General features: G+C 43.0%; 2 protein-coding genes across 3 annotated transcripts in view; both read right to left on the bottom strand.

Annotated features, from left to right (window-relative positions):
- Window positions 1-2,077: 2,077 nt before the first annotated feature.
- Window positions 2,078-96,540, bottom strand: LOC311063340 (regulator of G-protein signaling 6-like). The gene is made up of 17 exons (XM_084082727.1): window positions 96,495-96,540; window positions 34,043-34,139; window positions 32,669-32,719; window positions 30,978-31,084; window positions 27,803-27,854; window positions 26,630-26,694; window positions 25,619-25,695; window positions 23,421-23,502; window positions 22,775-22,849; window positions 21,700-21,801; window positions 21,285-21,346; window positions 17,418-17,528; window positions 13,464-13,589; window positions 8,424-8,610; window positions 5,203-5,292; window positions 3,959-4,012; window positions 2,078-2,265 (listed from the first exon to the last, which is right to left on the bottom strand). The coding sequence occupies exons 1-17, from the start codon at window positions 96,537-96,539 to the stop codon at window positions 2,215-2,217; spliced, it is 1,434 nt and encodes a 477-aa protein (XP_083938853.1). The 5' UTR covers window position 96,540; the 3' UTR covers window positions 2,078-2,214.
- An 18,801-nt stretch (window positions 96,541-115,341) lies between these two features.
- Window positions 115,342-144,179, bottom strand: part of sipa1l1 (signal-induced proliferation-associated 1 like 1) — a 143,751-nt gene continuing 114,913 nt past the window's right edge. For both annotated transcript variants that reach the window (XM_084082845.1, XM_084082846.1), the window contains 14 exons: window positions 142,241-142,339; window positions 141,076-141,251; window positions 139,362-139,652; window positions 137,061-137,210; window positions 136,464-136,594; window positions 131,541-131,641; window positions 130,580-131,106; window positions 128,039-128,242; window positions 126,465-126,627; window positions 126,042-126,258; window positions 123,636-123,785; window positions 122,437-122,545; window positions 121,267-121,345; window positions 115,342-119,936 (listed from right to left, as the gene is read on the bottom strand). In XM_084082845.1, the coding sequence (XP_083938971.1) occupies window positions 119,793-119,936; window positions 121,267-121,345; window positions 122,437-122,545; window positions 123,636-123,785; window positions 126,042-126,258; window positions 126,465-126,627; window positions 128,039-128,242; window positions 130,580-131,106; window positions 131,541-131,641; window positions 136,464-136,594; window positions 137,061-137,210; window positions 139,362-139,652; window positions 141,076-141,251; window positions 142,241-142,339 (2,541 nt within the window). In that variant the 3' untranslated portion in view covers window positions 115,342-119,792. The remainder of the gene's footprint in view (window positions 119,937-121,266; window positions 121,346-122,436; window positions 122,546-123,635; window positions 123,786-126,041; window positions 126,259-126,464; window positions 126,628-128,038; window positions 128,243-130,579; window positions 131,107-131,540; window positions 131,642-136,463; window positions 136,595-137,060; window positions 137,211-139,361; window positions 139,653-141,075; window positions 141,252-142,240; window positions 142,340-144,179) is intronic.

The following is a 144,179-nucleotide window of genomic DNA, read 5'->3' on the forward strand; positions in this document are numbered from 1 at the left end:
GCATTTGGTGGTAGTGTTTAACTGTACCTTAAGGCAATGACAAAACGATTAGGCTTTGACCAAACAATTGTCAAAGCCTAGTTATTGAGCCAATACAGCGACTACATTCTCAATTTAAAACTTTAGGATTAATGTTAGAATGACAGGGAAGCTGACGCCAACCGTTATTTTTTGGCAGCTGTAGATGAGTGGCTAGAGACGCAGTCTGGTAATCAGAAATCCTGAGCAAGACTCTTAACCCCCAACTGCTCCCCAGGTGCCGTATTAGCGGCACTTCACCACTGCTCCTAAAAGTGAAGATTGGTTAAATGCATATTAACAATTTCACATTATGAACAATATGTACAGTGACAAATACCCCCAAAAACAACTAAAGGGGACAAATTATGATTTATTATTGAACTGAGCTTTTCATCTATTGACTCCATGGATACAAAAACATAACCTGACTCCGCCAGATGGGGGCGGCAAGCTTCTTCCATCTGGCGGAGTCAGGTTAACAAAAACACACACTAATAAGGGTTTTGAACTGATTTCACATGCCATAGGCAATGAACTCACTTCAAAACAAACAGTTTTACCGTGATTAACTGATCCACCTCAGATGATGGGATTGGCAAACTCAGATAAATAATCTTTTAGTGAGCAGCCCATTGAGATAAAAATGATCAAGGAAAGATACATTATTCCATTTTGTGCATTTCCTCTTTATTTATCACGGTCCTCTTCACAGACTGTCATGGTGAAAAATGTCCACCCAGGCTCATTGTGTGTAGAGACGGGTTGGGCCTTGTATGGAATGTTAAGAAGGTAAGGGTAAGGGAAGGTAATAGTACATTAAGCAACCAATTTAGTCAAGTTCACCACCAGAAATGTCCCTTGGTCAACTTATCATTATTTGACAGTAAAACGGATAGCGGGCTCACTGTTGGGTGTTCAGTATGTTGCCATCTGTGGAGGCTTTGACGTGATCAAACCTACATTGTACTCTGCAAAAAATAAATAAATAAATACAACTCATGCAAAAGCGTTTGCATACACTCCTCCTCCTGAATCAACCCTTATCTGGCAGAGTTGGAACCTGCTACCATTGTTCTGGTTACACAACAGCACGTTGCAAAAGTTCACTTGCCAAAAGTCAGCTCATTCTCTCAACTTCTCTTGTGTTACCCTTGAAAGAAAATGCAGCAACTGTATCTTCATTAAGCCTGATTTATTCTCAGTTGCATGCCGATTGTCGCACACCGAAAAAAGCAGATCTACAAGAAAAGCACTGAAAATCACAATTTTCATTGCGCGACACAGTGCGCAACCAAGTAAAAATCAGGCATTAGTCTCTCGAGACAAACTGTTGGCTCACACAATATTCAAATGCTTCTGAACATAGGAAGTGCTGAAAATGCCAAGAAAATTAAGCGGATGTTCTGCCTCCTCTCCACTTCTGTTTCGCCTTTGCAGTTTGCATAAATAAGTCCTTCTGTAAATCAAATTAGTCGAAGCCTGTCTAGTTGCTGCTTAGCAGAAATGAACATTAAAACATATACAGTATTTCATGAACTCTGCGTCATGAATAACGTTCCCATCTCAATAGCAGATTGTTTCCTGTTAGAGACTTTTTTACGCAGTGTAGTTACAGACTCTCTGTAGCATTCCAAGATTGTGGAAGAGCTGACTTTACTGTACCTCCATTGACCATCAACATGAAGAGTAAGCAGAGATTCAGTTGCAGCGTGTGCTCCCTCCATTTATTTCAACCTCCTTTATTTCAACCCAGTGAAAGACATGTGAAATAAGATAGCTAGCTACAGTATTGACAGTTAAAGGCATTCAAGCATTCCATTGTTTATATCACTGAAAGTAAAAGGGGCATCCCCGGTGGTGTGGGCCTATCATATTAACACAAGTGTAGACACTGTACACAGAGAGAAATAGTAAAGCCTGATGTTCCATTTTGGTTACAGAATCGATTTGGAACCCCCAGAGGAGCGCAGCAGTGTTTACACTGCAGTTTATTCTCTTCAGTGTGACAGCACCTGTCCTGGTGTCAGGTCTAGGTGACTTATTGCATGCTGTCTGTCCTCTCGAGCTGATCCAAGGTCACGCTAACGTGGCCGGTGCCAAGGAGTGGGGGGGGTGGGGGGTACCCACGAACTCACACACCCAACCTGGTGAGCCAGCTGGGTGTGGATGCTGCTACTCTGGGTCCAGACCTTGTCAAGAGGACTGCATGAGACCTGTCAGCCGCTTGCCTGTCAGGGACTTGCCCTACAGGGAACAAAAAGAGGAGAGAGTGATTAATCCGTATTATTAATGGTGTTAGCTGAAGCCGTGTTGCTTACTAGCCTGCCATGTTTTTAATCTGCAGTAGTTTATAACCTGAATCCGAATGATTATAAAATCAGCTTATGGTTTCATGCCCCTTTAACCCATTAAGACCGGGAACGCATCTGTGTCATTTTAGATTTATTTGGCTATTCAAAAATAGCAGATATACTACTGAGTGCCGCGCAATGAGCTGATCTTTTTGAAAAATAGTGTTTTTTTGCATATATATGAATATATATATATTTTTAAGCAAACATTTGTAACTCAAATCTTTGCTTCTGAGGGCTTCCTGAAAAAACGATTTCAAGATTTTTTTTAAAATATATTTCTTTCAAAAAAACTGTTAGGATTTAAAAAACATTTTTGGAATCGGCCTCAGATCTTAATGGGTTAAAGAGAACTGAGGAGAAAGGGAAATAATGCAATAATAGAAAAATCATACACGGAAGAGGATAACTTTTATATATGCTACAAGAGAGTGACAGACTGTGCAAACTGAGCAGCTGGAGCCTGCAGCAGCCTGGCTGCAACAGGGGAAAGACATGTCCGAGGTAAGGCGTTAAGGAGCAAAGCCCTTACATTCTTCTAGCACAAACAGGGAGGCAACCATTCCTTTGTGTGCAGCTAAAATCATACAGTGTACACACTTTCAGCCCTGTTTTGTGAAGGTCACATGAAATACAATACTCTAAGGACATCATTTAGGGCAGGAGGGTCGGCTTGAGATGTGCAGCGAGGCGGGTGAATTTCTGGAGGCGTGTTTTTTTCCCCCACCTGGGTGTGTTTGGCAATTTGGGGACTCGTTGTGCGCTGTAGGGGGTGTGTTGTTGTTTTGGAATCAGTAGCACACTGACATTTTGAGGTCAACAATGACTATGATTTGCGCCGCTCACCTGCTTGGACCAAATCATCCGGTGTATAGTGGCGTGTGCGTGAGTAGTACATACACTGTATGGTGTTGATGTGGCATGCATGTATATGGGTGGGGGGCATGAGGTTTTTAACTACTATTAACTACACAGCTACCAGGGATAACCCCAGGTCCACACCCTCCCCCCCAGTCCTTCATTCGTTCGTGCCTTCCTAGTGTATGTTACTTTGTTTGTTCGTTCCTTCCTTCTCAGAAGTTAGGACAAATGGGGAACCGTTGTTTCCACCTCAAGCCCTCCTCACACACACCCATCGCCACCAACCTCCTCCTCCCTCTGTCTCATCCATGTCCACAGGCTGTGTAATTCATGCTGCGTCAGTTTCCCCAAACTAGTCTAAAAGCCCTGCTAGTAGATCCTCAGAGCATTATGCTGTTCGCCAAAATCAATTAGATTATCTTGTGTATGAAGTAGATGTTTTGGTCTGAGTGTGACGGTACGATAGGTCAAGGAAACAAGAAAAAGTTTCATGGCAATCTGCCCATTGCATTCTGAGATAATGTGTGTGCAAGTGGAAGGTTTGGCCTAAGGGTAGCGCTATGCACCATTGGGGTCACCAAAATCGGTAGGGTGCATCCTTGCTGAGCGCATTAATGGTAGCATTCAATGTTGGAGTTAACTGGGGTTTGTGTGGTCCCTCGGGCAAGCATCCTAATCCACTATGTCATCAGTGGGCATAAATAGACGAAAGAAAGCCCACTCACCACACTGCGGGTGAACTTCTCCAGGGAGGTACGTCGGCCCTGTTCCGTCTCAGGCTGAGCCCATGAGGAAAACATGTAAGAAAGACATTCTTAGATTATCCAGTATCCACACAAACACCACAACGCTTGCTCTGAGGAAGTGGGAAGAACGAAGTGTGAATCAACAAGAATAATCAACCAGAAGTGCTGAGCCTAAACAAATGCATATCAATGTTGAAGCTATGTACTGTCTGTATCAATGTTTAATCAGAGTCAGATCTGTCCAAAAGCCATTCAATGAGAGCTTTAAGCACAGTTCTAACAGTTTTTTGTCCATCGTTCAATTTTTTTCTTATATCATTTTGATTTGATGTTTGATGTTTTCAATTTCAGTTAGTTTTAATTTGTTTTTAAAGCGGGATTTCTAATTTAGTATAGTTTTTATATTGAGAAAAGGCTTAGTTTTAGTTTTGTTTTTAATTGTAATATGAGGTAGTCGGTGAGATAAAAAACTTGCAGATCAACAAGCTCACAACGCATCAACGTGTTGTGAGCTTGTAGATCGGCTATTTTCAAAGAAAATAAGACACAGGCCGAGTAGTTTCAATTAGTGAAAATTGGTGAAGTGGTCCTTCAAAAAAAATGTTTTTTTCAATAAAACATTTCGGTATTTTGTTAGTTTTAGTTACAATAATATCTCTGGCTTTAAGTTTAAGACCTTATTCAAGGCAAAACCATAACAATTACATTCTCATTGAATTATAGGTACAGTAAGTAGCCAAGCAGGATAATCAGCTACATACTATGTGGTTATAAAAAAAAAACAATGCACTCTGTGAAGGCAAAACATCATGCATTATGTTTTTGAAGAAATTCTTTGGGCTTTGAGAGACGGGGGAGTGACACGCAGCAGAGGCCGTCAGGCTCGGGAATCAAACTCGTGACTCACTGTCAGGTTGCATTAGAGCATATATGTGGAATGCCCCTGGACCACCACTTGGCCATCGGCGCCCCATCATGCATTATGTTTTGATAACCACACAGCTTGTCGTTGATTATGTTACATAACATTACATAACATATGCACACACTGGTGTGCATGTATAGCGAATATACATATGAATAGTTCATGGGATCACACCCAATAAAACACGCGCACACACACACACACACACACACACGCACACGCACACGCACGCACACATACACACACACACACACACACACACACACACTTAGGCATGGGATCACACACTGTATCGTACCTTCTTCTTTGCCAGCAGGAGGTCCTGGTAGAGATTGGAGCGTAGGAAGCGAGTGTAGCTGTCACTTTTCATCAGCTTGTAGATGTGGTCCTGAAGGGAGAGACAGCAACAGTGTGTTTCTCTCTCTCTGTGTGTGTGTGTGTGTGTGTGTGTGTGTGTGTGTGTGTGTGTGTGTGTGTGTGTGTGTGTGTGTGTGTGTGTGTGTGTGTTCTGAAAAAGGTGTCACACAGTGGCAAAAGGCACATCCTGTCCTGCTGGGTTGGGTGCTGCTGGATCAAAAATTCAACATGAAAAAACTATAAAATCCATACACCAGAATACTGCTCCCATCGGGGGTGATTAAAATAACCCACGATGGGAGCAGTATTCTGGTGTGCAGATTTTATTGTTCTTTCATGTGTGTGTGTTCTGTAGCCTACATGAGAGTGAGAGACTGACATGTAGACGGAGGCAGAGGTGGGTTAAGGTTTATTTATACATAGTTGAGCGCCTGTGTTGCACAACTGAAAATAGTCGATCTACAAGTGTTGTGAGCTGGTAGATCTTCTAATTTCAGTGTGCAACATGGCACAAATCATGCTCATGTTATATAAGATGTTATTTTCTGAATGCAGCCCCAATGTACTCTACAGTAGCCTACATGTCTATTGGCAGGGTGTGTTAACAGTGTGTGAAGTAAATATACAAGTAATATTAAAACATTGGCCTATTTTTCAGATGGAACCTATGCTCAATATCATAACGACTAATTCTCCTCTCTTTGCACACAGAAGAGCTCCAACTCTTAGAGACAAATTGGTTCACTCATCATCATCTAGTCCTGACTGTTCCACCAGGCTGTCCCTCAAGGGCAACTATAGATGTGGACGGTGTGCCACAATATGCCACAATACCACCAATTGCAAATTCTTCTCACATCCTTTGACAGGTAAAAAGTATAAACAAAAGAATTTCATCAACTGTAACTCCACCAATGTGGTTTACATGTTAATCTGTCCCTGTGGTAATGCTTATATTGGCCAAACAAAAAGATGCCTAAAACTGAGGCTCTCTGAACACAAAACTGCTATACGCACAGGCAACATACTGTAGAATATGCCATGGCTAAACACTACCTTGAGGCAAATCATGGTTCACCCTCATCTCTGCGCTTTGTAGGGGTTGAACAAGTTACTACGCCTAGAGGGGGTAACCTCCCCAAATTGTTATCTCCGAGAGAAATGTTCTGGATATATCAACTCAACACCATGCAACCACAGGACTTAAATGATGATTTCTACTACAAACCCTTCTTATAAACAAGGAATGTGCATGCGCTGTTAATCTTATTGGAGTTTCTGAGGTGCCTCCCCATTTTTTGTTGTGTTTAAAGTCTTTCTGATGTGTTTTGAGTCCCTGATGTGGTCATTCTGTGCTATTTAGATTTGTTTTAAAGTCTCTGATTTCTTCATGATCTGTGATTTTGTGTACTGATATTGTGAACTGCTAATTTGATTGTGACTGTGATATGGTGTAACTGATCAACTGATTGCCAAGCAAGGAACTCCCCCCTACACAGGTGGGGACATTGATGATGTGTATGCTTAAAAGAGGGGCCTACACCCCCATTATCACTTTTTTAATCTGGCCGAAACACGCCAAGCGTTCCCAATAAATGAGAATGTGTATCTGAGCCAGTCTTGCATCCTTTGATTTTGAGTGCCGCTTTTTCCACTTCGGAGGTATTTGATTCAAGTTATATTTATGGCTGAGCACCCACTGCCTAAACAAAAAAGGCATCCAGAGGAAGCACACCTGCTTTTTTTTTGTGAAGTAAAGTCACTGTGATCGTCACTGAGGGAGAGAACAGGAACTGCTACACTGTACAGTAGCAACACTAATTGAAAGAAAATCTCGCTTTTGTTGCACTTGTGACTTTTAAACGAGGAAATCCTCCTCCAACTCCCTCTTTCTGTCTGTCTGGTTGTTGTTCTCTTTCTGTCCCAGTGTGCGGTTGCCACAATACCTCTAATGTAAACACATTTCCACCACATAAACCCCACAAAAAGTCTCTTTTTTTAGGCCAAGGACCCCTTAGCTGAGAGAGAGATGAAGCAAGGACACCCACTACATATTTTATGTAGTTGCATATTACACTTTTTCATAGTTTTCATAGATAGCTTCACAGACTTGTTTGGCACACATTATCTTTATCTTGGATTCATGTTAATGTGTATTGTGTATAACTGTTAATGTGTATAACTTCAGACAGTTAACCTTTGAAACCCTCAATATTTAGTCAACTTGACTAAATATGGCTCTGTACTTTTCCCTCTACACCAACTCTCCGAAAATAGCCGCTTGTAGATCGGCTATTTTCGGATAATATTCCCCATCACACAAAGATTTGGCGGACCCCCTGTAGTTACTCTGAGGACCCCCTAGGGGTCCCGGACCCCCTGTTGAAGACCCCTGCCCTATAGACTTGATTGGCCGGGGTCCCCCAGGGGTCTGTCCTTGGCATCCCTCCTTGTAGATCTGCCATTTTTGCAGAATGTTTGCCTATTTTCACTAAATGTTCGCCTATTATGACAAGCCCAAAACAGGGATGCTGGGGTTCAAGTGGTTCATTTCTGTTGCATAACAGTACAGAAGACGATGAATGGGGGGATTGGGGATAGGAAGTAACAGCATTTTATATGGAGCATCATTCAGCATGTACTGTATAGTAATTTAACCAGGCAGAGGGCCTCTTAACACAGACTTCAATTAGAGCCCAGAGGAAGACAATGCTTCACTAATACTTAACGATACTATTAACATAATATTGTTGAACTGTTTCACAGCCAGTATTAACCACACAATGCTATTATGGGCATATCATAATAGGCGAACATTCTGCAAAATGAGAAGATCTAACAAGCTCTCAATGCACCATGCAGCAACGCAGTCTGAGCTTTAACAGCAGCTATTTTTGGCGAAGAGATTTGGTGTAGAGGGACAAAAGGAGGAGGCCAGGTATAGACCACGGTCAACTGTAGTATATAGGGTTTAAGTGTTCAAGCATACAGAGGTCCAATCATGTGCAGTAGGACTCACAACTACACTTGGAACTGATCACTGACTTAGATGTCTGGCCCCAAACTCAAATTATTTATGACTTCATATTTCTTAATCCTATAAATCTCTCTCTCTCTCTCTCCTCTATTTAGTTCTCCCTCATCCAACCCTCTCCTGTCTACCTGTGCATCTTCGTAGCTGTAGCGTCCGGGGTCCTTGAGGTTCTGACTGGTGCGCTCGTAGCTGTGGGAGTCCAAGTTGATGGAGTAGGTCGCTCCCTCTGCCAGGAACTCCGCCCAGATGGCCTGTGCCCTCTCTGCCACCTCCTGCAAGGGCTGTCGCTTCATGTCCTGCACTGCCAGCCAGAACCTGCACCATCCAAAAAAAAAAATCAACACACACCTTGAGTGATTATGCTTGATTTATACTTGGTTGTGTACCGTGTATATGCCGCCAACAATTGTCAATCTATAATCTATTTTCCCTATTTCTGAAAAAAAAAATTTAAGCATACACAGCTTTTTGTTAAAACCAGGAGAAGACTCTTATGCCATATCACATTATTACAATATCCAAAGTCCCAGACAATATCTAGCCTCATATCCATAGGCTATGGGGCTGGGCTAATATCAATTAGCCCAGCCCCAGTTGAAATACCAGTGTTCTGAAGGCCTACTATAAGAAAGTGGTTGGTTGGTCAGGGGTGTAAGGAGAAGATGACGGAACATTGAAGCGGCCCCAGGAGTCACAGAATGCACCTTGTTAGAGGTGGAGTATAGAAACACAGTATACAGTCACTACTTTTAGTTTTCACTCGTTTTTCCAAGCAGGATTTGTGTGGAGAGGAAATGGTGAGTGGTGAAACAAAAACATATCACCATGTCCTTGGAGCGCTGAAAACATATGAAGCCAGCTCAACTTCATTTTTTTTTTTTGTAGATTGTCACACAGCAACAAGTGTCAAGGGTCCGTCAGTTTGTATCTAATTACTGTCACTGGCTTGTAGTAGCCTGCTGTGTGAACGCAGCATACAGTAACCAAAAAGCTACAAAGCCAGTTGCTGGTCGGGTCAGCCAGACGAATCAGCACAAACCTGCAGGTGAAACACAACACACCACTCACTGACTGTACTCCAATATTACATTCTATCTATCTATTGATCTGTGGACTGTTTCTGCAATATAGGGAGGGAAACACCCTAGGGGATCTTGCCGTCTCCCTTCACCTCTGTTCTCTCTTTTTCAGCTTGCTCTATCGCTCCCTTTCCATCATAAATGACTTTCCAAAAGTGGCCTCATAAAAGCAAAAGCAATTAAGTTCCCGGGGAGAGAGAGAGAGAGAGAGAGAGAGAGAGAGAGAGAGAGAGAGAGAGAGAATGAATGCGCACAAGTACCTTAATTGCCTGCCTGCCTGCAACATAGTTAACCATTTAAGCCATATAAGCACTTACAATGAACAGCGAAAACACAACGCATGGCGATGCAACGTGATAAGAGCTTGGTACAGTACTATTGTGCTATTCTTGAACATTTTGAAAACTTTTGAGAAGTTTGGAAAATGTTCACCTATAATGACATGTCCAAAACAGGGACGCTAAGGTTTATATGGTCAACTTAGTAACATAGCAGTAGGTGTGGGGTTTGAGTGAAGCTACAATGGTCAGAGGTGCGGCACAATCGAGCAACATCTGACTCTATGTCTAACAACAACAAAAAAAACATTTGGATGAACTCACAGCCCTTAGTTCACTCCTCACTGTGCTCAGCAGTCAAGCCGTTCGGCAGAGAGGAGAAGTGGAGAGCAGACATGCTGCAAGAGCAACCGTTTTGGGGAGCAAGATGCCTCAATATAAATTATTGACATCAATTTTAAAAGCGTTCCTATTCCAACTACATCACTATATGGTATTCACATTAACAACGTAGTCAAACTAGCTAGAAAATTCATTAGGCCTATAGTTTAACAATAGGAAGAATCAAACACTGCAGAATCTGGCTGTCCCTTTTTTCAGCTAACCAGGCAAAATGTTAACTGTGATTGAACTGAAATAAAGATCACATTTTTAATTGATATGAATTAATTAATACAAATTAAGGCATCCTGCTCCACAAAATGGTTGTGGCTGTGTGTAACTCACTTCAAGGGAAAGGCCCACTCAACTCAAGGACAGTCTTGAGAATGTCTTGAATAAACTTTTTGCAGATACTGATAATGCATAAAGGGACTATCTGTAGAAGTCTTAGGAGTGTTTTTTAATAATTAGTGTTACATCAGTAACACTGACAAAGGCTTGCGAGCCGGAACGTGTCTGTTCGTTTGGTTGACTGCTGCTGCGGATCATCATTATAAAAAAAAAGACTCCTAAGACTTCTACAGAGAGTTTCGGATTGTTTCTTCCCTGTGTGCATTCATAATTGAGAAATAGCATTCTCTCTCTCTCTCTCTTCCCTCTTCTCTCTTGTAGTTATCATGAAGCATGATTGAAGAATCATTGTCAAAGTGTTGCGCAACATTGGTCGGTCTCAGCTCCATGCTTCTATTCTCAAATAATCACATACTCACTTCAATAATAGAGTGCTCTTTAAACGGTAAAGTTTGCATTGCTCATTCCTTGCTTGCTGTCTATGCTACTGCTGCTTTTGAGATTGCTGCTCACCCTCCACCAGCTACCATGTTGTTTTGGACCTGCTTTTATGTACTATGGGAGGATACTGAAGCCCCCTGGTAGGATATAGTATGCACCCTCAGAGTACCTAAAAGCAGATCCATTGTGTGTTGTTAATTTTATATTAATTACAACATATTTTAATTCAATTCATGAGATGTCCTGACTGAACCTCCAATAATTACACACACACACACACACACACACACACACACACACACACACACACACACACACACACACACACACACACACACACACACACACACACACACACACACACACACACACACACACACACACACACACACACACACACACACACATCATTTGGAAGTAGGGTACTGTCCCCTACCGGTGGCACGAAGCGACACGTTTTGAGCTTGTCGATCTGCTACTTTAGCTATTTTGGTATTTGAATCCTGAAAAGTAACTGTTTTGGACATACTGAGGTTTCCCACCTGACAGAGATGACATGCTGTATCGCTGTTGTGTATGCTTTGTTGGGCGTGGATGCATAAAGTTGAATTGAACCAACTTCATGCAAATGTAACCCATTCAATCTAGGAACACATTTGTGTCATTTTAGATTTTAGCTATAGACATTGTTTTATACATTGGCTCTCCAAAAATAGCAGATATACAAGATGATAGTGCGGCACAGAGTGATGAGCGCTATGAGCTTGTAGATCTGCTATTTTTTTTTAATCCAGAAAATGTGTGCAAATCTTTGAATATTATTTTTAAAGCAAACATTTTTAACTTCCCAGAATCTTTGATTCTGGGGAGTCCCTGGAAAAAAATATTTTGAAATGGGGGTCCGTGGCCAAATACATATCATTTTGGGGGTCCTTGACATGAAAAAGTTTGAGAACCACTGATATTATAGCAACATAAGTTAGGATTTAGAAGACATTTGTAGATGCGTTCCCGGATTGAATGGGTATAAGATACAGCGACTGACAGAAAACCATAGAAAATGAATTGGATCCGGCCCCCTGATGTCCGTCAACGCATTCTTTGTGAATGCACCATTAGATTCCAGTTACAGTACATACTGCTGGAGAGGAGCGTTGATACTGCTGGAGAAGAAGTGCTGTATGAGATAAAGAGGAGGTGAAGACAAGATGGTTAGATGGATGGATGAGTGGGTGGGTGGATGGAGGGGTGAATGGATGGATGAGTGAATGAATGGACGGACAATTGATGTGTGAATGGCTCGATGGATAGATAGATTGCCACTTAGTGGCAACAACTCGTTGCCACTAAGTGCCAATGAGGGTGTGTATCCCCCTTCTTTACAATGCGGTAGACCCATAGATTGCTGAAGTGGAGCGGCACACCCATTGTCAGCTCCCAGTACTTACCGCCTATATTAAGGGCCTTTCACATGGGGAGCGATTGATGTGCTTTGTATTTCATTTTCAATAAGGGGTCGTGCGGGCATGTATACAGTAAGTAGGCGCAGGCAATCTGACAGGCGGAACAACAAGCGGGCGGTCGTGTTTGTGCTCGTCTCACGCACATGCCCATGACAAGAGTGAGTTGAAATGTGCTGAGCTTTTTCCTGTGACCTTGCAGATTCTAAGCGAGAAGACAGGCGTTGTGTTTCTCCCCGTCTGGAAAGCCCTTAGTGCGGTAAGCGCCCCCCTTCCCTCAGCATTTTGTTGTATTCATTTTTTTAATCTGTTCTGCAGCTCAATCTGTGCAGAGGAATGCACCTCACTGCTCAGCTTCTCTGAGCGGAACTCTGACTCTGAACTTTAAGGAAGAGCTCTTGTCCTGCTGGGTCCTCCAATGCCTTGTCCTCGCCCACTTCTTCACCCACTGCTGGGGATGGATGGATGGATGGATGTATCACTTGACTATAAATCAAAAGCCGTCTGTCTGCATTGAATCATCGTAGTGAGTAAAGGACACAGGGCAGGCAGAGTCCTCACTTTGTGCTGCGGCATCATTGAAATGCACCATTTACCATTAAAACTCTATCAGCAGCCATGACTCTGTCAAGGTCACAGCAGCAAAGGTTTTTACTCTGCACTGTCACAGACAGAGACAATATTTGGAACGATTTCTCGCGCTCGTTGAAAGGAAAAGCCTGGTGAGCTAAACTCACAGGAAGGATTAGCTAAATGTTCAATTCATCTGCGGCTCAGTGCGTTTATTTATTTATTTTCTTTTATTGACCAGCCCTACAATACTGTCACACTCTGGTCCACCTGGCTTCCTGCACACTGCCAGGCTGTGATAAGCTGGATCAACAGGTGTGGCCAGAATTAGGAGACCTTTATTCACCATTTTAGACTACCATCTGTCACATGCTTTCTTGTTATGGTCCACAGTGTAGAGAGACAGGAAATAGCGGAGAGAGAATCGGGGAGTGACATGCAGATGGAGACGGGTCCGGAAATCGAACCCGGGGACTTGCTGTCGAGCATCAGAGCTCGACAGCACATACCATGTATGTGGTATGTGCCTTAACCACTCAGCTATCACCGCCTGCTTCCCTCAGCATTTTATTTAATTTTTTTTATCTTTTAAATTTTCTGCAGCTCACCGCAGGTTCTCTGAGCTGAACTCTGACTCCAGGAACTTAAGGAAGAGCTCTTGCCCTGCTGGGTCCTTCAATGCCTCGTCCAGAGAGAAACCCCACTTCTTCACCCGCTGCTGGCTGGGCTCCTTACTGAGAGAGACAGAAAGAGAAAGAGAGAGAGAGAGAGAGAGAGAGAGAGAGAGAGAAGGTGGTATCAACATCACTTTGAGGATACTGCTGGGGTTTCACGATTAATCCATTAAGACCTGAGGCCGATTCTTAAAAATGTCTGTTATATGTTGCTATACTGTATGAGTGGTTCTCAACTTTTTCATGTCAAGGACCCCCACAATTATGTATAATATTTGGCCGCGGACCCCCCCATCTCAAAATATTTTGTTCCAGGGACCCCACGAAGCATTTTCGCTTAAAAAAGAAAACAAACTAGAAAATGTGCTCCTCGGAGCACAGGGCTTCGCCAGGCGAGGTGGTAAAACTGTTCCTGATTAATTATGTCTTACCTATTTATATTACATATTGTGATGTCATGTGAAGCTTGACAAATGTTAGGTGTTCACAGACCATGTGCCCATGTATGGAGCTGGACGGACACACACACACGGACGGACGGACACACACGGACGGACAAAGTGAAAACATACTCTCCACCATGCCTTCGGCCTGGCGGAGACAAAAAAACATATATATAAATATATATTCAAAGATGTGCGCACATTTTCACAATTTTTCAAAAATAGCAGATCTACAAGCTCATAACTATGAGCTTGTAGATGTGCTGTTTTTGAATAGCCAACCAATGTGTTATATATTTAGCTAAAATCTAAATTGACACAGATTTAATGGGTTCAGAGAAATGGTAGTGGGAAACTGGTGTGTGAAGTTCACCCCACACTGAATCCCTTTCATCTCTATGTAGGACCCCACCCCCGAACCTATAATTAATCAATGCAGCTGAATTATTTAACAACATTAGGCGCAATGATTACATGTCCTCTCTAATTAATCCCTGCATAATGTATGGAGAGCAGTGGAGATCAGAGGATAATGCAATGCGTTGAGAGAGATTAATGTACATGGACGAACCCCTCCAAAAGGTTAAACCATGGTGCCTTTGTATATAATTACTAAATTATAATGAAATACAGTTAGCTCAGAAGTTGTTTGTCTCTGCAAGCTGTCTATGATGGTTGGTGTGTGTGTGTGTGTGTGTGTGTGTGTGTGTGTGTGTGTGTGTGTGTGTGTGTGTGTGTGTGTGTGTGTGTGTGCGTCTGTCTGTCTGTCTGGAGCGAACCACGCTGGACTGATCAGCGTCAAACTTTGTATGCAAGCAAGAAGTACCTCCACTCACTGTGGCTTCTTTGCTACTCTATACTATAGAGTCACTTTAATGGACTGCAGAGCGCACAGGCATTAGTCAATGCTCCTCAATGCTCAGTATTAATCTTTGCCATGATGCGATGCGATGATCTTTAATTTGTACTGAACCTTTGATTCCAAGATATGTTATATGTAGATGCATGTTGAATAATCTATAGACTCTATATATTATTCAACATGCATCTACATATAACATATCTTGGAATGATTTGCCTGACATTTTAAAATAGATATCTAGTCTAGAAGAGAAATTAGGCTAAGCAAAAAGAGAAACTAGAAAAAGTGCTCCTCGGAGCACAAGTCTCCGCCAGGTCAGGTAGGTTATTATGGCCTCCTGGTGGCGCTATAATAGGCCAATGTGAAAAGGATGCCATTTATTCCTAGGCCTTGCACGGCAATCGGACACTGCATGCATGATTTGAGGCATTTTGTTCTAAAAATGTGTTTTGCTAAATTTGACCTGCTGGTGGCGCTATAACAGGCCAATGTTAAAAGGGTGGCATTTGTTCTTCAACATAGTGTGAATGTGCATTCAAAGTTTCACCGTAATCGGACGCTGCATTCATGACTTGCGGCATTTTGTTCAAAACGGGCCACTCCTACAAACATTACATGTCAATGTTAGCCAATCAGGATGGCATATGAAAAATCAAACAGATCCGTCTTGATCACATGACTATAGAGATCATGTGTACCGATTTGCGTGAAATTTGGATCAAATATGAAGGCTTAATATCAAAAAATGTGTTTTACATAAGTCTGCCTCCTGGTGGCGCTATAAAAGGCAAATGTGAAAAATGCAGGGCAAAGGTTTGTCCTTGGCCTCTAGAGAGTGTGCATAGAAAGTTTTACACTGATCGGTGCAGTTATAGACCCCTTAACAGACGACGTCACACTGATGAGAACCAGTATGCGTGCAATCAAACCCATTCTATCAGCTCTCGCTAGGACGCGCCTCACTAGCCAACACACAAGAGGGGGTTGGGGTGTGCTGAAACCAGCGCACCCCGAAACAACAGGTTGGAAATTGATTGCGTGAAACAATCACCTGTGCGTCCAGTCTAAATGTTAGTAAACAAATAATTAGTCTATAGGTAAAAACACGAATCGGCCTGTTACAGCGCCACCATGAGGCTGATTTGAACATTTTCAAATGGCATTTCTTAGGGATGTCCGATATTATCGGCCTCCCGATATTATCGGCCGATATTAGCATAAAAATTGATATCGGGAAAATATCGGTATCGGTTTAAAAAAAAAAAAAAAAAAAATATATTATTATTTTTTTTTTTTTTTTGCTTTATAAATAAGTTACAGGAGTTCTTACTGTATATGGTGTGTGTGATATGAAATTTGAGCTTACCCTAATCACAATAATCCCCGCATATATCGGTATCGGTTGATATCGGTATCGGTAATTAAGAGTTGGACAATATCGGTATATCGGTTATCGGTAAAAAAGCCAATATCGGACAACCCTAGCATTTCTTCCTCGGCCTAATGGGAATGTGTGTGCAAAATTTCACGGAAATTGCATGCTGTGTTCATGATTTGAGGCATTTTGTTCGAAACAGAGTACTCCTGCAAACTTTGAAAGACAATTTTTGCCAATCAGGATGGAATATGAAAAATCTGAAATGAGCCGTTTCTTTTAATGACTATAGAGATACTGTGTACCGATTTGGGGGACTTTTGGCCAAAATTTGTAGGAGTACTGTTCAAAAATGTGTTTTGCACAAATCGGCCTCCTGGTGGCACTATAAAAGGCCCATGTGAAAAATTTGGAGCAGAGGTTCGGCTTTGGCATCCAGGGACTGTGTGTGCACAGTTTCGCTGCGATCAAGCCAGCGGTGCCAGAGATTAGCTGTACACAGACAAGACAGAATGACACACACACACACACACACACACACACACACAGACACACGGACGGACGGACGGACAGGGGGTAAAACATACTCTCTCGCCATGCCTTTCGGCCTGGCGGAGACCATAAACGCAGTAAGACACTGTTAGTTATTAAAGCAGATATACGCGTAGCAGTGGAGATACAAATGCTATTCCGGCCACGCCACTGGTCTACAGTAACTCAATCTATAACTGTAACTTCAGGTCAAGTGAGAGAACTCAGACTTGTGTCACACACTGACAATAGCCAATCTACAAGCTCACAATCCATTGCGCTGTGAAGCACCGTGACCTTGCAGATCCTCTATTTTCAGTGTATGACACATGTGCGCAACCAAGCTTAACTCAGGCTTAAATATCTAAGCACTAACTGGCCATGTTGTTGAATGTTATTTTTCTGTTTTTGCAAAGACAAAGGTTCAGTACAAGTCAAAGATCAATACTGAGCATTGAGGAGCATTGACTAATGCCTGTGTGCTCTGCAGTCCATTAAAGTGATCGACAGGACCTACAGTATTCTCCAATCCGTTCCAAACTGCATTATACATGACATTATCCAGGTCGTAACTTTTATAATAAAGACGGCTGGGAGTCAGAATCAAATTTGCGAAGCTGTTTTTGACTGCGAATGTTGAGTTGAGTCATGTTTTGGACAATGTCTCTGACACGTACCCAGCCTCCTGGTCCCAGAAGGAACTGTCATCACTGGTCCAGGGGTTGGAAGGTTCCGGTGAAGTCACAAATGGATCGTACTCCACGTACTGCTCTGTGTAAGTCATCAGACTGCCACACACGCACACGCACAAGCACACACACACACACACACACACACAGAAATATATAGACACAAGTGAGGACAGACAACATAACAAGGTAGTGCTTTTTCTTGAATGCGGTCAGAATTTGTCCAGTCAGCTCGTAATATGCAAGCGCCGCTGCTTTAGAGGAGTCATGGCCTTTAGCGGTCCCTATTTAGAAAGAAAGGTTATTATTTTTTTGTACTCTACTATTCTCAAAGCCTTCAGTTCTACAGCTCCGCTCTAAACCCCTTGCAGTGGCTGTTCTTGATTTGATGGACTAAAGAAGAAGTGAAACGGCGGCCACCTACTGCAGCCTTCTCCAGCTTAGAGGGAGGTCACAGGCAGGGCAATATGCAGTCAAGAAAATAAATGCCCCTTTCCTCAGCTCTGGACCCGGGAGGATAGACCTGACCTTGTTTCTTTACCTTCACAGTGTTAGTCATCATCAAAATCTTTCCATAATACTGTATATGTGTCCAGCATTGCACCGTTTTCATTACTACAGCACTTGCTCACGCCAAGTGCTCAACCCAAAATAAAAGCATGTTTCTAAATCACCTGACTCCTACTCCAAGCCATGTTTTATGATTGTTTGAAGATAAAATGTAAGCATGAATTCCGCAATTTCACTTGGAGGTAGAACAGTAATGGTGGAGCATATGACGGATGTGTGGACAGAGAGATTTTATTGCTTCCTTGCACAGTAGCTGCCAAGCCAAGCTCCCCGTCCCATGACCATTTAATTATTCCTGCTGCTTAAGAGCTTTCTCACGCAAAAATGATAATAAAGGTATGTACAGTACTCTAAGCTTTAATGTACACACTGGTATTGGTGTTATTGTCGTCCTGTGCTGGCAATGATAATGGGTTGGTGTTTTGGACACTTAAAGGACCACACTGAAGTCAATACACGTCATTGCTTATTCACACCTTCGGTTCAAGTTATAAGATTTACCTGAATAATTGAGTCAATGTTGGCTTAACTCACTGCTATAGTATGATGGTCCTTCACATTGCTTTATGACACAGCTTGGTTGAATACTTGATGTCATTCAACTGTCTGTTATTTATTGATAACAGACTGTTGCTATGAAGAACATACCGTTGCTACGGACATGGACTACATACCTACTGCAGACTATTATCAATCCACGTTGTTGATTTTTGCGGTATCCAACATGGTGGCCAATCAAACAAAGACAAAATGTCATTTTACAGCTAAACAGTACACTAAAGAATGTTTTTTAAAACATTTGAGGGGAGAAAAAAAGGCAATATAGTACAGTAAATGCAGTAACAGAATGCACTGACCCCGTTGGGATTTATTTCTCAATAATTGCTGGCTCACTGCTCATTATCCATTTCTTAAAAGGGTCCTCTCTGGTGTTAAGTTATGTTTTCTGTTATGTAATGACAGGCTGTGCTTGCACTGATGCCCCACACATCCCTCAGTCTGAAGCTGGCAGCATACTTCAAAAGAAGTTGCATTTTTGTGCCATCTCTCTTCATGAATAATTGCCATCTGGTTGTGTTTGTAGTCCCTCAGAGAGAGAGGTAGAAGTTAGTAGGCTTCCTTCTCAGCCAAACTTTCTTCAGCATTGTCCACGGAATGTTGTTGGCAGATAGCGGAAAAAGAACGAAATGAATGAAGAGCACCTTGAATTTCGGACCGATCACACACACGATGTTAGCACTGCACCTGCGTTTGTTCGTTTTCTCTGCAACGCTGTCATTCTGTTCTTAACTGCATGAGCCCTGGCATCCCTATTCTGGGCATGCCATGAGAAAATAACTGATCTACAAGCTGCAATGCTTGCTCAGTTTGGTGGAGTTGGGTCTCAAGGGTCTTGTGATAACTTGTTTCGGCACTATAACAAGATGGAATTTAATTAATTGAATTGTAAACTGGCTACTTTCGCTTAAGATATTTAGTTTAGAGGGAGAAAAGAAGGGGGCCAATGTACAGACCCCTGGGGGACCTTGGTCAATGACGTATATAGGGTTTAAGTCGTTAAGATCTTGACAAACTTCGTTTCTGCAAGAAGTATGCTGCAGCCTTGAGCCGTCAACTAAGCAGGGCTCCATGTAGAGCCTAGGTCACAGGGTTATGGGATCATTCAGCTGCCAGCAGCATTCACAGCTTCTCTGCTCTGCTGGTCAGTAATGGCTCCCACATGGCTGGCTGACCAGAGAATCGGACTGACAGGGAGGCAAACTCAGTATCTCAGTGAGAGAGCGTTAACCAGGCAGCACCATATCTGTACAACACGAAGCAACATGCTCAAAACACTCTTGGCATGGCTCTCTGATTCAGTCTCTGTTTTGCTGTATCTTACTATCTGTCCTGTGTATTTCCGTCTTGCTCGCGCGCGCGTGCGCTCGCACACACGCACACGCGCGCGCGCATGCGCTCGCACACACGCACACGCGCGCGCGCACACGCCAGGTCTAACTTCTCAGTTTGACCTATTAGCCCAATTCATAATTGCCAAATAAACAAATTTGGACTAGGTGGAAGTCAGGGTCCGCTATAATGTCCAAGCAGACAGTAAGCTCTACAATTTACACTTTAGGCATTTATCAGACGCTCTTAATTCAGAGCGATTTACAGTAAACTAGGAAAACATGAGTGCACTGGACTATGAAAGCCAAAAGTCTGCTGGACTTTTAATCTGTGTACGTGTCTGTTCCCTGTTTTAAAGACTGCATAAGCACCTTAAGAAACGACGTCTGGGGATGAGCCAAACAGAACCAGTAAGTGTAAGCAAGCAGATAATGTTGCAGACGAAAAGGCAGCCCCCCTGGTGTGTGCAAAAGAGAACGTCTGCCAGAGAGTGATTGGGGAGCGCAGGAGCAGGAGAATTTAAATCTATACTGCGCAGTTTAGCTGCTTTGATATTCACAAACAATCAGGTATGATATTCATGTGATCAATGGTTCGTCTAATATGATTGTTTAATGTGATTAATAAACATAGTTGTGTTTAAAATAAACGGTCCTCTGATCCTCAGAACTGTGCGTTATTTTACCTGCTCTGCCATTGATTATAAACAGTCCTTTTTTCCAGTTTAAATATTATTTAATGTACCCATTGCCTTTTGAAGTGTTGTAGTGTTCCAAACATAATTTTCCAAATAAGCCCACAAAAGCCTAAGCTTGACAAAGGGGGAAAAGGAAATCACGTCTCTTATACCTTTTACTTGACAAAAGGTCCAACAAAGACATGACATCAAACAATGACAGACAAAGTCACTTTGTAGACTTTCATCTCTCAAATGAGCACCTGCTGTCAATACTGACTCAACTGGCTACTGATGCATTTGGCTGCTGACTTTAATGCCTTTATAATTGGAACATTACCTTTGGAACACTACAAACGGTATTTCAATGGGTACATGAAATTCATTCAAACTGGTAAAAAGGACTGCTTATAATCTATGGCAGAGCAGATAAAATAATGTTCTGAGGATCATTAAAAAGTGACCGTTTATTTTAAACACAACTATGTTTATAAATCACATTAAACAAGCATATTAGACGAACCAAACACATATAGTAATTGCCTATGATCACGTGAATATTGTATACCTGATTGTTTGACAAATAAAAGCAGCTGTCCCTGGCAGACGATCACTTTTACATCACCCCCATTAGGAGAAGTTGGAGAACATAATGGCTAAGTTAATAACAAAATGTAACAGATTATTTACTCTAACACAGCAGAGACATTTTATCCTACCTGTCGGCAACTTTGGACATCTTCATACAGTGTCGATCTAGCTGGGCGTTCAGGAACGATATCTGACACAGGGTGAGAATGGGAGGAAAGCACCATAATAAGCACAACGTGGTTTATTTCAGTTCATCTAGAGGTTGATTGTCTATGCCAGGCCCATGACCAAAGTGTGTAGATAATGAACTAATTTCCCCAGGTTCCATGATTTCCCTCAAGATAACATATAATCTGCAACTGATCCACATAATCTTATTTCAATGTAACTCTTGGCCTAGCAAACAGTGGTCCATGTCGACCCATAAATTGCAGTGTGCTGCTGATTTGTAAACAAATCGAATAGGGATGCTAGGGTTCAAGTGGTTAAATAAACAGTTCCTCCTTTCTGCAACAAGGTAAACACACATGACATGTACTATACCTCTTTCTCCACATCGTCCTTGGTTCCTTTTCTGACAACGTGCGAGGGTGTGTGTATGGGGCTGTGTGATTGTATTCCCTCCTCCGCCAAACCATAAACCGACTTGACCATTTACAGACGAAAGAGAGACGGTGGAAGAGACAGAAGGGGAGAATGAGAGAATGAAAATAAGACATCTGACATGTTACTATAAGTAATATGTTACTGTAATATTATAACTTTCCGCAGTAACAAGTAGTGTAATGAATTACAATTGCCAAAACGGTAATATTACATTATTGGCTGTAATCATGGCAACAGATCCCATAGCTTGAACTGCCAATCTCCGGTGTTGCCACAAAAACGCTAATAAACAGCTTACATTTTGGCGAAGTGAAAAACGTCCGTCGTCATTTTGTGCATATGCTAATGGTGTAGAAAGAAATCTGTTACAGTTACTTTGATGTGAAATGCTAGTGAAATGCTAGTTTGCTAGACTATCTGGTAATAACATCCTGTAGTTCTGTTACTGTAGATTGGTTAAAATATGGCTAAAATGTTTTTTTCCTATATTATCTGTATATACCTTACCTCAAAATGTATTTGGAAGTCAATTTAAATCTCAGACGAAGAACAATTCGACTCACCATCATTTTATATGGCTTTTTAACAATAATTTGGTGGCCATTTTGGATTGATGCCAATTAAACATAATTTTTCCGCAACTAAGATTTCTTAGGACTTTTAGTATGGTGTTCTTGAGACTCCAAAATGAGCTAGTTTACCTGGACTATAAGGAGTAAAGGGACTTTATTATTACCAACCCTCAAAGTCTGACTGATTTAAAAGACACCCTCTCACGGATGACAGCTGGCCTTCCAGATGGCATTGTGAATCTAAGCCTGTATTTATAAACTTCTAAAGTTTTTCAAAAATGAATTGTTGCACTGCAACATTCGCGAAAAGAGGGAATAGACGTAATATGCTGCAATTTTATTTTTTAAAGCAGGCAATACAATCATCAAAACAATAGTAGTAAACACAGCAGCAGAAGATTGAAACAAATAAAGGAGTCAATAAAATGCCCAAAAAATACCTTTTTAACTCTGTGAGGATTCCTCATGCGTCTACATTTCCTGATGTCCATTTCTGTGGTGTTGACACAGCCGGGCTGGGGAGCACACACATTATTACAGTTAATAAATCACTTTTGTCTTTTTTTATTTATTTATTTATTCTGTTTCCTGCCTGGCATCTCTGAGCAACTCTGTTCCCCCCACTACGTTCCAATGACCAAGTTTCGAAAAACAATCAATTAAGGAATTATTTCTGATTAACTGTCTGTTCATTTTAGTAAGCGCCTGTTGTCCACCAAGATGTATTTTTTTCCTGAGCACAGCGTATCTACAATGCGAGCGCCACGTTTTTGGAAACACCAGCAGTGTGGCCTGGTGCTGAGCATTTATTTCGCACTGGCGTGTTCATGTGTGGCGTTTTTATCTGCTTGAAGATGATGCTGAAATAATTTCAGCTTGGGCGTTTGGAAGCGTTTTTAGGCAAGCACTTTGGAAAAAAGACTCAAGTGTCCACGGCTCCTAACTTTATCCCCTTTCTTTAGCTTTTAATTATTAACATGGCTGTTGCCAGCAGACAAACAATGAATACTGTGCACACGCACGCACACGCACACACACACACACACACACACACACACACACACACACACACACACACACACTCACCACAGGTCTATGGACATCCCAGAAGGCTCTCTCTTGGCTGTCAAGGATCTTTCTCTCCGTCTTTTCCTTTTTCCTGTCAATCCTGCATAAGAGATGAGTCATTGACGTAAAAGCTTTCACTGTTTGGCATTGAAGAAGCCAGCTAATCATGACGGACAGGGGAAAGGCATTATCTACATAAAGAAAAGCATGCTTTCCATCCAACCAGTGGTAAAGAAGGACTATATAACTATATAAGTAAATTAACAATTCAAGGTTTTACAAAGTACAGGGTATTGGCATCAACATATACTTAGAGTAACAAATGTATTAAAAGTACTCATTATGCAGGCTGTCTCAATTAAAATTTTTTTTTTTTATGTATTTGTGAAAATGTTTCGAAAATAGCTGATCTACAAGCTCACGACACGTTGCAAAACATTGTGAGCTTGTAAATTTGCTATTTTCAAATAGAAGATTAATAACATAGGGTTTAAGTGGTTAATGTACGCACAGTATGTTTTGTAATAATCAAAATGTGCAAACTAAGGTTTTCAAATAATTGTAGTGGAGACACAAGTACAATATTTGCCTCTGTGATGTAGTGGAGTAGAAGTATAAAGTATTGAAAAACGTAAATACTCGAGTCAAGTAAAGAAAAAGTACCCCAGTATTGTACTTAAAGGGACTACACCATGAATTTTAACTTTTTCTTCTTTTTTGTGTGTTTTTGGTCTCCCCTACCTCTCTTCTATCCTCAAAAATACCCCAGTTTGAACACTCAGGCTTTCACAGCAAATCTGGGGTTTTCTGTAAATTGGTCTAAAATCAGGCCAAACTGATTTGGTCCCCCTGCCTACGTCACGTCAGGGAGCAATTCCTCCCGTTTTTCAGTTCCAACCAAAAAAAATAATAAAAAAAATCTTTAAAATAATTTTTAAAAAATCTTTTTTTTTTTTTTACTTTTTCCACACAGAACCAGGAGATAACATGCATACAAACTGGCTCAATAGCGCCCGTGCCAAACAGGACAATGTGGTATTGCAGGTGAAAGTGCTTTATAAGCCAGAGAGAAGTTAGTTGGAATGAGTATATCTGAGGCTTGATTTAGGCTCAAACCTTTTGAAAAACGTTTGAGGGACATAAACAATATGATATTAAATATTATTATTATTTTTTAAATTCATGGTGTAGTCCCTTTAAAAAGAGTACTTGAATAAATGTCCCGCTACATCCAACAGTGGTGAGCTCATGTCTGTCAGATAAAAAGGCCAATATGGACATTTTCATGAACAGTATAGCAGGACAAACTATGGCCTCTATTTTACTTTCTATGGTAATTTTAATGTAGCCTACTATGCAAATCTTATGCACAGACTGGATACACGTTGGTGCTGTACTGCTGCAGCATGTTGTACACTGCCGTATTTATGGCAAGGCAATTCAATGGGCTTTACACAGAACATCAAGCAAAAGAAACACAATATTGAAATTATAAAATGACATCAGGATGCATAAAAAAGAATAATAGATACAGTTACTGTGCAGAGGAGAAAAGAAAAGATAAAGATAACTCAATCAAAAGCAGCGGCAAACCGAAAGGTCTTTAGTTGTGTTTGTATTATGCCCAGTTTTATGAGATCTGCTATTTTGTCAACTACATGATTGCCTTGAGACTCGTGCCCTTGTGTTTAGCTGGTAACCTAGCATTCCTAAATAAAAGAATAGGGCATAAGTGATTAAATCCTCTTGAAATTAAACAAATTCACTTTGACAAGCAATAGAAGTACTTTCAACTCCCGTTAATCATTGCTTCAAATAAATGTGTTGTGTGTACCATCCTCAGAAATGAAACAGTTACTGGCTATGGTAGAGATGTTTTATTGCATCAAACTACAGTGCATCATGCACTTGTCTTGAACCCAATCCATAGCATCCATATTCTGGAGCGCTGTCAGCTTGTACATCGGCTAATTTCGGTGAAGATATTTAGTGTATAGAGTGAACAGGAGGGGGCCTAGTGTAGAGCCGTTAGGAATCAGGTCAACTAAGTATTTAGGGTTTAAGTTTTTAACAATCTTCAAAAACTGCTCCTGGAGTAGGATTCTTACATCAAGGGCATACTGAGATCCTGTTATTTGCCTTTGATTTTCCAGCCAATGACTAACACACCCGTGGTTAACGTGTTGTGTGTTGCCTCAGTAATGGTGCACACTTACTTGACCTGGGCCTCAGCCTGCATGAAGATGAACTCCCACTTCCTGGCAAAGGCTCTCTGCAGCCGAGCAAGGTTCTCCTGTTATCACAGAAAAACACACAGATTATATGACCAGGTCATGGCTAAACATAACAATAATTTTAAAGTAAATGGTAGTCTTTTGTAAAAATAAAAAAATATGTTTTTGTTATAAGATGTAAGTTCTATATTATGATAGTGATCATTGCTATACAGTGTTTTTTTCAGTCTCTACAGCTCTTTAGTAAACAAAATATACATTTTCAGGTCAGGATACCAATTTCATACGATCAGAGGAAAGAACTCAGATTCATCAGCTTAATTCTTAAATGTTTCCAGTAAAATGTTTGTCTGCTCATTTCCTTCTGCTTCATCACTTCTAAATGCAGTTGTTTATCCTGTATGAGTTCTCTTCCTGATTGGAAACCTGAAACCTAAAACATCCGGGACAACGCTCCACACGTCCCAGGTTTACCTGTGATCCTAGTTTACTGAGGCACTACACTGTCTCTCTGCATTTGATGTATGTGTTTACCTTGCTTAATGTAAGTCGCTAAGGATAAAGAGCGTAGAAATGCCAAAATTGTAAACTGTAAATTGTAAAATGTATTCGCAGTTTACTAAAGAGCTGCAGAGACGGAGAAACCTGCTACTGAACAAACACTCTACTTGCAATGACTGATCAGAATACAGAGCTACAGTATTTAAAAGTTATGTTGTGTTGAAAAAACGAAAATGCAGCTTGCCAAGTGCAGGTCCTTAGGACGGGTTAGGACTTACAAAGCATCCTTTAACCTTTTCACATGGCACTGGAGTTTCAAACCTGCCTGCCCCGGCCCGCGAGAGCGACTGAGATCTTATATCATCGGGGAAACACCCAGCAGCACACCACTGACCTTTGCAATCTGCTGTTTATCTGCCTTAAGCTTGTCATGCTATACTCAATCAATAGTGGGAGTTGTAGAGGTTAGATGAGCTCCCCGCCTCCACCCACCGCTTCATAGTCTGCCAGCTCCAACCTGGTCTTGTTCTGCATGGTCCGCTTGCACAGGTAGATAGCTGAGAGAGAGAGAGAGAGAGAGAGAGAGAGAGAGAGAGAGAGAGAGAGAGAGAGAGAGAGAGAGAGAGAGAGAGAGAGAGAGAGAGAGAGAGAGAGAGAGAGAGAGAGAGAGAGAGAGAGAGAGAGAGAGAGAGAGAGAGAGAGAGAGAGAGAGAGAGAGAGAGAGAGAGAGAGAGAGAGAGAGAGAGAGAGGATGGATGGAGGATCTGTGTTATGTAGGGGTGCAACAGTTAATCAAACTAATAGATTTAATCAATTATAAAAAAATGATCACTTTTGTCGATCGACACCACTGTACGACAAAAGCAAAAAATAGGGAGTAATTGATTTAGTCATTAGATTATAAAAAATCTGTTAGATTAAAATAAAATAAAAACGCTTCTCGATTATTTGATTAATTGAAAAAGAAATGGATAGAATAAATGCAATGGATAGTTTTAGCCCTAGATCTATGACTGAGCCTCGTCATCAGCACACCCTCCCTCCCTCCCTCCCTCTGCACCCATTCATCCTTCACCCTCCAGCGCCCCTGGCCTGCACCTCCCCTGGTGAGGAGGTGCAGGTGGTACAGTATGACGTGCAGCTTGTGTGTGATCACATTTGGAGGCCCGCTGTCCATCCATCCATGGCCACGGACGATGACAGCTGATTGAAGGAGAAAATCCTTTGACGCCAGGGTCTCATCTGTGACTGGCTGAAAGTCAGGAAGTGGAACAAAGCTAAACTAATCCTCCTATCTAATGGTTCATCTGAGCGGATGCTGCCAGCTGTGCTACGAGACTGGAGTTTGAGGGAGGTGAAGTCACACCCAGTGAATTCTGCAGAGTTCCATGCAGACGCTAAACAAAATCTCCCTGAGAATCTCACTGAGAATCCCAAGTATCGTGAGCCGAAACCAATGGGGTGGATGGGGTGTACCTCACCTATACGGTGTGTGCAGTACTATTACACTGACAATGTGCAATTTTGTTTATAATTTTTCGTTCATAAAAAAAAAGGCAAAAACTGTCTGCTAAGAAATAAAGAAAGTAAAATAAAAAAAGAATCTATCAATAAATAAAAAGCGGTAAACCAGTGAAATGTCAAGGAATCCCTTGTGGTTCTTACCATAGTCTGTGTTCTCCGGCTCCCAACAGTTGGACGGCCAGAAATACGGTGCCTGTAGCAGAGCAGAGGGCGGAGAAAGAGGAAGCTCAGCTCACAGATACAGTTCAAAATGTCATTACCCACTTGAACCGTAGCATCCCTATTTTGTAGATCGACTATCTTCGGCAAAGACATTTGGACGGGTGTAGAGGGGAAAAAAGAGAGGACCAAGTACAGAGCAAAAACGGCCAAATACATTTTGGGGGTATTTCACATGAAAAGAATTGAATGAGACTTTGCCCCAGGTGAAGGAGTTTAAGTATCTCTGGGTCTTGTTCACGAGTGAGGGGAGGACGGAGCAGGAGATCAGCTGGAGAATCGGAGCAGCAGGAGCGGTATTCTTGCAGTCGCTGTACCGCACTGTTCTGACAAAAAGAGGGCTGAGCCAGAAAGCAAAGCTCTCGGTCTACCGAGCAATCTCCGTTCCTACTCTAACCTATGGTCATGAAGTGTGGGACATGACTGAAAGAATAAGGTCGAGGATACAAGCGGCCGAAATGAGTTTTCTCAGACGGGTGGCTGGCATCTCCCTTAGAGATAGGGTGAGAAGTTCAGTCACCCGAGAGAGACTCGGAGTAGAGCCGCTGGTCCTTCACTTGGAAAGGAGCCAGCTTAGATGGTTTGGCGTCTAGTACGGATGCCTCCCGAGCGTCTCCCTAGGGAGGTCCTCACTGCATGTCCCACTGGGACGAGACTCCGTGGCAGACCAAGGACCAGATGGGGGGGGATTCTCCACACTGGCCTGGGAACGCATCGGGATCCCTCAGGAGGAAGTGGCTAATGTTGCTCAGGAGAGGGAAGTCTGGAGCTCTCTGCTGAAAGATGGATGAATGGATGACATGAAACGTTTTGAGAACCACACTGTGCTATAACAATAAATAGCACAGTTTTATTATTGAGGTAACTCTCAAAGAAGAATTCTGTACTTTTCCCCGCTGACAGGCGCTATGTGCTTTGAGAGGCAGAGAGAGGTTATTTCATAACACAATAACAAAGACAGAAAATGAAAAGAACAAAAATAATCAATAGCAAATTAATGAGAATAATCAAGGCCTCTGATTTTATAAAAAACGCTTTCACAAGGTCTAGAGATTGACTCTTTTCATTAAGTGGTTCCCATACAGAGTGTTCAGACTTCACAAAGCTAGCACAGACGTTAATTGTTTTGTCGCCTCCGTGTTTCTCATTGTCTTTCACAAAAAAGAAAAAGCTATTTCCTCTGAAAACGGAATGCTGATGTAGAGTAGACTATCTATGTGGACCTTTTATACTATTCCAAACAGCCTTTCATCCCTTCTGTCTGTCTGTCTGTCTGTCTCTCCACAGCTGCAACACTCACTTTGAAGGAGGAGAATCAAAGTCAGAGCCTTGCAGCTGTTGTGCCTAGATTTGTCACTCCCTACCAGAATTCGACTCGCCCCTCCCTCCTCTATTAGAACGTAATATATTCTTTGCTAGAACTCAACTCGCTATTCTTGGCTATATCCAATATATATTTTCACAGAGCGACATCGTCTTATGACGAAGTAGTAGATCAGGTCTAGGTGGTTAATTAAAACTTTAAGAACGGGGTTAATGGAACCAAGGAGAGGAAGTAGATCCCGCACGAAGATCATTCTAATCATGGCTGCCTGCTGCCTGGCAGTTTTCCCTCCACGCCAAGGGATGTGGGAAACATAATTTCGACTTTTTAATTAACACTTATTGTAGAGGGGATAAAGTGGTCAGATGTAATTAATCCATGGTGTTATTGCTGTGGCATTACCGAGGAGAAAGGGGCGGAGGGGGGGGGGGGGGGGGGGGGTTGTGCGTGATGGGAGACGACTGAAAGCATGCTTTGTGGGGTATAGATTGTTATGCATTTGGTTTCTTCTTGTTGATGGTCTGACATGCAGTGCTGCATATCCAAGACTCAGGACAGACTGAGCGTTGCCTAGGCAGAGTTGTGATGAATATTTCAACAGATCTCAATTCATTTTTAACAAGGTCAGCGGAAGCTCCCCCATGTAGAATTGAAGGAAAATGTGAAATACTGGACATGACTTATTGTATGCGCCCCGGGATCCAGTTAGAGTGTAATTCAGTGTTTCACAAACACACTGTACATATAGGTCACGACCCATTTTGGGTTGCAGACCTGATTTTACGGGTCTCAAGTAAATATCTTTTCTTTTTTTTCCTACCCTTTCCTAAATTTTATCTAAAATATTTCAAAAGATTTTCTGAAAATAAATAAATAATAATGTACATTTTCAGAAAATATTTTTAAAGATTCTTCAAAAGATAAAAAAACAACAACAACACTATTCACACCTTTTGTTATAGGGCTAAAGTGGTTAGTTCATAATTTGTTAATGTATTTTGCTACTTTTGTGTGACGTTGTAGTGTGATCAATTAGGGCATTTATTTACGAAAACACAACAACATTTACAAAAAGTTAGAATATGGAGATAAGAGGTGACTAACGTCACAGGCTGGCCACATGAAGTCCAAGATCCACATGAAGCCATGCCGTACCACGGCAGATCTTGAAATCCCCATGAAATTAGATTTATGTATGTGGAAGTGCTGTCAGTCGGTGCAATTAGCATAATAGCGTGTCAGTCATACTAATGTGGGATGAGGAGGGATTTGGTTGGGTTTAAGCTCGCCTTCTCAGAGGCACCAGACAATATGTACTTGTGAAGAGAAGACAATAATCATTATCCTTTATCTATTCAATTCAGTTGGAGGGACTTCATATGGATTTAAATGTCATCTACAGCATGAGTAGACCTTGACATTTTGAATAATCTATTTTGTTTCCTGTATAAAGTACCTTTCCCCCCCTAAAAAAAACACGAATCGAGGCATGGTGGATGTTTGCAGAGTGCACAGTGTAATCCTCAGTGTTAATTTATCCATTTGTAACTCACATGTACTCACATGTACACACACATGTAAGCAAATTGACTCCTTACGACCCCATTTGGTTACAGTAAATTCTTACATTCTCTGAATTAAATTAACACTCAGGATTTTACATTGTGGTAAAAAAATCTTCTCTTTAAAAAAAACACCACATAACAAAAATGCCAAGTTATCCCATCATTGTCCTCCTTCGCTGGAGTTGTCTGTCTGTGGTTGGTCTCTCACCTGGAAGCGGTAGAAAGTACCATCGTCTTTGAGTGTCAGGATATGGTCAGAGATGGGGAAGAAGTATCCCTGAGCAGCGATGAGGCTCCCGATGGTTATGGCTTCAGCTGTGGAACAAACAGCAATAAAGAATGAGTAAACAGCTGAAAGAATAGTATGAGTATGGCTCAACTTGTACGTATATAGCTATTCCATGTACAGCACACAGTACAATACTGTGTTCATTTAACTCTGAGAGTGTGCATATGTAACCAAATGGATAGGAGGTAGGTACACTCTCAGAGTAACAAATGGAGTATTATTTATTATTATTGTTACTATTATTATTATGTTACGGTGTGTAGCCAGCGTGTTTGCTAGTTATAGGCAGAAATATTAGGGGGGAAGGGTGGGACACAACCTATTCATTTTCAAGTTTCATAAGATTGTGACCAACCCCCAGGCCTGGACCGCTGGCGAACAGATTTTTTTTATAACTGACTGGCCCTCTTTGATGCTTTGTTGTACAACAGTGTAGTTATATATAAATAGCGGATATAGCTGATCTGCAGTACAAGCTCACAACCTGTGTTGTGAGCTTGTACTGCAGATCGGCTACTTTTACAATTTAAAAGAAACATTTAAGGAAGAAAAAGGGAACTTTCAACGCTTTCCCCCCCAAATTGATTATTTCTATTTCCATTGATTATTGATTATATTTTTATAATCGATTATATCGATTAACCCATTCAATCTGGGAACGCATCTACAAATGTCTTCTAAATCCTAACTGAAAACCGTATGTTGCTATAATATCAGTGGTTCTCAAACCTTTTCATGTCAAGGACCACCCAAAATGATATGTATTTGGTCGCGAACCCCCCATCTCAAAATATTTTTGTTCCAGGGACCCCCACAGAAGCAAAGATTTGAGTTACAAATGTTCGCTTAAAACAATATACATTCAACTCAGTGTGGAGTTTGCACGTTCTCCCCGTGTGTCCTTCTCCTAGGGTAGTTAATACCCTCACAAAAACATGTAGCAATCCTAGTCGCTATACCGCCTCCCCCATGACAGCCGGGGCGCCTGATGGAGGGGAAAGGAACTGGTTGGAATAACCTTCCACACGCTATGTCCTACCGGGGAAATTCCCCCCTGTAAGGTGATAAGAAGGTCAGTTGGCTCTCATGCATTGAAGGAGGCATGAGCTCGGCTCTGGGGTCCCTAGGCTGGCGGGGGGAGTGTAGCACCCAGGACCACTTAGACAATTGGTACCGGGTGAAAAAGGGTTACAAAATCGTGGGATAAAAAAGAAAAATTTGCAAACATTTTCACAATTTTTCAAAAAATAGCAGATCTACAAGCTCATAGCGCGGCACTCTGTGCCGCATTATGAGCTTGTATATCTGCAATTTTTTAATAGCCAAAGTATAGAATAATGGCTATAGCTAAAATCTAAATTGACACAGATGCGTTCCCGGAGAGATTGGGTTAACTGTTGCACCCCTAATGTCATTGTTGAAAGCTGATATGAGATTTTTGCCCCTGCTGCTAGCTAGCTCAGGGAACTCACTGGTTGAGTCATCCACATATCCTACAGCTGCACACACTCATTTCAGCGTGGAGTGTTTCAGCCGTCTTTGTGGGCGGCTGCCTTTCGACACAATAAAGAACGGTAACGATCCAATGTGGTTTTATTTTCAGCACCCACCTGGATCCTCGATTGCCAGGTTCTTCATCAACCACTGTACAATATCTGCACCTGTAATGGGATCAGACAGACAATGAGACGATGGAGAATACCTGTTTTATAGCACGCCTGGCTCACAGCCATTACCAAGGGTCTGCATCTGCTAAGCCTTACACAATTCACTAAAGAGCCGAGAACTCATATGGAGCATTCCTCTCCATCTCTCTCTCTCTCTCTCTCTCTCTGCCTTTGTCTCTGAGAGGCGATATAAAGTTGGTTGATGTTTGCGGAATACAAAGGAAGAGGCAGAGAGAGAGACAGAGAGAGAGAGAGCACAAGAGGAAGACAAAGGGTGAGGCAGAGTGAAACAAAAAGTGTGATCGATGGAGAAGCATAATAAAATACATATACTGAATATATTTCGGTCGGAAGACAGAGAGAAACGAACCACAGTGGAATTAAGTGTTTTCATTGGCTCGCCGTGTGAGAACATCGGGTATATTTCACCGTTTCATCCCACATTCTTTCACGTCAAAACAAAGAGAGGGAACAGGGGAGAGAGAGCGAGGCTGGGAAATGAGTAAAACAGGGAGACAAGAAACGGCAGCAGAAAAATGGATGACACAACAAGAGAAAGAGAGAGAGAGAGAGAGAGAGAGAGAGAAAGAAATATCTATTCTGCGCTTCCCTTGTCCTTGCTCCGTGTGCAGCTCGAGCGGCATCATTTAATTCTCTATCATGTATTTGTTTCCGTGGCCCCCGGGCTCTCTCGGCTCCGGCTGTAGTGATCGTGTTTATTGATATGCTCCGATTATGGCACAAGCAGGTGATTGGATTTTCTGTGAATGGAGGGACAGGGCGGGGTGTAGCAAGCGGCCCCCTCTCTCCCGCACCATCATTTGTTTGGCCCTGTGTTGTCACCGCCGGCGTCACATGCAAACCGTGAACCTGCTGATCTGTAAAGTATTAAACCATTAAGACCTGAAATGTCAAATGTCTTCTAAATCCTAACAGACCCCCATCTCAAAATATTTTGTTCCAGGGACCCCCAGAAGCAAAGATTCGAGTTAAAAATGTTCGCTTTAAAACAATATTACATTCAAAGATTTGCACACATTTTCACGATTAAAAAAAAATAGCAGATCTACAAGCTGCAAGCCGCGCTATGAGCTTGTATATCTGCTATTTTCTCCTGCAGTTTCCTAAGCAAAATGTTCTAGTCAGGTGGAAGGGGGAAGGGGGAACTTTCAGATTCAGAAATGAAGGAAAGGGAGTACTGAAGCCAAACAGAGTTAGAGCACCACTGATATGCTGTATGGCATGCTATAGCGCCTGTCAATCAGTCACTATCAACTGTCAACATTCTCTCTCTGTAGTGCTGTGTCTCAGCCTTACCTGTGACAACACTTGGGATTTTGGTCATGAAGCTCTTGACAGTTCTGATGGGCACGCCTTCAGTCTCATCCTGGATGCGTGTCACAATGTCCTCAATCTTAAAGGAAGCGAGAGGGAGAGAGAGAGGGAGAGAGAGAGACAGATGTGATCAATAAGCATTAATAGAACAACTCATTGCTGGCAGGTGGAAACCTGTTCAAAGCTGTTACTTTTCAGGAAATGGGAAAAAATAACCTGTGTTCCAATGGATCTAATTTAATACTGCCGTGTGGTGACACATGCCGCTAGGGGTGCTAACTACCTGAAATTCAAATTAGGTACACACGGTCAGGTGTCCCTTATTTCCAATAAAAATAATTGCATTGTTTAAAGTATATGCACAGCTTTTGTATGCTAAATTAACAACCTGTATCATAATATGTATATGGGGTGTTTGAAGATTATAGTAAAAGAACTAAAACGAGCACTCTCAGTCTGTATTTAATGCAGTTTGCCAGCTTTCTTCTGGCACTTTAAATTCATATGTGCACGGACAGACACAGCAAACACGGACGCGTTTCGGCGTCAAGCCTTCCTCAGCATGTGTTTGAAGATCGCAAGATGTGATTGATTCCCAAGAATAAGGAACACAGTGTGTCCCTTGTCTGTTCAATAAGGGAACACGCTGTTACCAAATAAGGGAGAATTCCGTATTTCAAGGGACGGTTGGCAACCGTACACGTCGCCCACTTGACAGTGGAGTAATCAGATTAGACAGTTTTATTGCCGTTCTGATTGCAAGCTTTTTTCAGCCTCTCTCTACTTAAGATATGCTTTATTTCGTTCCTTTCCTCGTGTCAAGAGTGTGGGAAGTGAGAACTCTTGTCGCTTTGGAGACAGCTACAGTACCACACAACACTACCACATGAGTGGGTTATATAAAAACCCCTAATCAAACTATGCACTCCTTGGGGGAAGAGAGCAGAGAGAGAGAGAGAGAGAGAGAGAGAGAGAGAGAGAGAGAGAGAGAGAGAGAGAGAGAGAGAGAGAGATTAATGAAGAGAACTGGAGAGGAATGAATGGAGAGAAAAAGAGAGTGTGAAAAATACACTGGTATATACTGTAGGTGTCTAAAACATATAGTCACTGAAGTGATCTCATTAGGGGAGCACTCACCACAAACGCACACACACACATCCAGTACACACACACACACACACACACACACACACACACACACACACACACACACACACACACACACACACACACACACACACACACACACACACACACACACACACACACACACACACACACACACACACACACACACACACACACACACACACACACACTGCTGTACAGTACTACAGGATGGGAAAGCACTTCCAACACTAATAGGTTGAATAGAGTAGAACTACTGTACTGTGCTGCCATACAGATCATATCCTCTCAACACCACAATGTACTGTATATATATCCTTCTCGGCTGACAGTGCACTTATGCTGTGGCCATCCCAGGTATAGGATGGTAAAATGGCAGCTGTACTGTCTACACCCTGTGGTTCTCAAACGGTGTGCCGTGGGACAGCCTGCCGGAGGCTCTGCGGGGTCACTGCATCAGTTGACATTTCTAAAATAAATCTTAAGACACACCTTTTTGGTATTGCTTTTACCTAGTTTTCTGCATTACCCTAGTTTTCTATATTTTTGTCTCCGCCAGGCCGAAAGGCATGGCGAGAGAGTATGTTTTACCCCCTGTCCGTCCGTCCGTCTGTCCATCTGTCTGCGAGCGGCTAATCTCCGCTGCGAAACTGTGCACACATACTCCCTGGGTGCCAATTCAGAACCTCTGCTCCAAATTGTTCACATGGGCCGGTTATAGCACCACCAGGAGGCCGATTTGTGCAAAACCCATTTTTTTATCCAAACATCACGCAAATCGATACACAGTATCTCTATAGACGGATTTCCGCGCGACGTCATCACAGAGCAGAATGCGCAATCTGCGCATGCCCGGGTGAAAGGCGCGTTCGAAAATACAGCCCTGAGCGGCAGTGAGCGCACTGGCCAATACAAACTAATAGGCGAGTGTGCTCCGGTGCGTAATTTCCAAACGCACCCATAGGCTTCCCCCTCCTCTGCGCGGTCATATTCCTCTCATGTTTACTAACAGGAAACCTGTCTATAGTCATGTGACCAACACGGATCTGTCCGATTTCCCACATTCCATCCTCATTGGCTAAGGTTGGCTTCCAAAGTTTGCAAGATTGGTCCGTTTTGAACAAAATGCCTAAACTATGCACACAGCTTGCGATTTCCGTGAAATTTCACACGTACATTCCCATTAGGCAGAGGAAGAAATGCCACCCTTTTCACATTTGCCTGTTATGGCGCCACCAGCAGGTCTAATTTAGCAAAACATATTTTTGGAACAAAATATCAACTTTGAAAGTTGTCTTTGGACACATTCTTTTACTTTTGATACTTTAAGTACATTTTTATACCAATACTTGTGTACTTTTACTCAAGTAAATTTTAAATTCCGGACTTTTACTTGTAACAGGGTATTTCTACATTGCAGTATTGATACTTTTACTTAAGTAAAAAATGTGAGTACATTTTCCACCGCTGATTTTACCTTTCTAGCCATTTAGTTGACCACCATCCTTTCCCCTTATAAGATAGCCAGAGATCAGCTGTCTCATATAAGCAAGGACAGCGTCTGCCTCTGGCAACACATCACAATCAATAGAGCGATAAAATGCTAACAAGGCCTTGATGGTGCGCCCAGATAGCAGCTAGAGTGTCTTTTGATGACTTCCCCCTGTCTTGAACAACAATGGGGTCTTTCTTGACGGATTATCAAAATGAGCCTATAGGGGAGGTTACAATAGCTGTCAACGCCAATGACACACTGGAGTCGGAAATACCTGAACGCCTGAAAAGAATGACAGTGTTATTTTTCACTTTTAGGACCCCCAATTTGAGATGCATTAGAAGCCATTCTACTCTGTAAAACGCTGTGAGTGTACATTTGTTCTATCTCAGAGTTGCATTAGGTCCAAAGACAGACATCAACCTGTCTGTCAGTGCTCAGTTTATTGGGCATCTAGGAGTTGTTCGTGTTCATGCAAATTACAGTACAGATCTACAGCAGCTATGAATAGAATAGATTGTCTTGTTTCAGCTATTTTTACAATACGCATAGGGAGTCAGTGTGTGTGTGTGTGTGTGTGTGTGTGTGAGACTCGGATTGCCTGTGAAGTGCAGTCGAGTGGGACCAGATTTCATCAGACTTATCGCAGGCTCTTCTGTGTAAGAACCGACCACCCACAGGGCAGCAAGCCGACTACGATACGTGATACAGTGTTATCACCGCGCCGTTATACTTAACTTATACTCCTGCCGTGTGTCAAAAACAACCGATCTACAAGCTCAGATCAGCTATTATCGGCATGCGACACCGGTGTGCAACAAAGTATACGCCCGGCCTCAACCTGGAGCAGCTGGGACACGGTTAAACAGAAGGCTTAGCACGTATGTGGGGTGTGTCAGGGTTAAAGTCATTATTTATCGTGTAATGATGTCTTCAGGCGGTTATCACAAATGTCCCTCTGTATTTACTTCTGTAGATCAATTCCTTGGATCTCTTCTCTTGTATTTGTCTCTGTGCTACAGAGGCCATGTTGTGCTCAGTTACTGGAAAAGTGCTATTGAATGATTATAGATACTATAATTCACGGGATCTGTGTATCTGTGTGTGTGTGTGTGTGTGTGTGTGTGTGTGTGTGTGTGTGTGTGTGTGTGTGTGTGTGTGTGTGTGTGTGTGTGTGTGTGTGTGTGTGTGTGTACCTGGCATAACTCAGACAGCGTCTGAGTTCATTCTCAAACTTGGCACGTATCTCATATAACCCAAAGCTGTGCAGAGCAACAGTTCTACAGAACAGAAAAATCACTAATATCTGTATCTGTCGGCCTGTGTGTCTGAGAAAGAGGCGGAAATGCTCAGTAAAGTAAGTTGAACTTACAAAAATTACTTTCCTGAGATAACAAAGTTATAAACACATTACTTTTACATATTGTCCTCTTTTGCAGAGCCCTCTCTCAACCATGCAGCACCCTATCAAGTGGCCACAATAATTCACAGCTGCACGCACAGGCTGGTACAATACATACACATGGAGAGGAAAGCAACAAAAGAATGTTTTATTCCTCCCCTGGAGAAAAAAATGGCACCCTTTTGAATTCTTTTGAATGAGTGTAATTAGCCTTAACTGCCGCAAAGGTAAAACATCCACAGGAGAAGTAGACAAAAACAAGAGCATCTCTTTATGTGAAGATGCATGCATGCTTCCCACCGAGGCAGAAAAGGTCAACGATGGGGGGGATACCCAGGAAAGAGAATTTGTGAGGTAAATTACCTCTACCTCACCAGGTAGCTTCAAGCCTTTCCCTTGAAGTGACACTTTAACGCGCTGGCCAATCGATGTAGCCTGCTACAGAACTAGCAGATGGATGATGGCATTTTAGTGAACGGTCTGAGGTGATACTTTATCCATTTATTTAACCACAGCAATGACAGAGAGGTTAACCCTCCCAATGAATAGCCAACAAAGATGAAAAACTGTTGTCTTTGCATGAAGTGGAGCTTCCTCTGTTAAACTAGACACATTAGATGTAAGATCTTTCTTAAACATCAGAGGGCTTCACGTGCATTGAAAGCCGACATGGCCACACACGACTGAAGAGGGTCACTGCAATGAAAGAAGAGAGGACCATGAATTATGCAAAGACCCATATGGCTATAAAAGGTTAAGCATTTACCACTGATGCATAAAGTACTCAGCAACTCTTCCGGATGGAAGAGCCGTAGCAACAGCTCAGATGTGTCTGTATAGATTTATGTTCTGCTCTTAGATTCAATGCTATAAAATCTGGATGAGTCATGTCAAAATATATATTTTACCGGCACCATATGCTTGAAATTCAGCATCTTTTCAATTCTCACATAAAGAGATTTCGGGGAGTATGGGCTCAGATACGTGATGAGAATATTATCTACCTCATACTGAATTATTTTTAGATGCACCTTGCTTTCAAGGGACTCTGGGTACGCATTCAATCGCTGTTTTTGGTCCTCTGAGAGTCATTTCACAAGTAAAACCTTTGTTATGTACGTTAAGGGATCCTGCACGGTCTAGTGCCGAGGGAAACACACTGATTTGCATCAGCCTCAACACTGCCAGTCAACTCCTGATAAGCAACACACAGACACAAAGTCAAGTGACAACCATGGGGACAGATGAGAGCAGCTCTCATTTTATTAAGCAAGACAGAAAGTTGTCAAACACGTCGAGTGCCTACAGTATAAGCACATTTCACAAGTTCTATTGGTATTTCACCACCTTTCTAAAATCCATCATTTCAGAGCAGTATGTTTCCTCCTGTTAAACCACTGCTGTCAAATGATGATATGCAAGGGATAATGCATGGGGAGGTAGTCATTATTGAAATTTAAAGCCCGACAGGGCGATTAACCACCGAGGCGCAGCCGAGGTGGTTAATCGCCCTGAAGGGCTTTAAATTTCAATAATGACTACCTCCCCATGCATTATCCCGCTTATTACACGGCTACTTAATAAATACATAAATACATTTACCCAAAAGTAACAACAAAACGAAGTATTTCCTTGCTTACGGCAATGAAAGTATTCCATAAGTATTGGGCTGGGCGGACAAGTTCGCCTCGCAAAAACAAATGACGAAATGGAAAAAAACTTGCCCCAAAACACACTCGCCCCCCATTCTATTTACTGCCGATTTGCCTGTAATACCGCCGGATTTGCCCCGGGGCGACTTGACATGAGCAGGTGTTCTGAGTCTCTGATTACACAGCGGTCCGTTATAGAGCTCATCGGTCATTATCCAGAAATAATGACCGATGACTGACCAATCAGAATCGAGCATTCAATCAAGCCGTGTAATAAATTTATTTAACACATGCTGCCATTTATCTTTACGGAGGGACACTTCAAGGCCTAATGCCATCTACACAAGCACTGTTATAAAAAACAAATCTCTGTCCATATGAAAACACAAAAACACGGCTGTCATCGAGACTGTCAGCCTGTCAACACCTGCAGTCTAACAATGACAGTCCATACTGCCCAGTCGGAAGCTTACTCTGTGCTCTTTAGATACCTTAACCCAATTCTAAACTTCTAAAGTTTTCTGAAAAACAAAAAATATATATTGCTATACATACAGCAACAGCAAACAGAAAACTGATACAGTATGTCTTCTTTTATTTACCTGAACTGATTATTTGACAAAGCCTGCAATGATTCAAAGTTAATGTTTATTGACACTTGTCCACCTGGCTCTCATTGACTTCAATGCATTATATCAAACTTTCGGCTCCAGTTTGCCTCACAGTGCCTAGAACAAATGTCTACCTCTCGTTCTTTACACAACCTCTCCTTCTTTACATAGCCTTGTTACAGTCTGCAGCCAGAACAAAACTGGCAATGTTGGCAGCAGCCTCTGTTCCTCAATATGGTGGAATAGTAACTGTAGGCTACATGTAAAAAGTCCTGTTAGCAAGGTTGGAAACAGCAAAAAGCACAGAGCAACGTAAAACAAAACAAAAACATGTACTGTATGTGTAGACAGGGCTCAAGTGTGGCTACATGCATACGTGATGTTTCAGGTTGTTTCCCCATATCCGATCCCCTGTTGCCAGTATTGGACTGAAGCCCATAATGATGTATCAGGGTATGAGATACTTACAATTATAATGTAATAGTACTTATGAGCAGCTGCTTATGCAGATACACATGGTTTGACAGTTTCTTTAAATAATAATCACAATGCACGATTGTATCATTAAAAGTAACAGGACGGTCAGACACGTTTTACAGACTTGCAAGTTAAAAAATCTAATCAAAGTCAAAGTAACCTATTAACACCACAAAAGCCCATGAAGCAAGTAAGCCCCAGTGAAGGACCGAGCGTGGGTAGATGATAAGCGCTGGCTCATTACACCAGTCTAAGCTCAACCAGGGGCAAGAGACGCTAATCAACGCGCCAAACCCTGAACTACACTGTGAGTCATTCCAACGGTATACAAGAAAAGATTTGGAGACACCCTCGAGTACAAGACTAAAGTAAAGTCTGTATTGATTTGTAACTTTTTCTCAAACAACTCAATGAAGTTTTCTTTTCTTTCTTTTTTTCCCACTGAAGTCATAGTAATCCAGTGGAGCAAATCGTGTGCACGTGAGACTACCTGCATGTCATGTGAATTAAGGTTTACCAGATACTCTAGCAGGCAGTGGGCTAAACATGCCAGACCACCGTTATGGTTGTCTAACCACTTAAACCCTACAAAGTTTGTTGACCCAAAGGCTCCATCCTTGTTGGGCCCCTCCTCTACTGCACATCAAATCTCTTCACCGAAAATATTATGACATGCCCAGAAACTAGGGTTTGCGTATTATTCTATGCACTGTACAGTCCACGAGCATTGCCCTTTTATAATAATAAAATATTTTCTCATTGTATTAATAATAATATTCTCATTGTATTACATTATAATTAATATATTGTACTCGTTTTACTACATTATTACTGACAGCTGTTTATTCTACTTGGCTCTTCAAGGGAAGGGATGAAACAATACGGCAAGCAGAGTAGTGATATTTTCAGAAGTACATTAAAACACCATTCCTTGCTACAGGGTTATGACAGGGCAGAATGCCAAAGATGATTTCTGGTAGTCATTTTAAACAGAGCTGAGATGCATTTCATAATACTTCCTAATCCCCAGGCTTATGATGTGCTTAGCGAGCATTTATTTATACAGCACATTTCATTGGACAGGTATGGACTCAATGTGCTTCAAAATAAAAATCCCAATTAGGCAAAGATCACACATACAAAATCAAAGTTACTACATATAAAGAAAAACATAAAATAAGATTAAAAAAAACTATAACAAAAGGATGTATTACAGTAACACAATAGTATAATGAAAAGGATATGATAATGAATACATGCTTGCTTGATATGGACTTCTGAAGTGTTTCACATTTGGATGTGGCACAACTCCCAAAAGCCTGATGGTAATAATAACTGAGCGCAGGCTGCAGTGTAACTCAGTGAACTAAAATGATCATGGATGTGGATGCTCCCACATGCCCTGAACTAAATTTGGAGAATAATCATCCAAAATATGCATAAATAAATTATTTTCTCGAGATGGCAGATTCTTGGCAGGTGTTCACGCCATCATGCTCAGTACACTGAGCGGAGCCACGGGTGGCTTTTCATAAAGCCTGGAAATGACTTTTCAATGGCTGATAAATGCACGGGATACTTAAAGGTGAGGTAATTCCTCACCAATTAGTCAAGGATGAGCATGTGGCTAAGTGATTTAAACTACCATGCTGGGAAATAACATTGAAATGGTGAAGTTCAGAGGTGCACCACCTCAGAACCGGTAACTCAAATTACGTGAGAGATCATATTAGCCTTATAAAGATGAGGGCAATACTGCCAGAATCTGGGTTTATTTATATTCATATAGCTAGCAATCAAAAACATGCCTTTCATAATATGACAAGGCAGCATACATTATATAATACTGTATACTGTACCAGTATGGGTAAAGTCTGCACGTTATGTCTGTGTGCGTCCGTGTGTTTCTCTTATGGTTTAATTTGTTTTTACAAGGGTACGGCACGTTTTTATTTGACTGTCGCAATATCATCAGAACACAATAAGATGGTGATCTAGCATTGATCTTTGAAGAGACTGGTATTAAGGTTATGATAATCGGTTTCACACCTCTGGTATAAAATGTCTAATAAAGTGTGGTCAACGTGGCTCATGACCTTGTCCCGAAATAAGGACATAGAAAATAAATATAGAGAAAAATTAGCATCACTCTTCATTTGAGAAAAGCAGTAATGTGCCCAACCTGGAGAATGTCACATGGCTTAATAAACATTATGCAGGCAATTTGATCAAACTGTGTGTAAAGCAGTAAGGAAGTAAACCATTGACACATTCTCACAAGCACAGCAACAACTACACCGACAGACAGACAGACAGACAGACAGACAGAAAGATATTCCTATATTCAATTTGGCTAATGGTCCTTTTACGTTTCAATATTAACGGGTGCAATTTGTCACGTTTTGGAGCACGTTGTTTGTCTTGGGTTACGTCACAGATGACCACATGAAAACGGGACTTTTACACACAAATAAACCCACATACTGTATACTGTACACACAAACACCAAATGAATTGCTCTTCAGTTGGATGAGTGTAAGCAGGGCATTTTCTTAAAGCTTAAGCCCTACTGTACCGTATGTACTTCTTCGTATAACAATTTGTGAAAATAGCCAATTTACGAGTATTATACCTTATGTCGATTTAGAAAATTCGCCCAAAGTTAAAGTTGCACTACCGGTATGTAACTTTCCTCTTCTACCCCTTGAACCCCGGTTTCCTGCGCAAGTGCTGACATTTTTACCATTGAGCTAATAGAGGCTGCCTGCTTTCTCAGTGGATATAAAGAATCGTGACCATCAGGTCAAAACACAATCTAAATGTCTCAATAGAAGAGCAGAAGAGTATAAAAATATAACCACCCACCAATTGTATAAGTAATATTGTATTAGCATACTCTACCATACAGATTGGACAAAATTACATTTTATTCATAAAAAAAAAAGTTACATAGTGCTGCTTTAATGTGGCTGACATGCATTTTTTATGAAATTGTTAAATTTGGATATCATCAAACATGAATATCAAACATATCAGACAGTCTACATTTTCCGAAATTAAATCTAAGTCTTTTATTCAATCTCTCCAGAAGCACGAATATCCCCCACAGCAAATCAAACCCTGGATATTTTTAAATGCAGACCGTGGTCAGTCTTTGGTCGTTTTTAAATGTGCTTTATAGATGAAACTGACTTGACTTGGATCAGGATGTTATGACTCATGGCAGAGATCATGAAGCAGTATTGGTTCTTGTCTGAAGGTCAGAGAGAGGTCTTTGACTGCAGTGGATGATGCGTTGACATGGACAAAGACATGGATGACAACATGAATGACATGATATTCGTGACTCATCCCTATCGGGGGTACATGGCAACAACCATACAAAAGGTAATTATAGTGCCCCTGTCACCATTCTAGGGCTGCATCAGTTAATCAAACTAAGCATTTTAAACGATCTTTTTTTTTTGTGAAAATAACCAATCTATAAGCTCACAGCGTTGTGAGCTTGTTGATTGGTTATTTTAATTATTTTTTGCAAAACATCAGTGTGCAGCAAAGTATATAATAACGGTCAGGGGGATAATCAATTCGTTGATATACAAATTGATTGCATGTGCACAGACTGCACACGCACACGCGCGCACACACGCACACACGCACACACACACACACACACGCAATTAGGGACAGTGTCTCCTCTGTAAGCTCGTCTAGTCCTCAAAAATCTCTGAGCTCTTCATCACACAGTCCAGTGGAGCTCAACAGCAACATCGCTTCCTGTAGAATTGAGTGTCTATAATACAAACTGAGAGATAATCCCCTTTATTGACTTCGTTCCATACACTGTACATCATTTCACCTCTCTCTCTCTCTCTCTCTCTCTCTCTCTCTCTCTCTCTCTCTCTCTCTCTCTCTCTCTCTCTCTCTCTCTCTCTCTCTCTCTCTCTCTCTCTCTCTCTCTCTCTCTCTCTCTCTCTCTCTCTCTCTCTCTCTCTCTCTCTCTCTCTCTCTCTCTCTCTCTCTCTCTCTCTCTCTCTCTCTCTCTCTCTCTCTCTCGTATACTTTACACACCTTAATTACTACTCATTAGTACCCTTGTAATATGTCCTTTATTACACACTCGTATTATACCTTATGGCCCGATAGGTCCATGTGGTCCATTATAGGTCAGGAGCCTATCTCCTGTTTCCGTAGTGTGAGAGGCAGCTTGATGTACAAGTACATCCGCTGGACATGACCCTAGTATTTCGCAGGGACTTAATTACCCCCAATCCAACCCTTGATGCTGAGTGCCAAACAAGGAGGCTTTGGGTAACATTTCTATAGTCTTTGGTATGACCCTGCCCGGGGATTGAACCCTGACCTCCCAGTCTCAGGGTGGGCACTTTAAACCACAAGGTCACAGAGCTGGTATGGTCCATTAATAAAACAGTTAACCTGCAGGGGGGAACATTCGCCAGACAAGCATTGAACGTGTTGCTATGTGATGCGTTGTGATGTTATAGATCTTCTATTTCTGGCGACTAGATTCGGTACAAGATCGGACCAAGTACAGTTGCAACTCTAAGAATAGGGTTTAAGAAGAGGGGATTAATGGTAAATAACCGAATGGAAAATAAAATCTACTGACAAAATAACTGGACATCTGAGAACAAATGGCGGTGATTACTGTATGTTGATTTCTAAATGGAAACAAACAAACAAACAAAACAGACAAACAAACGAGTTGCTGTCCTGTCTGAATCCAATAGTGTGGTGATAAAGTCACATTGCAGTTGTTTTCTCCATTTTCCTTTCCAAAGTGCCACAACAAAGTGAGGGAATCCATCAGTGTATGAAGGATAAAGCCACAAATGTTGCAATCCATCACTGAACACGAAAACAATAAACTCAAAGTGGCAGCCAGTGATGAAAGTGATAAAAGCCATCATTTTAAACAACTTAATAGTGGATAACGCCACAACAACCTCGACTAATTATTTATGAGTTGAATCAAAAAATGGCAAAACAGTCTGCAGCCCAAAGTCATACAGTATCTAAATCTGAAACTCACAAAGGTTTCAACAAAAATAATAATCCACTATGGCAATTTGTCACGTGTTATTTTAAATCACACAGTCAGCCAGCACATTAAAAGTTCTAAACAGAAAACTAATTTCAGTGAAAGCTGAAATTTATGACAAAAAATAATTTAGGTTAAACAGTCTGATGAGGTGTTATGTCTGGGGAGATTATAATCATAGTCAGTCTAGTTTTCTTTCCCCCTGGGTGATCATCAATCCAAAGCAAATGTTTCAGCCCTCTCTCAGTGTGAGGTATACCGGCACAAAGAGACCTCCCTGGGTGCAACACGCCAGTCAAACATCCACAAGAGACCAAGCAATCATATTTCACATGATCCAATGGTAGGAGGGTGTGCTGGCATCTAATTATTGCCATTATGAATGAACAGTTTTCCTATTATCAATGCGTCGCATCGCGATCGCATTGTGAGCTTCTAGATCGGCTATTTTCACATGGCCGAAATGTATATAGGGCTGAAGTGGTTTATGTATGTTTTGTAATAATAATAAAAATCTACAAAGTAACTAGTAACTAAAGCTGTCATATAATTAAAGTGAAGTAAAAGTACAATATTTGTCTCTGAGATGTAGTGGAGTAGAAGTAAAAGTACTGAAAGTAATTGGAAATATATAAATACTCCAGTAAAGTAAAAATACCTCAAAATTGTACTTAAGTACAGTACTTGAGTAAATGTACTTAGTTACTTTACACCACTGGAGAGGGGGAGAGGTGAGATTAACCATCATCACCACCATCACCATCATCATCATCATTAGACCTGGTGAAGCACCTTGCTGGGATTGAGATGTAGGCTATAAAATGACTGGAAGCGGTAAAGAAACTACAGTATGTAACTCTGCTGTCCGCCTGCTCACCAGAACCCGATCCAGAGACCACATCATCATCACCACCAGTCCTCCATGACCTTCACTGGCTCCCAGTCAAACACAGAATACATTTCAAAAGATACCGCTCACCACTTTACAAGGCCCTTAACAACCAAGCTCCCCTCTACCTCTCTGACCTCCTTCACCGCCTCCTTCACAGTTTCCCTTTATAGCAGTTACACACGAGCACAGACATCATGAACAGTCCACCTCTCCTCTATTAATCAGCACCCCAAGGAGTCTGTAGCGATTAGCTTCTCTCCCCACTCACTCATATTACCAATAAATCACAAACAGGCTAAATTAATTTCTCGGAGATTGCGACCGTGGTCACATAATATAGACCTTATCAGGGCCACCCATGATGGATTTGTAAGTGCGTGACAAATAGATTAGCTTTGCAAAATAGGGGTGTAACAGTTCATCGAACCAATCGATTAAAAGTCATACTGTGTAACGTTCATTTTAGTTATCTACAAGCATTGAACGTGTCGCTACGTGATGCGTCGAAAAATCTATTAGCCCCCAAAAAAGACATTTCAAATGCCTCTAGCGGCCTAACGGTAAGGCTGACGGAAGTGGCAGTGGATTTGTTGGATGCAGCTCAAAGTGCACTTTACTCAGGTATCAGGGTTGTCGCCAAAACATCGTAAAAAGTGAAAATGAATGTCATAGAACCTTTAACACCTTTTAGGTGTGTACAATATGTTGAAGAGATTTAAATGCACTTCCAAAGGGGGACACATGCCTTCGAATTAGAAAATGTAAACCCAAAAAGACCCTTCAGTGAATATATAAGACAAAAATAATCCAACATTTACCTTCTACCGCCTAGCGCCTACAGAGAACTGAAGTCTGACATCACTGCCCCTACTCCCCCCGGGTCACAGTTATTTTTTATTTTGTAAATACCATAGGGTCATCTTAGATGGCGTCATGTATCCAAAAATAAAAAAATCATATTCATACATCTTACTCATATGGATATGAGTCATCAACTGACGGTCAAATGTATCTGTACATTTACTCAAGTACTGTACTTAAGTACACTTTTGAGTTATTTTTTACTTTACTGGAGCATTTTACATTTTCAGTACTTTTACTTCTACTCCACTACATCTCAGAGGCAAATATTGTACTTTTACTCCACTACAATTATTTGAAAACGTTAGTTACTAGTTACTTTGCAGATCTACATTATTATAAAACATACATTAACCACTTCAGACATATTTTATACATAGGCTATTTGTAAATAGCCGATCTACAAGCGCACAACGCGTCTCATCGCGACGCGTTGTGAGCTTGCAGATCTGCTATTTTCAAACATTTTTGCACTTTTACTTTTGATACTTTAAGTGTATTTTGATGCCAATACTTTTGTTCTTTTACTCAAGTAACACGTTGAACACAGGCCTTTTACTTGTAACAGAGTATTTTTATATTGTGGTATTGCTACTTTTACTTAAGTAAAATATCTGAGTACTTCTTCCACCACTGCCAAATAGTAGGAACACAGACGTTATCAAATGTAACTCAATATTATAAACGACACAGTCACATACCTCGTGGGGCTGATTTGTCTATTTTTGGAACACAGTTTTATACGACGCAATCTTTCCCTATTTCCCTATGGTATTTTCAATAGCAAAAACACTTCCTTGACCCACCCAGGGGTAGTGGGAGTGACGTCAGGACTTCGGTACTCTATTTCAGTTTATTCCTATTTTGTCAAAATGAAGTGTGTACTAGATAATCTATACTGTCCTCCCCATGGAATTGACCGGACTGAAGAGATGTGATTATGTAGGTGTTGTTAGAACTGCACACATTAATCCATTTAGACCGGGAACGCATCTGTGTGTCATTTTAGATTCCTTTGGGATATTCAAAAATAGCAGATATACAAGCTCATACTGTAGCTTGTATTTTTGCTCATAGCTTGTATATCTGAGCTTGTAGATCTGCTATTTTCAACTCAAATTTTCAACTCAAATCTTTGCTTCTGGGGGGTCCCTGGAACAAAATATTTTACAAACGGTCGCTTTAAAAATATATATATATATTCAAAGATTTGCACAACTTTTCACAATTTTTCAAAAATAGCCCAAAGAAATCTTAGAATGACAAAAGATGCTTTCCCGGTCTTAATGGGTTAAATCTGCTTTATCTCACCTAGATCCTTCAAGGATACAAGATATGAGACGGCGCTGATAGAATGAGATTGCTAAAGCACTTGAGGGGAAATGTCGACGCTCTTTTCCTGAGCTTCATGCCATCTAATTAGAATTTTGATGTCGGTAGGAAGTAGGAACAGATTTTGTCAGTTGGAAAATTATTCCTTTTATTCAGAGGATTTTCCTTGTGTCCTTATTCTCTCACTCAAAACACGTATCTCAGGTCTTTTTTGTTTTTTTTCTTAAATTTTTATCCCACAATTTTGTAACCCATTTTTTTCACCCAGTGCCAATTGTCTAAGTAATCCTGGGCGCTACACTCCATCTGCCAGCCTAGGGAGAGCCTAGAGCCGAGCTCATGCCTCCTTCAATGCATGAGAGCTAGCAAGCCGCTTCTTATCACCCGACAGGGGGGAGGTTCCCTGGTTAGACGTAGCGTGTGGAAGGAACACGTTATTCCAAAAAGTTCCTTTCCCCTCCATCAGGCGCCCCGGCTCATCAGGGGGAGGCAGTATACAGACCTGGATTTCAGCATGTTTTTTTGTGAGGGTAGTAGGGTACCTACCTACCCTAGGAGACACGGGTAGAACATGCAAACTCCACACAGAGTGTGGAGTTTGCATGTTCTACCCGCATCTCCTAGGGTAGGTAGACGTATCTCAGGTCTAAAAAAAAAATGTGGTAGAAGTGTATATACAGTACATTTTTGTTACACGTGATAGATATTAAATTAATGCCCCCTATCCACGAGTTACATTACATTACATTACAGTCATTTAGCAGACGCTTTTATCCAAAGCGACTTACAATAAGTGCGATCAACAGAGGTAGGGAACGAAAGCTACTAATCACCAGCGGTTATAAGTGCATTTTCTGCAATAACAAGCAACCAAGAGCATACCTAGCGCTAAGGTAAAAGTGCAATATATCAGCTACCTATTTCCTTAAACAGATGAGACAAAATAGCTAAGTCAAATGAGCAGGAGCTAAAAACAATTAATTGTATTGACTAAACAAGATCCAATAAACAATTCAACAATAAAACAAGCATTCGTACAACTAGTTAACAACAAGTAGGCCAGGCAAAGAGGAAGGGTAGTGTTTCCTGAAGAGGTGGGTTTTCAGCCTGCGGCGAAAGATGGGCAGTGACTCTGCTGTCCTGACATCAGTGGGAAGTACATTCCACCACTGTGGGGCCAGAACAGAAAAAGGTCGTGACCGTGTCGATCGACCAGAAGGACCATTGAGTGGCGGGGGAGTCAGTCGCCCCTTGGTGGCAGACCGGAGTGGTCGGGTAGGGTTGTGGGCATTGACCAATACCCGGAGGTAAGAGGGAGCTGTTCCTTTCACTGCCCTATAGGCTAGCACCAGGGTTTTAAACTGAATGCGAGCCGCTACGGGGAGCCAGTGCAGGGAACGGAGAAGGATAGTTGTGTGAGAGAACTTGGGGCGGTTGAACACCAGACGAGCCGCAGCTTTCTGAACAAGCTCCAGGGGTCTGATGGCAGATGCCGGAGCGCCAGCCAGGAGGGAGTTGCAGTAGTCCAGGCGGGAGATGACAAGAGCCTGGATGAGCACCTGGGCTGCCTTCTCCGTGAGGAAGGGCCGAGTTGCATTTGCGTCTCATCCCTGCGAGTTCATTCAAATGCCAACGTGAAACTATATGGCTCTATAAGGCAATGAGAGATTTCAAAGAATAAGGTTATGTCATGGGTAATAAATTACAACGTGTAAGCAGGGCAGGAAAAGGGCCCTGGTTGGCGTCTATACCCAAGAATGCTACGAATTATCGCACTATAGGTGTCACATGGGAGGACCACGTCAGGAACGTGGAACTCTATGGGGACCTACTGTACCAGGAGGGGTCACAGACGAGGTCAGAGGGAGAAGGATGAGGCTGGCTGGACGCTGCGTCAGGCACCGCTGGAACTGGTGGCAAGCAAACTGACACTGTGGGAGCCAGTGGTGGAAATTGGAAAAAGTACTCACATGTTGTACTTAAGTAAAAGTATCAATACTGCAGTGTAGAAATACTCTGTTACAGGTAAAAGTCTGGTGATCAAAATTGACTTGGGTAAAAGTACAAAAGTATTGGCATCAAAATATCCTTAAAGTACCAAAAGTAGAAAGTACTCATTATGCAGAATGTCCCATTTCACAACTTTTCAAATGTATAAATTGTATATAAATCTTTTGAAAATAGCAGATCTACAAGCTCACAATGCGTCGCGACGCATTGTGAGCTTGTAGATCGGCTATTTTCAAGCCGAAATGTATAGGGCTGAAGTGGTTCAGGACTCAGGAGTCCCGAGTTGATGTTGGCTAGTCCGCACTCTCGCAATCGCAATTACAACTTGTGCTGTTGGGTTACTGTTAAAAATGTGACTTTATGCTGGGGTGAGATGGCATGGTGCTGGGAATGTTACGTTGTGTTATGTTGTCCTAGCATACCACTGGTAGAACTAGACCAATGATACTGTAGGTTCATTGTTTACCTGGTATTATGGTATATTTGCCACACTATACATTGTTCTCTCTGCACTCTATTAATGTGACTATTTAACCTTTGTTGACCAGAGTTGATGATTACTCTGCCTATTCCGATCTCGTACTTGCACGTCGCTCCGGATAAGAGCGTCTGCTAAATGCCTAAATTGTTACTGTGATTGTCACTGTCTAAATAACTGAACAGCAAACAATGTTATGGGACACCACAAAACAACATTCTTATCTTTAAATACAACGCATGCCCGCCCGCCCGCCCGCCCGCCCGCCCGCCCCACCCACCCACCCACCCCCACCCACACACACACACACACACACACACACACACACACACACACACACACACACACACACACGTCTTCTCTACATCAGATAGCTGTTCCCCTGACCAGACATTGGACAACATTCAAAACAAGCAGCGATTGATGATTCGGGTGTTCTGATGGATCAGTCGGTGGCAGGACAATCAGAGACACAGCGAGACACAGGGAATGGCTCAGAGCGCTTTATTCCTCTACTATACTTAGTTAATACTTTGTTCGGCATCGGCTCTGTAACCCCCCACACCAAATCTCTTCAGCAAAAATAGTTGCGACGCGTTATGAACTTGTAGATCTGCTAATTTTAACCAAATGTTAGAGCCAGAATAGGGATATCAGGGTTCTTAGTGGTTAAAGGATTAATGTTTTAAAGCAAATATTTTTAACTCCGATCTGTGCTTCTGGGGGTCCCTGGAAGTGGAACAACATATTTTGAGATGGGGGTAAATACATATCATTTTGGGGGTCCTTGACATGGAAAAGTTGGAGCACCACTGATATAGCAACATACTGTTAGGATTTAGAAAACATTTTTAGATATGCATTTGCCCCACAGAACCCCAACTCAAAATGTTTTGTTGCACAAATGTTCAAGATTGTTCAAAAATAGCAGATCCACAAGCTCACAAGCTTGTAGATCTGCTATTTTTGAATAGCCAAAGAAATCTAAAATGACACAGATGCGTTCCCGGATTGAATGGCTTAAAGAGAGGAAACAGAGAGGAATGGAGGTGTCTGGATGGCTCCAGGCCCTCCCTGCCCTTCACTGGCCCGTCTCGCATTGACTCAGCAGGACGACCTGTGACGGGCCGAACGCCTCTTCTCCTCTGAACCGCTCATGGGAGGATGGCCTCTGTCTCCACCCACGGCGCGCCCACGCTCTGTTTATGACCCATTCCCGTCTCTTTCCATTTGCGCCCATACTGTACACTATAGAAATTGGTTTAATGGTTTTCAAACTTTATTATGCCCAAGGCAAACCAGTAAAGGGCAAACAAATCAAGGCACACCAGTATTCGTCGTAAAAATAGCAGATCTACACTACAGGCTCACAGTGCGTCACAATGTGACGCGCTGCGTGCTTGAAGATCAGCAGTGGCATACAGTATAACCAAAGGCCGTTATATGGCCAACTTGCCATGTTCCTGGAGGCTAACATAATAATAATAATAAACTTTTTAGATAGAAAAGCAGCTATACTGTCCAACCAATCATGAGTGAAAACAAAACCTTAACAACAACCTGTGGAGCTGAATCAGGGGACCTCAGGCCACGCAGACCGACAGTTTTAGCAGCTCAATTAGGCAGATGGTGCCAGACCATGAAGAGCTTTAAAAGTAAGCAAATAAACAAAATCAATTCAAAAAGTGACTGGCAGCCAGAGAAGTCAGTAAAAGCTATGCTAGTCAACCAGCTGTTTTGGGCACTTCAACTTTTGTTTAGCATATGCAGCCCACGACCAGTACTCAAGCTCAAAGTTAAATTCTGACTGCCTGTCAGGCTGATTCCTCCTAATGGTATCCCCTTCCATAAAAAACTACACTAGCAAAAACAAAACATAACTAGATAATGACTATCTGCACGCCTTCACACCAGCTGCTGTGTGCATTAAGTGATTATTCATCACTATTAGGCTCTGTACATAACCGTAGTCCCCGGGCTTCCAGAAGGTGGAATACCTGTTTTCCATTTTCCCAGAGTTTTGTTATTTGATTGGCTCAGCAGCAGTTTTTAAATGGAAACAAAGTGTCATTTTCCGGTTTAAACCAGCTGCCAAGCCAATCAAACGAAGCTGTGGGAAAATTCACCAGAACAAGAAACAGTTATTCCACCTTTTTGAAAACCCAGGACAACAGTTGTGCACAGAGACTATTCTTGATACTAACGCTGCACGAAATGCAGCATTCTTCATGCAACTTTTCATGCAAAGGGGGGAGGGGTCCCTTATTTAAAAAACACTTGAACCCTATGTACTTTGTTTACTGGGGTCATCTCAGGGTCTCTGTAGTTTCCCCCCTCCTCTACACCAAATAAATGTCTTTGCCGGAAATAGCCGTATATCTGCAATTTTTGTCGCCTATTTTTGCTGAATGTTCACCTATTGTGACATGCCCAAAATAGGGACGCTGCTATGGTTGATGTGGTTAAGTCATGTTTTATAAATAAGATTTCCTCCTTTGAAAGGGATTGCTTTCATCTCCTCACAGAACTGCTGTTGAGATGTTACTATGGGATCCCCAGAGAGTAGAAAGACAGATGTGAAGACCATCTGGATAATAGCTTACAACGGGCTGTGAAAGATAAATAAACTGCTCATTCAAATGCAGCTCTCACACCATAATAACTTCCTGATACATGTAGCTTAAAACACTGGTTCCAAAAGTGTGGTCCTGGTACCCCCAGGGATATTTGGGTTCCATATGGGGTCAACTGCAAAATTTAGAACAGTAAACACTATGGCCCATTACATTTTTTTGTCTGTTTGAAAATACCTTATATCATGGTTCCATAATATTATGCATTCGAAAATGCAATTCAACATTTGACCAGTAGGGGAATCAGTAATGTTATCTCTACGGGCGCAACTCTTGCGCAATGTTTTAAAAACATGTAACCGGCTGAGGAGAGAGGCGAATTAAATGCTTTTTTCAACTCGTTGGATAGATTTTATGGTACGTTAAAATGTCAAACATCTGAGAGCATTTCAGAAAACCTTTACTTTTTGGATACGATGTGCAGAAAGGGGTAAGAAACATGTAAAGTGGAAAATGTGCGGAAGATTTTCACCCAAACGGCACCGGGCCACGTAGGACTTCATCTTGGAGCTACATAGCGGAGGGAGAGGTTCTAAATGGGGCTAAGAATAGGGATGCTTGGGTTCATAATGCTTAAAGGCTGGTATTGCTGTACATGGACGTGGATGGCTGGGTAGAGACTAGGCCGTCTTGGAATCAGAAGGTCACCGGTTTAACGCCCGGACTGCCCAGTCTGTGTGTGAACGTGTCCCAGGGCAATACACTTTACCCCTAACTGGTGTCATAATGCCACCAGTTCAGTTAACACAATTGTTGACAGGTTGACAAAATCTAAGAGTTCCAGGATCCTGTTCTGGCAGGACTCAGCACAAATTAAGCAGTGTGTCTGAGCAGCTGGGCCTGCTTTCTGAGTGAGAAAACATACAGTATGTTTTGTTGTTGTTGTTGATGGTGGTGGTGGTGGTGGTAGCAAGGTTTCTTTCAAAGAGACATGTTATCAGTGAGAGCCCTGCTGGCTCAGCTGCTCTGCAGAGCCCATTCATTTTGGCCAGGAAACACTTTGGGGAGAATGGATCACTTTGCTGCTTGCCTGACACTATTCGTCGAATCATCCGGCACACCATATTACCACAACCACTGTCAAGTGCACTAAGTGCACTCCCGCGGGTGCTATTGGTTACGGATGATGTCATGTCGAAAACAACAAACATTTATCTGCTGTGAAATATGGCACGTAGGACACGACGTCTCCACTACAGTTCAATTTAACCCAGTAAGACCGAGAAAGCATCTGTGTGTCATTTTTAGATTTATACAAACTCATAGTGTGGCACCGAGTGCCGCGCTATGAGCTTGTAGATCTGCTATTTTTGAGTGGTGCCAGCCACTCCTACACTTGACCGTGTGTGTGTCCGTCCGTCCGTCCGTCCGTCCGTCCGTCCGTCCGTCCTTATGTTTGAGCACGGCCTCTACAGCTGCAGCTGATTGCAACACAAGGATCCAAACAGTCACACATTTTTTTTTAAATCTTGAAAATGCGTACAAATCTTTGAATATATATATTTTTCAAAGCAAACATTTTCAACTAAAATCTTTGCTTCTGGGGGTCCCTGGAACAAAATATTTTAAGTGGGGGGGTCCATGGCCAAATACATATCATTTTGGGGGTCCTTGACGTCCTTGAACCACTGATATTATAGCAACATATTCCAAAAAAACGTTTGTAGAATCCCCCAGAAGCAACGATTTGAGTTAAAAATGTATATATATTGTACGTAATATATTTTGAAAGATTTAAAAAAAAAATCACATTTTTTCAAAAATAGCAGATATACGAGCTCATAGCGCGGCACAGAAGCCAAAGAAGTCTTAAAATGACACAGATGCGTTCCCGGTCTTAAAGGGTTAATACCACAGAATCATCACAGTATTACTCACTTAGATGTGTGAACGACATGAAACGACCCAGTGGTTTGTAACAAATCAATGCAAATCTGAATGGCAGGGGGAGAAAAAAAGAGACGAAATAAACAGCTGCGCGTCCTGGAGGTGATGGAGAGACGGAATGAATGAACCATGAGGCTGATGCTATCTGTCACGTGTTAGCATTCAGCACACAGCAGCAGCCACGGCAGCACAGGCCCCGTGGAGGGGGGGCCCATCCCGTATTTCAGCCTTGCATCAGGGAGCCGCCATCGATTTGCTGCAAAGCCCCCCAGAGAGTTGTGTGTGCCTTGATGGATACCGGCCCGGCACAGACGTCACTCCTCCAGCCCCTCTGTGATGTGTTCTCCCAGGGCCCCCCGTCGGGGCTCATTCTTCCTGGGCTGTTCTTACAGATACATCGCTATCTCTGTCAGAGTCTGGAGATTAATACGCCCATTGCTTGGCCATTGTGGTGGGGATTGTAAAGGCCCCGGCCCCCCCGGGTTCCAATTGCTTTGGAGGTCATCCTGAAGAGCCCTCGGTGTGGAGGGGTTACAAATGTGCATGCTTTAGGGGGGAAAAGACCAGGGGCCGAGACAATTAAGGGCCCTGAAAATGAAGACGTGAGAAAAGACTTCAGGGTCGCCGAGATGCGTCATGAAGTTATTCTGAAATGGCAACATCAAAGGGAGGGGGAGAAAGAGGCCATTTGGTTATTTTCGTTCCATTCCGACTCATTAGACTTTGCAGCGAGAGAGTACGGTGGTGCCACACCAATAGGTGCACAACTCAAAAGCCTGATTGTTACTTTAACTATAGGGACTGCAAAAATTGACCTTTAGGGGTCATGGTGGCTCAGCAGGACGAGACACATATGAACGCGTAAACATTTGTATTTCTATACTTCTAAGGGCATCAACATTTTCAGTTGCGGTGTCGTGCCCTGAAAATATCCCATATAAAAAATGTTGTTTTATTGTTGTAATTTTATTTTCTGTGAGGGAACCGGGGAGGGTGGGGTATATGTGGGGTTGTATGTCTTAATAACTGAAAATACTAAAAATAAAGTTGTAAAAAAAAAAGAGCTCACAACGAGACGCACTGCGAATAACCCCAACTCCCAAACCTAACCAGTCAAACTACTTCAAAAACGTCAATGACATCCACAATCACTATGCCACATGAGTGTGGAATGCCCTACCAACAGTCATAAAATAATATGACTCACTCCCCTTCAAAACCGCTCTAAAATAGCACTTAGAGGTTGCTGCAATTCGGAACTGGCCCCAGGAAAAAAAGTCAAAGTTTGAACTTTGAAATCTGCTTTGCAGCTGCTAAATCTGAAGCTAAAGCCGTCAAGGAAAGTCATGGCATCAAACGTCAAATTCTCACCGGGGGGAGATTTTGCAGGATGCCATTACCACAGGCTCAAGAAATGGACAGCTACTCCTCAGGGCAGCCCAGGAGGAAGAGAGTGGAGAGGCTGACTGAGAGAGGGAGACATTCAGAGCGAGACAGAGAAGAGATAAGGACGGAGAGGGAGTGGGCATGGGGAATACAAGCACGAGATAGGCCTGTCACAATTATTTTATAGTGCCGGATAACAATTATATTAAGTACCGTAGTATATTTTAGAATAATTTCCATTCATCTGCATAAAAAAGCTGGTTGAAATTAACAGAAATGTCATATTTTCATCATTATTTCCACATGATTATTTACGCTCCTTTAACCACTTTAGTGTCCCTATTTTGGGTATTTACTGTACGGAGGGATACGCAGGGTCGCAAAGTAAGCGGGATCTAGACCGGATCAAACTTGAAAGCAGGCTAATTCACTTCCTTGTTTAAATTGTCGCAGAGTGGCAGACCGTATGAATGCTCAAAGCTCAGAACGCAGTGAGACACTTTGTCGTGCCCATTCATCAGTCCACTGAAACATCTGTCCCCCCACCTTTGAAATCAAAGACGCGTCCTTCCTTGGTTGCAAGGGAGTGTGAATTAGGTTGGATCAGCAGTTGTCCACAACAGAAAATCTGTCTGTCTGTGTCATCTATATCACGTCAATAGTCCTGACATCATAGGCTGGCCTCCTCGGACTATACTGCACTGAGTACTATGACAACGTATTGCATAAACGAGGGGCATGCGTTCCCACTAATGACAACGATACAACGGGTAGGCCTATTGCGTAACCGAGGGGCATGCGTTCCCAACAGGCATTGATTTCCATAGTGAAAATGTACTTGAACGTGCACTCAGTGGAAAGCATATCTCCGTCAGGCCTGGTGGAACTCTGCGTCAGTTATCTATTATAGACGATCCATGACGTACTGTATGACTCCATATTTGGGCACGGTTTCCGCACGATTTGACTGCCATGCCACGCGTGTGCACACACACAAATGCTCATATTGAATCTCTACGAATTGCAATCCTCTCCATGTTCGTTCTACTCTAGTGTGTTAAAGAAACATTTCACTTTTTTCAACATCATCTCCATATAGGTCAACATCACTGATTATCACTACAGAAAGGTACCATTTCTCTTTAAACAAGTCTCTGCGGTGGCTATGGATAGTTTGATAGTGGCCTCTCCTAACTTTCTAGGAGGAGAAAGGCTGTCGTTGTTCATTAGCTTGGAATCCCCACCAGTGATGACATTAATAGGCACATTTCCAAACAATCCACAATCCATCTCTGAGACAGAGCGTGTAGACAGAAATGGCACCACCCTATTAGTGAGCATTAGAGAGGGTCAATATACACAGACATCTGTCATGGAGAGTAACTTGCCTAATTCCAATTTGTCTCACTTGGTGAAGTCCTTAACCACTAAAACCCTATATTAGTTGACCAGATAAGCAAGGGCTCTATGCCCTCTCCAATAATAGCCAATCTACAAGCTCACAGTGCGTCGCTTTGCGATGTGTTGTGAGCTTGCAGAGCTGCTATTTTCACCTATCGTTAGCCCCAGAATAGGGGTTCAAGTGTTAAGACTTTCATTGCAGCACACAGTCGAGCAGCTTTGTTACTTAATTACATTGATTTTATTTTATTCATTTAATCTGTCCACTGATGAGATTGATTTAATAGAAGAACAGAGGAGGGAATGGGCTGCTAGCTTGAAAGACATTGGTGTCAGGAGTATTGTTCATTAATAACTCGCAGGAGATATCTATTTTGTTTTGTGCTCATCACTCTCTTCCCGCTGGAGGATCTGCCTTTGTTAGCACATTCAGTACTTTGTAGAACAAAGTACTGCGTGCGTGCGTGCGTGCGTGCGTGCGTGTGTGCGTGCGTGTGTGTGTGAGTGTGTGTGCGTGTGTGTGTGTATTTTGGCTGTGTGTGTGTGTGTGTGTGTGTGTGTGTGTGTGTGTGTGTGTGTGTGTGTGTGTGTGTGTGTGCACACGCGTTCGTGTGCATGTGCGCGTGCGTGCGTGTGTATTCTTCTCAGACAGCCTAATATGACAGAGAATTGCAAGTCAACAGAATAACTGGAGGAGCTCAATATTATTACATTCCGCTCTGATGGATATTGGTAAATAAGATATACTGTAAATAACAGGCACAACAGGAGAGTCGTGGAAAAAACACTGATGTTGAAACAAAAAAAGCATAACCAGGCACTTAAGACAAGTCACCACACTCCATATAGCTCATGGTCACATTGATGCATCGGCATAATCATCAAAGTCCCATCTAAGGGGAAGGTTAATCACTTTTTAAATAATGCTTTGTCATACGATGGTGTTGTGCTGTGAAAATAGCCTACAAGCTCATTGTGAGCGCATTCTTCTTCATGTTTGAAGATATGCCCAAAGGGTGCTTCTGTGCCCACACAAATAGCTTCAGGTCGAGCCTATAGGGGCCCCACCCCCCGCCCCGTCCTCCGTCTCTCAACAAAGAAAACAATACAAAAAAAGAGGCGAGACTCACTTACGCTCAATATTTCACAATGCCTCGCACACACGCGCCATCCACAATGGGCTGTCAGACTGTGACACAGCCACTTCAATTTGTCTGGAAAAACCATTCAGTTCACTTGTTGTTATAAAATGTCTGAGAGAGCCTTGAGTTGTTCGCTATCGGATTGATAGCGCGGCGATAACAGCGGCTTTACTGGCCCATTCATTAGTAAGCAACAGTGGTGGAACAAGTACTCAAATGTTTTACTTAAGTAAAAGTATCAATACTGCAATGTAGAAGTACTCTGTTACAAGTGAAAGTCCGGAAGTCAAACTTTACTTGAGTAAAAGTACAAAAGTATTGGTATAAAAATGTACTTAAAGCACCAAAAGTAAAAGTACTAAAATGTTTGAAAATAGCAGATCTACAAGCTCTAGGTATAAAATAGGGCTAAAGTGGTTAATGTATGTTTTATAATGCAATAATATATATCTGAAAAGTAACTAGTAACTAAAGTTTTCAAATCATTTTATATTCAAATAAAAGTGGAGTAAAAGTACAATAATTGCCTCTGAGATGTAGTGGAGTAGAAGTAAACGTATTAGAAATTGGAAATACTCAAGTAAATGACAAATAACTCAACATTTTACTTAAGTACAGTACTTAAGTAAATGTACTTAGTTACAGCGAGCGTTGGGAGACGGAGGGTCTCTGAATGGCAGGGCTGCTGTTTGGTCCTCTGGGTTAATTAGGTTGCAGTGAACCTCTTGATGAAGTGGCTCCTTTGAAAAATGTCTCTGTCTCAACTGATTAGTACTCGCACACACGCGCTCTATCTCACACACTACACATCAAGTCAGATACAGTAGAGGGAGCCATTAAATGCACCACGGCATGTAGGCAGACACGCAGACAAAGTTTCACATTGTCAAGCAGTGAACACACACGCACGCACGCTCGCTCGCTCGCTCGCTCGCACGCACGCACGCACGCACGCACGCACGCACGCACACACACACACACACACGCACACGCACACGCACACGCACACGCACACGCACACGCACACACACACACACACTCTCTCTCTCTCTCTCTCCAGGGAGTCGGCACACTGATGCAATTAAACAGGGGTGATAGTGGCCATTAGTGGATCCATGCATCAACAACGCGGGGGGAGGGTGCAGGGTGTAAACAGGTTATCGCACACAACCTGATCAGATGCAGGAGCCACACCCCACACACACAAACATGCTTCCACGACCAGCCTCAGCCACATAGCCCTTTGTCCTCACGTTACTCTACTCTGTTAAAAGCACCATACCGGTGGTCTGCCGTGTTTAGAAGATTAACACTGACTGACTGTATACTTGACATTACTGCTGACCGTTGTTCGACTACTTGACAGGACCCACATTAGACGATTACGATTACTTTCTCTCTCATAGAAGAGCTAGAAGAGGCTTTTTAAAACAGGCTTTCCTGGTTGCTTTGTTAGGGAACATGGTAGCACTTCCCAATGGACAAGTTCTATTTGTGACTGAATGCAGAAGTTATTTGGACATTGAAAATTCACTTTCCGTCTTTTCATTTCACATGAAATAGGATCAGAGCTACAACATGGGGTACTACGTCCTTAGATTGACCTGACTGTTTGGAACTACAGCTTATAAAAGCTTATCATTCACATGTGAGCTCTGATTTGGGGGTCGATTTTACCTTTTTTTATTAGTTCAATACCCAACAAAACAGGAACAGCTGCAATCCCTCCATTGTTTTAGAACAACAATAATTGTGATTAAAAGGTCTTTTGTTCTCACTAATCTCTAGCCAGACCTCTATCCCAGAATTCATTACATGTCGATATGTGAAGCAATGAAGGTGAGGGAAAAAAATCACGCTTTTGTTTGTGGATTGAGACATTTTTGCCATTATTATTCTCCCTATATTCTCTTTCGATGAATTGAGTACAAAGGACCCCAATGGAAACAAGCCATAGTGCTTTATTGGGTGTTTATTGAACTGTACTTGCCTGTGCTTGTCTTTGCAAACTGTTAATAAAGTATTCAATCAATTCAATCAAACATAACTCAGAGATACCGAAAGCTATGAAATGAAACTATTAAAAAAATGTTGAATATCACTCACAGTTATGTTCGTAATCCATCACCATCACCTGTCTACTTTCACCTGTCACATGCTACATCTGTTATGCAAAATGAAAATGTAGACATTAACCACACGAACCCTAGTGTCCACATTCTGGGGCGGACATTCTGTGAAAAATATTTAATATAGAGATTTAAATGGTTAAAAACACATATCCCCAAACCTCCATTGTATTGTAGTTAATTCCTTTTTATTTGGACTTGACATGACAGAACAAAGAAAAAGTGCTCTTATTCAGGTAGGTTCAGAAACCTTTTATTAACTATGTGTAGCTGAGTGGCTCAGAGCCTCTGCCTGATGACCAAAAGCCACGGGGGAATCATTCCCCTTTAGGCTAGTGGATAAGATCTTGGCTTTCCACCTGAGAGACTGCGGTTCGAATCCCAGGTGTTCCAATTGGAGGAAATGAAATCAAACACGATGTCTAAACATAACACAATTTGTTGTCTTATTATGTAGGATGGTCAAAACTGTGACTAGACATTGATGACGGTATGGTCTTTTAAACCATCCCCAATCTGGAGAGTTCATTTAATTAATTAATTCATTTAAATGAACACAATTAATGATTTCATGCCATAATTTGATTCACTTGGTCGACGGTTCTGCCTGGTGAAGTATGTGTATATTTCTGTGTCAAGTATGTATGTGTGTATGGACAAAATGCCTGTGAGTATCCGTGGCCGTGCGTGCTTGTATTTGTGTAGTCTCGCGTAGCCAGACCCCACAGAAAATGAAAAACAGCGACCTCTGCTTTTCTGATATTCTGTGGAGTCTGGCAGGAGTATAATGTTAGACTAGAGCGCAGGGAAACACCGGTTTCATGTCTGCCTATAGCGCATCACTTCCGGTTGGTGCGACCATGTTTTCATTCCCACTAACAATATTTCTACACGGAACACTAACACCACTTCTCCCAGAGAACATGGATGGTTTTGGTTATAAGCCCACTTGTTTCTATGATGAAAGAGTAATTTAAAATGTGAATATCTTTCCGTGGTTTTGTCCGCTCCGAGGACGCTATTGTTAAATTAGTTTCGGCTAGTTTCGAGGGGGGGAGGGTGGATCATGGTGGATGGACACGTGAATCCCGCCCACTACATTTGATTGGGTAAAGCGCGGCCCACTTCCTGATCTGAAGGCACGCCCACTTGTATCCAATGCGCACTGGTTAGGACGAACCGCTCCGACAGATTCCACCGCAGGTCGGAATCTGTTCTTGAGAGATTAGTATTTGTGTTGCTGCATAGTTGTGATGTAAAACAAAATAAGACAGGGATTTTTTGGGGAACCACGCTCACTTCCCTGATGGACTCACGGCCAGCTGAGCACAGTGAGTGCAATTAGTGAGTGTCTGTGTGAGGAAATGAAAGGACATAAGCCCAGGCCTCTCTGTCTCTACAAAAAGAAGGAAAGACTTGAGAAGTTTAAAAGTCTTGAAACGGTGAAGCAATAAAAAAAGTTAACTTTTTGAAACGCTGTGATATTAGGTGTGAAGTAAACATGGACCTAACATCACTGCTTCTCTGTGTGCCTGTCCCCTCAGAGGATTTCATCTGCTATCTGTCGTGGGAGAGCACTGCAACCGTGAGATACAGATTGTTTTCTTTCCTGAGCTGCGAGGTGTCTTCACTTAAACAGTAAAAACCTACAGGATTTTTTGTGCGTATAAGACATAAATAGTGTTTCCACTGGGATACCAGTACATTGCTGGTTAAAAAAATAAATTGCCGGCATAGGCAATAGCGATTAATTTCCACATTGCCCTCCTTAATGGTTAAGTGCTGTTGGGCTGTTATCACATTAGATGAATACAGTACAACGGTACTGTACTTATAGAGTATACAGTACTTAATGCGCACACACGAGGAGCACGCAACACTAGGCATTTTGAGATAAAATGTATATATGGGATGAACAGAAACAATAAATATCCATCTACAGGCTGGCAGGCTGGCTAATTCAAATTTAATTTAATTTGACTCTCTGCACCTCTCTCTCTCTCCCTCCTTCTCTCTCTCCTTCTCTTTCTTTCTCTCTCTCTCCCTACACACAGCATACTGAAAGGAGTTACACTGCTTGTATAACTCACAGCGTAAGGAGTCGCTTACAGATATGTAAACATTGCTCGTAAGAAGCATTCATTGAATAGTTTTGTCTCGATGTGCCTCAGCCCAAGGTCACACACACTCTGCTTTCTTGACTCAAAACACACGCACACGCACACACACACACACACACACACACACACACACACACACACACACACACACACACACACACACACACACACACACACACACACAACTATCATGCCACCATAGGTGATCCAAAACATAATGAGATCCTGCATTTGCAATACTCAAGGACACAGCCTACTTATCTGCCCGTGGATATTACTCTATCCACTGCGAGATATATACAGTATGTATAAGGAGCTTGCCTATTACAGCTATATTCCTCAAATGTCGGATCGGTTTAGCACTTCAGTGGCTGTGGCCAGGCTTTGTGCATCTAAAGTACTTCTAGAGTCATATTGGCGATGGGGGTGTAATGGTGCAGAGCCTATAATAGCCAAAACATATAAAAGAAGCACTCCCACCTCCTCCGTCTGACTCTGTGCAGCGTGTTTGCATATGTGAATTCAAGAGATTCTATCCCTAACAACATAGTCACTGTATCCACCATAAAACAAATACAAGATTAAAAACACTGTTGCTTGTTGGTGAACCAAGGAGACAGTATGAAGTGAAGATGAAGCCGTCAGCCTTCTTTAAACTTTGGACTGCCACATAATCTATGTTATACTTAAAGGTAGAGTAAGTGATTTTCTTTGGTTAAAATAAGTGCTGAATAGCTCTATATTCTGACAGTACTCATTGCTATAGAGAGTTTGTTCAGTAACAGCCTAGCCATGTCTCTCCAGCTCTTTATTAAACAGAAAATGCATTTTCAGGTCGGGATACACATTTTATCCAATCAGGATAGAGAACTCAGACAGGATACAGATTAAAGAAGTGAATTTGAATGTGATGACACCGTGAAGAGCAGGAAGAGAAGGTACAAATTTTCTAAACTTTTCCAAAATCTTTCAACAGCAGCGAAAATTGCTGATCTACAAGTACGCGCGCAATGAAAGCCATTGTATCAGGTCTCGCTAGGACGCGCCTCACCAGCCAACACACAAGAGGGGGTTGGGGTGCGCTGAAACCAGCGCACCCCAAAACAACAGGTTGAGAATTGATTGTGTGAAACAATCACCTGTGCATCCAGTCTCAATGTTGGTAAACAAATAATTGGTCTATAGCAGTGGTGGAAATTGGAAAAATGACTGAAGCTTATCTATGAAAATCCTGGTGGTTTTTGGCACTCTGCTTTTCTCTAAAGCTCTCCGTGAAAGCAGGTGTGGGACGTAACACGTGACTCAGGAACTTCGTTCGCATCATCAGGGACTTTCAAATCCTTTACAAAGGCTTGAATATACATAGCGTGGCTCACGGTGCTTGCAATGCACTGCATAATGTATTCAGCCTCTGATTGGACAACAGACCCACCCACATGACAGGAAGAATAGGAAGCAGGAAGTGAACAGAAGCACAAGATTCACGAGTAAACACGAGTAAACAGAAGCACTAGATTCTACCAAGCCATCTAGTTGTATAACAATAGTGTATAACAACCAGTTTACTCGCTCGCTCGCTTGTCGTGTAGAAACCCAGCTGACATTTCCTAGACTCAGTCAATGGCCAATGTAACAACATAACATGACAGTCTTCAGACGCACATGCACGCTGTTATTATTCTAATGAAGCATAGCGTTAGTTCATGCAGGACACGGAAGTCTTGCACGCCTCAGCTGTAATCAGCTGTCAGTCAGCTGATGCAAACATCAGCCTAGCCTCTTATTCCCCATTTACAGCTCTGCTGGTCATTACGGTCACACATGCATATACTCCAATCAGAGCTCACGCCTTAACCAAGAGGTTCCTTTAAATAAGGCACCTCTGAGAATTAGTGCACCGAGGAGAAGCCAGGAGTTTCATTTACGAGTCCCAGAGCGACCCTTGGAATATCTCTGTTTATATTTCAGCCATGGATTGGTTGAAAGCCACAATAGCACCTGCTCCGCTTTTCATATTAGGCTGACTCCGTCATCTCTTCTCTGTTGCTCCATCTCCTGCAGCTCTTGACAGATTGACTTTGTTTGCTTCAGAGCAGAGGAATGAGCCAGAAGTCAGACCAAAGAAGGCAGCTTTTGAAACAGGGAATGCAATGGGACTGGCAGCTCAATATAGGAGTGAGGCGAAATGAAATGTGTCTTCTCATTAGGCCCTCAAACACAATGGCTCTGCGGCAGTGACCCATGGGGCTGGGAGCAGGTTAGAGGAGAGGAGAGGAGAGATTTTAGGTTAGATTTTTAGGTTTCTGAAAAACGTACGTTGCTGCTATATCAGTGGTTCTCAAACGTTTTCATGTCAAGGACTACCACAATTATATGTATTTGGCCGCCGACACCCGTCTCGAAATGTTTTGTTCCACCAGAAGCAAAGATTTTAGTACAAACGTTCACGTAAAAAAAATATATATATATTCAAAGATTTGCACAAATTGTCACGATTTTTGAATATCCAAAAGGATAAAATAATGGTTATACAGCTAAAATCTAAAATGACACAGATGCGTTCCCGGATTGAATGGGTTAAGGATCCCCATTAGTTGGTGCCACAGCAACCAGCTAGTCTTCCTGGGTCCACATAAAAAACATACAAACAAATACAGTTACAAATAAATGATGAAATGTCAGTACTCAACACACAATAGATAATACATAATAAACATAAGAGAGGAGAGGAGAGGCAGTGGGTGCTAGAAACTGATTATAGCTCGATTTGGGTCGTGCAGATGACATGTGTGTCCCCCCCCCCCCGTCCCCCCGCCCATGCACGCAGGTAGTACACGTATGTGCATGCGCATCAATGCACATGGAAGGTCCCTATTCACATGCACAACCTTTTGACACACCCATGTGATATTGTGAGCACCTAACCACATTACTTTGTCATGAGCGAGTGTCCTTTGTCTGGGGGAACAAGATTAATTCACCCTTTACTCGCCATCGATTCCCACCCAGCTGACTCCCAGGGCAGAATCACCATGGCAGTCTCCACTTCCAAGAATCTAGTCACGCCAGACAGGGTTTCAACGACTATCTCAGGGCTTGCCTGGAATGTTTTCTGAATTAAACACATGAATCCTAGTGTCCCCATTCGGGCCAAAATATGCAAACATCAGGTGAAAATATGCAAACATATGCAAAAATACTGTAGCAGATCTACAAGCTCACAACTCGTCGCAACACGTCTACAAAGTATATAGGGTTTATGTGTAGTTTGAGGAATTGTTGCTGGATTAGTTAGCAGAATAGTATAGCCTGATGACTGTGAAGGTGACAGTTCCAACCTTTTATCCTGGCAGGTATAGCTTGGAGAGAGAAAAGAAAAGTTTACTCTTTACACGGAAAGATTGCATTTTCTAGACATGTTTATTTATAGTGACATAAATCTATACTGACACAAGCTCTCCTGGAATAAGAAGCCAGCGTGAGTTTTTAAAAATATATTTTTTATAAGCCTGACACAGGGCTGACTCAGCTACATTTGGGTGGTAATATTTGCAAAATAAGACACTTTAACAATTGTGTATAACAATTAATTAAGCAATACCTCAAAATATGTCATGGTACATTCATTGTGATTACATCACAGCTAAAGGGCATTGTTGTAATTATCCAGGACCGACTAAACGGTAGGTCATTAATGTATCATTATAAATGCTCAGGCCATTGAGCTTTCCTTTGCTGGTTCTGATACTGGCACAGATATCTTGTAATTTAAAAGGACACTTTTATCCTGACACCAGTCCAGTCATCAAAGCATTTGCTTAATGATGTTTGCTTCATGTCGGGAGTGGGGTCAGGTTCGACAAATGAAGCATCATGTTAGTTCATGCAGGACACAGGAGTCATACGTGCCCCCAGCTGTAATCAGCTGTCAGACGGCTGATTGAATAATTGTTTCTAGTCAGCCACCAGCCACGCTTTTCTACACACCAATCACAGCTCATTCTCACAACAAGGCAAACCATTTAAATAAAGCTCCCTCCTACACTGGAAGCAAACTTCCTCCACAATTTCTTTCATGTGTTAGACTTTTTGAAATATTCAACTTTAATTTCCTAATAGAAGTCAAGGAGGCTGTGATGCCGCTGAAACCTTGCCCAAATTTGTAGTGACTCCAAATGGGCAAAGTTTCAGATTCAGTCATAGACACATCATAGACGACTGACGTCATATGACTGATGATAGAGTTAATCTTGTTGATTATAATTTGTCTAGTGTCATAAACTGCTTTAAATGTCAAATTAATATAAATAGGTGTTATATTGGCCTAATCCAGTCATGTTAAAATAGGCTTCTATTTCTCCTTCTCTCTCTGTTGCAAGGCCACTGCGGCTTCATCTCTGCCACTAACGTTGTTTAGAAATGTCGGCTCCTGGAATTTAATAACAATAAGTAGATACGTGAGTTAATCTTTGACTGTTTTGAGAACACTACATCTCGGTGTTCTTCTCCGATACCTAACCATTCTTTCAATGCAACAGGAGTGACCACTGACCAGTGCCTGGTCAGAGCCGAGGTCAACGTGTTGTTTGAGACATTTGGACGCTGTTTGTCCAAAGATAAACCGTCACACCATCATCATCATCTTCATCATCTACCATCCTCATCTTCATCTGACGACAACTAGCATCATCACTCTCCACCAATGGCAGGATTACCCCTCCGATGGCTGGACGCTCGATGTATCTTCCATGATGTCATATGTTTATGTTAACGTGTGCTGTTAAAACGCAGTGCTTTCTCTGTTCTCATGGTGAGAGACGACGACCGATGAAGCGTGTAATACCTGTGATACTGTAACCTTCCCATGGTCTATCATGTCTGACTAAAATATAATATAATCGTTATACCCAATGGCTGCCTGTCTCCGGCTGGATTTTCTTGTCGCCTTTGTGAAAGTGTCTGGTACTTTATGTGGGTGATAAGGAAAAACAGCTCCATCAACTGATGTCACAGCTTGGTTACAGGAAGTCCGCGAATCACATTGGAGCCACGCTGTTTCCATGTGGATCCTGAGATCTAAATAGTTTCCAGGTTATAGGAAGACTGCTCTATCCACTCCTGTCATGTTGTCAGTTACTCTTTCTACCTTGTGGCATCTGTACAGTTTGTAGCCTAAAGTTTATTTTTCTTAGCTGCAGAGTGATATAGATATCACAGCCATGGTAATTGTTATCAACCATGGCTCAAAGTACAAGACAAAGAATTGCCAGCACTACAAAGTCCTTCTGGTACTTTTTAATTCATGAGAAGGCACGGCAAACACTGACGCGTTTCGGCATCAAGCCTTCTTCAGTGTTAATGCTGATTTAAGGCTGAAATAAGTCGATACACTTATTTGTTTTAGCTCCTGCTCATTTGATTTTGCTATTTTGTCTCATCTGTTTAAGGAAATAGGTAGCTGATATATTGCACTTTTACCTTAGCGCTAGGTATACTCTTGGTTGCTTGTTTTTGCAGAAAATGCACTTAAGACTTCTGGTGATTAGTAGTTTTCGTTCCCTACCTATGTTGAATGCACTTATTGTAAGTCGCTTTGGATAAAAGCGTCTGCTAAATGACTGTAATGTAAGAAGGCTTGAGGAAGGCTTGATGCCGAAACGCGTCCATGTTTGTGGCAATTGTTTGTACTCTGCAATTGTATGAGGCAATTGTTTGTAATATACATTGAGTCTTGCCGAGCCATACACCTGGTAAACTAGTGTAAAGGACTGTTGTTTTGCTTCTACTATTATACCATGGCTATCAACTGCACTCTCTATCCGGAGACAGGGGACTGTTATCTGGCCTTATGTGTAGCTTTATGGAAGACAGTTTGAAGAAGTATCACGTCTCATTTCCATAACAAAGGAAAAGTCTGGTCCCACATGCCCCAAACAGTGGTTCTTATTAATCCACTGACCTCCCTCTCTGGGTAATCAGCTTCAGTTTTGTACAGTGGGGGAGCAGTTAACCATGAATAATTCATATCCTGGAGGCATGATTGGTTGTTTTTTGTGCTCTTCTACCAGAGTAATGGCAACCGTGGTGTTAGCATGAGCATTAACAAGCTAAGCTCCGGAGCCTCGTTCTAGAGATTCCAGCGAATTCACAGGCTCAAAGGCACGTACACATGTGTACACACACACACACACACACACACACACACACACACACACACACACACACACACACACACACACACACACACACACACACACACACACACACACACACACACACACACACACACACACACACACACACACACACACACACACACACACACCTGGAGAAGCCAGTCTAATAACAACCGAAGTAGAGTAAACACGCTTAAATACTGTGGAAGTATCTGGAAAGGTAATCTTATTAGTTATCTAGTTCGCTGTAACAAAACCCATGCATTCACAGTAAAATGTAAAGTGTTCATTTAACTCAAGTTTTAATTAGCGCTGTGTACGTAGATTTCTTTCTCATCAAACAAAATGATCAATCGGGAAAGAGGTCGTGCAAGACCCAACCTAACTTTCAAGATCAAGATATCAAGATCAAGAGTTGTATTCATCTGTTTTTAACCTGAATGTCGTTGATTTATCTTCATCTCCTCCCTGTCCTCAAGAGGCTTTGCCTTTTGCCAGGCCATTGTACGAACATACTCTACCATAAAGATTGGACAAAACAAAATTGTATTCCCTAAAAAAAACGACACAATACAGCTTTAAATAAAGGTTAAATAACATGTAAAAAAGTAAAAGATCAAAATCAAGACCTAACTTTCTTTCACTCAACTCTCCAGACATGCGTGTCGGACGGACGACCCCTACGCCGGTCCACCTCGTTCCCTCATGCTTGACACTTCAGAGCTACTCCCTTTAATCCCCTGATCAATGGCAGGGTATCATCTCTGCCGCACGTCCTTCCAGTCCATCATTCCTCATTAGGCTGTTGAGTGGTCATCTCAACCACACTATGGCCATTGATCCTCCCCAATGGATATTGACCCGTCTCCCTCAGAGACGTCCGTCCGTCTCGTCCGTCTGATTGGCTCAAAGTCACCATGACACTCATTGCGCGACATGATATTCTCACAGAAATCGACGCCGCATTGAAAAAGGGGCCGACGCCTAAACAAGTTTTATACACAGTAAAAGCCTCAGTGTTAATGTATCCATTTGAAACCGAAAATTGAAAAGTTTCAAAGAGTTTCAAATGGACACTTTTGACATTTACATTTGGTTCTCTCAGAGTTAAACTAAAAATATTGCAAGAGTGAAATAACATACAATACAGGGAACCGTCACAGCGGTTATGTGCCTTTGCCAAACAACTGTTTACATCTGTGTCTGTCCGGAATACCCTGCAGTATATGTATATATACTGTATATATATATATATACTAGAGTTTCGGGGGGCTACGCCCCCCTCAACCCCAGCCGCGCACGGGGCCCAGGCGTGTGTATATAGGGGGACCCAAATCGCCGGAGTGAAACTGTGGAAAAGTTTTTTTGAAAAAGGAAAAAATTTGAAGAAATAATATTTCTTATGTTTCAGGGGGTCCACAGGGGGTCCGCGGACCCCCTGATGGTCCACTGACCCCCTGTGGAGTGTTGGGACGCGCGGGGACACCCCTGGAACATTGCGGACCATTTGGTTTTTTTTTTTTTTTTCATGAAGGTGGTTGCTTGTTTCTGGCGCAGGCTGTGCAAACCTGGCAACCCAGCGCATGCTGCCGCACGTTTAAGTGGCGTAGCGTCATGAGGGTCAGTGGGGCCGTGGCTCGGTCAGTGAAGACCCTGTAGTGCGGATGATATGTGGCATAGAGGGGCAGATTGTAAATCCACAGAGGAAACATCCGTGGGCTACCATTGGTTCAGCGATGTGTGCGGTCGCCCTGCGGCCCCTCCTCCTCCACCAATGTGCAGTATTGAGAGCCCTGACGTCACAACAATTGGAGCGATGGGCACTGCACTGTGGTTGGTTAGGGTACACCTAGGGCCCAGGTAGAACCCAGTTAAAGCCTGCATGGGCAAACCCAGTTAGGACCCGCCTTGGTCCCACATGAACATGGCTAGTTGGGGCCCACCTAAGGGCCAGGTAGAAGCTACTTATAGCCTGCATGGGCATCGCAGTTGGGACTGAAGTGGATGCCGCTGACATTGCTGACATGGGGTCCATATGGTTTAGCCCACCTTGAAACCATATGGGAACTACGCTGGCATGCTGGCTGTAATGCAAACGCTGCATCATACCTGCAGTGTGTAGTTTGATGTTGTGTGTGTAGCAGATATACCTGCAGTGTGTAGATCAATGTCCATAGGAAAGTCAATGCCCAGCAGTGTTTTTTTTCCCCAGCAGAGTTTCTAGTGTCTCTGTGTCTCTCTGGAAGAGGTTGCACATGAACTCTGCAGCCGCACTGAGGCGCTCCAACACAAACACTCTGACATTAAGCTGCTTCACACAACAAACATCAGCACCACGCTGCTGTTTGTCCAAAAGACACAATATCTGCTCTCCCACCGACGTCATGTGTTCATTTATCGACAGCCGTACAGACTCCTTTTGACACATTTTACGTCGTTTATCCAGCTCTCACTGACTCTCCACATCGGGCTGTTATTTTGCTGCGATCAAGTCAACGATGTGAGAGATTAGCTATCACAGACGGACGGACAGGGGGTGAAACATAGTCTTGCGCCATGCCTTTCGGCCTGGCGGAGACAATGAAAAACCGAAAGTAAAGGAAATGGCCATTTCTGCAACAGAAGTAGTCAATAAACTATGCTATGAAAACATGGGCCACATTGGCAAAGAATGTAAGAAAGAGGCAATCATGTAGAAAATAGCCGATCTCCAAGCTTACGAAGCCTCTGAACGTGAGGCGTTTCGAGCTTGTAGATCGGCTATTTTCACAATATTTACTTGTGGAACGGAGTCAAACAGAATGGGGGGGTCCCAGATCAAGTACGTGTATTTGGGGGGGGGGGGGGGGGGGCGGCGTGAAAGGGTTGATAAACACTGCTGTAATCGGAGCGAAATTATCTGAAATTACTACATGACCATAATGCAGGCTAACATGCGTTGCACGGGGCGGTCCTGCCATTACGTTAGTTACTGTAGTTGCTGTGGAGCTACATAGTTCTCCAGAAGACACACACAAACATACACCATCTACAATGGACGAACTGAGCAGCAATATAGACATTCACCACACGAACGTGCATTGTTGACAAAGTGATTGCACAGCCGCTGCAGGCATGACAACCAGGTTAGCGTTAGCGACATGGCAGCTATCACAGCGCCCTGTCCGTCGTGCTGCAACTGCCTGTGATGGCTACAGCAGTAACAGCAAGCTGTCTGCGATGCCATTGTCTGGAGACTGCTCTTAGCGTGACACGACCAATGAGAGTGAGCGCTGTAGTTGTTGCTAAGATACGGTGGCGTCTCTGCCCCATAGCTTGTAGATCTCTCACACATGATTGGCGTAGGCTGCGTTGCCAGGTCTGACTTTGTGTGTAAGCAATGGTCGGCTGATTTTTGCGCGCCTTTGGGCTCGTTTGCATTGTGCGCACGGCAGCGCTTGTTTAGCGTACGTCAGCGCGACGTGGCAACGGACGTGGCAACGTGAAAGGTGATTGGCTGGTGAAAAGAAACACCCGACGTTACACCAGAAATGGTGCCTGGAGAAAATGGTGACCAAAAAAAAAGTTTGGAAAAAAAGGAAAAAAGCCCCGCAGCGGCTGCGTGCTGTTGTGGTGATGAGGTCGTGCGCACGGTAAACGGTACGAAGCTGCCTCCCCTTCCGTTTTGTCCGACATTTGGTGAGTAGAATTAATTATGTTGCGCGGTGGAGAAGGTGTATTGAGCAGTGAGATGTCCCCTACGCGAGGCGTAAATTCAGCGCGGCCGGCGTGGCGAGTCAGGTGGCGACATGTGGTCTGGCGGTGCGTTGTTTAGTCGATAACAGAGCTGTGGGGTGTGGACACCGAGGGTGCGGAAGTTGGTCGCCATTTATATAGTTAGATATATATATATATATATATATATATATATATATATATATATAGCAACATATGCATTTCAACAAATTCTTAGGATTAAACAGTGGGCTGCGAAAACTGCGAGCTTGTACATCTGCTATTTTTGAATATTTTCGAAAGATCTCAAAAGTGTTGTTTGGCACAAAACATTTTCAGATGGGGGGTCCGCCCCTAAAATCATATGTATTTGGCCACAGACAAATACATAGGCTGTCTTTTAGCCCCCCCAACCCAAATTCACCACCAGCCGCCACTGACGTCCTTCCTCTTTTTCAAGTCTATGATGTATGCAAGGTTCCGACCCGTTCAGAGCCCCTTTGACTATTATGAGATTAAATCAAATATTTTAAAGCAAGTATAAAACATGAGAAATATTAGTGGAGTTACTTCTGTGGCCTATTGGGAGTGTGCATACAAAGTTTGGTGCTGATCGGTCCAGCGGTTTGTGAGATAGGACAGCTCCGGACACAGACATACAGACACACAGACCCTCTCATATGGCTAGCCTCTTGCAGAGCCACAGCGTAATCTTGTTCAAACATATATATTTTTTTGCCAATATACAAACTCACAAAGCGATGCATTGTGAGTTTGTAGATGGGCTATTTTTGCTATTCATCGTAAAGCGAAGTATATAGGGCTAAAGGGTTGACCTTCATTTTCAAGGGAGCTTTTGCCTGGTGTCTTCGTGGTGTTACAGCTGTGTCGTACTGTAGGTAAGTAAGTACACAAGCCATTTGTCTCTGGAGAGGTGACAAGACAGCACAGATTGAAAGCTTCTAATATGGAAACACGCTCAATACAATTATGAACTGCCATATTTATGCCTCTGGGGTGACAGGTAAACAGGTTGTGTTGCATTGCGTTGCAGTGTGTGTGTGTGTGTGTGTGTGTGTGTGTGTGTGTGTGTGTGTGTGTGTGTGTGTGTGTGTGTGTGTGTGTGTGTGTGTGTGTGTGTGTGTGTGTGTGTGTGTGTGTCAGTCAGAGAGAGACAGGACACATGGGCCTGTCACAATTATCACATAATCGCCTGATTATTTTATCATTATTTGAGCTAATTGCAATTGTTTTGCATAATCGTTTCATCTTCAATTCGTTTCAATTCATCTGTTTTAAATCAACTGGATGAAATGAACAGACATGTTACCAGTATCATTATTTCCCCGTCATTGTCCATGCTCTTTTAACCACTTGTGCTGTTCAGTGTTGTTAGCCCTGCCGTCGTGCCACAGGGTGTCTACGTAGGTGGTGGCTGGTGGGCCTGTTTCCCCTCCTGTGCCTTGGGTTGGCTCCCAGACAGTGTCAGTTTGCACGCTACCAGTTGCGGGTGTCTGACGCAGTGCCCTGCCAGCCTCATCCTTCTCCCTCTGAGCTTGTCTATGACCCGAGGGAGGCCTCCGTAGAGGTCCATGCACATTTCTGATATGGTTTGCTCATGTGACATTCATCAAGTGGCATTCATATAGCATTCGAAGCATTCTTGTGTAGACACCGCCCAGGGCCTTTTCCTGCTTGTCTCGAGACTCTCAGCCCCACTGTAGCCACGAACAACCACCTGTTGAGGTCATCTATCATGTCAGGTTTCTACACTCTCCTCATCCCATGCAAGATACTCCAATGCGCTTAACAATGATTGTGCATTACATTCACCCATTCACACACACATTCACACACTGATGGCGGAGGAAATCATGCAAGGCACCAACCTGCTCATCGGGAGCAATGGTTCGGCGTCTTGCTCAAGGACACTTCGACACTAACTCTGGGGGAGCCCGGGATCGAACTGGGAACCTTCCGGCCCCAATGCCGCCCCTGTGTGTGTGGGGACTGCCCATAAGTCCGACATTCCATTACTCCGACTACGTGGCTTCCGCGTGCGGTTAAGGTTAGGGTTAGGGTTAGGTATAGGGTTAGTATACGTCGGAACAATGAGCCGTCGGAACAATGACATGGCACCGTGTGTGTTGATGCGTGAACCCTAGTGTGGGGGCCAGGGCACAATAAACCGTTGGGTAAAATCTTTCAAAAATGTTGACAAATGTTCATACATTGTCAGTCATTTCTTTTAGAGTCCTTTCAATAACAGAAGTTATTAGCCATATCTGTCCTGTGCAAATTTACCAGTAGTTAACAAAGCCTAAAAGGCTAATATAAATATAAGTTTCATATTTATGAAACTTATATTTTTTATGTTCCAATGTTCAAAATCAAATAATAATAATTTGTATGACAATTAATCGTCAGCTAAAATGCCATGATCGTGACAGCCTTAGGGGAAGAGTGAGACAGGAGACCAGGAGACAGATGGACACAGACAGAAGGTACTTGTTAACGTGGAAACAGACAGAGAAAGACGAATCTGACGAAGAGGCAGAGAGAGTGAGAGTGAGAGAGAGAGAGCGAGAGAGAGAGAGAGAGAGAGAGATGGGGGGTTTTAAATATGCACTTCAAACCCCACATTGATTAAATTGACAATCAAGATCTTATGGTGTGAGGTGATGAGGCAGGGGATCCTGGGATGAAAGTGAACAAAGCATATGGGGCTATGAGGGGGCTCCCCAGCTAAATGATTGATAGCGAACACAAGAAACTACAGCGGGTGGTGCGGTCGGACTAGTATAATGGGAGAGGGGAGCCTCCGTTCTTCCAGGAACTGTATGAGAAGCAACAGGTCGTCAAAGCTCACGGTTTCATCAAGGACATGCACCACCCAAGCCACAAACTGTTCACACCCCTACTACGACCGCGGCCAGGCAAAGAAGCCTGCTGCAGTATCAAGGCCAAGACCACCAGATTTCTGAACAGCTTCCACCCGGCTACCATCAGACAGTTGAACAAGGCCTGTCAACTGGACCCTTTTTACTTAAACTGACTGTTTTCCTCATGTATCTGCTGGTCTTATGATAAATGTATATACTGTATGTACTTATTTTTGACATGCTTCTTTATCGTTAGATTTTTTTCTCCCTGCTCTCCCTCTCCCTGCCCCATCCTCCTTTCTCTTCTTCTCACCGTCTGAAAAACAACAAAATGATGGAACTTGCGCCAAAAACACATTTCGGCCACTACTTTACAACTGTAAACCAGTGATGTGACAATAATGTTGATTGTTGAGTTAGGAACCAAATGGTCCCTTACGGCTCTGTAACACCTCGAGTATATACAAATGGAGCCAAATAGACGGGTTAATTTGATTTCATTTGTACACTCAGTTCACTACAGTTTAATTAACACTGAGGATTTTAAGGTGTAGATTGGGGACTCCCAGAGATACACATCATATCCAATAGGCCTATCACATATCAAACTGGGAGTCCTTGAGAATCACTTGAAAATCACTTTATACAACGTTGGTGCTGATGGCAACTAATCGTGCAGGAAACTGGTCCTGCACTGATGGATAACTTGATGTCTACAACTTAATGGTCTCAATTGATAGTGGTGTGCGTGTGTGCATGTGTGTGCATGTGCGTGTGCGCGTGAGAGCGCAAGGGGATGGCAGAGGAGGAGCTGGTAATCTATAAAATCCATCTCCATTGTTATAACACCTCCTCAATCTTCTCCCCCCCAAATAAGGAGGATCCCCCCACACACAAGGACACACGCGTATTCTCTTCCCCAGAGTGATTGTTAAAGGGTGTCATGTTTTTGTTTCTTTAATCTAGCCTTCCTCTTGAGGCTGTGATGACTTTGCCAATATCACTCCATCTCTGCAATTTATTTATTTTCAGTTACATTTTGATATTATCATATATGGTGTTACTGTCAGTGCTTCAAAATATACCGTGACATGAAATCCATTCCATAGCGTATTACCCTAGCGAGTGCAGGTGCATACAGGAACATGTCAATGATGTCGGGCTCCGTGTCGCCTCGGGGGGCCCCCGTGCCAACTTGGCACATTTCTGGGAAATGGTCTGCTTCCCTAAGCCCTCCAGAGCAAACAGACTGGCGGGCGAAAATCAGACACCTGGGCTAGGTCAATACACACACCGCTCCAAGTCAAATACATACACTGTCTGATGATACTGTCAGGTTGCCTGACCTGCTCTCAAATACACACACACACACACACACATATAAACCTCACCATCCATGTGTCCCCACACATGCACACCAACCACGGCTTCCACATGCACTCACCTGCACGCACACACACCTGCGCACACGCACACACACACACACACACACACACACACACACACACACACACACACACACACACACACACACACACACACACACACACGAGTTAAGCATGTTAAGGCCTGGAGACACTATGAGAAATGACCAAAAAGATGCTGTAGGCAGTGCTTTTCCTTCATGAAACTAAGGCACCTAGAGTGAACATACAACTTTCTTATTATCTCTGACTCAAATCAGCTCAAAATGCTTTCTTGGCAAAACATCGGCAATATCATATCAAAACAATTCAGAAAACGATGCACTGGAGTCGAGTGAACAGCACACCGAAATGTAGTGTGGCATATTGTCATCACAAGGACAAACATGACGTTACATTATTATAGCCTGAAGGCCAATTCATAGTCCAGACATAGCACTCACGGACCTGACTACACTGGGGTCCACGCAGACTGAAATGATACAATAGCAGACCTCAGCAGATGTCTGTATGGGCATGTCCATGTGAAGCTCAATGTTTGTGATTGTACGTGCCCAGCTTTCATGTAGAGGCATGATGGCTGTGTCAGCTGTTCTGTCTTTAGACTTGGCAAATGTAATGAGCTTCAACGTCAACTTTCAATTGCTAAAAAACTAGGGACTGGACATGGCTACTGTATTGTTATCAACTCTACCAATTAGAACAACACTATTTGACGAGAACAATGTTGGTGTGACTAAGGGATTCCCTGGAAAACGTTACATAATTACATAATTGCATATTGCATATTGCATTGATTATCAATTCCTATGCAACTTGACGAGTGGACATGGGCATTTCATTGTAGAGCATTGTGGCTTGAGGTGGAGGGACAGGAGCATTATGATTGGCTAGTGCAGATCCCATGGGCCGGACAGACACACGATTGGCTAAATATGCTCCATAGCGTCGCGTACACATACAGTATTAAATAGCCTGAAGGGACAATGGGGCTGAGTTTGATGCACAAAAATGACACATTAAATTAGTTCCTTGGCCTGCTGGCACCGTGCACAAGAAATACAAGGCTGACCGGCCCAGTAGTTTGCAAGATTAGCTGCAGACATTCACACAGACGGAATCACAGACAGTAACACAGACAGACTGCAGTGAATACAACATTTCTGCCCAGCGGAGATAATAAAAAATGAGGAGGCAGCTCATTTTCGGTAAAATAAAGAATGATGGCGAAACCAAAGAGATTAGAAGCAAAGACATTTAACGTTAAATCAGAAAACAGTATTACTACCTCTAGCTTACTGTGACACAGTGGATTTTCCCAATAAAATGTATGGAGTTAGGGATTGTTTATTTTTCAGCCCCTGTCTGTCTGTCTGTCTGTCTGTCTGTCTGTCTGTCTGTCTGTCTGTCTGTCTGTCCGTCCGTCTGTTTTGGCTTTCTCTGCATCTCCTATTACCGCACACAGCAGGCAAACAAAAATCATATTAGTTTATTATTCCCCGATGTCAGTCATGAATTAAGAATTACCTGAAAGACGCCAAACCAAATTATCAGCAACTTGAGCTGCTCCAAGAAGGTCAGTGTTTTAGCCAACGGACCGGCACCATATTTAAAACCTTCTCTCAGGAGGAGGTGACGTGGAGAGACGTAATGTATGGCTGACCTGAAGTGTGTGCATGCGAGCGTGGATGAGGATGATAATGGGAGAAAGGACGTGTTTAATCGTGGTACTGGTGCCATTTAAATGAACTCTGACAGGGTTAACCACTCAACCTAGTGTACCTATTTTGGGCATGTTATCATATCAGAAAGGGGCGCTCTGCGGTGGGCATATCTCCTCCTGGCTGGGTTGCCTAGCCAGGGCTGTGTAAGTCATGGGTTGCAGCGGTCAGTACTGTGGGAAGAAATAGCATTTCTATGACGTTTTATTATAAGGTGTAGATTGGGGGTAAGGTGTAGCGTTCTAGGCAAAATGTGAAGTGGCCTGGTATAGCGCCACCATGAGGATAATTTGAAAAATTGGGGTAGAATGTCCTCCTTGAACTACTGGCAGTGTGCACGAAAAGTCTGACGCTGATCAGTCGGTTTCCGAGATTAGTTGTGCGCGTGTGCACACACACACGCATGCGCACACGCACACACACGAAGAGAACCAAGCCTATTACATTTACTTTCTACAGTGTCTTTGTGATGGGGCCATTTGTTCCCTTTGAGTCTAATTATAAATAATGTGTGTATGTGTGGCGTATAATGGTTTAATTTCTGTGGTGTTCTTCAAGTGGCTATTTATAGTCTTGAAATAGTCCAGAAATGCAATAAATAAGCTTCAATTAAAAACATATATAATTATAAACGGGCAGGATACTTGCACCAGGCAGCTCTCTCTACAGTGTGTACCTGAATGAGTATAGTCAATAGAGCATGCTTGCAATCCCAAAGTAAACAAAGCGGTAAAAATATCCGTTTGGTTAGAATGAGATAGATAGAATGGAGGAGAGACAGAATGCAGAAAGGTTAGGGAGTGAAAAACAACAATTGAGCTGCGTTGAAGAACACATTAAGTGGTGAAGAGAAGGCAGGCGTGCCGTGCAAGATTGATTGGGGCGTGCAGAACGAGAGACAGAGTAATGTTAGGCTGAGAGAAGACGACGCTAATGGAAAACCCATGTGTGTGGAGCAGCTTCCGTATCATCCATCAGTTAAGCATGCGGCCTCTTTTGTGTGAGTGTGATTGTGTGTGCGTGTGTGTGTGATTGTGATTGTGTGCGCGTGCGTGCGTGTGCGTGTGCATGCGTGCGTTCGTGTGTGCGTGCGCGCGTGCCTGAGTGCATGCGCGTGTGGGTCCGAGCTGTCTAATGGACCCAGGGCACATGAGGAGCGTGCTTGACAAAAGTTCACATCCATTAATCATAACCTGCTGCTTAGCACAGAGACCTCTGCTACGTTGCTTCTCACCACCTCCCGTCCTCAAGTCCCAGTTAGAGGAGTCTACCTCTGACCACCTTCAGTGGTTGGAAAGTAACTACATTACATTTACTCAAGAAAGATGAAATTAAAAATACGTTCTCCACACTTTTAGAGCAAATCCGTGGTCATAACGACTACTTACTTACAGTACCTATCATTAGATGTCCCAAACATTGAATAAATAAATAATAATGTTTGTGTATTCTTATGTCAAAAGTCCCTAAAAGTTTAATTTTAATGACTTCCTGTCAAATGCAAAACAGTCTTGTGAATCATGAATCACGTTTTCATTCACTTGTGATTCCCACAGCTCACAGTTCCTCCACTCTCTCTCTGCCTCACTGCATGACGAGACACACGCGTTGCGCTCTGGTTTTAAATGTGAGAAAAACTGTGGAGATGGTTTTTCACCTTAGGTAATTTATTCTACCAGGCTGTACTAGAGAACATATGGGATAACAGCATGTTATGGCAATCTCACTGCTTAATATCTAAGTTTCCTCATTTGGTACAGACTGCCATGGTAATCATCACCTTTAGAATTAAATGACCCTCATTCAAAGAGATGCTGTAGATACTGTAGGAGTCTTGTCTTGTCTTGTCAGATTTAGCTGCCTCAATGAGAACCAGCTGCTTTTAAAGAGACTTTGGTTTTAATGATGTTGACGTAATGGTATATTCATATCTCACATATTCTCCACCATTGCCTTTGTTGGGCAACTTCAAAATAAAAGAAAGCAAGGGGAGTGAGCACATTTGTAGAAATAAAAGGAGGAAAACGGTGGCCAGGAGGCTCTGGGTTTGATCCAATCCAATAGGGCTATGTTGTTGTTATTGGTTAGTATAGGGGTTAAGAGTCATTTCTGAGGGACACAGACTTAGACTGGGCAGAATAGGGGCAAACAGGTCTAGCCTGGCGAGTCTGGTGCTTCCATGAGGACGTTTTGTTTCCCAAGGGGCGGGATCAAAACAATGGCCCTCGACGCAATTGGTTAGACCTACAACCAACTATCAATTACAGGCGACCATATTCAAATACTGGGCCCTGATTGGTTACACACGTCTTCTGGAACAGGAAATGGATTCTCTATGGAGCGGTGCCAGACCCAAATCGCACAGTGCAATTTTTTTTTGCACTCGCAGATTCGTCTGGTCCCAGGCTAAAACAGGTCACCCTCCAATTCCCAGATGGCCTCTCGACCCACCAGCTACAGCCGCTGTATGTACTGTATGTATGTACTGTACTGTATGTATGTACTGTATGGTTCTCAAGGAGAGTTTCTCAGCCACTCTCCACCATTGAAGCATTGTTTTTGTCTTTTTTTCTGAAGAACAACAGCAACTAAGGAGTTAATACTGTGTACCATTAATCAATCAATCACATGGGAACATCGTTTAATAGCATCAAATGTCTGCATCAGAATTGCTTTCATATGACTGCTATCAGAGGTGGAAAATGTACTAAAATCTTTCAATACTGCAACGTAAAAAATACTCTGTTACAAGTAAAAGTAAGGTATTCAAAATGTACTTGAGTAAAGTACAAGAGTATTGGTATCAAAATGTACAAAATGTACCAAAAGTAAAAGTACTCATTATGCAGAAGGTCCCATTTCACAAGTTTTCAAATGTGTAAAATGTAAAAAAAAATCCTTTGAAAATAGCAGATCTACAAGCTCACAACGCGTCCCAATGCGACGCGTTGTGAGCTTGTAGATCGGCTATTTTCAAATTGCCAAAGTATATATACAGTACTGTATATAAATTGTTTTGTAATATTAATGACAATAATATAATGTAATAATAATCAAAATACAATTTTGGGCAATCAAACATCCAGTTAAAATACACCAGAATACAGGAAATTACATCTACTGTCTGTGTTAAAAAAGTTATAGAAAATCTCTATAGAAATTGCATGTATTATTAGGCTACGAAGAAGACATCCTGATTTTTCACAGTCTAATGTTGGCAGGTATGATAATAGCAAGAACAAGGAAGAAAGACAGATCGTTATAACCCTTAAAAGTACTGGTCTTCCCTTTAGAGGAAAAGAAAAAAAAGAAAAACAGTCCAAGATGTCAGTGAGTAGTGTACAGTTTCCTACTACACTTGAACACTCTGACAGCAAGAGATCTGGCAGACCCAAAGGCACAACAGAATCAGTAGACAAGTTTCTGAGAGTTAACAGCTTGTGTGATACAGTATGCAGCTCACTGGACAACAGCTTCAAGCACAGCTCAACACTGGTTAAAACCAGTGAAACTCAAGACTTGCTTAGAGTATATATAAGACTTTGAGCAGCAGGGTCAGTAGGGTCAGTTGAATATATATATATATATATATAATAGTATATATATATATATATATGTATGTACAATTGCGCGCATGTGTGTGTGTGCGCGTGCGTGCGTGCCCCCGCTGCCTGTCACATAGTAGCAGTAAAGTGACTAAGCACATCTATTCATAGGTACAGCTGCCCGCACATAACCTGCAGGGCTCATCACAACACTGCAGGTTCGGGAACCTCAGCCTAATCAAAATCACTGGGAATGGGAGAGGCTAATTGGAAAGTTTTAATTATAGAGCTTTAGATGATGTGATGATAGCGCTTGTCACGCTGCAAAAAAAACTTCTCTGCTCACATGCAGCCGCACCTGTCTTTTACCGCAGCCGGGCGTTTTTTTCCTGGCTGTTTTCCACTTCCCTGAAGTGTTTTTTCTTCTTCTTTCTATCTATTCATTGTGGCTGACAGACAGTGTGAGCGTTGAGAAGGAGAAAGCAGCGCTTAGGCACTGGAGAGGGGCTTCTGCATGTGTGAGGGAGCCCAGGAACACTAGAAACGAGCCCACGCTCGAATTATTCAGGAAATGCTGACAACCACAGCGGCTAAGGGCTTTTTGAATACTGTATGTCACTGGCTTTGTTATGCTACAAAGTGTCTGCTAAGAAATACTGCAATTTGGTTGGCAAATGCCCATAAAACTGCTTCCTGGGTAGATGCCCTACCTACAGTTCAGAGTGGTGCATCATCTCAAAGTGTCGTTTTGGCTCATGAGTTACATTTTCATAGTAAATTGTGGTTTCCCACGTAGTATTTAAAACCCACTGCAGTATCATCATATACTGTATCACCATGTGATCAACAGCAGGTTCAGACTGACTTCTTCTCCATTACTAAAATATGATACTGAACTCCACCGTCGACAACATCCCCTCCAAGTAAAAAAAAACACGTTTTGACCGGTTAAGGGCCCTGATGAAGACCTTAACCGACCTTACCCGGTCAAAACATGTTAGCATTTTTAAAAAATTGTTTTAGCTTTACTTCCTCTCCTCCACATTTTTTGAGTTCTCGGATCTCCTCTTCCTTTTTAAGTCTACATTCCCACTCATCCTAGAAGCACCTTCAATACACTTTTAAGAAATGTTTTATCTCCTGTGAGCGCCCAGTTGTCCTCTGTGTTTTTACTCTGCTATTTAACCACTTGAACCCTGACATCCCTATTCTGGGCATGTCATAATAGGCGAACATTCAGTGTAAATAGGCGAACATTAGGCTACAATAAGAGAGCTACAAGATCACAACATGGCGCGTTAGTGAGCTTGTAGATCACCTAATTTTGGCAAAGAAATGTGACGTAGAGGGGGAAAAGGAGGATACCAAGTATGGACCCCTGGGGGACAGCGGTCAACAAAGTATATAGGGTCTAAGTGGTTAATTAATCTATTTCTAAACTAGTTAAGTGAGCCAGAGAGTTGAAAAACAGAGAAGGAAGGAGATGATGATTTGGAAAGATTCAGGTAAGAAGACCCTGATGGGATAGAACCTTTTACCTGGTGTGGTATATGGTATCATCACAATAGGCGAAACATTTTAACAGGAGTATTCTTGACCATAATGAAGTTTAGGATGGCAGAGGAAACTGTTGTGACCAAAGGAAATATTGAATTTATGTTTAACACATCTATGCAAAGGAAATATTTGCACATCCACTTTGTTCAGATGCAGGTGCGTTGGACAGTGACAACTGAAGCGATCATGAAAAAAGTGTTTCATGAACAAAAATCCTGCACACTGCTCTTGTTCAGCAGCATCAGTTTTCATTCAAATTGACAGACGTTTCGGTCCCTCTGGACCTTCATCAAGAGTGTCTTGATGAAGAGGACACTCTTGAAGAAGTTCCAGAGGACCCAAACGTCAGTCATATTTAACACATCAAAACGTTACGGCAAACTCAAACAGGGTTTGAGTCAAACACTGGAATGCAACACATATAATTATAAATAAATACGTAATTGTAATTTAAGACAGTGTTTTTTTTCCACATGTTGGCTGTTCTCTCCTACACGACTGAGCCTGTAAGTAGGTGGGCAAAAAGAGTGTGTGTGTGTGTGTGTGTGCGTACAGTATGCTTGATAATGATAATGATAATGCAGGTATAAAAACTAAGGACTACAAAACACTGGTATTTGTTTTGTTCTCCCATACTTCTTTGTTGTTCGCACACTACATTGTGACTACGGTATGGGTTTGTCCCTGAAGCAAACTGCTGCTTAAGCCTTAATTAATCTCACATTTATTCATGGGGTAATAGGGATTAACATATTGTTTTGTTAGCAAAACAATGATGCAGGCATTTTTTAAGCTGTAATGAGAAGCACTGCAGAGCGCCCCCTTATCTTTGGCAGCAATTAGAAAGGATGCAACATCAAAGGACCTCGATGTTTAAAGGACCCACAAATTCGAATGACTGGTCAAACACACACAAACACAGACCCATGCGCACACTCCCCATCCTTAGACACAATCAAGGAGGCAGAGAGTGGGGGAGCAGAGGAGAGAACACAGACAGAGCAACACTTAATTGGCAGAGAATACATTTTGCAAGGTGATAATAACATGGATTTGGAGCCCAGCTTGACAGTGAATAAATACACCTGCTGCCGTCTATTGTGCTAATAGTGTGCACAATAGTGTGACAACACCTCAGGTGTTGTGTTCCCTCTTACAGTTTCCCACCAGACACACTGTTATGCCTAATTTAGGTGATGCCTAAAAATGCTCCGTCGCACGACAGTGTCACGCATGAATTGGGATTTAGAATGATGAGCCACTAGTGTCTCAGTTTCTACTGCAGGGGAGGATATAAAAACTAAAACTTAAAATAAAAACTTCAGGCGCATCAAATAGTAGAAGGGAAAAATAGTTACATCTTTTGCTCACATTTTCTATTAGCTTGCCTTGCTGTTACATGTGGCAAATTCTACAGAACGAGGAACGCAGGAAACGTAGACGCAGGACGGGACGATGGCTACCGTCACCGTGGCTAAGTTAGATCTTCCTTAGCCATTCTCAGGACACGTTGCAGGAATATTTTCCCATCTCAACTCATCAGAATGTCATTGTGAACTCATCTGTTATCTGAAGTTCTCAGTGATGCACTAACTCTGGTCCCCTCTGTCTTGCTCTGTCCTCTGTCTGTTTTTCCACTGATTCTCATTGTTTAGCTCCCCGTCATTATTGTCTCTTTCACCGTCTATCTTTGTGCATGTGTTAACCTGTCTATCTCTCTCTGTCTGCCTCTCCTTCTTTTTCTCTGCCTGTGGGTCTCTCTATTTGCATTTTTTACCTGTCTACAAGCCCATGGTGTCTGTCTGTCAGCCGGCCTGCCTCTATGGTTCTCTGTCTCGTTTATCAGTCTGTTCCTCTTTTGTCTCTGTCTCCTTACGTGTCTGTCTGTCTGTCTGTCTGTCTGTCTGTCAGCAACGGCCCTACCCCCTCACTCTCTCTTCAAACAGTGAGCTTTATAGGTAACTGAGAAAGGTCAGCACCACTAATACAGTACAAGAGTCAACAGTCTCTCAAAACGTTAACAGAGACTCCCTCACAGGATTATGGTAATACAGGTATGTAAACAACTTGTTAAGCGAATATATGCGAGTAATAGACCAGGGCTATTACACCTGCCGATGTCAAGAGAATACTGAACTGAAGTTGAGGCGTATGAAACGTGAGCGCGCACTCAAAAACATGCAACCACAAAAACACTGCTTCTGTTTCACACATGCAAGCGTATAGATATTCTCTAACTAATAGGCACGCACACGCACACGCACACACACACACGCGTGCACACCTGTCTTTCACAGATGCATGCTCTCATGCACACAAATGCATACATTTACTTTCTTACAGGTGAAGGGGCCACCTCAGAGAGGGACTAGAGCACCTTTCCCGCATCCATAATAACATTGCTGGATAACAAACATTTGAATTATGCAGAAAGGTTCAGTAGCTGGGTGAGTCGAGAGGCCACCTAAGAATCAGAAGGTCACCGGTTTGCCCCCCGGCTCGCCCCGTGTCTAATACTGTGTTCACACTGGCAGCTACAAAGATACAGCTACCATTCATTTTCAATGGAAGCCAGTGACATGAACAAAGATATACGTCCAACATTTGTAGCTGCTACAGAAGCTACAAACAGTTTCAACTTCATCTTCTTTTTTTTTCTTAAAGAGATATATTTTTGGGGGATTCTTGGAGGGGGTGTGAAAAAGTATTTGAATAGTTTTTCTGTTGTTTTCATGTTTATTTTCATGTATGTTTTCATACTCTGCACCAGGTGTGGAAATCCCGGGGGTTATGGGGGAGATTTGTCTCCCCCTAGCTTCAGATTGGACTCCCCCCCAAGTCATTAAGAATAATAAAAATAAATGTTAAAAAATAATTTCAAATACTTATTCAATAGAACCTGAACCCACTTATGCATCGTAAGTAATTAATAATGAAGAATTAACATAACACAGTGTCAAATTAGCGAGATTAGAGGAAAATGAAAGAAAAACAAATGTGTAGCCTCAACCCAGATTTGCGCCACTGCTCTGCACCCCAGTTTTATTAAGTTGGTTGGTTGGGAGGGGATCCGATTTTGTAAGCTTGGCTCGATTGACCGACTTAAATAAACGGACGTTTGCCTTATTCAAAAAATTATTTGTGGACCTTCAAGATTTGTAGTTGAGTACCCCTGTTTTATATCTTCCAGTGTGAACTCAGCTGATCAAAGACACTTAACCTCTAAATGTTAACAATCTGTGCATTAAACATGACCATCTGAGCAGCCAGCTGAAGCTGGAACAGAATTTCCCCCTTTGGGAATCGATAACTTAAAAAGCAGTGGATATTCATTCACACATTGGCCTCCTTTATGGAGAAGTTCTGTACGGTATCTGTTCCCACGTTAGACAGTATGTAATGAAAGATTTATGTAAATCCAATCCATGTAAAAGACAGCTAGTTTGTTCAGGGCAACATACAGTACAGTAGCTAAAGAAAGGTTGCCTTATACAAGATCAAATCCCATAATTAACCGCTTAAACCCCAGCGCTGAAAATAGCAGATCGGCAAGCTCACAACGCGACGATCGACTATTTTCAGCGAAAGCTTTCCCCACAATAACAAAAAAACAGAAAAGACACTGAGGGACTCCACTAAACCATAATGGGGTTTAAGTGGCTAAAGCTGATGAGATGAATGGTGCGATAGTTGGCCCTACATGCTTTACGATCTGACTATTCATGTACCCGGATTGCGTAGCACAAAAAATATGTAAAACTAGAAAAAGTGCTCCTCGGAGCACCGGTCTCCGCCATGTCAGGTACGTTATTGTGGCCTCCTGGTGGCGCTATAATAGGCCAATGTGAAAAGGGTGACATTTATTCTTAGGTCGTTCACGGCAACTGCATTCATGATTTGAGGCATTTTGTTCCAAAAATGTGTTTTGCTAAATTAAACCTGCTGGTGGCGCTATAACAGGGCAATGTGAAAAAGGGTGGCATTTCTTCCTCGGCCTAGTGGGAATGTGTGTGTGCAATTTTATGGAAATGGCAAGCTGCGTTCATGATTTGAGGCAGTTTGTTCAAAACTGACCAATCCTGCAAACTTTGGATGGCAACCTTAACCAATGAGGATGGAATATGGGAAATTGGACAGATCAGAGTTGATCACATGACTATAGAGATACTGTGTACCGATTTACATGAGGTTTGGTTAAAAACTGTAGGAGTAATGGGAAAAAATGGGTTTTGCACAAATCGGCCTCCTGGTGGCGCTATAACAGGCCCATGTGAAAAAATTGAGGCAGAGGTTCTGAATTGTCATCCAGGGAGTGTGTGTGCACAGTTTCGCAGCGACCGGGCCAACGGTGCCAGAGATTAGCTGGTAACACACGGACACACGGACACACGGACGGACACACGGACGGACGGACACACGGACGGAGGGTAAAACATACTCTCTCGCCATGCCTTTCGGCCTGGCGGAGACAATAAGATTGGCTATTTTTGCTACTTTTGTGTGACACTGAAGTGTAGTATGACAAAGTAGAGCATTCATTTACACGAGAAAAAAATATATATCTGCCCGATATCTGCAACAATATCAGGGTAAATGTGAGGCAAACACACAAGTGTATCATGAGAAGAGAGAATATGACAGAGACAAGAGGAAGGGAATGATTGGGGAAATAAAATGAACAAGGGGGTGGAGAATAGGCAGCATAACAAAAATAACTGGGAAAGTAAAGGAGAAACAGAGAGAGAACTTAAAGCAGAACAACAGAGTGTAAGGGAAGAGAGAGACGGGGGAGGGTGACAAAGAAGCAAAAGTTAAGAGAGACATGAGTGCAAGAATGAGAGCAGTGCAGGGGAAATGGAGAGATGGAGAAAGACAGGAAAGACAGTACTGATGCAGTATTTATTGAACATCATTCAGTTTATTATTTGTGACTGACGGTTTATAATCGCTTTGTTGTCGTACAGTATGCGAGAGAGAGAGAGAGAGAGAGAGAGAGAGAGAGAGAGAGAGAGAGAGAGAGAGAGAGAGAGAGAGAGAGAGAGAGAGGACGGGAAGGGAATAATAATGAAGAGAAAAGAGGCCAGGGTAAGAGAGTGAGAAAGAGAAAGGCGGAATGAGATGATTCTATAGGTCTAGGTGAGAGAGAGCTATCCATCTATCTATCCATCTATCTATCTCTCTCTCTCTAACCACAAAAAATAACTGGACCTCGACAGAAGCAGCATTTCCTTCCTTCAAACTTACAGATCACAGCTTATATGGATGGGTGAATCAAGGAGGGCATAAATTAGCATCTCCCACCACTGCTCATCGCACGGAAACACACCCCACAACGTTGTCGCTGAAGATGGATGATTCACCGGCCATGACGCATGGTAACATGGACGGGGTCATACATAAATTTCACAGCGTCTGTACGTACATACTTACAAGGAACCCCTTACGCATGGATGCAAATTTACTACATGCCAGCGTGTGTGTGCATGTGCGCGCGTGCATACTGTACGTGTGCGTTGATCAGGGCGTTCAACTCTCAGCTTAGCTAAGCTTGTTACAATTATTGTAATTATTACAGATAATGTCAATTGTTTTGCTTAATCGTCATTGTCATCGTTTCCATGTTGAAAAGATTTCGTACATTTACAAACATTTTCAAAAATACCTGAAATAGCAGGTACTGTAGAAAGTATGAAATTATTAAATATGGCCTATTTTAGGTACATATTTATTTTGATTATGTTTCGGTGTACAGTATATTTAAGTTATTATATCTGCCCTGTGCAATGTTTGTCTACGAACCCTAAAAGGCAAGCCAAAAACACAAGCCAAAAACACAATTAAACCGTTAATCGCAATTATTTGTATGACAATTAATCATCAAGTGAAATTTCACGATCGTGACAGCCCTAGTTTTGGTCGGGGCGTCCAAATCTCAGCGCGTTTTTGGCCTCTCTCTCTTCATTGTCATTCTGTAGGTGTGGCTGTTGTGTGCTGCAAGGAGATACTCTCTCAGACACGTCCCCGCTGGATCCTCAAGCTTCACTGCACTGAGGCGATCTGCCCAGTGCCCACCATCACAGCACACACACGCATGTGTGCGCACGCACGCACGCACGCACGCACGCACGCACGCACGCACGCACGCACGCACGCACGCACGCACGCACAGGTGGAGTCACAGGTGAGGGAGAGAGAGAGAGAAACAAAGACACATACACAGTAACAGTCCTCACAGTTTTCTGAAAAAAATGATGTTGCTCTATAAGTGGTTCTCAAACTTTTTCATGTCAAGGACCTCCACAATTATATGTATTTGGCTGCGGACCCCCATCTCAAAATATTTAGTTTGAGGGACCCCCAGAAGCAAAGACTTCAGTTACAAATGTTCGCTTTAAAAATATGTATATTCAAAGATTTGCAGACATTTTCACGATTTAAAAACAATAGCAGATCTACAAGCTCATAGCGCGGCACTCAAGCTTATGAGCTTGTAGATCTGCTAGTTTTGAATAGCCAAAGTGATCTAAAATGAGACAGATGCGTTCCCGGTCTTAATGGGTTAACCCTGAGAGTTACAAATGGATCAAATGGGGGGGGGGGGGGGGGGGGGGGGGGGGCGTGTGTTGGGGGCAAATCGTAAAAGTTATCTACTGCAAGACTCCAACAAAAGCTATCCATTATATTTTGTCATCATCCGCTGGGTTACTCATATTATACAGTGAGTGTAGTCTTTTATTTGCCTCCCCAGACATTAGAATATTAAACTAAATGACACAATACATTCTACTCTCACATACAGTGTGATTCCATTAGTCGTATTAGCATCATCTGTCACCATCATTATCCATTATTTTGCCACGCGTAAAATAATTGGACCCATATTCTCACAAGCTCCAATCCCTTTTTCACTTCTGTGGAAAAACAATTTAATGGATCACACTAAATCTGATTATTGTAATCTCATTAAATGACAAATGTGTTGCTCCTAGCCTGACCGATGTGTACCGCAGCGGATGTGTGTGTATTTGTGTCTATGAGACAGTGTGTGTGTGTGTGTGTGCGTGTGCGTGTGTGTGTGTGTATACGTCCTCTTAAAGATCAGATTGCTCAACATCACTCCTGTCTGCTCTTTCAACGACATTCATTCAATTTCTCCTGTCCCCCTGTTCTATTCCTATTTTCTTCCCTCACTCGCTCTTTAAATCCCCCCCTTCTTTGTCATTCTCTCGCCCTCTCTTTTCATCTTTCTGTCCCCATCCATCTTCCCTCGTTTTTTCGGTCTCCCCCGGATTGTCTTCTTTCCTCTCTCTGTCCATCTTCCGCTCTCCATCCATCTTTCACCCCCCCTTTTCTCCCAGCGTCACTCCTCCCTTATTGTGCCCTCTCTATCACCCCCCCCCCAATTCTCTAACTCTCTCATTTTCTGCCCGCTGGAGGGGAGTGGTGACATCAATCTGGTGCTCACTGGCATCAGGCTAGTGGTGTGTTTCATGTACAAACACAGGACTCTACACATGTTTGTTAGTGTTGTAGTGTCGGACCCTGCAAGCACGCGACGGTACGTGTTAGGCATGAGTTAGATTTGTACATTTTTCATGCTAGCCTCCAATATCGATTTTCATATTTGATGTTATCTGTCTGGTATACATTTTATAAGTTAATAATGAATGGGTTAGTTAGAACCAAAATATAGGCTAATACTACTGTACAGTAAATGGTCATTGATTTATTATTCACATTGCCGGATGTTATTGTTTAAATTGAAACTTTGCGTGAAGAGAGGGCGCTACCCCAACCCAAAAGCTCTCTCTCTCTCTCTCTCACACACACACATGCACGCACGCGATTAGATTAGGAGTAAATAAACATTATGAAAGATTATTCTGAAGTGCCTATTTTTGTGCAATAAATGTAAACTCAGAATAAACCTTATGTTATTGTCACATCACAGGTTTACCGGTGTAAGGAAGTGGGTGAAAACATTTTTTGTTTGTTTTTCACTTTTAATGATCCATTCCAGTGCACAGACTACCGACGAAAATGATCTCATTAGCCCAGCCATACACGGATGTGAAAACTGAAATGATGGTTAACGGTTAACGCGCACTGTCTCTGTTAAGCAAGTGAAAACATAAACAAGCAAATACTAAGCAAGCAAACAAATAAAAGCACTCTTACACTCGGTGTAAGGAAGTGGGTGAATTTACTTTTTGTTTTGTTTTTCCATTTTAATGATCCATTCCAGTAAGGAGAATAACAGAATTCTGTGTGTATCTTTTTAGCGGGGTGTGGGTGCGGGGGAAGGTTTCACGGTATTGTGAAGCGGTATTGTTCCGGCATTATGGCTGATAATGAAATCCCCTGCGGTGGGAAGGAATGTGAGCGTTACTTCTGGAATCTGACTGTTATGCTCTACACACAGAGATGTTATCCTAAATGGTCAGATGAGGATATTTGCTATACTAAGTTAGACCATAATAATAATCATGCTGAGTGGTTAAGGTAAAGACTTCCTTGTATGGCACTGTATATACTAAGACGTACAGGCTTGTTACACTTATGGACACCATCAATGGTATTGTTGCTGAAGTGGAAAAGAGACCTTGGAACAACTGTTGACTAGATCTTAGTGACAGCAACAGAAGCTTGTGACAAGACTCCCTGCTTTGAAGTTAAACACTCTATAGTCCAAATAAATACATGCTTTTGATTGTTGTTTTATATAATTGATTGTATTTAGATTTTGATTGATATATATATATATATATATATATATATATATATATATATATATATATTTATTTCATTGATTTATTTATTTTTTGTTTTTTAGATGAGATGTGTAACAGATGTAGAATGGTCTGGGATGGTGTGAGAGCCCTCATGTGTACGTTTTGTCGATGTTATTGTTGATTGTTGAGCGATTGTATCTTGTCATTGTTTGTGCGTTGTGCCTAAGGACCCCCCTGGAAGACGAGATGATGCATCTCAAGGGGTTTATCCTCCAATCAAATGTTGAAATAAAATAAGATCAGATACTACGGAAATGATTTTGAACAGATCGGCATTGTAAAAATTCCATTGTATCTCTCTGCCCCTATCTCTAACTCTCACTAACCAATCTCTGCCTACCTCTCGCATTGTGCACCTCTATCTCCCCCCCCCCTCTATCTGTCTTCAGTCATTTATCACTGCAGACAGGAGCCGATGGTCCCTCCAGGCCCCCACTGTATCTTCACGGTCAGGGGCCCCCACTGCATGCTGGGAGGAAATATCCACTCATGAAACACCAGGAGACTCTGAGTGCCTCATTCTCCTCCTCCATTCCCCTACAGTGCTCTCACTCACTGTACAGAGATGTTGCAGGTCGTTGCTGTCGGGTGGAAACCTTGTATGTCCAAAACTGTTACTTACTGTAGTCACAAGCTCCTTTTGATAATTTTCTTTGGTTCAATATTTATAAAAAAATCACAGAGCAGAAGTCTTCTTATAAAAATAGCAGGTCTTCTTATAAAATTAGCAGATCTACAAACAAACTGACAACGCGTTGTGAGCTTGTAGAGCGGCAATTTTTGCTACTTGTGTGTGACACTGTTGTATGACAAAGTACTGCATTAATTTACGAAAAAGAAATTGAAATTTGGAGATACAAGGTTTCTGCCCGACAGCACCAAGGTGTCCAAGTGCTTCTGACAAAGGGGAGATAAGCAGATGTTTGTGTGAGTGAGTGAGTGAGTGAGTGAGTGAGTGAGTGAGTGAGAATCTAGATGGATATACATTTGGTACTTGACTATCGGTCCACTGATAATATCTGACGATTTGGGCCCATTAATGCATGCAACGCAAACATCAACACAGAGTGAGTGAGATGCTGACCGAGAGCCTCCACACTCCAAACCTTCTGTCAGGGATATTATTGCCACCATCCGCCCCGCTGCGCCTTATGAAATCACAGAGCAATACCCTCAGTTTCTCTCTCTGATCATCCGTTATAATGAAACACAGCGGGTGAACTGAGAGTGACTAGGCCTATATCCACAAGTCATTCCAAGTCGAATGTGGATCTAAGCGCAATTAAGTTTTCCTCTGTGCCTTCTGAGTGAGTTTTGCCTCCCGGCTCCCTCTCCTCAGCTTTAGAAATTGCTCTATAAAAGTTATAGCTGGTTATATTGTTGGAAAAGTTTTTAAAAAATAGCAGCATGCTTGATCTAATGTCCATAATGGCAAATTTCCTTTTGTTTTTTTCAGGTTTTAAGTATAGATAATTTCCAAGAGGCAAAAGACAATATGAAATGGTTTGCATTGATAAATGGTCTATAGCACCTTCATTCAAAGTGCTTTAAATGTGCATTACATTCATCCAGAGAACTAACTTGTAAATGCAACAAGCTACATAAAATGTCGCAGTCAGAAGTCTCTAAAGCTAGTACCAAGATTTCCTTTTTTACAGTCTGTATTGAAAGCGAAGAGGAAACTTGTGTGTCTGGAATGGATGGCACCTGCAAGGCTGCTAATGCGAGTGCAGAACATGTCCTGGAAGGACCAGCCAACTAAAAGGGAGACACTGATACATTCCAGTCCAAAGATGTGATGTTTTTTCTGGACATCGCTACAGAGATGACATCCACATCATCTCTGATTTACTCTTCTGGAGACTTCCTTGTCCAAATATAGGAAGAAGGCCAGAGACACTGGACTTCAAGTGGAAGATCTGGCCAACGCAATGAGAGATAAACCAGAGTACCAGGCCAGATTGTCTTTTATCTAGACTACGGTCGACGGATGATGATGATGATGATGACCCGTAACCATTCACCTACCTCACTTTAACACATTTCAGTTGTTTGGTACCAGTGTAGCCTTTAGAGATGACTGTGTTTTCCATTAAATGTTAATGCATTCAGTTCAGTGCCGTATCCAAATTCTCATCCAAAACAACAGAACGAGTAAGCAAATTAGAGTCCAATGGTTTGTTCAAGGTTACACACTAGGCCAGGATAGACCACCAACCACCACACAGAAAATGATCTCATTAGCCAAGTCATGGTCCATTTACACTGATGTGAAAACTGAAATGATGGTTAACGGTTAACGCGCACTGTCTCTGTTAAGCAAGTGAAAATATAAACAAGCAAATACCAAGCAAGCAAACATGTCCTCCACCAATGATGCAAATAGTTATAACGGGTTCATGGCCCCATGGCAGACAACAAACACACTGGTGTTCAGGAGATTGAACCAGTGAGTACAGGGTGAGTTCTAGTGTGGGACGGTCTCGTTGACCCCCAATGGCCATGATAACAGACGGTCATCCTACCTTTCTGTAGACTATCATGTTGGGGGAGTCATCGTCCGGGTCCATGCTGCTCATGGACTTCATGGAGAGCAAGGTCCTGGTCGGGGGGGTCTGCACTCTCTCCTTCGTCTCCTCGGGCTCCACGGGGCCCTCAGTGGCCCCCGGCACACTCTGCTCCTCCTCCTCCTCCCTCTGCTCCGACTGCTCCTTCTGCTGAGTGGCCTCAGCCATAGCGGTCTCTCTCTCTCTCTCTCTCTGTGTTGTTTTCGCTCCCTCCAATTATCCCCCCTACTTCCCTTGTTAGTCCCTCGTCTCTCCTCAGCCCGTCCCTGCTGCCTCCGGCTGGCGTTCCTTGCACTCTTCTCCGTCTTCTCTGCCCCCTCACGTCTTCTGGTCCTTTGTGGTCACCAACAGCTGCAGAGAGAGAGGGGGACCAGTTAAGACAGATCGGTACATCTCACCATTGCCTGCGTGTTCATTTCTCATCCGTCAACACAGCTTTTTTCTTTTTGTCTGTCACTGGGGAAGAGAGGGATACATTGAGGACAACATGAATTATGCTAGTTGTCTCTATACTCTTCTTATAGTCTTTTTCTACACTTTTTCAGTTTTTACAACAGGCATTGTTCATTGTTCATTGTTACTTTAGATTTATATTGTTTTGCAAGTCATGTTTCTAATGTTTCTAAACGGTCCTGGCAACAATAAATTGTTGATACCATACCAACCAACTGATACATAATCAATACTACTGTAAATGACTATGACCTGTAAACATGGCTTACATGAGGGTGTTGGCAAGACACCGACAAAAAAAACCCTGTTATCTTCCATCTTCAACACGAGCAGCTTACATCATTACCCCAACATCACCCCAGTGTGGAGAAACACACATGGCACAAACATCCCCCACTGCATTTATGCTGTCATACCCACCTGATTCAAACAGGGCAAAATAAATCACTACAGCATTTGGTGCATTTATTGCTGAGGATATGAGACCCTGCTCTGTAGAGCAAAACAAAGGCTTTATGAACATGCATAATGTAATTGTGCGCCATTACACGGTTCCTTCACAAGCCCATTTAAAAAGAGAATTGTTTATTTTCTTTAAATGTTTTATAATGTTTTGTTTTAAATACTGTATGCAGCTAAGAAGACACCGCAGAAGATGGGTCAAGTATAGCTCCATCATTAAAAATAGAGGACCCTTCTCTGGCATTTCTACATTTTTGCTAGGCTACATTAACCATAAACATAGATAACTAGAAAAGTGTGTTCAGCAGGTCTGCGCCGCGAACAGCCTTTTTGCATGTAGTTGAAGGCAAGAGGGCGGGGGGGCGGGTGGCGGGTGGGGAGAGAGCCTGGCGACGCGAGCTATGTTAGTGCACTGAGTGGCAGTTGGGGCAAACGCAGTCCCCACAACATCATTTACGATTCTGTGCCTATCGGTACATAACTCGGACGGCGCTTAGTCGGCGCACCTCCGTCATGGTCCAAAACTATACTTTATCGACGAAAAAAAGTAGTCTGCGGTTGTTTGACAAAGTATTGTCCCAAGCGGGAGTCGACCCCAACCTCTCAGTGGTAGTGGATTTAGAGTCTAATGATTAGCAAGGTGCGTCACTGAGGCCAGTGTTGAAATTGGGTATTCGGGCTGTATTAGAATGTGACGTCCTAACTCTTCTAATGTAGAGGAAAGAAGTCCCCGCCCGCGCGCCTGGAAGGGGCGAGGCTTCCCCCAACTACATGCAAAAAGGCTGTTCGTCAGGTGGAGCCATCAGGACACGAGGAAGCTGTGTGGGAAATAGTGTTTCTTGGTGCGGTACGACAGATATGTGGAATTGCGTAGTGACACAAAAGGAATTTATTGTTCAACATGCAGTTCAAGAGTTATAGGCCAAAACTTGAGGCGGCTGTTATAAAGACCGACATTGAAAAAATTGGGGTGCAGGTTCTTCCTTGGCTTACTGGGAGTGTGCGTGCAAGTGCGTTCCCGCCAAGTGGACACTGCGTTCCTGATTTGTGCTATTTCATGCAAAATGGGCGCCTACTGCAAAGATTGAAAGCAAATCATAGCCAATCGGAAAGGAATTTTTTGAGATATGGGAAAAATCCCATTTCCCATATCTCTATATTATACAGTGGGTGTTCAAATAAATACTCAGTACTGCATATCTCTACCACCTGTTTCTATTTCTCTGTGCCTGTCTGTTATTCCATGTTGCATCCAGCGTTCAGGAGCTCAGGGGTGTGCGCTCATGTCTGACCCTCTGACACGTGTCTGAGGAGCCTCAGCGCAAGTGGAGGACCAACAGCAGAACAAGAGGATGCATGCAAACTACTGGAGGTTACGTGACAGATGGAGGAGTGGAGGACACTGAGGATATTCGAGATTCAAGAAGTTTCATTTGTCACTGACTTATACGGGTACAAGCAGCGCAATGTTGGGTTGGGACTTGTCCCACAGATCGTGCTACATACAGTACAGTACATAAAACGAAAATATGTTTTCGAAGAACATAAAAGAATAGAATGACAATGATACAAATAAAGAATAATACAATATATATACAAGAGATACATATACAAATATACATTGATAGGGGTATACGCTAATACTTAGGGACTTGTCTTAAACAGGCACAGTAACTTGACCTGGTGGCCGCTGCCACCGCGCCCCCCGAGGTCGCGCTTCACCCCTGCTGCCGGGAGACGTTTCGTCCCGGGCTCCCCGTGTCAGAAAAACAAGCGCTCCCTGTTCCGTTTTTCTCACTTGTAATGGTTTCTCACATGTACTGCACATAGTAGCATGAGCAGCATTTCTCAAACAAGAGCAAGTGATCAAGCAAGATCGGACAGGAGAAGAAGGGCAGAGAATGGACGAAGAGAGCACTGAATGCTGTCTCTCCTGCCACCCTCTCTCACATCACGCTGTCACCTTTAGCTGCTCTGTAATCGATGTTGCTGTTCTAACACCAGCTTATTAAAGAATGAACCAAACACAACTTGGAGCCAATTCTATTTCCAATCGATCATTTAAAAATGTAAATAGAAACTATCACTCAACTCGCTCACCACAGAACATTTTGTTTCAATCCACTTAGTCCCTAACAGGCTTGAAGTGATGTCTTTGTGCCAAAGGTTTCCCCACATTGGAATTGTTTGAAAGCATTGGCCTTCAACTGAATCATATCTAAATGGATTCCAGAGCATGCAATCACTAAAGGCTCTGACAACATTTTGTACCTCAGTGCTACACATTTTCGTTAGACACCAATAATGATCATGTGTACTGTAGAACTGTCTTGAAATGTAATATGTATTTTATCCACTAAACCTGGCATCCCTATTTTCGGCACGTATATCTCTACAACCTGTTTCTCTTCCTCAGTAGTAAGCAAAAAGTTTTTATCAAAACGAACCATGAATTCTGTGAGCCGTTGCACCCCTAGTAATGTATATACGTATAAAGTCCCATTGTGACTTCTGCCACACACACGAGCGCACATGCGCACACGCACACGCACACGCACACACACACACACACACACACACACACACACACGTACAGTACAGTGAACTGCAGTTCACTGTGTACCCTGATCTGTCACTAATGAGCACATATTTGAAAGTGGAGCAAGCAAGCATCACTGTGTGTGTGTGTGTGTGTGTGTGTGTGTGTGTGTGTGTGTGTGTGTGTGTGTGTGTGTGTGTGTGTGTGTGTGTGTGTGTGTGTGTGTGTGTGTGTGTGTGTGTGTGTGACACACACACAGATTTCACTGCCACAGGCTCATTGCACAAAATAATTAAATAAACGCACACTGTTTGTGTTCAAATCTAAATGAGAATTTCTGACTCAGTGAGTCGCTCCCTCCATCTGTTTAACCAGCAGAGCTCACAATAAGCATAATGTCTCACTTGTGCCCAGATAAAGCTGTAGGAGTTGTTGGGACCACATCTAACCGTTGCTTAATCCAATTTCTCAAGCGCTTCCACTATAAGAATACTGTACTTAACACTATGGGTGCAGCAGTTAATCAAACTAAATCAATTGAATGGAATATAAATGAAAATAATTTTAATAAATAATACAATTTCCTAAATATGAAAATAGCAGATCTGCAAGCTTACAACGCATCATGATGTGAGCTTGTAGATGGGCTATTTTTGCACAATACTGTTCAATGACAAACTATAAAATAGCACTCAAGTGGTTAATTAGGTTAATCAGTTTAAAAATCAAGACTGTTTTCGAGTTGATTCATTGACTATACGTAAATGTATACATGTATTTTTTTAAATACTAGACCGGTACCGGCCTACTTGGCAACGATGCAAGTCGGGAACAATGTAAGTTAGAAATGCATGCAATACCCATTGTACCCGTTTGTACTGTCTGTGTCCCTTTTATGCCCATGTACGGAGATTTCTTTGTCTGTCTATGTCCGTTTTATGCCCATATATGAAGTTCCGTGTCGGGCATGCTCAAATATGGAGCCCAGGCCAGTCTATGATGTCTATTGATGACATCAGGGTACTCCATATATGAAGATTAGTGTTTTTTTCGATATTTTTGGGAGATCCGCTGATCTGACCGACTTGCCACTTGGCGCATCACTCCCTCTGATCCTTGGTGAATTTGAAGTCGATCGGTCCCATATATGGGCATATCGGTTGGATCCGCAGTTCTGGACAACCAGATCTCCGTTATGCCTATATAAGGGCATATCGGTCGGATTGGACAGTTCTGGACAACCACCTCTCTGACCGACTCATACCGGTTTTGGCACTCCCTTGGGTCCTCGACAAAGCAGTTCGATCGGTCGGACGTTTCTCTAGATACATGAACTACAGACGGACAGAGATTTCACACATTTATAGTCAGATGCGCTTATCAAATATTCAATGAATTGAAAAAGTTATCGACAGAATAATCGCTAAGAATTTAATTGGTAGTTGCAGCACTACCTCAAACGTATAGCTCTAAATTGAGCTTTGTTGAATTATACCAAAGATCAATGATGTCAAACATCAATCCATTCATTTAATTCTTGTGACACTCTATTGTACGGCACTATACTATACACCAGTGGTTCTCAAACGTTTTCATTTCAAGGACCCCCATAAGGTCTATATGGTATGTAGGCCTAGTATATACTGTGTTTAATATATATGGCTCACACTGTCCCTTGGCATTGAGAAATAGGTCTCGTCCCATGCAGTGTATGGAACATGTGAATACATAATCATATTGATGTAGGCCTGCATAACAATTTATATGCAAATGTCGATGTTGCAGTATCACACTTGTGCAAGAAGACGGCGAGAGTGTTCTCTAAACAACAGGTACACACGATATCACCATTCACCAATGAACACCACCAATATCACAAATTCCACTATGAATCAAGGTGAATAAAGCTTTTCTCTTTCAGAATCATTATGACAAATGTGTGTAAAGCCCTTTAGGGGCTGTGCCATCATTCTAAATAGGGCTATTAACCCCACCATTAACCCACATGTCAAATCAATAGATATAGATAATGTATGGACAAAAAGAACAGTAGTATATAGGTGGTCAATAATACTGCATCGTAGTGTGAGCTTGTAGATCGGCTATTTTCAGCGAATGCTTTCCCCACAATAACAGAAAACAGACAATACACTAGTATTACGCCCTGAGGGACTCCGGTTACCCTTATATTAACTCCCTAAAAGGTTTAATTAACTGTCCAGATGACAATTATACAAATCAATAAGTGCATAATAAGCTATAGGAGTATAATGTCAAAGCTGTCCATAATATGGTCTCTGGACTGATTCTGATGCCTCATCACCTCCTCTGTTCTACTCCTCATCACCTCCTCTGTTCAGCTAGATGCTCAGCTGCTCTTCAAATATTTTACATGTATGCATTCAGTTGGGAGTTTTCTGGCATAATATATGATAAATGCCAGTACATTGCCTATAGTGTGTGTGTGTGTGTGTGTGTGTGTGTGTGTGTGTGTGTGTGTGTGTGTGTGTGTGTGTGTGTGTGTGTGTGTGTGTGTCAGCCATTCAGTCTGTCTGTCAATTAATTGTCCCCCAACACGGTCATTAACGCCCGCTCTTCTGGGCTGGCACATTATAGATAGCCTGTAGGCTGCTCACACGCGCACAAACGCACGCACGCACAGTCACACACACACACGGCGCACACACACACACTCACACACTCTCTCTCTCTCTCTCTCTCTCTCTCTCTCACACACACACACACACACACACACACACACACACACACACACACACACACACACACACACACACAGTCCACTTAAACACGAACGCCAACACCTGCTTCGTTCATAACAGAGAAGAAACACTCACTTGGACAAAATCCCACAGACAGTATAATGTGCCGCTTTTTTCTTTGCAAGTGTTGTTCAGCGGCGTGCACAACTCGTTATGTCAAACCCACTCAACACACGACCCACAAACGCCCGCCCGCCCGCACACACACACACACACACACACACACACACACACACACACACACACACACACACACACACAGACACACACACGCGCGCCACTTCATTAGCCTACCTTTGTAGCAAAGTTGACGCCTCGTCCACTGTCAGTGTTTACAGGTAGCAGAGCTGACAGGAGAATGAATGAACTGACGGACACACTGACGGAAGAGAAGAGAAGACAGAAACTAGTGGAGTGGAAATGAACAGCTGTAGAGGACAGCCAGCTACAGGATGGTAATGAGGACTCTCTCTCTCTCTCTCTCTCTCTCTCTCTCTCTCTCTCTCTCTCTCTCTCTCTCTCTCTCTCTCTCTGTAGGCTGGCGTGGGTGGGCTCTGGCTGTGGTGGAGCGGTCAGGTGAGGGGATAACATGGGGTGTGTGTGTGTGTGTGTGTGTGTGTGTGTGTGTGTGTGTGTGTGTGTGTGTGTGTGTGTGTGTGTGTGAGAGAGAGAGAGAGAGAGAGAGAGAGAGAGATACTGGAGAGAGAACAGACAGAGAGATTATTCTTTGATATATATATGTTTATATTGTATGTACAGCTATTTAGAAAAAAAACTATTTGTTTAAGAAAGGGAGGGAAAAAGAGAGAGAGAGAGAGAAATTGAGAGAGAAATTGAGAGAGAGGGCAGTGTAGGACATTGTTGGAATAATAGCCTGTCTAACTTATCTCTGAACTGCTTTATTGTTTATTGTCCATAGTATTGCCTCTGTACTTGTGTTATTGTGTTTCAGTGCATTCTTCTTTTATTTGGCAACCCATATGTCAAAATATTCTATAGGATGTTCCAGTGTTGTTTTCTCCCTTTGTAAACATCAGTTTAGAAAGGTGTCATATACTGTAAATAATACAGTTTATTATTAGTATTGATGATGATGATGATTGAACAGAATGAGAGCTGAGAAGATCTTTCATTATTCATCCCTTTACAGTTTCCTATATCCAGATCACTCACGCACACAGACAGACAGACAGAAGGACCCACTAAGAACCACTGCAGTCGCCCCTCCAGACAGTGAGGCTATACATCCACACTAATATGTTTTCATTTTAAAATGACAAGCGTGTTTCATAAACAATCTTAGTCCATACATACTGTACGCCTGAAAACTAAACGTTTATCATATTTGACAACTTGAAACCGTAGGGTCACACAATGCTTGAACAGTACATTCACAGAATGTCTCCAATTTCTGTTGATGTAGTCAAATAAAATAAAAAAATAAAAAATCTACTAATCTACTACAAGTGAAGCGTAGCCGGACAATCAGAGATTCTGCTAATCTGCCTACTGTTCTGCGATGCTGTTCTTTTTTTAAATCTCCCAATTGTTTCCAACCAGTTCTAGCACCTAGACATTGAATATAGATTTCACCAGATGTATTGGTAGGCAGTGATCTAATGATCATCTGGCCACAAGAGACTACAGATGTACAAGCTCACAAGCTGTGAGCTTGTATATAGGCTATTTTTGCCAAAGAGATTTAGTGGAGAGGGGGAAAAGTTGGTGTACTTTGACCCCTGGGGAACCCCGGCCAGTGAAGTATATGGTTGAGTTAAGTGGTTGAGGCTATTAGCAATTGGAATACACTTGTACCCTCACAATGGCGTCTCTCTCTCTCTGCTGCGTCTTGTCTCCTCTGTAAACTGTGACGCTTCGTTTTAATGCTTGGCTGAAGAGGACCACTGTTAATCCCACTGTATTGTGATTGAAGTCAGCAGACATGAAGATGACTGTGGTTGATGATTGGAGTCTGCAGACAGACAATCTGGATTTTTAACTGGTTCATTATGTATGAGGTTCAGCCACAATGGAAGAACTGTTATCTTATTATAGGCATTATACAAAATTTTACCTGGGACAAATTGCAACAGGAACTCTTTCGACTTTTTTTGTTTCATAAATATGTTTGTAATAACATATCAAAAGTCCTAAGAAATCCAAGTGGTGGAACATATTGAAAAATGCTGAAATAGGTAATGTCACAATTTCCTTTTGACGCCCATGTAAAAAAAATGATTTAAAGCATGTTTTCTTGTCTAGTTTTCACACAAAAGGTTCAGTACTGTCCGCAATCAACCAGAAATTGTGTTCGATGCAGTACAGTGCATCTTAACCCCCTAACCTACATTTCTGTATGTTATGCATTGTTATGCACTCTGTTTTCATGATAAATATATATTTTTATGTGAAGCACTTTACGTTGCATTTTATGTATGAAAGTGAAATAAAGGTGATTATTATTATTAATATTATTTTAAAAAATGAAATAATTGATATTAGAACATACTTGTTTTTGTATGAGGCTACTAAACCGCAAAATAGTATCCTTTAATTCTGTAACTGTCAAGTATACATTTATTGTGGACCACATCCAAGTCGATGTTGGACTTGACAGCCGCATACGACACCGTCTGGCACCGTGGAATCCACCATAAGTTGCTGAGGACAATGCCTGATCAGCATATGGTGAACTTCATCGTGGAGATGCTGTCAAACTGCAGCTTCGCTCTACAGACCAGCGATGGCCAGCACAGCTGGTTCAGAAGACTGAGGAATGGTGTTCCCTAAGGGTCTGTTCTCTCCCCAATGCTGTTTAACATCTACATGACCTACCTGTTACAACATCTAGAAAATACGGTTGTGTGGACGACCTAGCCATCATTCTGTGATGACCAACATGGAATTAAAGACTAATAGGGTGGCCGTAGCTGAATGGGTAGAGAGCTCACCTCAGAAGCAGGAAGTCCCAGGCTCGATTCCCGGCCCCGGCTAATTACCGAGGTGTCCCTATGCAGTACACTTAATGAATTTCTCCCACGGGATAAAACAGACCTAATTATTATTAAAGGTGATGGAAGACAGTCGCAACTACGGATGTTAACAATTAATCTATAATTGAATAAACTACCGTTAATAATTTAGTTACAGGTATGATGTGTGTGCTATCAAATGTGAGTTTACCATAATCACAGTAATCCTTAATCATATTCCATCATATTCAAGGGCTTTTGGAGAGAAATGAGACAGACTCCATAGAGCACTGTAGAGGGGTGTGTGTGTCTGCGACCAGCTGATGCTCGTTGACACTCGTTAATGTTATATACATCAAGGCAATTATGTTTCTGCACTCATTTTAGGTTTCGGACAAGAATTTCCCCTTTGTTCCTAAAAAACGCTGCTTATCAATTCATCGGTTCATCGATTGATAAGGTTATCAATTATCAATTAATGAATTAATCGATAATTTGCATCCTTAGTCTCAACTAAGACCTGGGCACCCTGGTAGCCTACTTCCGGAGGTCAACGACAATGTTCGTTGACAAGTTATGACAACAAGCGCCTGGAATTCGAGCAAGCCCCACCTCAGGGTACATCTAGATAGGACACTGTCCTTCAAGCAACACTTAAGAAGTTAAGACCAAGGTGTCATCAAGGGTCTCACTGGCATGACCTGGCGAGTCGCCACCAAGACACTACAAATATCCACGCAAGTCCTGGGTCTTCTCTGCAGCCAAATGCAGCACCCCCATCCAGGTGCCAAAGTCCACATGTCAAAAAGGTTGACGTTGCCATCAACAGCTCCCACCGCATCATAGCTGGTTGCCTGAAGCCCACCCCTGTGTTCAACCTGCCAGTCCTCACGGGATGACCTGGGCCAGCCATCGAAGGGAGGCTGCTACCCTCGCCCTGGCAAGGAAAGCCCAGAAACATGACTGGCACATCCTGCATGACACCACGACAGCAGCACATCCAAGCATACTCAAGTCCCGCTATCCCTTACAAGAGGGACAAGAGATGCCCTGAGGACCTGTCTATCAATGCATGGCTGACGAGATCTTGGAAGCGGGAGTGGGAGACGGCCGGGCCCACATGAATCCATCACTACATCCGGGGCCCAGGGGATGCTGTCACAGTTGAAGGCAATGGACCCCTTCAAATCATCCATGAAGAAGTGGGGCTTGGCAAACAGCGCAGAATGCCAGTGTGGCGAGGATGAGCAGACTGCTAATCATATAATTACCACCCGTTTCCTACACGAACCACCCGCATAAGCCTGCCTCTTCGGCATGGGACCTGAGACGAGGGCATGGCTACGTGATGTTAAGCTGGACATCTGACAGTACCTCAGATCCTCTTGAGTAGCTTGAGTGATGGTGCCACTATTGGACATATTGGATGTGGTCCACAGTATATTTATACCACACAGTTACAGTTAAGAATCAAAGGTTCCTAATTTGGGGTTTAGTAATACAAAAACTCAATGGTCTGATAATAATAATAATAAATATAATTATACTTTCATACAGAAAATGCAGTGCTTTCCATCAACAAAATCTCACATGAATAGTACTTCATGGACAAACATGGACACTACAATACAGAATGAAAACCAACGTTTTCCACCGTTGGGAAAGCCTGGCGAAGCAAGGTTAGCCTGAGCTGGAGAGACATCTTATCTTCTTCTTCTTCTTCATGTTTAATTCATCTGACAGTTTTACAGTGTTCATGTTGGTCCTTGACTTTGGTCTTCGGCATGGAGTGCTCTCTTACTAATAGACTCCTCTTTCATCTTCATTCTCTCTCCCCCTCTTTTGTTTTCCCCTCTGCTGTGGTTCTCCATCTTTCTGTGTGTGTGTGTGTGTGTGTGTGTGTGTGTGTGTGTGTGTGTGTGTGTGTGTGTGTGTGTGTGTGTGTGTGTGTGTGTGTGTGTGTGTGTGTGCGTTCCCCCCCCCCCCCTCTGTCTGGTTTCTCTTTAATTTTACTCTCTCTCTATCTCATCATTGTGAACACATCTCTAGGGCTTGTCGCTCTCTAAACCCTGGAGGAGCCAGTGGCAGAGCAGATCTGATAAGGACTTTGCACCAACAGATCAAACAGCTGATGCAACCATGAGGAAGCTGGCTGCTGTAAGTAAAGTTATGGCTAATTAACTGATTGAACAGATTTACGAGGTCATTTTTCAGAAAAAAAAACGGCTATTTTTGTCAAGCGACGCGGTCGTGTGACCTAACCACATTATCCTTGGCATCTCTATTTTGTGCATGTTATTATAGGTGGAAATTCAAAAAAATTGCCTAGGCCTGTGTGGTCAATTTACATACTCCATCATACGCTGGTGTCGTGCAGGTTGTGAGCTTGGAGATGGCCTATTTTCGCCATGCAACACAGTCATACGATGAAGTATAAATCAGACGTAAGTGGTTAAGTATATTTCGGCATTAGAAGGGGCTAAAGGTCTTTCTGTGTGTGTTGTGAATGGAGCTGTATAACACATCTGTTTTGTAATGGATGTGATGCACACCGCACACTAGAACTACCAGATCACACGTAGGATTAACCCATTTAGACCTGGAACACCAATATGTTATTATACCTTTCAAGCCGGGAACACTTCTGTGTGTAGTTGTTGCTATATACTGTATATAGCAACATTAATCTTTAACAAAAAAATTATAGTAAAGATTTGAAGTTTTTCAGAAAACATAGGTCAGGATTTAGAGGGTGAAAAAGAAGGCAGAACACTGGGCAGAACACAGGAGGAGAGGTACTAATGAAAGCCTGCACCAGCTGATTTACAAGCACAGTCATCCTCCTGCTGAGATCACACATATTTACACGCATAATTCAATAGAATATGAAACAGACAGCCAGACGCTAGCATGTTCTGAAAGGAGCTGTTTCTTCCCCTCTCTCTCACCCGAACAGCTGTCCAGCACTATGGGAAATCTGGACGTCAATAAGCTCACTGATCAATACATGCACTTACTCTACCAGCTAACCATCATCAACAGCAACATTGATGCTAATGGACCACTCTGACTAAATTTGCGCACGCACGCACACACACACACTCATGTACTCACGTCAACTGTCTGTCCGTGTGCTCATGGACGGTAACTGTAGCTTCCACTTTGGATCTCATGAATTATTGAGGGAGTGTCAACAGGAAGAGAGAGTCCATTGGGAAGTGCGTTTATGCGTAGGTAGGCCTATGTGAGTACGTGCGTGCGTGTGTGTGTGTGCGGGTAGTGTAGCAGTGGGCCGGGGGATGCCCCACTTAAGTGCATCAACAGTACACCTGCCCATCATGAAGGTGCATATCCTCTCCTGTCCTCAAAAGATGTTTTGAGTCTCTTCAGTAACTGCATGAGAGCTTGTTGGGCTTTACCGTAGCAATGAAACGCTAAAAGCATATTGGTGTATGTCAGAGTGCACTGATGCACTGATCCAGTCATTTCCCAACATTAGTGGTGGCCTTAGATCATCTCAACCTTTTTAATTTCAAATGTTTTAATGTGATTGACAAACGTATTACTAGTACAATAACCTATTAACAAACATTTTTCAAATTAGATTTCTTTTGTCCTTTTTGTAAGCAAAATTTCCAGCCTCTCCACTTGCCTACCTCGACACACACACACATTTTTTTTTTCATTCAACCTTTATTTATTCTCGAAAGACATTGAGGTTGCCCTCATTTGCAGTGTCGTCGAGATACACACACACACACACACACACACACACACACACACACACACACACACAGTAGTGTTGAGGGCCATACCAGCTGGTAGTGCCAGTGGACGTGCATTCTGATGCATTCACCAGCTGCTTTAAACACAAGAGCTGACAACTTGTGAGCTTGTGGCTCCGAAAATCGTCTGTTTTCACTGTGCGACACCGTCGTATGACAAAGTATTCAAATAGGGCTATTGTAAAATGCATTAAAAAAACACTTGTCTCCAGTTTGTAATCCCACTTGTGTGATGAGACTCCGTTTCGCATCTTCACGCCGAATCAAACCTGTAAATATTAACCCCAGTTCAGCCCCCGCGTTTTCCACCTGAGGTAAACATGAGTCATCAGCGACCTCCTCCGCGTCGCACTCCCCCGCTCTCTCCCTTGTGTCATGTCGTCCTTTCCAGGATACCGCTGTAAGGGCTGCGCTGCCTCACAGAAGGCCTTGAATCAACCGGTCCAGCAAAGAGAGAGAGGAGACCCAAGACAATAGAAAACCAAGACTGCCCTTCTCGCTTTTAATCCTGTATCTCTGTGTGACGCTGTAGGTGGCCGCCCCTTTAGGAGAAGTCGTTCATGAGAAGTATAAATGGGGTGTGGGGGTGGGGAGATATAAATGGTGCATTTATATAGCGCTTCTATCCGAAGCGCTTTACATTGATTGTGCCATTAACCCATTCACACACACATTCATACACCGATGGCGGAGGAAACCATGCAAGGCACCAACCTGCTCATCGGGAGCAATTAGGGGTTCAGCGTCTTGCTCAAGGACACTTCGACACTAACTCTAGGGGAGCGCCCCAGCCCGGGATCGAACTGGGAACCTTGCGTTTTTCCAGTTCACTCTACCCGGCCACTCTGCCCCTGAGCCACTGCCGCCCCATATGGGGACGGATGTGTGGGCAGAGGCTACAACACCCACTTAGGAGATCATTTGTGTACCATTTCTTACCTAGTGTTGGACTATCTTCCAAAATGTATGATCTTTGGTGTCGCTTCACAACTGCCCTAAGTCAGTGGTTTTAAAAGTGGGGGCCGCCAGGGGGCGCCAATTGGAAACAAGAGGGGGGGGAAACACCCAAAAATAATAAAAAAATATAGCTGCAAGCAGCGATAATATGGGGCCAGGAGAGAGAAAGGATAATTCCTTTAACAGGTCAGTTCATGAAAGTCCTTGCGGTCTTGTTTCCAATGAGGGCCTGTGAGCAATTAGGGGTTAAGAGTCTTGCTCAGGGACAAATTTCATTTCATCGACACATTTGCTGACCTGGCCTGGAATCGTACCTAGGTCAACCAGAGCCTCTGGCTCCCTAGGCGGGCTCACTAACCACTCAGCTATGGCCGACCCTGAGAGAGAGAGAGAGAGAGAGAGAGAGAGAGAGAGAGAGAGAGAGAGAGAGAGAGAGAGAGAGAGAGAGAGAGAGAGAGAGAGAGAGAGAGAGAGAGAGAGAGAGAGAGAGAGAGAGAGAGAGAGAGAGAGAGAGAGAGAGAGAGAGAGAGAGAGAGAGAGAGAGAGAGAGAGAGAGAGAGAGAGAGAGAAGATTGTAGATTGATAGAGAGTAGATTGAAGATAGAAACGGAATAGATTGAAGAGACAGACATGGAAACGGAATAGATTGAAGATAGAAACGGAATAGATTGAAGAGAGAGAAAGAGCCATGGAAACGGAATAGATTGAGTCATGTTTTTTGCAATTCAACTTAAATGAGTCTGCATCAAGTGAGGCTTGAACCGGCAACCTTGCGATCGTGAGGCACTCTTAGGTAGCTGCAACACTACCTATAGTGCTATAGCTTTGTCCAGGCTGATATTGTCTGTTGAGGATCACAAACTCTTGCCTTCTGTCATGACCCAAGCCCCTGTTTCACTAACACAAAGATCACTCGTTCACAAACCATTTACCAATGAAGAAATTGTACATCTCCTCAGAAGCAAAACTAGTGAAAGTAGCCGATCTACAAGCTCACAAACCATTAAAAGTTGTCAGATTGTACATCGGCTATTTTCACAATGAAGTATGTTATACATTGAAAAAACATACTCTCATTGCTATCTGAAAAGTTGTGAGATTGTAGATCAGCTATTTTCACAATGAAGTATGTAAAAAACACTCAATTAAGTATTTCATGTTATCTTTAACAATTGCAAATGTATTCATTGATAGTCATGTTGTGTGAAATGCAACTTAGATGAAGTCTGCACCAAGTTAGGCTTGAACCTGTGACCTTGAGGTTGTGAGACATACACTTAAGCGGGACGCTATTGGACCAACAGACAAACCTCTGAAAAAAGAGATCACACTGATCATACAGTTTCACGCAAATAGCTGAAAAATCCTGGGTTTAAGTGTTTTTCAAACTGCTCAAGATTGCGGACAATCTAAGGGCGGTGCTTACTGGTCAACGTGATAGATGTGTTCCTCATTAGTCAAGGCACATGTGTAAGCAGGTCTAATGGCTGTCGGCCAAACGAGGCATGACTTTTGCCTGTTTAAAGTTTCAATTTTCAAAAAATTGCTATAGCGCCCCCGTTTGACCAATTGGAGTAAGATTGGTTTCAGTGATATTTGGAATGGCCCTTTACATTTCTGCAAAGTTTCAAAGAATGGTAAGTCTGCATGTATGTGTTAGGGGCAGATGAATAATTGTCATAAAACTGCAATATTCATTGGCTCATTATAGCTTCATTTTTTCACTTATGGAAGATATTTTGCAAACGTTTTTTGGTATAGGTCCAAAGTTCATGTGTAAAAAGTTTCGTGCAGATTACTCAAAAATCCCAGGAGGAGATAGGTTTTAACTGTTTTTCATATAATTCAAAATGGTGGGAGATCTAAAGGTCAGAGGTCAAAAGTCAGAGTGTGAAAGTTGTTCAGCATGAGGAGACGCATGTGTGCATCGAAGTTTCATGGCTGTAGGTGAAACAGGGCATGAGTTGTACCTGTTCAAAGTTGTCATTTTCAACTGAGTGCTATAGCGCCACCTTTTGACGAAAGATTGTGAGATTTATTTTTTGATCGTTTTTCATGACCATCTATCATATGGCCGAGTTTCATAAAAAGCGACTGCACGGTTCAGCCAGAACTGGCAAAAACGGCGGAAGAAGAAGAAGAAACGGAATAATGCCAATAACAATATGGGTCCATGCTGGAAGCCTGGCCCCATAAAAATCAGATTTTTTCCAAAATATTCTAAAATAGCTAAAATAGCCGATCTACAAGCATCAAGCTTGTAGATGGGCTATTTTCATTACCATTTCACAATAGGGGGGCTGCAGCCACATGCTATGGCTATTTGGAGGTCCTTTGCATGGAAAGGTTTGGGAACCCCTGGCCTAAGTCATCCTTTCTGCCTGACAGCTCTCCCCTTGGTCCAGTTGTTAAATGGTAAATGGACTGCATTTATATGGCAATTATTCTAGTCTTTCTCACCACTCAAATGAGCTTTACAATGTACTTCACATTCACCCATTCACAGACACCGCAACAGTGGCACACCATTACACATTATGTGTTACGCATGGTACACAGCAACGGCAGAACACTGTTACACAATACGCTTTAGGCAGGCAGTACACATTCACACACCAACGGCGACTGTGCAGGGAACCATGCAAAGCACTAGCCTGCTCAGTGGGAGCAGTTAGTTAGTTAGTTAGTTAGTAACGGTTAGTGTTCAAGATTCGACATGCAGCCAGGAGGAACCTTCTGGCTCCCAGACGGCCACGCTATCTCCTGAACCCCTGTAGCATGCGGTTCATCTCGTCTTTGCTTCAGAAGTGAGAGGATCCTTATTTTTCCACCAGTGACAAGTCACAGGCACAGCACCGTAACCACTTAAACCCTACTTCATTGACCAGGGTCCCCCAGGGGTCTATACTTTCCCTCTACACCAAATGTCTTCACCAGAAATTGCCGGTCTCATTAGAGTACTCTAGACCCCCCCCACTTTGCTCATTTGAAGGTTTGGCCTGGTGGTGGTGCTAGAGGAAGGGTCAGAAGGTCACCAAAATCAATAGGTTTCTTCCTCTTGAGAGCTCAAATGTGCTCATCAAATTTAACGGCAATCCATTACTGCTGGTCACAGACAGACAAACAGAAGGGGCAGAAACATGGCCCCCTTAATTGATAAGAGGCAATTCATGTCTAGCAATTGCGGTTGCTTTGGCAGTAGAGGCATGAAGTAAATGTATAGTGTGCCACATCCAGAGGGATTTACCAGATAAGCACCAAAAACGTCCTTCCAAAATAAAGCTTAACGTTAATAGTTTGTGCCAACAAAGGCGATTTCATTATATTTTATCCTCTATCCCAGTGGTTTAGCCTTGTGGCTAGCTATCATGCTTTTTGGTCCAAAATTATTCATACAAATTCCACTTATTGCTTTGGTTCAATGTCCAAATTGCTTACTTGAGGCTTACAGTGCTTACTCACAGTAAGTACTGGACATCATGTATATTGAATGGCCTATGAGTGCATTATTTCTGTATTATTGTCACAGTCTGGCTGGTTCCAGAAATCACATTGAAAGTATAGATCCTAGGGGGCTCTTTACTCAGAAATGTACTATATTATGTGGATAATTAAACTGCTACTTACTAAAGTGGATTTTTTTCACCCGACTTAGGGCTCTGGTTCTACATCTGCTGTGTCTTGATTCCAGTTACAGTACTTGCTATTTGGTGCTAAACAACCTGTTCTCAATTGGATACACCTTAGCGAAGAGTAATGTCTTCAATGTCCACATTGGTCTACTCTTGACCTTAGAAGGTGTGGAAATAATGTTAATGATCCAAGTAATGTTACTTCTATATGTGGTGGCCCATCGCTGCTGATGGAAATGGAATACAGTGCTGCTGGAGTGTGTGTGTGTGTGTGTGTGTGTGTATGTATGTGGGGGGGGGGGGGGGGATCGGTCACTGGCAGAAAGAACAGTTAATGTGCAATCAGGTGAATCACGGGTCTGATAGGAGAACATTGGGAGCCCGCGGCAGTCGCAGTCCAAATCCCAGTGCTGTCCTTTCCTCTCTCTCCAATTACTCTCTGCAAGGTGCAATTATAGCTGTGGCTGGCGTGAGCGGACTAAAAGCCACTTCCCCCTGATGAAACTTAACTGTTTTTTAGAGGTGTGCGAGAGAAAGAACAGAGCGGGTGACAGACGGAGAAATACATTGTGATATTGTGTTGCTCCAGTGAAGCAGCAAAATGAAACAAATAAAATATTTAAAGTGCATGCTGTGGGCCACGCTTGCACACACAGACACAAAGAAATGCCCGCCCCCATTACTCCTTTCCCATCCCATTGGAAGAACGCGACAGTGTTGATAGCTACCAGAGCCATATAAAGGAGAGTTGCGCCACCTTCGTTCACTTCATCGGGCCCGTCTTCTACAGAGCCTTCTATTGGCGAATAGTGACAAAGCCCTGAACCCGGAAGTTTACAGTCTATGAGCGTTTGTCACTATTTCGAGTTTACATTAACTGTGTGACCGGCACTGTTTTCTGCCCCCGAAGTGACGCAACTCTCTAATACAAGGCTCTGACAGCTACTACTAATTACAGTAGCTACTACTAATTTCCAAAGTGGTTCACCCCTGCTGTCTGAGGTGAGAGGCAGCATATAACAAGTAAGAAACTCAAGTACCAAAAACTGAATTGAGTTTGAATCTGCTGCTATTCCTTGATTCTTTCTCGATTTTTTCCCCCGTTACTACCCCATTGTAATGTATGTTTTATTGTATTACTATTATTGCTGCTACAATGTCTGAGGAAACCAGGACAAATAATTTAACTCTAGTGTACCTGTAAAAAAAAGATAATATAGAAACCTTGTAATCAATACAGCATTTATTTATTTCTTAAACTTTTTAATACTGTGTTCACTGCAAATATCTTTTTCATACCTTTACACTTTACAAAGTAAATTAACACGGGATGTAAACAGTTATTTGTTATTGAACTCCTTGTGATATCTCCATTGAAATGTGTTTGGACTGTATATCACCAGTCAGAGCAGACTTGTTGTTCTTCCAAGGATAATAATTCAAGAGATGGTGGACATTACTGAACTGGATCAAGGCAACGTGGGAGAAGCCGTGAATCAAGAGCATCCGCTTTCACAGTCACTGACCTAACAAGACTGGTTGACGGAAAGTGAAAATCTGATCTGATTTAAGGTCTGCTCTGAACAGGCGTAGTACTTAACTGGAGTAGCACTAGTGACTCCATAGAAAGAGGAGGCTTGTATTTATTGTTTTTTAAAGGACTAGATATGATCAAGCACTTTCCTTCATAAAAAAAAATAACAACTAAAAAACAGACAAGAAAATATTGGGAAGAAACTACAACAATGTAGGTCAATTTAGACAAAATTTACAATGGAATGAATCGATTAGCACTTCTCGTCGGAAACCCATCGATGCAGTCCCTTTGTACAAAAACAGTGTGCAAAGGTTCTTTAAAATAGAAACATTACGGGGGACAAAAATACATAATTTAACATCTGGATTTTCACATTCCACTCACATATTCCCTAAAGTCATCCTTCTCAAAAGTGGAAAATTAACAAAAGATGGAGAAGAAATTAACCACTTAAACCGTATAGCAGGCTTATTCCGCATTCGGTGAAAAGATTTGGTGTAGAGGGAAAAAAGGAGGGGACCAAGAATAGATCCCTGGGGAACCCCGGTCAATTAAATATATATATAGGGTTTAAGTGGTTAAAACAAATGAAAGAGTTTGTATTGCAACATGACCCAACAATCAACAGCAGAGTTATTGGCCTAGGAACAGGGTGTGGTTGTGTGTGTGAGGACACGTGGATGAAAGCATCTACACAACAGTTTGGAAGTAGGGCTGGGCAATATATCAATATTAATATTTGAAATATTGTGATGCGACGGTTGTCTTTTCCTGGTTTTAATCACTTACAGCCTAATTTCACACAAAATAATTGGCAAAAATTGCTGATCTACTCAGTCATTTTCCGCTATACTTTTGAAATGTTTTGAAAAATGAAAAAGAACATGTATACTATAGTTACAATACTATGTTATCGTTACAATATCGACATTGAGGTATTTGGTCAAAAATATATTTGATCCATATCACCCAGCCCTATCAGAAAGTACAGTTTTTTATATTAGGCTATATTTTAGATATAAAAAGCACTTTCCATTTACTGTAAAATATTCACCTTAATCTTCTTTCATCTCGCTTATGTTTTAGACAGGTTGTCACGAAACCCTATGAGGCCTCAAACTGGAAAGCAGTGTGTATAGCATAAGATGTATAGTCCAAGGAGGTAAGGCTTGGGACAGTGAGCTATTGCTAGTTGTTGATTGTACGATAAGGAAAATATGGATTTTGTATCAAAAACGTTACGTATACAGATGGTCTCTGTCATATTAGTCGAACCACAATTAAACACTGGCAGTAGCAAAGCAAGACCTCACTGAGCCAAGACGTTCACTATTGACTGTCCATAGATATGTTTACTAGTTACCATCCATAGAGACAGACAGGGCTTCCTGCTGACTATATTATATTCCTTTAGAAGTTATAGGTCAGATAAGATTCTTAGAACAGAACCAAAGCCTTTCATACCCACTCTTTCACACCCACTCCTCCAACAGAATGGAAAGGTCTGCTATAGTAAACATTATATTTCTCTCTTTTTTTTTATTAAAAATGTTTGTTGAATTGTGTTTTTTACATTCTGACAAGTGTCTTCACTGGCGTTTCCCTGACATTGCGCTATAGGCTGCAGGCTTGGGGAAAAAAAGTTTTTCACTGCAGAAGAAGTTTTCCACCAAAACTAAAAAGGGACTTTATTATGTACAATCTTTAGACTGTAACTGAATAAACTGAAAGTGACTGACCCCAAACCTACTAACGCAGTAATATCCTCCTGCATGGCTATGAACAGCTTGAAATTGGGAAACATTTAAATATATGCCGATTTCAACAAAGTTGAAGTGTGGTAAGGGAGCCATCTAAACCTTCCAAGTCCACATAGCTGTAAGTGAACAAACGATCGTGTACACACACACACACACACACACACACACACACACACACACTTATTTCCTTTCCCATGTGAGTGACCCTCACAGAGTGTACAGTAGGCACAGAGGGATAGACTAATGCACACATAAACACTGGCCGTCTCACCATCGTTTGCCATCGGTTTTGTCATTTAGAAAAAATAAATATCAGAGCACGATACATAAAAAGAAAAAAAGACGAAATAAAAAAAATCTAGACAATTCATATCAGGTGGAAAAAAAGGGGGAAATAACCTGACTGCAAGATTGTGGGAAAGCCTAGTGTGGACAAAGTAAAATAATTAGTGCTAATTGAATTATCACAGAGGATTTGAGTATAGTTCACACAAGCTGTGGTCTGCTCCCTTTATCCATCCAAAACACTAGTCTACAGCTCTCTCACAAAGCAACCCCTCATGTCCTTGTTTCCACTTTGCTCATTCTAAGCTTCCGTTCAGATTCTGACTGAATGTTAAAGAAGCTTTGGGAAATAAGAGCATGGCTGCACAATGATCTTTTTTATCCAATAAAGAAGCATGACATTTTCCACTTGTCACCACTAGAGGGCACTGGAAGCAACACGACAGCAGGCTCTGGCACCACGAAACACAAGATAGTACTGCATTAAAAACCATATTAATCAGGCTTTGGCCATAATGGAGGAACAAGGCCATTTAAATAATATAGCAAGCGACCCTTCCTAGATCAACTAAACACTGATGTCAGTTGTACTGTACGAAATGAACAACTTATTTACTGGAATTATAATACAAGGAAATAAATAAAATGAATTCCCCCCCCCCTCCCCTAAGATGTCTCTGTGTCACTTGCTTTCGGTTGGCTGTGGTCATTCCTGGAGGTGGCAGAGGAGAGAACCTCCCAATGTCCGTTCTGCTCCCTCGCTTGGAGCGTGCGGAGATGCTCCGTCTTCAGAGGAGAGGACTCGTTTGCCTGCCATATGGCTGGAGGACGGGCGGTGGTTAAGTTCGGCAATGCTATAAAGACAGTCTGTGCCGTGCCGAACCACAGAGCCCACCTACTTTTGCAGAAAGGAAACAAGGCTTATTACTATTGCTTCTTAAAGATGCGTAGTACAGTTGAACCAAAGTACTCTGTATTTCAGTTTTATCTTCTTTTCTTTTGTGGCTCTGCTGCCAATGGCTTTTCTTCTTCTTCTTTTTTGTAATAATACTACAAATAGGAATAGTCCTCTGGGCCACTGGTGTTTGCTTTCGCTGCAGTCAGAAGTTAGAAACTGACTGAATCTAAATCTGGGTCATGTGGGGGAGAGAGCGACGATAAACAAGCACTGTACAAAAACCCATCTCTCTTGTGTGCAGATGAATTTCCACTGGCCTCTATATGTGTCAGAGAGTGGCTGAGGCATTTTCCACTGGCCTCTGTAGTGTCAGTGGGTGGTATGTACATACGATAAATCTGGGCCCCTGCACAGCAAAGTACAGGAAGGCGTCTTCAATCCACTTTTTTCACAGGAAGTGAATGTGTGTGTGTGTGCGTGCGTGTGTGTTTACTGTGCAAACATCTATAGCATCCACGCTGGCAGAAGTAGTCCATCTGTGTGGTGCTGGATGAAAGAGCTGCTCTTCTAAAAGCCGCTCAAACATCAACTTGTGCTGTGGCCCGATGGACTTAACCACAACAGATAAGACTCAAAGATAGGCCCCAATCACCTGTGGAGAGAGGCTGAGCTGAGCTGTCCTAAAACAGGTGCGAGGGGGTGATTTCTGTACTGTCACTGGAACTGCACCAAGTCATAGACAGCAAAGTCAAATGGAGCGAGAGAGAGAGAGTGAGAGATTGAGAGACAGAATATAATCCATTTGTTCGCAATTTAGCAATTGTGTTTTGGCCCAGGAAGGGGAGGAAGAGTTCAATTTGTTAATATTATTTTGCCCCGGCAGGACAGTGGAGGTCAGTCCTTCATTATCTGATAAGCAAAGTCCATTAATTCAGTGTCATCCTGAGTAGCCTCACTGGGGAATAGTGGGATAGAGGGAGCCAGGGTTTGGAAAGGAATAATGATTGCAGAGGTTTGGCTGGCAGGAAAAAAAAAAAAAACAACCATTAGGAGATTTGAGCTGTTCTGTCCAAGCTGGCACAGACAAATCCTTGCTATTCACAAACGCCATCTTCTGTACCTCCCCGCTAACGTGCATGTGTGTCTCTGCGTAACAATGTGTTGCGTTCAGGTGTGCACATGTCTGTGTGCGTGTGTCAGTTCATGTCGATGGTGTTGAAGACCCACTCTGTGAACTTCTTGAGTTTGGCAGCAGAGACCTGGGACTCCCCCTGGAGTCGCTGGTTGTCCTCCCACAGTCTTTTTATCTGGGACTGAAGACGTGTCTTCTCCTCACGCTCCTGCGGGGGACAGGAGGACACAGCATAGCGTTGGAATGGAGGTTTAGAAATGCATTTGGTACACAGTAAAATCCTCAAGCATTATTCAAAAAAGGATGTGCATTTCAGTCTGCTTTTATTGTTTTATTGTGACTTTTCCCGAGCTGAGATATCTCAACTAAGCGAAGACGAGGAAGAAGAAAATGTTGTGCATTTGAGTCGCCCTGTTCGCCTCATTTTCAATAGAAAAGCTCTCCATTCCTTTTGCCTGCTCTCTTTTTTTCTCTCTCTCTCCCCCCCTGTCTCTCACAGGCAGGCGGGTGCTGTAAAAAAGGACCCATGCATCTCTGAACGGTGTGCATTTCGTGTTTGTATTTGCCTAGACAGAGAGAGGAAGAGGAGATGAAGAGATAGACGAGAGAGAGGGGCCTCAAACTTTCTTTTCTATTGTTTAATTACATTGAAGTTTATTCTTTAACATAAAACGCATACTGCACACACACATGCGTGTGTGTGTGTGTGTGTGTGTGTGTGTGTGTGTGTGTGTGTGTGTGTGTGTGTGTGTGTGTGTGTGTGTGTGTGTGTGTGTGTGTGTGTGTGAGTGAGAGAGAATGACAACATAAAGAGATGCGCATGTTCATGTGAGCAACATGTTTGTGTGATCAGAAATGTATTGCGACTTGTTGCTTGCGTTGAATCTCTTGTGACTTAATCAGCCGGCATCAGCCGCCATGCAACGTGGTTCCGGCACGTTGTGAATCATTAATCTGAATGGAGCTCTAGTGTTGTTTGCATGAAATCATTGAAATAAGTAATAAAATGTTATCATTGATAATGGGGCACATTTTAAAGACGACATTTGAATTTCTGTTTATCAACTTTGATCTGAAACCCCTGTCTTTTCCCAGCTGAGCACAGCACTGTCATGCGGTGAAGTATGAACAGGGCTTCAACAGCGGTGCTATCCTCTCAGGTGACTGTGGAGTCAAAACAACAGTTGCTGTGATTTACAGCAGCAAGCCTGAGTCAGCAGCTGGGAACAATGGGCGCCGGAGCGGAACTGAAGTGCTGGTGGCGCTAGTGTTGCAAACTGCTGACTTACGGTTCCTGTGGAAAACACAAAACAATTTGGGCCGCGGTTTACATCCTACAACCAACATCCCCTGTTCCTCAGCACACTTAGCCACTGTATGCAAATATATACCATATAACATAGAGGAGAGGAGAGGAGAGGAGAGGAGAGGAGAGGAGGTGTGTGGTGGAAAGTTGCTTATAGTGCAGGAGAACAGGAGAATGTTTCTGTGCATGTGCTGCTGTATGTATGTGTGTGTGCATTTCTGTTGTCTCCCACCTTCTTCAAGTCTTCCTGCAGCATCTTGACCATAGCTTCCAGTTTAGTGACCTTCCTCTCCAGGCCTGTGTGGCCCTCGCTGTGAAAACAAACAAAGACCATTGACCTGACCAAGATCCACTTATGGATGGAAACACGTTGTCTTATCTGATTGCTGGGAAACTTTGCAAGCACATTCCCACTAAGCCAAGGAAGAACCTCCATGCCAAATTGGGAATGGGGATATGGATGGATACGTTGTCTTATTTGATGCTGAATGAAGAGGTCTGAACCAGTGCTTCTCAACGTTTGGGGTCCTTGAGGTGGTTGCAGGGGGTCCCCAGCTAAATGATTGACAGTTGAGGAACCAAATGGACCCTTACAGGTCTGTAACTCTTAGAGTGTACAAATGGAACTCTTTGTCTTAACTCATTAGTTACATTATAGAGTAACAGGTTTTGATTTGTAAAAACAATATACATACTTTACTATATAATTCATCATATGACAAATAGTGTTAACAGCTGATCTACCAGCTCACAACACGCATATAAATACATTTGCTCAAAATAGGGACACCAGGGTTAATGTGGTTGGTTAACATACATTTCAATTAAATTGTTAAATTGTGATATTATCAAACATTAATATCAAACACATCAGACAGTCTACATTTATTTCAGTCTGACCAGAAGCAGGGATAAAACATATCCCTACCGGCCATAAGAATTCATGACCAGAGGGGGGATATGATTGGTTGGTGTGAAGTTATATTGGCTGCAGTATGTCAGCCATATTTTGTTACATTACTCATGAATCTGCATATTCACATGCTCTCAAAGTTGCCTACCAACAATCTGATAAGTCAATGTAATGATCCAAATGTGTTTTACAAGCCTGTAAAAACCCACCTTGCCAGTGTTTCATTAAAAGTTGTTGCCAAGCGAAAGAATTATAGCCTTTAAGCAAGTCAACATCTTTCATGCCAAATTGTTCTTGGGCCCCTCGCTATATCATTATTATCGCAATGCTCATATTAATAGTGCCCTCTGGGGTATTACTGTGATATCAAATGCGTGTGTGTGTGTGTGTGTGTGTGTGTGTGTGTGTGTGTGTGTGTGTGTGTGTGTGTGTGTGTGTGTGTGTGTGTGTGTGTGTGTGTGTGTGTGTGTGTGTGTGTGTGTGTGTTACCTGGATGAGGGTCTGGACAAGGCCACAGACTGCAGATCCATGTGAGGCTGTTGGGGACTGGATGCTCCGCTGCCTCGCTGGTTAGGCTCAAACACAAAGCTTCTCTGGCCTGGAAACAGAGGCAAGGGCCAAAGGTCAAAAGTGAGAAAACATGCAGAGCTATTCACCTGTTTTAAGCCTGATTTACGTCACAACAACAACGCATTGGGAGCTTGTGCTACTAGCATAAGTATGTCCGTTTTGTGTGCTTCTCTCACGGAACTGTAGGAAAGAGATGTAAAAGGACCGCGATGGGCCTGGGCCGTAGCATGACGGTCCAGGCACCCTAGGCTGCAATGCCAGCCTGACAGCGTGTCGTGGGTCGATTCCCGTTCCCGACGACCTTTGCTGGGTGTCACCCCCCTCATCTCTCTCCCCATTTCCTGTCAGCCTACTTTCCCTATTCCTCTCTAAATAAAGGCATAAAAAAGGTCCCAAAAAAAATCGGCTTGAAACTTTGCACACACACTCCCCTATCTCTAGGGTCATGTGATCAAGTTGTAGGCTATTAGTTCGATTTGTCTGATGCCGTACAGGGTAGGCAACCCGGCCTGGCGGAGACCTGAGCTCCGAGGAGCACACTTTTCTAGTTTTCATTGCGTCCTTCAACAGAGTAAAGAAAAACAATTCATCAATCATCTCCTCTCTCTTGCTTCTTCTTTAAAAACAGCCCAGGTTTTGGTATTTGGGTTTGATATTGCACATCCTGAGGTTCTTGTCAAGTAGTTGAAGACTAGTCTAGTAACTTTACGTTTTGAACCTTCTCACTGCGTTACCTTATATGCAACAATTTAAGTACTTCACCTTTTAAAATGTTTGAGTTACATTATATAGTACAGGGTTGAAAAATATATCCTTTCCCATACTTTATACTTCTACATATGACAAATAGCAAAAATAGCCAAACTGCAAGCTCTTGCGTGTCGCAATGAGACGTGTTGAAAGCTTGTAGATTGTTATTTTCGCTATTGGCTATTGAAAGGGTTGGTGGGCGACGCGTTAATGTCAAACCCTGTTAATCACGTGTGTGTGTGTGTGTGTGTGTGTGTGTGTGTGTGTGTGTGTGTGTGTGTGTGTGTGTGTGTGTGTGTGTGTGTTAGTGTGTGTGTGTGTGTGTGTGTGTGTTAGTGTATGTGTGTGTACAGATGTGCTCGTCTCACTCTCAAAGGTGTTGGCCACATCGACCAGGTGTGTCCAGTCCAGGGGGCTGTCCCTTTCTGATGGTGGGAGGGGCATCAGGTCCTGGGGGAGGGGCCCACGGTGGCGCTCCACCAGGTCAAACAATGAGGTGTCGGATGCAGAAAGGTCACCTAGACACAGAGGGAGAAGTTCACTTAGCACCCTCCTGAAATGACTAACGAGACCCAGTCAACTGTAGTCATGAAAAGTGAATGAATAATGGTATACATGTTGTTGTCGGGCAGAACTTGTGTTTCCATATTTCCTTTCCTTTTAATGTTTTTCTTTCCCACGTACATTACTAACTACTTTGCAAAAAGAGTGTTGCGCAAAAGTAGCCAATCTACAAGCTCACACCGCATCGCATTGATATTTTACAAACATTTTGAAAGCGAAAGTGGTTAAGTGTGTCTGTGTTTTTTATAAATATTTAACCAATGGAAAATATTAACAAGAGCTTGTGACTAAATAATAACTACATTGGATCATCAGAAAACAGGTTCTTTTATCCATTTCCTGAAAATAACGGTTTTGAACATACAGTACAAGGTTTCCATCCGACAATGACGATATCCTTGAATAGTTATTCCTAGCTCAGAGGTTCCCAAACCATTCCATGCCAAGGACCCAAAAAAGCCACAGTCTCTGGCTGAGACCTCCTATTGTGAAATGGCTTTAAGAAACAAAACAGATATCTAAAAAATCTTTCCTCTTTCTACCAACCGGCCCCGAATTGCCCCCCACTGTTCTAGCTCATAACCACCCAGTAAATGAGAGGTGTTTCCTACTACTTCCAATTACTTTCCATTATTTCCTATTTTACCTACCACAATTACAACCAGGAGGTGGCAGCAGAGATACAGCAACGAGCCATATCTCTGGCAGTCATAAGGAGGGCAATGAAACACAGATCCCCCCCCCCCCCCCCCTTGTCACTCCAATCCATAGCAAATCATCAGATGCATCCCACGCTAGCATCATCACCACAGCTCACTTCACACTAAAGCCCACTCAATTAAATCCATTACACAAAGCCAAGCATCTTTCTCAGTTCTAATAATGTTCTACCCTATAGGGAACGGGCTTAGTGCGGAGACTTGCCCAAAATGATGTAGTTCCGGTCGGCATCCTTTTAGCTATGATGACGACGGTTGTAAATAAGGAAGCGCTGTGTCAAAAATATGATAATGTTGCGATTATACAACAGTTCCATCCAAATAAAACATGTCAAAATGTATTCATGTTGCGGGACATTTCTCTCTCAAAATAACAACCTTTCTGCGAGTGTTATCTCTATCCTGGGGTCCGTCTGACAAACAGACAGACAGACAGCCACCGCGTCTCACCCCATGATATCTCCGACATGCGACATCTGATCTCCGTAGCTTTGCTTCCAAGTTGGAAATGTGTACATTTTAACCCCAATGTCTGAACACTTGGTATGGCATCTAACAACGCAGCAGCTACGTACCATTGCTACATTAGAGCGACAGACAAGTTAGAGATAGAAGAGAGATGGACGATAATGTACACAGTCTGCACACTACTTGCTGCTTAGCATGCTTAAAATGGCGCCTTAAGTGGCCGGAGTTAAATCCCCAATCTTAACTCAGATGTCATGAGCCCGTTCCCTTGATGCTACAGTAAGTGCCAAACAGGGAGGCATTGGGTGGCATTTTTATAGTCTTTGGTATGACAAGGCCGGGGATTGAACCCCGACCTCGGAGTCTCAGGGCGGACAGTCTAGCGACTCTAGCCACAAAGGCCACTGAGTTGGTATTTTAAGAGCAGTGGCTGCCTTTAATATGGCACCCGGGGAGCAATTACGGGTTAAGTGTCTTGCTCGGGGACTCTGCGACACACAGACTAGGTGAAATTGGGAGCAAACCAGTGACCTTCTGATTCCCAGACGGGCCTCTCTACCTATGCAGCCACGGCCGCAGACATAATGGAACTTGGGTGCTCTATCATCAGTGAAATCACTCACAGTCTCTAGTAAAGTTTCAGACAGACTGCCAGCAGAAAGTGAATTGAGGCCTGGCCCCTAGTGTTGATTTTGACAGCAAATTTTGATTTAGTTTACAGTAAGTCATAGTCTTTTGAATCAAATTCCATTTAGTTTTAGTCATATTTTAGTCATCTGAAAAGTTTTAGTCTAGTTTTAGTCAACTAAATATCATAAGATTTTAGTCGACTAAATCTACAGTTGATTTAGTCGACTAAAATGTATTCTGGCGGTGCCTTGATGGCGTCGTAAAGGCTGATTTTACACTTGGTTGCATGCTAAAAATAGACGATCTACAAGCTCACAACGCGGATCTCTTCTCTACTAGTCCCTCCATAACATTTTAGTCTATTTTTTATTTGTTGACGTCCCCCCATCTCACCATGCAGCTTGACGCCCAGCTTGTAGGAGGGCCTTCGGAGGGGCACGCCGCGAGTGGTGGGCGAGCGAGGCACCGTGGAGCAGCTGAACAGCACGTCAGCTGGGTCGCCCACCGAGTCGGCGAGGGAGGGCAGCCGCTGGCCGCGGTAGATGCTTTCGTCAGACAGCGTGCGGTGGAGGGACCGCCGGCGGCTGGGGGGTCTGCCTGACACCGTAGACTGGAAGGATCGGGGAGGGAACGAGAGGAGAGCGGAATCGGCTTTATTGTCACATCACAGGTTTACAGGAGTAAAAAAGTGGGTGAAACTCGTTTTCGTGCATAGTTCCCATCGAAAAAAAGAAAGGGAAGCTGAAGAGGGGGGGGGGGCAAGTGGGAAAGGATATCAATGGGGTATTTTTATTAGAAAGCAAAGCGGTATAGTACCTTCTCTTTGTGATTGCGTGGAGGAGGTGGACTGTCTGAATGTCTTTTGATGTCTTCCTCCATTGTGGACTTGGCGTGGGGTTGAGGGGAGTGCATGTCCCTCAGAGAAGGCCTGGGCGCCGGGGCCGGAACACCATCACCTCCGCCCTCTCCTGGAGACTTCCTAACACACACACACACACACAAGCAGGTAGTAAGCTAACTGAAGCTCTGTAAAGGGCCCTAGGGGGTCCTCAGAGTTACTACAGGGGGGCTGCCAAATCTTTTGTTGTGTTATAGGAACTTTATTTTATATATTCTTTCTTAACCACTTGAACCAGACCATTTGCCGAAAATAGCAGATCTATCGGCTATTTTCGAGGTTTGGTGAGGTTTGGTGAAGATGGAAAAAAGAGCAGACCAAGTACAGAGCCAAAGGTCAAGTTTACTAAGTATTGATGGTTGAAGTGGTTAAATGTGGTTAAAATACACATTAACATGAATCCAACAAGTCTATGAAGCTATTTTTGAAATCTATGAAAAAGTTGAATCTGCAACACAATTTTAAACAATATGTAGTGGGGGGTCACCTACAACTTGACATTACATCCATGTGAGTGATTTTAAACATGGCTGAATAAGGTCGCGGGTACAAGCGGACGAAATGAGTTTTCTCAGACGGGTGGCTGGCATCTCCCTTAGAGATAGGGTGAGAAGTTCGGTCACCCGGGAGAGACTCGGAGTAGAGTCGCTGCTCCTTCGCTTGGAAAGGAGCCAGCTTAGGTGGTTCGGGCATCTAGTACGGATGCCTCCCGAGCGTCTCCCTAGGGAGGTCCTCGCTGCACGTCCCACTGGGAGGAGACCCCGGGGCAGACCAAGGACCAGATGGGCGGATTACATCTCCACACTGGCCTCGGGATCGCCTCGGGATCCCCCAGGAGGAAGTTGCTAATGTTGCTCAGGAGAGGAAAGTCTGGAGCTCTCTGCTGGAACTGTTACCCCCGCGACCCAACTCCGGATAAGCGGTTGAAGATGGATGGATGGATGTTGACAGGAGTAAAAAACTAAAAGGTTCCGTTTCATATCATCTCACCATAAAAAAACATTCACCTGGCTGTCTTGAAATGATTTTATTTAGTGTAAAATTCACTTCAGCCAGCAGAGGGTAGTTATGTACTACTGCACATAGTAATGGGGAGGAGGTGGTTGAGTTAGAGAAGTGGTCCTCAAACTTTTTCACATCAACTACCGCCAAATTGATAAATATTTGGCCGCGAACCCCCATCTGAAAATATGTTGTGCCAGGAACCCCAGAGGTAAAGATTTGTGTTAAAAATGTTCACTAATGTTCAAGATTTCTTTTTAATAGCAGATCTACAAGCTCATAGCCCGGCACCGATGAGCTTGTATATCTGCTATTTTTGAATAGCCAATGTATAAAAGGTTAAAGTGGTTAAAATTATTTTGATGATATGTTAACTACTTTTGCTGGGGACCCCCTGGAACCCCCCCAAGGACCCCTGGGGGTCCCCGTACTCGTAATGAGTTAGAGAAAGAGACTTGTGCTTGTTTTGTTTTTTGTGCTGACGCCTTACTTCCGCGTGTCTCCAAAGTCCACTGAGTTTATGGTGGAGCCGGGCTTCCTCCAGCCAATCAGGTACTTGGACTGAGCTCCCTGGCGCGGGTAGAATGTCTTGGGCCCGGGGGACACCGAGGACCCGGAGGACCCGGAGCCGGAGGACGGGGATGTGGCTGAGGAGGAGGAAGACTCCTCTCTGGGGGAGCTGTGACCAGAATGCCTGGAGGTGAAGCAGAGAGAGGAGGTCTAGCTTACACTTAAGCCTGATTTTTTTACACCATCACACACAACGTAAAAAAATCAATTAATTACATTAAAAAAAGAACTGACTTTAAAGACCCACTCCTCCAAAAAATCTGGCCTTTTTTATATCTGAGGCTTGCCCATGAAAATCCAGCAAATGTCTTACACATATATATATCCAAAGTATTAATATGGTAATCTAGACTAGCACTAGTTTCGGTATTTCTGCTTTGTTTCCCCTGTGTAATGTAATGAAATGTACACTATTGTCTGCTTGTTTTTATGTTTTTTTGTGGGGAGTGCGGATGTAAATTAGCATCTTTGCTAAATCCGGTGTATTTACATTACATTGATTGTATGGTTCATTAATATGCGGTGTCCAAGGACCTCAATGGAAACAAGACCGCAAGGACTTTTTTGAACGGACCTTTTAGACATAGTATTTTAAATGTAACTGTGCTATTTTACATTTTTGCCTAATAAAATATTCAATCAATTCAATCAATCAAAAGTCCCATCAAAATAAACAAATATAGAAACTCACTGAAAAGTGAAAAGAGGATTGACGCAGGGCAAGCAATTCAAACAAGTGAGAGGTCACATACGGTACGGCCGGTACCTAACACCAATCAGAGTCTCACTACAGGACTAGTCAATGAGGAACCATGCAGGGATGTTGAGTGAAGAAAAACAAGCAATAACCCGACACCACCGTGGGTCCTGCAATGAGGATTGGATTTGCTTATTTTTTCAGACAGCGACTATATACAGCACTTTGTTGTCATGACTCACGTGAGGTTCCAAAAGGTACTGCAGGTAAATATACTGTAAAGCTCCTTTAGGGACATTTATGGTGGGAGAAAAGAACTTGACATGACAGAGATTATGTTTCTGACGGTTTAAACCACACTTATGAACAGGGACAAAACAAATATGCTGTAATCACGGCTGAATTAGGTTGCGATTCATTTTGCCAAGCCTTACACTGTTTAGGCTAAGCTAAGGGATACACTGTAATTAGGCAGGTGAAGATGACTGGACTTGACATGGGCTTGTAATCGCTCCTGAGAGCACTGATGTGTTTCGGTAGAGATTTGATGTTCATTGTAATGACACAGATGTTTTGTCTCATGGTACAGTATGTCGCATGTCTAGCATCTATGACATAATGACTCCACATTTTGGCAGGGTTTCAGGCCGATTGGACCCCCATTGACTACCATCATCAAATGTAAGTTACATATTTCAAAAAATATAAAAGGTAAAACGTTGGCCTACGAGCTGTGTGCATATGAACATTTGCGGCGATATGTCCAGCGAGTTGCGAGATCAGCTTACAGACCGACTGTCTTGTAGATGGCTAGTCTCCTGCAGAGCCATGCCATAAAAAATGCTTTTCTGCTGAGCTCAGTACCAAAAAGATACTGTTACTGTAGGCATATTTAAGGGGTTTAATTACTAAAATTCATCTTTACCACCATTGCAAAATGTCAGAGTGGAGGTTTTGTTAAAAGCACTGAAGGAGGGAGTTCAAATAGCTTAACAAATATCCTGGCAGATGTTTTTTTGCTAGCCAGGTGGTCAAGAAATCTCAAGACTGACACAGGAAAAGAAGCATTCCAGGGATGGGACAAAAGAGGCTTCATTCCAGAGATGATTGCGGGAGGATTGAGCATATTAGCTAAACAAGCACAGTCACTTGTCTGCCAAATACACTGTCTCTTTGTCTCTCTGTTGTCCCATGAGTATTAACTTACCTTGGACAGAATGAAGTCCAGGTCATGAAAGCAAAGTCCTGGGAGTGTACTGTAAGGTCTGTGTGAGGGGGTGGGGTAAGACCCACCGAAGAAAAGGAGGGGTGTTTGGGATTTGGGATTTTCCTTTGACCCCTAGACGTTAGTTCAACTATGACATGTTGGCCACGTGTTCCACATTTCCTGTGGAGAATGAGGAAAGTGTAATGTGGAAAGATAAGGTGTGTGTGGTGTGTATGTGTATGTGTGTGTGTGTGTGTGTGGGGGGGGCTAACGATGACTTCCCTCGGTGGCTGCTTTCCAGGAGAGGCTTGTTGACAGGGAGGTAGTAGATTGTATGCTGCTCTTGGCCCCGTGACTAATGGGTTGAGTCATGACAGTTGAAAAACACGTTGAAAAAGTCAGACAGAGACAAGGCTGACCCAAGGATGAAGTAAATGAGGTCAAATGAGGAGCTTTGGGGTATTTCTCAATACTACCGTATTGTTATGCGGTGTCTCTCTCTCTCTCTCACACACACACACACACACACACACACACACACACACACACACACATACCTTGAGTGTGAGCCGGTGTCACTCAGGCTGTAGGTGCTGCTGTCTCTAACCAGGATATGAGTGGGCGGGCTGCGGCCCACCTCGATGCTCCTGTCTCCCGGGGGTCCGGGAGACTCGGCGGCGGCGGGGGACCTCTCCAGCATCCGCCGGCCCCCCTCGGTGGGGCTGTGCCAGGGGGACGGCACTCGCTCCCTGCCCTCCCTGCCCTCCCGCCCGCCTCCTCCACTTCCTCCTCCTCCTCCTCCAGGGGCCAGCAGGGAGGTGGAACTGCCGTGGTGGGAATGCGAGTGGCCGTGGTGCGGGGCTCCGTAGGAGGTCGTGTCGATGCCGCTGTCGGCCGACGTCCCCGCCAGGTAGCCCCCTCCTCCGAGGCCGTTGGGCTCCATGTCCCCCGGGTCACCTCCGCCGGAGGAGCCGCCGCCCCCGGCGCCGAGCTCGTACCACTTGTCGCTGTCACTGTGGCCACCGCTGGACGCCGTGCTGGACAGCGTGTTGCTGCTGGAGTGACCCGAGTAGGGACCATCTGACTGTTATACCACAGAGAGAGGTGCAGGAGTCAACCACTTAAAACGCTCTAGTCTTAGTGACTTGAGTTACAACTTTGCTTTTATCTATTTTTTCCCCATCGACAGTTAGTTAGGGCTGTCACGATTACAAATTTAAGTTGACGATTAATTGTCACTCAAATAATTGTGTGTTTGGCCACATGGAACATATGAATACAAATTTTATTTCTGTTTGAATCATCAATGAAGATGAAGATTTATTTTTATTTTTGAACTTTTTCTGTTTGTGTCTTAAAAAAACGAAAAAAGTTACCGAAGAGTTAGGAGAAAAAAAAAACCTGGCGAAAGTTTAGGTTGAAGACAAAAAGGCAATCGTGCCTTTGCCACCAGGGCCCCTAGACTTTGGAATGAACTGCCTGAGAAGAGCCTAGGCTAGAAGATGTGTGAAGACTGACCTGGCTGCCCTTCTTGGGGGAAATGTGGATGACCTGCTCCTGTCTCTGGATGCGGGGGGGAGCTCCGGAGTAACCCTGACCAGACTTGGAGATGGGTACATCTGAAATAAACAAATACGTTTAGAACTGATCTGGCCCCTGAAGACAATTTCTCATTCATTTACTCTATAGACATTTCAGAAAATCCATATATAAATAGAAGCCTGGAATCAAGCCAACCAGCAGCCTGATGAAACATGAGCACAAACATTTGATTCAGTTCATAAAAACAAATGGAAAACGTGTGCATTTGAGAATGAAGTAACTGCACATCCCATAAACCATTGCGCATGTGTTTCTCTAGCCTGGTAAACCTTCTCTCCAGAAATCTCATTTCCATTTGATTTCTGGAGTGAGTCTGGCCTGATACGCCTTTCTGCAATATTGGCTCTGTACGCCAAAGGGACGAGCCTATCAGCGTCGTCGCTCATCGTTCTGTGATTGACAGCGACAGTTGGCCAATCAGGTGGCGAGTTTGAGTGAGCCCGAATGAAGCCGAGTGCAGCCTGAGTGCCTCCGACAAAAGACGAACGGCAGCCATTGTTGTTGTCCGAGTGCCTTCACTTCTTACTTTCGTTTTTAAAACGGTCTCAAACTTCTTTTTCGAGGCACGGAATTTACTATTAAGATATCGTTTGGATAGAATTTAGTTGTTTAACTTCATATATGTGGTCAATTAATCATGACAGAGCCTATTTAAAAATATAAATTTAGAGAACCGGCAGGGGCGGGGAGTGACACGCATGTATCCCAATAAGGCAACCTATTTTGGGCATGGCCGTCTCAAAAGTCCCGTTGCGTCACATAGTCTGGAGGTGGTAAAATGAACTGCTGATTGGCTGAAGGGGAAAAACGATCATTGGTTGAAGGGGTTGTCAGTCAACGGTATTACTCCCGCCCAACTCCAGCCCACAGCCAATATTGTAGAAAGGCGGATCAGGCCAGACTCACTCCAGAAATCAAATGGAAATGAGATTTCTGGAGGGAGGTTTTACCAGGCTAGTGTTTCTCCTGATAGAGCTCCACACTGTTGAGCTCTACAAGCGCTTGATCTTTTTTTGTGTTTTATCCTTTTGACAGATAAGTACAAATATCATGTTCATTTATGCATTTTTGTCAATAAATACGTCAATCAATCAATGGCCAAAAGTTGGTGACAGAGCTTGTTGTTGAAATTTTACCAGACAGACAGACAGACTTAGGAGGCAGACATGGCTTTCATCGTGTGGATGCTCTGACTGTCACCAGATCGCTTCACTTCACACACACATCAAAGGCAGACCCCTGCTGCTCTAGCCAAGCTGTCAAGACAAAACTATACGAAAACTCTTGTGTAACTGTCTAGGCATTATGCAACAGAACAGAACAGCCAGTTAATTGCAATCGCTTCCTGGGAGAGGTACGTGTGTGTCGGAGAAGATACGCAGAGAGATAAAACGCCACGGACAAGTACCATAATGGCAGCAGGTGCAGCAATGCTATCACAGCTGCAGTGGAGTGATTCCTGGCATAATACAGTCAAAGTGTGGTGGAGTGGTGGAACTTTGGTATTTTCGTGACTGGAGAAGAGAGGAGTAGGCTACCCGCGGTGCAGTGGTGAGGTGGGATGGATGGCGCTGTAATTGCAGGTGGATGAAATCATGACAGCCCTTCACACAGGCCGCCAAGAGCAGATGATGTAATGTTTGCTTGGAGGAAATATCACATGCAGTTAATACGTCTGACACTGGTTCTATGAGAAGCATTTCTCAATGTAAGAAACAGTTCAATCATGTCCCACAACAAGACATACAGAACCTGCGAGAACTGTATGCATAACAATCTATATAGTTGACCAGTCAGAAAGCCTTTTATGAAGGAGAAAACTAGGGACCTCGGGTACATCTGGAAGGCTATAAAGCTATAAATCTGTTGTTTCCAGAGGGAAGTGTGTCGCGCTCGCACATGGTCACGAACACACACACACACGCGCGCGAGTATCCACGAGGCGCCGACTACTCTCTTTCACACGTGTCTGTCGGTTCTATTTACTTCCTGATAGTCTGTCTGTCCCACGCTCGTATGTTGCAGAATCAGAGGCTGACTTTAGGCATGCATATGCGTTAGATGCTTATGGGTGCATTTGAAAAATATTTGATTGGCGTGTCCCTGATGACGCTAAAGCAGTACCTGCAGCCACACCTGCGTTCACAGAGAGGGCGGTCTAAAGGCCAGTTTTGGGGCTAAAATACATACTGTATTAATGCTTTAGATAAAAGCAGAGTGCCAAAAACCACCAGGATTTGATAATGTGCACTTTAACCGTTGTTACCGTGGCACTTTAAAGGAGCTACACCATGAATTTAAAAAATAATAATAATATTTAATATCATATTGTTTATGTCCCTCAAACGTTTTTCAAAAGGTTTGAGCCTAAATCAAGCCTCAGATATACTCATTCCAACTAACTTCTCTCTGGCTTATAAAGCACTTTCACCTGCAATACCACATTGTCCTGTTTGGCACGAGGCGCTATTGAGCCAGTTTGTATGCATGCTATGTCCTGGTTCTGTGTGGAAAAAGTAAAAAAAATAAATAAGAAAAAAAAAAAAAATTTGGGGGGATTTTTTTTTTTTTGGTTAGAACTGAAAAACGGGAGGAATTGTTCCCAGACGTGACGTAGGCAGGGGGAACAAATCTGACGGACTGTTTTCAGACCAATTTACATAAAAAAACACAGATAGCCTATGAAAGCCTGCGTGCTCGAAGTCGGGTATTTGTTGGAACAGAAGAGAGGTGGGGGAGACCAAAAACACACAAAAATGAAGAAAAAGTTAAAATTCATGGTGTAGACCCTTTAACCGTTGTTAGAATGCATAGAAAATGTTATCATTTTTTTCCCCCCCAGCTTGAAGGATGCATATCAATGTGAAACATCTATTTGGATGTGCCTCCACCAAACACAGTGACATAAATAGCCATAGATGAGGGTTAGGGTGCCTCACTATACACTTGGTTGACCTGTTCAAAGCAGCCAGTCGGTGGACCACACAAACTGTGGTCTTTGTTGACACCAAATTTGCAGTTTTCATTTTAACTGATTTTAACTTTTTATCTTTATGATCAATTGCTCTGTGTAACCTCGGCATCAATGTAAATGAGGGTCACCCTCAATGATTTCTTAGAGAATCATAAATAAAGGCTGAATGAATGATTTGTGTGATAGTGTGTGTACACACAGCTTTGTACCAGAGCTGAGGCACGGCTATGCGTCTGTTGGTGACATATTAAAACTAGTCGCTTTTGATTGCCACCACCAACATACACATTTACTCCCACCTCATTCAAATTGACTTACATTTTGCGCCACAAACAATAGAACAAGAAGTACAACGTCCTGTGGTAGACAGACAGACACACATCCTTCTGCTGGGTTGGCATGAGTTGCTTGTGTGCGTGTGTGTGTGTGTGCGAGGAAGAACAGAGCGCTGCCCTCTCCGTGACTTATTTCAATTCTGGACGGAGGTTGGCCACATCATCATGGCTTCAGACCGAGGGGTCAAGGGGTAAAAACAAATTAAAAAATGCAACGGTTAAAGAGAGACAAAGATGGAGAGAGAGAGACCACAGAGACTGCAGGCTCAGCCTGGCCTGCCCTGAACCCGTCTGGCCCGGCCCAAACCGTTTCCCGCGCGGAGAGAAGAGAAGAGAAGTCACGAGCGACCTCGCACGGCCACGAAATGAGTGGCTACGGCCTCTCCCTTTCATTACGGCGGTCAGTGAACAGGTTGAGGACATGAGCTGAAAAAACAGACTGAGCAACAACAAATGACAAGGGACGTTCTGCTGGGAATGAGAGAGAGAGGGAGGGAAGGGAGGGAGTTGAGGGACCAGCTTCAGAGGAGCGTGAGTTTCTCGTGGCTTTCGGAGCCCAGTTGAAAAGATCAGCCCTGCGCTCTGGTGCAACGAGCACAGCATTGCTACACAAGATGAGAGAGACGTTTCTGTGAAAAACAATCTCCCCCTGTGCAGGAGAGGAGAGGAGAGGAGAGGAAGTGCTCAAAAAGACCAGCTTCACACAACTCGCTCGCAAAAACAATTCCTTCTTACACTGAGACCTCTCTCTCGGTTTTCTCACGGTTATGCAAACATGCACATGCGCACACAATCTCAATGCAAGTACTGTATGTGGTCACGCTTGAAACAATCACAGAATCACATTCAGTTTCTGTTCCGTTTCTTTTTTTGCACACAACCACACACACACGCAAACTGAACTACACGTTTAGATATTAACACTCACCCACACACAATCACACACAAATGCATGAACAGGCTTTATGACTTAAAAAAATCCTCTGCCTGCCTATCTCTGTCTGTCTGTCTGTCTGCCTGCCTGCCTCCCTGCTTGGCACTCTGTGCAGCGTGTGTGGGAGTGAATGGTCTATAGGCGCTCAACCTTTCCAATGCCAGTATAATATTGTGAGCGCAACAGAACGTTTGTTTGAGTTTGTCTGTCAGTTGAGCAAATGTGACAGATTACTGTACAAATGACAATGTGACATTAACGAGTACAAATCCAAATGACTACTGTTGTTGCATGCCTTCTCTTACCAGGAGCTCAGTGGCCTTGCGGTTAGAGTGACCACACTGAGATTGAGGTTCGATCCCCAGCTGGGTCATACCAAAGACCCAATGCCTCCCTGCTTGGCACTCAGCATCAAGGGTTGGATTGGGGGTAAGTCCCTACGACGTGCTAGTGTCATGTCCAGGGAGTGTGCTACTGTGCTTGTACATCAAGCTGCTTCATAGGCTCCAGCCCTATGGGCCTCATGGGCTCATAGGCTCCTGCCCTGTGGGCCTCATGGCTTGGCAAGGCTTATTGGCTAAGAGTCATATTGTTACCTGTTGACGCACGCTCCCCTCCTCCCCCTTCTTCTGTCCTCGACCAGTTGGGAGTGGACTTGCTGCTCTGACCGCCTTCTCCTACCGCCTGTCTTTCAGAAGACATGGGAGAGTGTCGACTGCTTGCAAATCTGTACATGAGCAAGCACGCGCACACACACACACACACACACACACACACACACACACACACACACACACACACACACACACACACACACACACACACACACACACACACACACACACACAAATGTGTTATATCATTTGCCGCTGATTAGAAATATGCAAATGTATGATATGACAGAGTGACAGCATGTGAAACTAAATACATTTGCACCTGCGTGGTGGGTGGAAGAAACATGCATTTGCATGCACAAATGCATGCAAATGCAACAGAATGCATGCACGCACGCACACACGCACACACACACACACACACACACACACACACACACGCGCCCCAATTCAGACAAAACAGACAGAAGCGTCAAATCACACACACTATATACTGTTCCCTCACCCATGGGCATAGCACACATATACACACAGTGTACAGTACATGTGTGTGTGTGTGTGCACAGCACCCAGCCTTACTGTTCAGGCATGGACTTCTGTGTCCTCCAGTGGGCGGAGCCTGCAGAGGTGTCACTGGAGCAGGACAGGTTGCTGGGAGAGCTGCGGTGTTGAGAACGGCCCAGAGCCAGAGACGAGGCCAGACTGTAGCTCTCACTGCCTGGAGACATCCTGGTATCCATGCACGCACGCACACGCACACACACACACACACGCACACACACACACACACACACACACACACACACACACACACAGAGGATAGGAATTGGTAAGCAATCACACAGTGTATGAAAAGGCCAGATTAACAACCGATGTGTTGCTGCACGATAAATGTAAGACAAGTTGAAGGTTATTGCTTTGGAGAAAGGTTCAGCAGATTGCTACTCTGGGCCTCCAAATGAACACACGCACTGAATACTTAACCCATTTTGGGCGGGAACCCCTTTTTGTAACTATACCATTCAGGACGGGAACCCCTTTTGGGAATCCTGTTGCTATGTACAGTATATAGCAACATACATTTGTTGTAATTTTTTTTGAATAAATATTTGTATTAGTATTTCAGAAATTCAGTCAGGATTTAGAAGGCTTTTTTAGAATGGGCCTCAGGTCTAAATGGGTTAATGTAGCATTTTTATTCAGACTTTTCAGAGCACTAGACATAAACAGAGTGCAGACGACCACGCACACACGGTTTAATTGTGACATTAGCGACGTTCTCTTTTCAGACTGTTCCACTCCAGGGCCCTTCAAAATCCTTCAACGTTTTTTTTATTTTATTAATTTTCCAAACACCATGTGGCCTTGATAACGATCACAGAAAATCTTTCAATTTTAAAATGTTAAAACTGGAATGAAATGGAAACTAGAAAAAGTGCTCCTCGGAGCACAGGTCTCCACCAGGTCAGGTACGTTATTGTGGCCTCCTGGTGGCGCTGTGAAAAGGGTGCCATTTCTTCTTAGGCCTTTCATGGCAATCGGACACTGCATTCATGCATTTTGTTTCAAACCTGCTGGTGGCGTTATAACAGGCCAATGTGAAAAGGGTGGCATTTCTTCCTCGGCCTAGTGGGAATGCGTGTGTGAAATTTCTTTGGAAGGCAACCTTAGCCAATGAGGATGGAATATGGAAAATCGGACAGATCCGTGTTGATCACATGACTATAGAGATACTGTGTATTGCATGACGTTTGGATACAATCTGTAGGAGTAAATGGGTTTTGCACAAATCGGCCTCCTGGTGGCGCTATAACAGGCCCATGTGAAAAATGTGGGGCAGAGGTTCTGAATTGGCATCCAGGGAGTGTGTGTGCACAGTTTCGCAGCGACCGGGCCAACGGTGCCGGAGATTAGCTGTTCACAGACAGAAGGACGGACGGACGGACAGGGTGCAAAACATACTCTCTCGCCATGCCTTTCGGCCTGGCGGAGACAAATATCAAAGAGGTCCCTATTATTAGCAGACATGACGGCCATGGGTAAAACGTTTAGGTAAGTTAACTTAAACACATGATCCCTAGCCTCCCTATTATGGGACAAACATTTGGCAAAAATAACGGATCTGCACATTGCGTTGGGAGCTTGTAGATATTTTCAGCAAAGAGTTTCTGGTGTAGAGGGAAAAAGGAGGGGGTCTAGTACAGACCCCTGGTGGACTCGGGTCAATAAGTACTTAACCCTTTGCTAAGTATCAGGGTCAAATACAGTACATTAGGACAGGGGTCTTCATTGTTTTTCAGGCCAAGGACCCCTTAGCTGAGAGAGAGATGAAGCAGGGGGACCCCCCACTACATATTAGATTCATGTTAAATGTGTGTTTTCAGACATGACATGCCCGTCATCAAATTATTGGCTTAGGAATGCGACAAAAAAAATATCTCCATAAATTCGAAGGCTCCATATGTGCGGGTGAGAAATCAAAAAGTCATTTTGGGGATGAACTATCCCTTCAAACCCTCAATACTTTGTAAACTTGACCTTTGGCTCAGTACTTGTTCTGCTCTTTTTTCCCTGAACACCAAACCTCTTGATTGGCTATTTTCAGCGATTCAGCGATTTTCTAATGTTCCCTCCCAGATCAGGGATGGTAGGGCTAAAGTGGTTAAAAAAAATAAAACAATAAAATTCCTATCACACAAAGATTTGGCAGCCCCCCTGCAGTATCTCTGAGGACCCCCTAGGGTCCCGGACCCCCTGTTGAAGACTCCTGCATTAGGAGGTACAGTAAAATGATTAGAGGCCTTCACCACTAGCTAAGGGGTAAAAACCTCAGTGGCCCTCATTGGTACCCTGCAGTAAAAACAGAGGCCCCTCCCTTACCTCTTGGTGTCCAGGGGCCGTCCGTCGCTGCTAACACTGCGGGGGATGGCGGCTCCCCTCTCCAGCCTCTCGGCCGACAGGGTCTTGCCCCCCGAGCTGCCCAGGCTGACGGCCCGGTTAGGGGTGTGGGGCTGGGGCGAGGTGTTCTGTGACTGCTGAGGACTGCTGGAGGTCCTATTCCACTTGTTGTTGTTGCTGCGGAACGGGAACTTGTACTCAAAGGAGCCGCCGTCGCTGCTGCTGCTGCCCTTGTACTCCGCAACGGGCATACGGTACAGCTCTGAACACCCCCTGCAGAAGAGGGAGGGTTTTTATCTGTATTATTATTCATATTCTCTTTTTTTGCCGTGATATAAAAAGCTGCTGATAAACATTTTTTCCCAATATACATTATCAATATAAAAAAACAAAGCTCTTCTCAAACACAAAAAGTTCTCAAACACACACATCCAGTAACTCAAAGGGTCTGTAACTCAAAGAGTGTACAAAAAAAATGTAATATGTAAATGTATTATTGCATCACGATTCATTTTTTATTGAATCGATTTAAAACGTCACCAGTTTGAATCGATTTAAATCGATTTACGATAAATCGTTACATGCCTAATGATGTACATAGGGAAAATGATCTTAACAGTCCTTACTTTAATTATGAGAATTGTGTCAGGTGTCTGTTCATACTTAACTGGCTGGTGCGTCCTTCAATCAGGCCCTATACAGGGCCAGCACAGATGCCAGTTATTTTCCCCATAAACTGCAGCCACATTGTTTCCATGGTGTTATTGCACACATTCAGAATGTTAATTAACATAATCAGGGCAGAGGCTCTAGAGGCATAATTGTAAACAAAGATAATGACTGCATTAACACCAACATGTTTACATGTGGTAACCCACATTTCAATCAAAAGCACTCTCAAAGTCTCATTAGCGTTGGCGTTGCTGGTGTGCATGTTAAGTGTGGCAGTTGGGGTACTTATAAAAAATTATACATTTTAATAAAATATCTTTCAATCTAGCCGTTTTAAATAGATCTAAAAGAGGTGCATTTGTATTTTATTATTATTCATATTCTGTCGATTTTTAGCGTGATATAAAAGGCTGCTGATGAAACATTTTCCCAAATATACAATTTATTTATTTACCCAGGGTAGTTAGGTATGCTTTTAAGCAAAGCCCCGCACAATCACGCAGACCACACACATTAAAACATGGGGAGCTGACCAGTACAATCAGTCTTATACTGCTGGCCACTGAGCAGCAGTTGGGGGTTCAGTAATTTGCTCAAGGGCACTTCAGTGGTGTTGAGGGACGGCCATTCACTTCTATCCTGGGACCAGACGAATCTGCCAGTGCAAAAAAAAATTGAGTCTGGCCCCGCTCCATTGTGAATCCATTTCCTGCTCCCGAAGTCTGGGGTGACCAATCAGGGCCCAGTATTCAAATATGGGAGCCATGCCATTGATCCCGCCCCTTGGAAAAAAAACGTCCTCATAGAAGCACCAGACTCATATCCACGCAGTGATATAGTCTGGCCACACGAGGCTTATTCTCTTCCCCACCCAGATTATTCCTGCTGGTCCAGGGCATTGAACCAGGAACCTTTCGCTTACAAACATGCTCCTCTAACCTTTAGGCCACCTCTGCCCTCTGTACTTTTCATCAACAAAAAAAAAAACAACATTTCTCAAACGCACGGCCCCAAATCAACCCACCTGCGCGGCGTGGCGTCGTCGTGCGGGGGGACGATGACCACGCGCACCGTCATGGAGGTTCTCAGCAGGTCAATCATCTGCTCGTGGGTGAGCGTGGCCACGGCCACCTTGCAGATCTCCACCAATCGGCTGCCCTGCCGCAGACCCGCCTGCCACGCGTAGCCGTACGGCTCCACCTACAGGTGGTTGAATGAATTACCAGAATGTTTGCGGCTGACGGAAAAAGGTCTAAAAAGCATCGTTTCTCAACCTTTTTCATTTCAAGTACCCCCAGTTTGATACTATTCTCCGGGACCACAATCTACCCTGTAAAATGCTCAGTCTTAATTAAACTCTGAGAGTGTACAAATGATTGATTTGATTGATTTGATTTATTTGCACAACTGGAATGTTATTCATATACACAGCATACAACTTGACAGAATATAGTTGTGCGGGTGAGGTAAGAAACCCTAGAAGGGCCGTTTACATTACATTATATTGCACTTACAAGTTGAATTTTATTTTAACATAAAAAAATGACACAACTTAATTAAAAACAAAGTACATTAGACAGAAGAACTAAAGAACAAAAAGAACAAAGACATACACTATGTCTATGGAACATTTGATTCCATGTGTACACTCTGTAAGGGTCCATTTGGACAATCGGTGGGCCATGAACCACACGTTGAAAACCAGTGGTCTAATGTACATACTTCCCCCAAAAATATTTAAACCAGTGTTGCCATGTCTGCTTATTATAAGTGACTTTGGGCTTCTTTTTCTGTAAAAGTTGCTTGTAAATATTGGTAGTTGTGTGTTGCGATTTATTTTGGGCTTGTTTCTGAAGTGTAGTTGCTTATTTGGGCTTGCTTCCAATTTTTAAAAAGTATTATTTAAAACAGTGGTTCTCAAATATTCATTCATGTCATGGACCCCCAAATGTATTTGTCCTTAACCCCCATGTGAAAATACCAGGGAGCCCCGTACCAGATTTGAGTTGTTTGAATGTTTAATTTCTCTCACAAAATCTGGCAACACTGATTTAAACACTTAATTAGGTGGAGGTAGGAGGAAGCCAGAGATCCAAATAGACGTCATGGTTAAAGAATGCAGCTTCAGTGCTCCATCACAGCTCATTTGACTATTATCAAACTACTAATCAAGCTGTCCGGTTATTCACCTCGGCCACAATGCCCTCGTAGTTGACGTGGAAGCCCAGCTGACCAAGACCGTTCCTGCGAAGAGTGATGTCTGATGTCTCACAGCCTTTAGTCAGCAACTAGAAGGAAGAGGGAAGAGGGGAGGGAGAGAGGGAGGGAGGGCAGGGAGAGAGACAAGAGAGAGAGAGAGAGAGGTGAACTCACAGGGAATAATAGTCATGTCATGTTTTGTCTGTGTATTGTTGTTTCTTTCTCCGATGTGATGGTCCCTTAACCAGATACTGTAGCAAGCCAAGGCCCAACGCAACACGTTGCGAGCTTGTAGATCATCTATTTCCTCTATTGATGTACAAGAAAGTATTCAACGTTTATAGAAGGCTGAGGCCAAAATGACATAGGCACCAGACACGTATTCATTTAATAAATGTTATTTATTGTCGTGTTCCAAAATACCCTCGCCCGCGAGGACCCTGCACCTTTCCGTTTTGAGCGGTACTTCGGTATAGATGTAATAACAACGGAGCTACAAGAGCTAGCCACTAAAATGAGTGTTAGACAGTACGGCTTTAAAACCTTGCCCTTCTTTCACTTTCATGGAAATCAGAGCTGCTGTAATGGCCATTGTGTTGAGTGCATGCTCTTTTGGTTAGAAACGAACTAGAGAAAAAAAATCTCTTTGGCCTAAGTGACTCTGTATCTATAAATAAAGCCAAAAAAGGGTGTCTGAATGAAGCCCCATGTTACAGTCATCACCATGGTGGCCTGCAAGCATGTGTACACAGACGCATAGGTGTACAAGTGTCCATGAGCAAGACACTTAACCCCTAACTGTTCCCCGGGCGCTGTATTAATAGCACCCAGCCGCCCACTGCTCCCAATGCAGTAGTTAGGATGAGTAAATGCAGAGGACAAACGTCACATTAATGTGCAAATGAACAGTGACAAATAAATACCGCATGAACAACACACGCACGCATTCAGAGGTACAAATATATCTGCAGCAACACAAACGTACAGGGTGACAGGGTAATAAAGAGAGTGTGTGTGTGTGTGTGAGTGTGTGCTATGCACCTTATATCTAAACCTCATGTACTGTACATACTCTACGGATGGATATGCTATGTATAACTACAGAGATACCTTTTTCCTTCTCCACCCTTGCTCCCCCTGCCCTGCACCCTCTTCTTCTTCTTTATTTCTCTTTCTGGAAACAACAACAAACGATGGCGCTAGCACAAAAGCAAATTTCACCCACTGTTATACGCCTGTAAACCTGTGATGTGACAATACAGATGATTGTGATTCTGTGTGTGTGTGTGCGTGTGCGTGTGCGTGTGCGTGTGCGTGTGCGTGTGTGTGTGTGTGTGTGTGTGTGTGTGTGTGTGTGTGTGTGTGTGCGCGTGACAGCGGCACTTTACTGTAGCAATCCTCTACTACAGGGCCCAGAAAATGCAGGAAGGGAAGCTTAAATAAATCATGCTGCATGCTGGCACCTGGGAAATGGAAGAAGGACAAGGGTTACTTCGGAGGATGTGATGGGAACTGTTTGGATATACTCTCTGATGTTGTTGCTGCGTGTGTGTGTGTGTGTGTGTGTGTGTATGTGTGTGTGTGTGTGTGTGTGAGAGAGTGAGAGACGGAAAGAAAGAGAGAGGGAGATAGAGAGATAGAGGGGGTAAAAGAAGTTCCAAAATGAGCGGCTGTCTCTTCCCCTACTCTCTCTCTCTCTCTCTCTCTCTCTCTCTCTCTCTCTCTCTCTCTCTCTCTCTCTCTCTCTCTCTCTCTCTCTCTCTCTCTCTCTCTCTCTCTCTCTCTCTCTCTCTCTCTCTCTCTCTCTCTCTCTCTCTCTCTCTCTCTCTCTCTCTCTCTCTCTCTCTCTCTCTCTCTCTCTCTCTCTCTCTCTCTCTCTATGGCAGCGGTCCAATTGAAGATTAGCGCCAAACGCATTAAAAAGGTGTC

Source organism: Gymnoscopelus microlampas (genome assembly GCF_963454915.1).
Source record: "Gymnoscopelus microlampas genome assembly, chromosome: 16".
Classification (NCBI taxonomy): Eukaryota; Metazoa; Chordata; class Actinopteri; order Myctophiformes; family Myctophidae; genus Gymnoscopelus; species Gymnoscopelus microlampas.

What these genes read in the sequence shown, in the direction of transcription:
- LOC311063340 (XM_084082727.1), bottom strand. Translation starts at nt 96,539, where the DNA reads ATGGACCCGGACGATGACTCCCCCAACATGATAGTCTACAGAAAG. An exon ending in GCCGGAGAACACAGACTATG is followed by an intron (nt 26,695 to 27,802) that starts GTAAGAACCACA and finishes TCTCTCTCTCAG; the next exon opens with CTATCTACCTGTGCAAGCGG. An exon ending in TTCTGGGACCAGGAGGCTGG is followed by an intron (nt 13,590 to 17,417) that starts GTACGTGTCAGA and finishes TGTCTCTCTCAG; the next exon opens with TAAGGAGCCCAGCCAGCAGC.